Source organism: Amblyomma mixtum, chromosome 2 (genome assembly GCF_055824585.1).
Source record: "Amblyomma mixtum isolate Tamu chromosome 2, ASM5582458v1, whole genome shotgun sequence".
NCBI classification, from domain to species: domain Eukaryota; kingdom Metazoa; phylum Arthropoda; class Arachnida; order Ixodida; family Ixodidae; genus Amblyomma; species Amblyomma mixtum.
This window is the reverse complement of record NC_143013.1, coordinates 200,915,116-201,059,294: the sequence shown is the minus strand read 5'-3', so window position 1 is coordinate 201,059,294 and position 144,179 is coordinate 200,915,116. Positions and strand designations below refer to the sequence as shown.

The window sequence follows — 144,179 nt, the reverse complement described above, 5'->3', positions numbered from 1 at the left end:
CCGAAAATATGCCTTTCGGCAATCACACTTTCTACCTCCAAAATTATTCCGCTCAGAATACTGACGGTCCTCCGAACATCTGACATATCTTTTTAACATTTTTTAAGTGGTGCCCCAGGACATCCAAATCCAAACGCTTATTGTACTACATTTCCAGCACGAACTCTCGTCGTGAAGTTTTCGCTCGCGATACCAGCTTGTCAAAGCCGGTTGGGTGATGATGATGGTACCGGTTCTATCCACGTTGTTACCCTTAGAATCTGTCACACTTTGATCAGCGTCAATCTCCATGACATCCCCATCGCTCCAGCATGGCGGAGTGGAATGTCCGCTACAAAGGACGGGGATGAGCCCATAAGTCATCTGTGGAGCTTCGTGAGTTACTACGCCTTAGGAAGCCGCTAATGTCCTTTATAAGAAAAAAAGAAATTCCCAAATTCTTTGTTGCGTAAACAAACCGAAATATCAAACCTTTCCCGAAGAGACAAGCTCGGTTAGTGATTACCTTCGAAAGAACCCAAAAATTTATCTTCCACAAATTCGAAACAGCGTGTGAAGTGGAGAAATGGCTTTTGCAGTCAAATGGCTGTAAGCGTGCCCTTAAAGTGAAATGTTCTAAGTACAGAGAGAGTGAAATTCGCCGCTGTCGTAAAGGAGCCGCGCACACACAAGACGCGCTCATTCCGCCGGTGCGACCGCGATGTTTCTATAACGCCCCGCCAGAAAAATACTGAAACTAGATTGCCATCTATGCCAGCAAAGCGATGGGCCTTAGTCACGGTGGCCTGAGTATCAAACAGGATGTGAGGCACCCAATGCTGTACGCTACCGCCACCGGTCGAAAGTCCTCGTAAGCCGCCCTTCGAGGCCGGTTTTCTTTGCGACAAAATATCCGCTTGCGAGGGAACGCTGCACGCCCACTCCTCCCCACGTTCGAAATGGTGACGGGAACCGAGGGCAAGTTAAACCTGCCACATACCGTATTCTTGCGACAAGCAGGTTACTTTTACTGAGCAGCAAGGCCAGGAAATCTCCACAAACGCTTGTAGTTTGGACGGCTGTCATCGAGTGCACTAACAATCACCAAGCCAATTTCAGATTCTCTGTAGTTCCGGTTTATTTTTTAAGGCCGGCGGTAATACCTTTTGTGAGCACAGCATTTTATAGGTCAAATTGTGCAGCGAGGAGGACCAGTCGAGCATGATAATCTCCATGGTCGCGCAGAATCTCTATGTTTCAAAATTACAATTTTAAGATATCGGCGCCCCTCGAGTTACGTGGTTCTCGCTAGTGGCGGCCAAGAGATGACGCTAGTGTCCATGAAAGCTGGTCATGCGAAGGCTCTCTAATTTATTAAATCAAGAAATTAAATGCGAGTATCGGCCCCATCGGCCGTTTACACCAGGAAAGTGCAATGGCAGCAATATTTCCTTTGCACACACATACCCGAGCTTGGACTGCTTCAGCATCCACTTCCAGGCAGTAATGTGTATTAGTACGTATATATTACCCTTTACGTCGTCATCGATTTTACGAGTGTAGTCGAGCGCCCGGAGAAAATTATCCGATATCAACTACAAATTTCCAAACAATAAATTTAAGCTTTCCTTGCCGAATGAACGTCAACATAAACGCTAAAAGCCAAGCAATTGTAGCTTAATAATAAAAAAAATTGATAAAGTTGTGCGGCTGTCTTTTTAAACATTTTCTGCCCACGTGTATGCATCACATTCCAAGATGAGTTTTATAGAAGAAGGAAAAGCCTGTACAGTCCTCTTTGTGAAGTCCCCGGCACGTGGCGAAGCTAACGTGCAACGTACACCCACTGGACGCCATATTGCGAGATTGTGCCTGATGTTGAGAAGCAAGCGGAGATCACTCCTGAAATTAATTTTTTACCAGCGGCGAGCTACCATAAACTCGTCTCGGATCGAGCACGCTTGCTACGGAGTTTTTGCACAATAAAGTTAGCCATGAACGATGACTGCTCTCCTTCTGCGGACAGCGAACAGCTTCGTGGGAACGTACTGTCGGGAGCTGTACTGTTTTTTGCATGACGGGCATGAATAAGCGGCTCGCGGCTTTTGTGAAGCCTTTCGGTGCCTTCGCTAAGCAGGAGCGGCAAAGATCGGAACCAGCCTCGCTCTACTTGACATGCCTGTGATAAGAACAGTACAGAGTCGATCACATTTGTCTAGAGCGCTCGAACGGTGTACTAGGGAGCAACTGATGTTAAATGTTATCGCAGGTGCTTTGCTGGGGGTAAGGCGCTGGGGCCTGTGTGGTGCACATGTCGATTAGGCTTCTCCCCAGTGCAAGTATTATCAGTGAAAATCAATGCCTTATTTAGAATTTCGCTTTATTTCCACTGGACGGCACCACTGGAGCGCTCTAGACAAGTGTGGTCGACTCTGTACTCTCCTCGCCGGTCTCGACTGTAGTCGCTGGTAGAAAGCGGCGTGACAATGCCGCCTAACCGTAGCCCGCGTGGTGTGCGCCGCATTTTTCGTTTTTTTTTTTATTTTAATATATTGAACAATATCTAGAAACAGTGAGTGGTCACACAATCCGCTCTATATCGCGTGTGAGGTGTTTTATTTTCTTTTAATGAGAGAACTTTAGGAACGCCATAAAGGCGAAAAGTGTCGGGTGTTGGCGGCGGTGTCTGTGTGGAGCCTCCACGAGCCAAGCGTGGCAGGTGGCGTTTAAGGGGATTTCTCTCTCTCTCCACCTTCCATGGTTGTGGGCTGGCAGGTTAAGAGAGGAAAATCGCACTCTGCACAAATAAGATAGGGGAGGGAGGGGCTGTACTAAAATGATTCAGCAAAAATGATGATGACTAAAATTAATCAGCAAAATTTAAGATAACTAACAGTGACTCCGCAAAATTAAAGATGCCGAAAAATACTTCCGCCCCGCCGCGGTGGATCAGTGGTTACGGCACTCTGCTGCTGGCCCGAAAGGCGCAGGTTCGATCCCGGCCGCGGCGGCCGAATTTCGATGGAGGCGAAATTCTAGAGGCCCGTGTACTGTGCGATGTCAGTGCACGCTAAAGAACCCCAGGTGGTCGAAATTTTCGGAGCCCTCCACTACGGCGTCTCTCACAGCCTGAGTTGCTTTGGGACGTTAAACCCCAATAAACCAATAAAATGCTTCCTTAAGGGTCCAATCCACACAGCGGAATAGGCCTAGTGTTCAACAATGAACGAGACAGAAGAGATCAACTATATAAGCAGTTACTTCTTCTACGACAAGGCCATGATTGTAGGGTTGCAATCAAAACCGCTATGAAAAAAAAAAGTTCGATGGTTTCCGAAGTTCTGGCAGAGTGGAAATCCCCTGAAGTGCTACGATTGCAGGATGCACAGCTTAATAAAGTAGTTGTAAGGCATCTTTAACGTGCCTCGCATTGCAGCATAAGCGAAGTTGAAAAGGCGAATACTATCGAGTTCCCTCGGCATAAATCCAATTGATAAGTCCGAAATTTTTATTCTTCTTTTTTTAAATTCAAAGCTGCGACAATTGCAGCAACACCCGTCTTCAACCTGAAGGCGTGTGTTGGTTTACCCGGGCCAATGTTGGCGGACCTCCCACTGCCGCTACGAATAACCTCGATAGCAAAGCCTATACCACCTCACGTAATGCTCTTCGCGTCGTTTACCGGAAGCACCACATAATTTCTCACGTTAAAATTGCGAAATCCGCTGCTCAGCGGATTTTTGGCACTGCTATGCATCAATGCTAATGGTACTACATTATCATTGTGTGCAAATGGCCAACACCCATAAGGCTTCAGTGGTCACTGCCTTATTGCTGTTGAAGGTGCCCACTCCAGAGGGGCTAAAGAAGGGGCCCATGTGCTACTTCGCAACCTCGGGTTTCACCACAATAAGGGTTGGCAAAATGTCCGGAAAGACTGCCTTACTGATGGCGATTGCTAAAGCGTCGGGAGCGTTTTAGTGTCTTATGACGCTTGAACAGCGTTTCTTATTAACACCTCTGCGGCCAATTGGTATTGGGAGACAAAAGTGTGTACCTTGAGGTCCAAGCGAACGCAAAAAGTAAAAGCTTGATGCCAACGGGGGGTCACTACAGCTAAATTTTCCCGATAAACCTTCCAAATGCAGCCTGTGTTAGGTGGAACCTTCTGCGCGATAAAGTAGCTACCATTTACTTTGAACGATATGTTGCAATGGAAGCGCAATGGAAATTAAATTAGTTAATGGGGCATCAGTTCGATGCCAGGAAATCGCCTAGGCTGAAGAAGCTGCGATAGCTTCGGCGATGGTTTCCAGGTAGGTCTCCTGCGAAATTACGGATTCCCAGACTGCATGTTGTAACTATACAGGAGGAAGGATTGGTAAACACGCAAACAGAATACTCATAACTAAAGAGCATACATACTTAAAAAATCCACAATGGACTCTAGGACACAATGCGGATGATGGAAACAAGGCGCTCACGCCTCTGCCCGCGCGCTGTTACCTCGGGTCCCTCAACATTCGCGGGAACATAATTATTCTGAACCACTTTAAAGCTATAGAGATTTACTCCAACATTTCAGATTAACTAGGAAAGTACAAGCGGAACAGCATAAAATTCTAACCAAGGAGCAAGGGGTAATTTTAAGGAAATTGCAACCGAATACTTATATTAAATCCTGTCAAATTCAGCTAGATGTTCTCTAATTCTTACGATCCGCATTGCGCCTTCTGCGGTGAAGTGGCTGACTTATACCACATGGTATGGGCATGCCAGAAAAACCCAGATATACCAAGAATCAATAACTCAACAACTGAGGACTGGGAGGCGGCGCTGTCCAGCTCGTATTCGTGACCAGCATTCGCTGGTGAACCAGGCAAAAGCGGCGGCAGAAGCCAATAGACTCCTAAAATGAGGGCCAGCCAAACCATTTTATGCATTAAACGTTTCTCTCTCTCTCTCTCTCTCTCTCTTATAAAGCCACTGTGCTTCTTAAAGAGAAATTAAATTAAGGCATTCGTATGCGGCAAAAGCGCAAAAAGTTTATATTCTCGCTTGACAATATATCAGCTGCTGGCTATTATGTATCAAGATTCTACCCATTAAACAGGTCGTACACGAATTCACGGGTTCTCTAACGCATATACGCAACAAAATGTCGGAGACCGGTATTTTTCCTAAGACACTGAATATTGCGCGTGTACGAGTCATACACAAAGGTGAGCAGTATGATGACCGAAATATTTAGCGACCATTATCAGTGCCGCTACTCTTCTCGAAACGAACAGAACGCGCACTGTATGAACGGTTCATCAGCTTGTTTTTTTTTTCAGCCATGCACATAACTGCAGAACCACAATATGCATTTGAAAAAGAAGAAGACCCTGAGGCAGCCCTTTTGCAGGTGAAAGAAGTAATTCTCGAAAATATAGAAGGTATTTTTGGACTTCGTACATCCCTTGACTTCAAAAAGCATTTGATATCATAAAGCGCAGCATACTGCTGGAAAATGTATTATTATCCGGTATCAGGGGCCCAGCAAATAATCTCATTCGTTGTTATCTTGAATTTCGCTCTCAGTACACGCCTTTAAGTGGGTTTGGTTGGATGGTTTATGGGGTTTAACGTCCCAAAGCGACTAAGTCTATCAGAAACGCCGTAGTGGAGGGCACCGGAAATTTCGACCACCTGGGGTTCTTTAACGTGCACTGACATCGCACAGTACACGGGTCTCTAGAATTTCGCCTTCACCGAAATTCAGCCGCCGCGGCAGGGATCGAACCTGCGTCTTTCGGGTCAGCAGCCGAGCACCATAACCACTGAGCCACCGCGGCGGTTTTAAGTGGGTTTCATTCTAGCAAAAGTTGTTAAGTATGGTGCCCCACAGGGATCAATTTTAGGCCCGTTACTATTACTCGTTTAGTTAAATGACACTGAAAACATTCCCAAGATCGATAATATTACACATGGAAGATACCAACGTCTTCTCTTCTGGTAGCAGCCTGCAGGAACTAGAAGGTGCTGCTGACGCCTCCTTGCATGAACTAAATCAATGGGTCTCTTTGAACCACTTAGAATTTAATGTCATGTTTTTTCACACAAAGAATAATACAATAGATCACAGCAGAAGTCTCTTTTACGGTGGCTTTCTATTGTAAAAAGAGAGACAATCACTTTCTTCTTGGCGCTGTCTTTTAGCCTAGCTTGTGCTGGCCACTTCATATACAAAACACACGTGTAAAATCAGTTAAATCTATTAGTTTGTTGCATAGAGTACAACTTTTGTTTACCCTTGCGGTTAAGCAAACAAATTTAATTTTCAATGCTTCACGCTCACTTAAGCTATTGTGTATTAGTATGGGGAAACAAGTAACTGCATTGACACAGACTTTCTACGTTGCAACGAAGGGCAGTTCGAACGCTTTAATCTCTGAAGAAAGGCATGACTGCCACGGCGTTTATGCGTACATATTAATACTGCAATATTCAGCAGTCTACGTGCATAAACTGGCTGTGTACATGTGTCCATTATTACGGTCATTCAATGGACTAATTACGGTAAAGAAAACACTTACCATCAGAATATGCCACTATAGAGCGAATATCCAAGCATAAAAGCAGCGAAACTGCTTTCACAGCTCAAAACGTCAAATACAAAATGCGGACTTTTTCTTCACTGTACGGGAACAGTCAACGCGAACAGCTTCACATCGGTGTCGTTTTTTTTTTTATAATATTTTAACTCTCCTGCAGTTTGTGAAAATAAGTTCTTTTCAAACACTAGTTTTAAAGAGACAAAATTAGTCTTGTTCTTGCTGCATTCTTTCTTTCATTTCTCCACAAACAATAGGCTAGATGTAAACTTCATTTTGTACATTTCCTCGTTTGACTTCTTGGTTTCCCTTTTTGTAGTCTCTATGAAGTCTCCCATTGTGTCTTGTATTTTGATACATCGGTATTATTTTTTATGAGCCGGAACTGAAGCTCATTTTAACTTCTATGTGTGCCATACTTTCTTATTGAGCTCCGGATACAATTAATACGAACGTTTATAAATGATTATTCTAATTGTTAATTCTACTGAATGCATGTACTACATATTGTTTTTGTTGGTACATCAGTGTTGGTGTGCCCTGTGGGGTCAGAACCTAGTCAGGAGGCCTATGCCCTCCTTTGGTCCTGCCTCGTAGGCAATAGCAGTGTATTGCCTAAAAACAATATAAAAAAATCACTTACTCCCACTTTTTCAAAGCATGCCGCTTGATGTGGAGACAGCTCTCGTGTCCGCGTCTGTGAAAATAAAGGTTAGCAACGTTATTATTATTTTTAGTATTATTATTAATGAGACCCGCTGAGCGCTCCTTGTAGCAATAAATTCTTCGCTTTAAAACCGTTGCAGCAATAATCATTTTAGAACTTAATTGCATAGAAGTTTTGCTATATTGTCAACTGATACGTGCACAACTGTGACCTAAAACGTTAGAAGGTGAGCAATAGTTTGAAAAGGTTTAGGAAGGGAACTCAACGCACACGCACTTTCGCCTAACAACCGGACCACACGGCGTAACCCCGTCCGCTATCTCACTTTTATAGACAATACTGACGATACTGACATCAATTGACAGTTCTATGCGACAATTTTGCCATTATACACATTTAGAACGCTTATGCCTTCCTTGTCTTGTCTGGAACTTAAAAACTTCAGGTTTAAAATGCATTTAGAAAGAGAAAAAGAATCGAAACAAACACTTCGAAGTTGGCGCCTAAAAGAATGTTTTTTTAGCTTTATTTTCGATGACCTTGCTCTGACTTGGTAATTATTCAAGGAGGAAAATGCCACTCCTTTCTTTCTGGCGAACTCAAAAGAGGGTACAGGTTGGGTAGGGTAATGCTTCAGCGCGGTCTTTCAAGGTGTTCATAGTTTTAGCTTATGTATGTGGATTTTGTATTGGCGGCCATTCGGGAATGGGTTGTGCGTCCTAGTACTGGGTCTTTCATTAGTTTCCTGCTCCTTCATTCGTTCAAAGCGTACCTCCTCAGTTGTATAATGCAGGTGCACAAATTAGGAGCGGCAAGTGTGGAGTGGCACTGTGTATACCACTAGCATATAAGCATGCTTGAAAAATGAAGGCTACCTATAGTTGATGAATAGGCTGAAGGATTAGTGCGCTAGAACTAGGGGATTATACACAGGACAAAACCGCGTTTTATGTTCTGTGTGTAATTTCCTAGTCACAGCACGTTAAATCGTTTGATTTGAAAAGTTAATCTTTTTGTCTGACCCCTTAGCGAATGACACAAGATCTCTGAGTACCACGGTAAGAAATGAATATTTTCGAAAAGCAGTAGGGCGTTGTCTAGAGATAACGTGAGCGATTAACAGCTGATTTCTACCCTTTTCCTTAGCACTTGTTTACTGACGTCCCATATAAAGAAAGCATGCAAACCTGCACTGCTGTTCGCTAAGAGTTAACTGCGCATTTTATCTCACGACGAGCGCGAAAAGTAATGAATTACCGTTTACCGTACCGCGCACAAGCCTCGGAGCCGTAGAGCGGTACAAAAGGAGGGTGCCACGTCACCATTGGCAAGCCTGCAAGTTCTAGCTCTAAGAGCGCCCTGCCTACGAGCACTTATTCAAGAAACCTTTGCGCGGATTAACACAAGACGGAGAGAGAAACACGTACACGAGAAACACGTACACATACACGAGCGCACGTGTTTCTCCCTCCGTCTAGTATTCATCTCCGCAAAGGTTTCTTGAATACGGGGTCTGTTCTGAAAGTAGTAGGACTGGCTTTTTCCTGGGGAAACGGGCGGACGAGAGGCGGTCTGCGCGTGAAGGATCGTTGAAGGGGATATTGGGAATGCTGGGGAAAATCGGCAGTCGGCTCTCGGCCGTTGAAGAGAGCAGGTCGCTTGTACTGTGAAGCCCTGTCGAAACGTCTCGTCACGCAGAATCATGGAGTGTTTACTGGATCAGCGATACACGGTCAAATTTTGTGTAAATCTTGGTATAACGGGCAAACAGACTCGCGACATGATTAAGGAGGCCTACGGTGACGCTGCCATGGGTAGATGAGGTGTTTTTTGAGTGGCTCAAGGGGTTCTGAGAAGGTAAGGAAAGAGTGGAAGACGACGACCGCTCCGGACGCCCTTCGGCCAGCAAGACCAACGAAAATGTGTAGCGAGTGAAACATTTACTGAACAGGGATCGTAGGTTGAGTATCAGAATGATTGCTGATGACTTGAGCATTCCTCAAACCCAAGTTTTTGAGATTGTGACAGAAAACTTAGCCATGAGGAAAGTGTGCGCGAAGTTGGTGCCGGGAGTGTTGTCAGAGGAGGAAAAGGCCAACCGGTAGGATCTTCTTCATCACGTGAATGAGGACCCCGATTTTTTGCCCAGCACAAGGCAGCAACGCTGCCTGAGCCCCCGTACAGCCCCGACTTGGCCCTGCCAGACTTTTTTGTATTTCTGAGAATAAAATTGACGCTCAACGGAAACATCACGGATCGGTAGAGGCGGTTCAACAGGTCGTGACGAGGAAGCTAAACAGCATTCCGGTCCAGGCGTTCCTGGAGGCGTACGAAAACTGGAAAACTTATCGGCAGCAGCGTGTAGGTGCGCGAAGGGTGCTACTTTGAAAAGGTCTAATCGTTTGTACTATTCTAGTGACAAATGTTACTAAAAAAATGAGTCCTACTACTTTCAGAACAGACCCTGTATGTCGCCACACCAACTGGCCCAACGTTATGCTCTCCTAAGAGCACTGCTGAAAAAAAAAAGTGGGATATCTCGCAGGAAGCATCGGCAGTGCTTCGTCAGGCGTCTCAAGGAATATTTAAACGCCTTCCGCATTGTCGGCTGCGCCTGGAGAATTAGCTGAATTTATTTGCTCGAAAACCCTTTGCCACTCACAGAAACTTCACGAATTATCGGCTTCGCGCAAGGCCAAACAACCTGTAAAGAAAGCATACATAAAATAAGACATTAATTTGTTGTCAAGGGAAGCGAGACAACGTAACTGCGTAATGCTTTGTTGTGACGTTGTTTTAACTCAGCTGCGGACTATGCTTTTATGATTTATTCTTCCTGACGTCAAGGAAATATCTAGATGTCTTTTTCTCAGCGCGGCCGATCCTTATGTCCTCCGGATCGCGCCACTGTCAATATCTGACTATACATATACTATTTGTACTTGCAATAATCTTTTCTTATTAGTGCTGACATCGGAAGACGAATTGATCGGAGCTGTAGGCGCATATAAATCTACCAGAATCCCCGCAGCTCTCCAGAAAATGATGATATAATGCGAGCCCCGTCAAGCCGCTGCACCCTTTATCACAGGTCTTCCTGCGTGCATTTATAACCTCATTCCATAAACCTGTAACTTTCCTGAAAAAATGACTCGTACGTGTAATATTAGTATTCCAAAAAGTACGCAAGAGTACCTTTAGTAATTTAATTGCTTTCTCTTCACTGTTTTCTAAAATTCCAGAACTCGTTACTTATGAAAGGTAGCACCTTCTTGAAGGCCAAAATTTATTCTGTGAACAACCACATGGATTCCAAGCTCGCAAATGAACAGAATGCGCTGCTGCGCATCAGTAATCTATTCTGGATAACTTTGAACAAAATTTTGCTTTGTACGCTGGCCATCTTTCTTGATTTAATTAGATCCTTAGATTCTGTTCATTTCTACTTAGTAGAAATAATAAAGTAGTATATTACTACAGTATCACCATTTAGGCTTGTTCCAAGTTATTTAACGGAAAGAAAAAATACACGGAACTAAATCAAATTCAGTCAAACATAGAATAAGGTATGGTGTGTCACCAGGATCCATCCATGGTCTTTTGTTATTTTTGTGCATGAATAATAACTTTATAACCCCCTAGACAGTTACTGCTATCCTTTGTGAAGACGACACCAACGTTTACTATTCTAGGCCGCACATTGTCTCGCTTGAACAACACGCTCATTCATATCTCAGTAAGCTCGAGATCTGGTTCAATAATTATAAAATTTCTTTAAATATGACGGAAATAAAATCTATCTTCCGCACAAAAATAAACTTTTGAATTATGATCCCGAACTTCACATTTCAAATGACAATCTATTTCCAATAAAAGCATGACGCTTGTTAAGAAGCTGCTTTAAACCTGATTTAATTTAAAAAGATCAAGTGGATCAGGTCCGCTCCAAAGCATTTATGCCCACTGATTCGATACACAGGCTAAAATATCGTTTCAGTTTCGGGCAGAACTGTTCACAGGAATATAAACAGTGTTACTTTTAGAAAAAGACAATTCGTTTTGCTACCGATGTAAATTACCTGCACCCTATCAAGCATTTATTTGCACAACATGGTATAACTATTAATCAATAATTGTGCAACTATCGCCTCCTGTACCAGCTAAATTTTTCAAGTGAACAGTATCAGGATTTTCTCGTAATATTCCGGGAATTCGCAGTACCACCTAATCGTTGTGGAATAACAACCTATGAGAAATGGTTGATACCTGTTTTTGGAACAAATGTTGCGTTTGCGCTAAAAATATACAATGTTCGGGTGATTTAAAATAAGCTACAGAAGACTCCATTCTTAATTCGCCATTCTAGCACGTGCCAACCGTGTGATATGTTTCCAGCTGGCCTTTTCTACTAACTGTTACGTAGGGTTGCGCATTTTTCTTCAACACTCTGTGTCTCGCATGTATAAAGTAATGCCGTCGGTACCTTGTACTTGCATGTGTTGTCGGATGCTATGAAAGCCGATCCATAGCCTCTATTGAGCTGCCCTTACATCTTTTTGCCAAGAAGTCTGCCAACATTGTGTTATATAATATAAACAGTAATATAATGTTTTACCGCTGCGTGTAAACAAAATTCTTTATTTACGAGTAGTTCACTTTTATTTTTTGTATTACTAATAGTTTGGGGCATAGCAACCAAAAAAGAATAAGACAATCTTTCCTCGCTTTACATCAGGGCGTTGAAGACACTATCCCAGTCTGTATTCATTACTGTCCCTCTAAGGAGCACTTTACTGCCGTTTCATCAGGTCTGCAGTTTCTCTGTGGGCGTATTTATGTTCAACGAGCTTAACACAACACCACATACTTCGCGGATAAATATGTAAATTGAAGTTTATATTTAATTTGCTCATTTTACCTTTACATGGTCTAAGTTACGTACAAAGAGTGGCACTCACTATACAGAAAACCACATATAACCTTTTAGTTATGCATATTCTTCCATTACCAGATACAATCCCGCGTGGTTGACATTTCCGTAGCCTTCAGTGGGGCGTCCCTCATATCCCGAGTAGCTTTAGGACATTAGACATCTAGAAACCATCATTTTCAGCTGCATACGGGAAAAAAAACGTTAACTCAATTACAAAAAAAAATAACGCGTGCTTTTCTATTTTGGCTTGAGTGCCTGGAAATTGTGGGCCACATTTTCTCTTTTTCTTTCCATTTCTGACAAACTGCCCACGTTGAGTATGATTATTTGCCTGTATGTTCTGAAATTATAGTCATTTATTGCGGCCACATCATCCTGACTGTGAACAAAGTAGCATGCATTTAGCTAAATAGACACTCATGGCCTAACTTTCAAGATGTGCGTTATTCTGGTTTATGGCTTATGGAGTTCAGCTTCCCAAAGCGACTCAGACTATGAGGGACGCCATAGAGGAGGGTCCGAGATAAATTAGACCCCCTGAGGTTCATTAACATGCACTGACATGGCACAGTACACGGGCCTCTATCATTTCGCCTCCATAGAAATGCAACCACCGCGGCCGGGGTCGAACCCATGTCTTTCGGGTCAGCCGCTGAGCACGATCAGCACCGAGCCACTGCGGCGGCAGTGCGTTATTCTATGTGATGGCGTGTGTAATGTTTACACACTGCCAATTTGCTGTCATTGTGTGTAATCCCGAGGGGAAGGCATTACCAAGATACATTTTGGTGTACTTTCGCCTAACCTAGTGAACAAGCTGTGCAGTTTGTAGTCCTATAGGGCAGAATTAATAAATATTCGTTAATTCATAGATTATTCTTGCGAAATCTGACGCATCTTATGTGTTCTGATATGTCAAGCCCTGAATTGCCATTACGAAAAATTGTTCAGTAACCAAAGAAAAATGCCCGAAGCAATGTTAATAGGCACGAACTATTGGCTTTGTTCAACTTTACTGCCGTTATACATTTCTGCAAAAGGAGGTATTCACTTGATGTTACGGGCTCCAGTTTGGCGTCTATTGACCAGCTTCAGCGGTGCAGGCCGAAGGAGTAGGGGATAATCTAATTAGACACGCGCCGTAGCCTTTCGTAGTGCTGCACGGATACCAAAGTGGCGACCATTGTCTCTTGAGTGCATACAGTACAACACACACTCGCGTTCAGTCAAGCTGTAGACATTGAAAAGGCCTGTAATGAAAGTATTTTACAGGGCTAACACAAACTAATACTGTCCGCCTGTGCTGGCGACTAATGGGTTCCGACCTCATTTTTCAGCAATGAAAGGAGTCCGAGTCACCATAAAAGGATGTGACGCAGATCTTCTGAGGCAAGTGCTAGCGCTGTTTTGAAGACTGTGTGTCCGCACACTGCGTATCTCCCCACGTCACCTTTCCATTGCACAGAGGTTAAAAACCGGAAGCAGGTTTCGAGAATCAAACCACCCAGGAATTGCTGTGACCGAGCAGCAATCTTTCACATTGCGCGGTCCACGTAACCCCTGCACTGCATGACCAAGCAAGCGGCGTACTTTCACATGCCCAGCTTTCCTGGACCTTACCAACTAGCGCCATCTGTCGACCGCATGTAACGAGCACCGCGTAACTGGTCGCTGTTTTCATTTGTAATTGAGAGTGAGTGAACGATTTGCAGTGAGATAGTGCGCGGGAATATCGATGCTGATGGCCTGCATACGGCCATGATACTGCATGACCTGGATATATGATACTGCAAGGCCTGTATATAGCGCTGCACAATCTCTCTTATAAGCTGCTTCCTGGGCTCGAACCAACTGATTTGATTTTATGGTTTTGGCATTATAGGGTTGAACGTCGCAAAGCGACTCAGGCTATGAGGGGCGCCGTAGGCGAGTCCTCTGGATGCTTTCGACCACCTGGGGTTCATTGACGTGCACTGACATCGCACAGTACACAGGCCTATAGCATTTCGCCTCCACCGCCCACCTAAGGCGCAGTTTTCGGGATCAAACCCGCGTCCTCCGGGTCAGCAACCAAGCACTACATCCACTCAGCCACCATGACGGCCTCCACCAGCGAGTTCTGAGGGGCTTAAGAAATCAACGGAGTGCACCACATGCTTCAAAAATTGCCGCGGTAATTTTTGATGCTCACCGCGCTACAGCACCTGATGGCAGCCTCGCAAACGTTGACCATATTTTCTCGATTTGACAATCACCTGTGGCCACATGTCGTGTTCCTTCCTGCTCAGCTAAGGCGGCGCATGTTAAAGAGGCGCACTGTGCGGACCGCACAATTTGTGTCCTGAGGCAATGACGGTGATCTTTGCATCAGAGCGACACCCGATTCCAGTTCTGGCAGAATTTTCTGATGACTTCTTCCATGGATGCCTGAGAGGGGACTTGTTACGCTAGCTTGTGTCCCTGTCCATGAGACGCCCCTCGACATCATGCCCGGGGGTATTACATTGGTCTCTTCTAAATGTACCGAAATATTCCTAGAATATTCCTCAGAAATATTCCAAAAATAGTAAAAAAATTAAAAGTGCCTTCTCGCTTAGAACGCAGCCGCATTTGATTCATTATATGAAAATATATTGATATTTATGAACTCGAGTTTTACCTTCATAACTGTACGCAGGGGGTAAGACAGCTGCATAACCCCTGCTAACCCATTACGAAGTACATCTCTTGGGTTAGGAGAATCATGTTCATACAACGTCGCATGGCATCACTAAACAGACAAGGAAACATTACCTTCACAGCTTCGCTGTTGAGTTTCTCAGAACAGTTTCTGATAGCACCGCAGGAGATAGTAAGATACTGAAAAATAGCATGAAAAACACGCTGAGAATTCGACATTCGTTTGCACAATATACCATACAAGGCAAAGGGAAGGTGCGTCTTTGCCAAAAGAAACCAGACAACGGGGTTTTCTTCTCATCCCTCTAGGGGTGCCTTAAAGGCGGAAAGGCATCGAGAAGTGAGCACGAAAGTTCTCCTTACCGTACACACACTTTGAACTATTGATGCTTTAGTATTAGAAGTGTCTGTGAAAGCGAAAATAGAAAATGCTGTTAGTCGGTAGCCAGTGGCAGGTGACCCAACTGCGACGGTGCACAGGTGGCATCCTACTGACTGCGATTACGAAAGAACTAAGAACTAACTTTACTACCTCGGATATAACAAACCTTAATGTGCCACCTGGATACAACCACCTTGCATGTGTTAACCTAGAATATAACGAACGTTACTGTGGTACCTCAGTTATAATGGGGGTCAGTATGTTAAGCTCGGTTATGCAGTTGCTAAATATGCTACCTCGGATACAACAAATTTTCGTTTGTTACCCCGTTTATAACAAGCCTAAGTATGTCACCTCGGATGTAACGAACTCTGTGCTGACCTCGCATATGACGAACCTAAGCGTACCACCTTGAATACAACTAACTTCAGGGTGCCAACCCCCAATATAACAAACACTTGGCAGCAAACGCGTTCAAACGATCAAACGAGGATGGCCTATGAGTTTTGTTTCTTTAACAGGCGCGGTAAGGAAAGAGTTAGCGTACTGAAGCCGGGAGTGCGGGCGGCGAGATACGACGTAGCTGGAAGCTCCGGACTTATTTCGACACCCTGGCGTTCTTCAGAGTGCGCTAAAATCGCAGAGGACACGTGCGTTATCGCATTTCGCCCCCATCACAATGGGGCTAACGTTACCGGGATTATATCCCACAACATTGGGCTCAGGAGACGAACGCCATATTCACTGAGTCACCGCACGGGTTGTTCCACATCTGCAAACCTCGTCATCTATTCGTGACTGCAGCATTAAAAACAATACTAGAGCGTTTCAAACCGCTGCCGGTGCGTGTATAAAGATTATTTGTTTGTTGTTAATTTCCTCAGCAATCGACCGTCGTCTCCTTTTGTCAGCGCACCTGCTTTCGGTTGGTTAGCAGTGCCGCAGCTCTGGTTTTGAGTGTTCGGGAACAAGTACATCGTGAAGTGCTTCGCGTGTAGTCAGCTTGTGGATGTGTCGGCCAGTAAATAGTATTTACAGCGTGTTGGCTCGGTGGCTTTGGCGTTCCGCTGCGTATTCCAAAGTTGCGGGATCGAATCCTGGCCTCGGACGCCGCATTTAAATGGCGGCGCAACGTGATAACGCCCGTGTGTTATGTGATGTGAGCGCACGTTCAAGAACCGCCGGTTGACTAATTTAATATAGAGCCTTCCACTACGGCGTTCTTCATAGCCCATGTGTCGCTTCGGGACTTAAACCACAAAATACGAGCAGGAATGAATGGTGTATCTTATCCCGTGTGCCTATTTCTTTCCTCACGAATGTAGTTTATTTCAACGAACGAAAAATTGATGTTTGCGCCACTGAATTTCAAGACTTTGAATAGGCTCAAGAAATTATTTGCGCGCTTACTGCGTTTACTAGGTTCCAAATCTTAATGACTTCGCGTCTCCCGATTGCTGCGCGCGAATGACAGTATGATGCTTGGTGCGCTGCATTTCGAAATACTGCTGGTAGATTTAACTCTTTTTCATTTAAGCACCTTCTGGGCAGCGATCAATATCAAAGAGCCACTCACCACGGCAATGGTATCCATCTTTGGCAGCGGACTCAGGCAGCTCATCAATCCCAAGCACTCCCTCAGGAAGACGCCAATAGCGTTTCGAACTTCATCCGCAAACTTGGTCGCTAAAGCGAACGGAACAGAAACGCAGAACCTAGAGTATCGTTACGCACCTAACGATTCTGCCCTGACATCGTTTCCATCAACCCGCATAGACGACACATACCATATAAATTTGTTTCTCTGTTTAGGTAATAAAATATGATTTTCTGCAAAGAGCATAAAAAGTAAGAATATCAAATAGACTGCGACCCCGTGTACATGCAACGCCGTGTACATGAACAGTACTCGGTGTTTTAAGAGCTACATATGAAGTTTCGTTTCTTATATCATTTTGTTTAATACTCATAAAAATCCTCATTGATCTCTCAGCCTTGCTCCAGAGCTCCAAGATGCTTGTAAAACTCTAAACAGGACGAAGAACAGTACTGGTAGTGCTGCCAATTTCCCCTGAGATGAACTAAGAGCAGTTGCAGCTTGACATGAGACTACCCCCCCCCCCCCCCCCCAGGTGAAGGTTGTAACTTATAGATAGTATACTGAGACCGAAAACTAGAATCAGCTGAAGTCATGCGATGATGATGATTAAATAACTTTCTTTGTCCCCGTAAAGGAATCAGAGGGCGACGAAGACTTGAGCCTTGACCGCCGTCATCTTCCTCCCCTTTCAGCAGGCTGGGATCCCTTGGGATTCAGTGGTGTCCAGAGCCACACGGATGACTTCTTTTTGTTCTTCTTTCCGGCTGCCCATTAAAGCCTCCCAAGGCTCTATATTCCTGTCTGGTTCGTTGTGGCTAGGGCATGCCCACACCATGTGGATCATGTCTGCTATTTCATTACACTGTTTACACCTCGGGTCTTGGATCGCCGGATGCCATCTGCTTAGTGCTAGTGGGTTCTGTCTAACTGAATATATTAAGAAGCATGAAGAGCGGATCAAAAGGCTAGAAACGACACCTAAGCAACGCGAGGAAAACGAACCGCCACAGGAAAAGACAATGGCGCCTATGCAGCTGGAGCAGGTTAAAGAGGTAGAGACAGTGAAGGTTGAAATACCCCCGCGAACCTCTGCTCCTAACCCCTTAAGAGATGTGAATTCCATGCCGGTCGAAACAATATTAGACGCAGGCAGTCCGGGGATACTCAAAAATGGTGTGTTATTCGGGTCAGCTTCGGCAATAGAGAAAGATCCGGAAAATTTGTACCGAGGCGCTACCGACGTACCGACAGACCATGTATCTAGGACCTGAAAAGAAAAATCGATGTGTCTCTGAAGCCATCAAAACAATATTGATACGTGGCGGCTAGAAGCAGCAGTAGAAACAGCAGAGGTAACCTGCTACGCAAGGAACCGTCGGCTTGGCGTAGTCTCTCAGAACACAAGCGCGCACCTCAGCGTCGTCTTCGTTACAAACCACTTCGTCGTCCTCCATGCGTCCGTAGCATGACCCCCCCTCGCGGCAAAAGCACCGTCCCGGTGCGCACTACACAGGCCAGCTAGACGGCGAGTTTTAAGGTTTGAGGCGGGACACATGGACGATGTCGGTGCGGGGTGCAGCGGCCGGGGAAGGCGGATGTAGCGGGGTGATCTCGTACGTCACCGCGGTCACCGCACGTACGACCCGATAAGGGCCTGTGTATCGGGGGAGCAGTTTTTCACAAAGGCCCACAGGGCGGGAAGGGACCCAGAGTAACACAAGGGAGCCAGGAGAGTAGGTGACCTCATGACGGCGACAGTCATGACGTCGTTTCTGATTGACTTTGGAGGCCGAGAGCCGCTGGCGGGCGACGAGACGGGCGGCGTCGGCGCGAGTGATGGCGTCCCGAGCGTAAGGACTCGTGGAGGCGGTGGCGGGCAGTGCACTATCGAAGGGCAGCAAAGGATCGTGGTCAAAGAAAAGGTAAAAAGGGGAGAAACCGGCTGTATCGTGACGCGTAGAATTGTAGGCGAATGTAACAAATGGGAGGCTAATATCCCAGTCGCGGTGATGGTCGGAGATGTACATGGAAATCATGTTGGTGAGGGTACGGTTCAGACGTTCAGTGAGGCCGTTCGTCTGCGGATGGTAGGACGTGGCGAATTGATGACGGACGGAGCAGGAGCGGAGGAGTTCGGCGACCACTTTGGAAAGAAAGCAGCGGCCGCGATCGGTGAGCAGGTGACGGGGAGCACCGTGGTGGAGTATGACGTCGTGCAGTAGAAAGTCAGCGACATCAGTTGCGCAGCTGGTTGGGATCGCTAGAGTAATAGCGTAGCGCGTGGAGTAGTCCGTCGCGACTGCGATCCATTTGTTTCCCATAGCAGACACCGGAAAAGGGCCGAGCAGGTCGAGGCCGACACCGGAAAACGGGTCTACGGGGATGGGAATCGGCTGAAGGTGTCCAGGAGGGAGAACCGAGGGCGTCTTCCGTCGTTGGCACAGCTCGCAAGCGGCCACATAACGGCGGACAGAACGGTGTAGACCAGGCCAAAAGAAGCGGCGGCGCACGCTGTCGTAGGTGCGGGAGACTCCAAGATGACCGGCCGTGGGAACGTCATGAAGCTGCTCAAGGACGCTGCTGCGCAGGTGTTGAGTGACCACGAGCAAGAGGTCAGCGCCGTCAGGCCGCATATTGCGCCGATAGAGGACGTTCTCAAGGAGCACAAACGGGGCGAGGGACGCATCACAGCGGTTGGCAGTGAGGCGGTCGATGAGGGAACGGAGCGAAGAATCCAAGCGCTGTTCTTGCGCAATGTTGCGGAAGGCCGAGATGGATAAGACGCAGGCGTCAGCCTCGCATTCGTTGGAGGAAGGCGCATCGACAGGGTAACGGGACAAGCAATCCGCGTCCTGGTGCAAGCGGCCGGACTTGTGGACGACACAAAATGTGTACTCTTGAAGGCGATGAGCCCAGCGCCCCAGCCGGCCAGTAGGGTCTTTGAGCGAAGAAAGCCAGCATAAGGCGTGGTGATACGTGATGACAAAGAAAGGGTGCCCAAACAAGTAAGGGTGGAATTTTGCAATAGCCCAAACCAGGGCGAGGCATTCCCGCTCTGTGATAGAATAGTTGCGCTCTGACACAGAAAGGAGACGGCTGGCGTACGCAATAACGCGAAGCTTGTTGCGTTGCACGCTGATCAAGTAGGGCACCAATGCCATGGCCGCTCGCGTCGGCCCGAAGTTCCGTAGGGGCTGAAGGATCAACGTGCGCCAACACAGGTGGATCTGTGAGGGCACTGATAAGGGCTCTGAAGGCGTCAGCTTGGGGGGGTCCCCAAGAGAACGGGATGTCCTTCTGGAGGAGCGTGGTAAGAGGTCGGGCTATTTCCGCAAAGTTCTGGATGAACCGGCGGAAATAGGAACATAGGCCGAGAAAGCTGCGCACATCACCGGAGGAGCGCGGAGTAGGAAATAACGCACGGCGCGGACTTTGTCGGGGTCGGGTTGGATCCCAGCAGAATCGACGAAGTGGCCAAGGACCTTGAGCTGACGGCGGCCGTAGGTACATTTCTTCGAGTTCAGCTGAAGACCAGCGCGGCGGAAGACAGCAAGGATGGCTGAAAGGCGATGCAGGTGGCTTTGGAATGTGGACGAAAAAACAATCACGTCATCTAAATAGCAGAGGCATGTCGTCCACTTAAAACCGCGCAGTAGGGAGTCCATCATGCTCTCAAAGGTCGCAGGGGCATTGCACAGGCCGAAAGGCATGACTTTAAATTGGTACAGGCCGTCCGGGGTGACAAAGGCGGTTTTCTCCCGATCCCGTTCATCGACAGCGATCTGCCAGTACCCTGGGCGAAGATCGATGGAGGAAAAGTAACTGGCGCCGTGCAAGCAGTCGAGAGCGTCGTCAATTCGGGGCAAAAGGTAGACGTCTTTCTTTGTGACGGCTTTCAGATGGCGGTAATCGACGCAGAATCGCCATGTTTGATCTTTCTTTTTAACAAGCATGACAGGGGACGCCCAAGCTTAGAACGCATGTCCAAGCACACACTTAAGGCCATTTGTGGATACAACAAAACAGACGGAAGCATTAATGCCTGCTCTGCGTCTTTGCATTTTTGAATAAATATGGACAGATCTTACCGGCACCCTAACAAATTTCACTGATGCTCAAACTAGCAACCAAAAGTTCATTGCCGTTTCTGGACAATGAACCCCACAGACAACTTATTTTTCACATATTTTCCTTCTTCAAGAAGCACTCCACTAACAGTTCCTAATTGTCATGAAGGAAGCTTTCTGGTAGGAGAAATGGATCGATATATGCTCGACTTGCTGCACCAATGCCTGGCTCTCAAAGACGAGGTCTATGCAAGTATTTTGCGGGGTTCTCACAGCCATGGGATGCGTTGCGAGCGAGAGGAACGGGATGTTCTCCCGAATGAGTGGTAGGAAATTGCTGTTTGCATTAGCATGCGCATAAAAGTCCCTACCCACCCTGCCACCCTAGAAGGTGGCAGTTAATGGTTGATCGCCAGAGTTCGCTCACCATTTTCTGCGCTAACGCATACGGCTAGCCCGCATCTCTCTCTCGTCACCCCACGTAACTATAAGCGCGATTCAGGCGTACGCTGACCCAGGGAGCCAGTTATGTGACTTCAATTCCGTAAAATGATCTGAGTGTAAAACGTTGCCGACGCCAGCGCCAATGAACACACGCCTACGGCCTATGGCTTCCACTCCACGTTTCTGGCACAGCGTTGTCAATGCCTGCAGCCCACAACTCTCTCTCATCACCCCACGCACCTACAAGCGCGATTCAGGCATCCACTGACCCAGGGATCCAGTTATGCGCAATTCGTTTCCTTAAATCGGATTGTAAAACGTGGGCAGCGTCAATGCCAATGAACACAATGAACGCCGACGGCCTATGGCTTCCACAACGCGTTTCTGGCACAACGTTGCCTTTGCCTGCAGCCCACATCTCTCTCTCCTCACCCCACGTACCTATAAGCGCGATTCAGGCGTCCACTGACCCAGGGTGCCAGTTATGCGCACTTCCTTTGCTTAAAATGGCACACCGTTGTCAATGCCAACGCATGCAGCGCATATCTGTCGTGGTTTAAAGCACGACTGAGGTGTCCACTGTTCCAGGAGTGCAGTTATGCCCCTTTCCTTTGCTTTCCAAGCTCCCGCTTCATTGGTTTCGCCCCTTAAAGTACGGCTAAGCCGCCCACTGCTGGTTACAACGGACAACGGCGGCGGCGACGGCGACGGCACCGGTGACGGCGACGCCGCGAAACGCAGGAATGTGCTCCAATGAGCTGCGCTCTGGAACGACTTTTTGATCCGAAGTTGATCCGAAATTACATGTATATGTACGGTATCACAACGCACTCCTTTTCTTCTGGTTTGGCTTGGTCTCTTCCCCTAATTCGGTCTTCCTGGCACTGTCTTCACTACCAAAAAAAAAGCAAGAACTAGATAAAGACAGAAACCAGGATCTCCATTTCGGACTAGAACCACGGAGAGGAGAAAATGGGAGGACACCGGCAAAAGGATCATAAGAAACTTCTCGTGAAAGATCACTGCATCATGGTGAATTCGAACGGTGTTATCAACTGCCTGAGGAAAGAGCTTAGTTAATGCAATAAGCTTTTCTATTGATCTAACAGACCTTCCCTGCATTCCACAGAATAAATTGCTTGAGCACTTTTAAATGCTCCCTGGAGGGTATGTCGGTTTCAAGTTCATCCACGATGAGAGGGTCATCACCACGACAGCAAAAGACAGCAGCAGAAAGAATGATGATTAGTTTCATTGCCGCAAGGACAGGTTGGGCCGAAAGACGCCATGACATAAAGTATTTTTGTTACACAGGGTGAGGTCAAAGACCCACCACGACGAACTTCGCTTTTTTGAAGGCACACCTCATGTCCTTGGCCATCGAGTGCAATCGAGTGGCATTGTGTAAAAAAGGATAGGACCTTCAGTGGATCTATCATAACCCCCGGGCTCGCCGATATCAGCCTTGCCTGTGGGAACAAATGCTAGAGGAGACATTGTTACCATTCGGAGTCGCAAAGAGTTTGCAGTATGCAAATAGATTTTAAGTTCTGGTATAGAAGTCGCAGCTCCAAACAACCTGGTAGGAAAAACATTAAAACAATCTAAGATATCCCAATCTGGAGCGAAGACAGCTGAGGTGATCTCCACAAAGAAAACAACCCTGCAATAACCCTGCAAGCCACCCTGCAAGCCATCCGTGATCTAGCGTGAAGTTTAGAACCTCAGTTTGCTCGGAATACAGAACTTGAAAAAAAAAACAGTAGCAGCTGCCGTACCATTCTGCTAAGCAAAAGACCATTAAGTGTAAGATAGCTATCGCCTGCTCCGAGCAGGCAATAAAAAGTCTTCCACCACCACCCACTTGATGCACGACATTTTGAGCGTGCAAGCGGCGCGTTCTATGACGGAGATATGCATGATGGACATTTCATTCAATAAAGAGCTTTGCGTCCTCCGAACAGAGAGAGGCCCGTAGTCCAGGTCTCCCTACAGACATCTCTTTGCTGAGCACGGTGAACCGCCTGTCTTTGGTCCACTAGGCTTTAGCTGGACAGCGCGGCCTCCCACTGCTCAGGTTTTCGGTTTGTGGAATTTTAAGGCTGCATGCAGGCTGTGGCAAGTCACAGCTTGTGGCACAGTTGATGAAAGCAGGCTACCCACTACCGCTGCTTGTCTCTGTAGCAGAAAAACGGGCTAAAATTATTCATGAACGGAAAGACCCAAGGTAACGCGAAAGACAATAAGATACGTACTGGTTGAGATCCCGTACATGCACGCACCTTCGCACGAGCTGAAGAAAAGTTTTGAAAGTCAGGGTGTTCAACGCTATGTTTCCGCACAAAGAAAATCCACAGGAATCTGCGCGGAACTGAACGACGGCGACAAGCGTAAGCAGGGTGCATCTTTTGGCGTCACATGTGCAAAAAATTTCCGCATGCTCTTAGTCAGAGATAATTAAGATACCTGAAATTCGTTGCCTTGCATATATATAGGCTAGGTGGGTAAATGCAGAACGCATACAAGCACATCCCAGTCGAAAAATACGATAAAGCCGTTTCCAAAACACAGGAAAAAGTTTGTCGTTCTGTCGTTAAGACAGATTTTTTCTAGTGCTTCGAAGTTGTTTGTTGCGACGGAACTGACTCTGTCGTTAGAAGAGGAGACTACACAATACCACAGAATATCTGTTACTACAAGAATTTCTGTTCTCCGGTCCCAGAATAGTACAGGAAAATCTGCTGTGAGAACAGAAAGTTTCATGTTGTGTTTTAGGATAGGTATGAACTGCTGAATACTCATCAGTGTACCGGCAAATCCTGCAGCATATTACTACAGATATACTCGTAAAAGAATGCCCACGACCTTACTCAGTCATGAAATTTTCTCAAGCCCAAATATAAGCTGTTCGAGGGAATTGTGAAAAGTGTGCTGCATGGATTCAGGAAAAGGAGGACCATGCGTACGCGAACGATTGTTTGGGCATACCTCCGCAACTCCTGCCAGTGCGAAACGCCGACCAGAGCATCCGTTGCAGAAAAGAGGCGACACATCTGGACGAAGCTCCTGACATCGGCTGCCGTTAGCGACGACGTTGTTCATAAGGCGCAGAACGCCGTTTGCGAAGCCAGCGTTGTGGAGACTGCTAACCGCCAGCAGAAACTCGCTATGGAAACATTCAGCATGTGGCACCTGAGCACACCACCTCCGGTTCCAGCGTTCCAGATAACCGCGGACTTTGGAAGGACGACAACAATGAAGTTGGACGCAGGGTCTAACGTTTCAGTAATGTCCGCACAAATGTTTTAAGCTGCGTTCTCAAACGTAAGTCTCGCCTCGTCCAGATTTCGCTTTAGGAGCTTTTAGGGTCATTCATAACCAAGTAAAGGAAATGCAAACGTCGCAGTACAAAAGGAAGTCCTACCGCTTGTTACTACTTCAGGAGCTCCGCCGGCACTTTTAAGGCGCAACTGGTTTCATTCTCTGGTCATGAACATCAGATGGATTTAGCCACTAAAAAAGTGTCATGTAGAATAGAGACAATGCAGTGACTCTTCCTAATGGCGTCAATGTCAATGACGTACCTCATCCCTTGACAGTTTGCGGTCTACAGAGCCTGGTTTTAACTTCAGGCAGGCCTGCCTTGTGTCTCTGTTGCCACAAGGTTGGGCATATACGCCTTCGCTGCCGTACTCCCCGGTGTGATGATTGTCGCCGATTTGGCTATACCTCAGAGGAGTGTGTTGTGTCGTATGCCTATAACCTCCGCAGTGGCACCCGTGCCGTGGATGACACTCTGCCGCAGCACTGATGGATCGACAGAAGTTTTGCATGCTGGTGGTGGCATGTAAGCCGTTGCACTGGTTGGATCGCCAACTGATCGCATGGTGTCTGCTACTGATCCTGACCTCCAGCGTCAGCCTCCCACGCCTCCCACGGCGCGGCAACTGTCTCCAGATGTTGATCGTCAGAGCCTGGCTGAGCCCACACCGGATATACACAGTGTCAATGATGAATCTTTTGGTGCTGCTTCCTGCCCTGAGCTTGAGTCGGAGAAAGTAAAGGGTGGTGATGTGGCTGCGGCACCAAGCACCTGCGTTTATGGCATTCCTGATGCCTCTGTCGGGTGTGCCATAGAAGTGGCTGACTGCCAGCCTGTCAACTCACTCCCTTACGGCAAGCGTTTTGCGGATGCGCCCAGTTCAACTGTGTCGTCGAAGCGTCGCGTATCACCGAGTTCTGCCTCCTCTGAGGAGAACCTCGCCCCTGCATCCAAGCACAGGTCCCGCCGTTGAAAGACAAAGACCAAGAAATCTCGGCGCTTCAGATCGACGAGAAAGGGTGCCAGCTCTAGAGGGGTCTCACCATCCGGATTGGCGCATGACACCGCGGATGGTTGACTTATGTGCACATTGGTCACCATGGCGACCGTCCAGCAGTTGATCGTCGCCACGCTCAACATCGGTGGGCTCCGGTCTAGGCACAAACAGGTATAGTTGCGCCGATTGTTTACGAGCACTCGGATAGACGTTGTTGCTATCCACGAGACTAAGTCGGAAGTGAATTGGATACAGAGTGGCCCTGCGGCCTTTCTTAACAGATTACAATGTCTGTGTGTAGCACTCGGTAGGCCTTTCGGCAGGCTGCTTTTTGTTCTTCAAAAAGAGTCTCTCTATTTCTGGTTATGCACAAGGTTTACACAGTAAGGCGCGTCATGTGTTTTACCTTCGGCTCCATGGCGAATCGTGGAAGTTTATGAACGTGCATGCTTCCAACAGTCGGGTGCAACGAGTAGTTTTCTTTGAGGGTATAACAACTCTTCTCGACTGTGACCGGTATGCAGTACTCATGAGTGATTTTAACTGCGTGTGCGACCCACGTGACCGCACAGGTTGCAGTGAAAATGCCGATAAGAGCGCTGGAAATTTATCGGCTATCACACAAAACGCAGGATTGATTGATGCCGAATTGTCATCCGTCCTGACATTTACTATAGGAGCCTTGCATTCGCCCTGAATCGAATTTACGTTTCCGCATATCTTAAAAATTTAAGCCACAGTGGTCACAGTGGAAGCTTAATTCTTCGTTGCTAAATCAGGACTTCAAGCAGCGAATGCCGACAGCTTTGCAATCTTACTTGATTATGGTAGTACCATTATTTGCAGCTTGGGAGATGTTGAAGCAGGAAGTTCGTGGCGTAGCTATTGAGATCGACTCCATGATGTCTTGCTTTAAGCACGCTGAGGAGAAACGGCTGCTTCAGAGCCTCTATAATTGGCACGAACGTGAATTCCAGGCTCCAGGGTTGGAAACAGAAGGGGAATTGCAACTGTAAAGTGTAACCTTCAAAGGTTCGATGCCGAACGGTGTCCAGCGGCCCGTGTACGATCCAGCAGCAATCTTGCTTTGCACTGTGAGGATCCAACTAGACAGGCCTTCCTTGATGAGCGTCGGCACGTGACTGCCAAGCGCATCTCTGAGCTCTACTCTTGGGGCACCCTGGTCAGAAGTACAGATGAAATATTGACCGAGTTTTCAAAATACTACACCTCGCTTTTTCCTGGCGCTTCAAACACTGCTGATGATGTCCATGTAGCGCGCTGGGTGTCTACGGTTTCGCCGCTGTCTGAGGATGAGTAGGCGATAATAAGTGGTCCTATAACCCTGGGTGAGCTGAAAGAGGCAATTTATCGATTATCGCTTTCGAAAATCTCGGGGCCTGACGGCCTCTCAAGGAAATTTTATAGGACCTTTAAATCTGTGTAATCTCCTGTCTTACCCCAAATTTTTGAGCAGAGTATTGATGTTTGATTTTTGCTAGGCATTTACCAAAAATCATATTAACGTAATACCAAAAACTGACGATATGGAAAAACTACGATTTGTAGATGGCTACGGACCTATCACACTTTCTAATGTTGGTCATACGATCTGGGCTAAAGTCCTCCCAAATTGGCTACAGCTTGCAGTGGCTACTTTGAATGGACCTCATCAAAGATGCAGCTTGAGTGGTCAGTCAAAACAATCTAATCTACATATAGCACACAAAGTGTTGAAGTACTGCAGTGACGATCATGAACATTTAGCACTGCTTATAATTGACCTGGCAAAAGTGTTCGATCGGGTGTCCCATTCGTTTCTCTTTACTCTTTTAAATCACGTCAATCTTCGTTCAGTTTTTTCTACTGGGATACGCCTTTGTTACAAAAGCTGTTCAACGCGCTTGATTGTTAATGGCTGTCTCTCACAACCAGTTCGCATTCAGTCCTCTGTGAAACAGGGCTGCCCGCTGGCTCCGCTTCTGTTCACATTATACAGGGTCTGGAATATTTGGGGGCAGGGTTTTAAAAAATTCCTATGTAAAATCTACTACCCCATTCGAGCTGAAATAACGTTCACAAAGTAGCAAAATATGGTCTACGTTATCTGATAAGTGATTCAACATCGGTACTTGCCTAGATTTTTCGTAATGGGCGGAAAACTGCTCTCGGCGGCGTGCACAATTTTCGCAAAAGCGAGTCGAGAAGCTGCGTTGACATGGTGCGCCATCTGTCGAGTGGCGACGCAATCGCCATCTCCGGCAAGTCCGTTGGTGCGCTTGCATTATTTTCAACGAGCAGACCATCTGCACCTTCGAAGAAAGCGCGCCAACGGCCTTGCCGGAGATGGCGTTGGCTCGCCGCTCGACAGATGGCGCACCATGTCAACGCAGCTTCTCCACTCGCTTTTGCGAAAATTGTGCACGCCGCCGAGAGCAGTCTTCGCTCCATTCCGGAAAATCTAGGCAAGTACCGATGCTGAATCACTTATCAGATAACGTAGACCATATTTTGCTACTTTGTGAACGTTATTTCAGCTCGAGGAATTTTTTAAACCCCGGCCCCCAAATATTCAAGACCCGGTACTTGGAGCCATTTTGTCTAAGTGTTATAAAAGTGCAGCTGTCCATTGTTTCCGAATCATAGGTCATGAACTGAAGGTATTAGCCTATACGGACGACCTCGCGTTTTTCTCCTCTAACCCAAGCAGCACAGGCAACCAGCCCAGTATTGCAAACGGATTGTTTCACTCTGCTCCTTTGTAGGATCCACCTCTGCCAACACGTTTCCAATACTGGGCTGATCGGCTGTATTTCTTGAGAATAAGCGAAGCATCGATTAGGTTATTCGTTTAAGGGGAGACTTCGGTTCAGTGTCAGGAGCTCGAATAGCCTTTGCAAGAGTTGAGGTCTCTGGTTTGATATTTGGAGAACGACACCTGCCGAATATGCTTGTACACAACGGAAGCGTACGCGACCAGAGCGCCTTTGCTTTCCTTTGAGCGCCTATAAGCACAGCGCACATTATTGGAAAGACCACATACCAACTCTTTAGAGCTATTGTGTGCCATGATCTCTCGATTTTTGGCAAGGCCACAGCATGCAATCTTTTTCTCGGCACTAAAATTTGTTATGTAGTGCCAATTATTCATGGCTAATAACTTTATATCCAGCGTTCCCACAAAGTTTTCGCAACTTTTGCATGGGGCTCATCTTTTGAATCATCGACGCATGATAACCTTTTCCGGCTTGTAAGCGCTGGCAGCCTCGGTTTAGTCCACCTGTACGTTCGACAGGCGGTTCCGCGTTCCATGTATTTCCGTGGCGCTCCACACCCAGCAATGTGTGCATTATTTCTAGTAAACTTAGTTCATGCTTTACCAAGCATCATTTTACCTTCAAATGCTTCTGATCGTTCATAATTGTTGGGATTTATGCCGAAGGTGTATTTTTTCGTTTCCTACTTGTTCGTTTTTCCCGCGAGTTTCTTTTTTCGGTGCCGAGGAAACGCTTGTACAAGGACTTCACCTGTATGCTCTTTCCTCCGGCAATGTATTGCTCTGTGTATTTTGGTTTACCGGGACATGACATACTCAAGAGAGTACGTAAAATGTCCCTCTCGCCATGTGCAAAAACATTTTTCAAGCTACACATGGAGACATTACCATTTATAACATGGCTAGAGAAAAAGCGTATTTTCGTGTCTACGGTGAACTGACGCCTTTGTGATGCTCCTGAAACGATGGACCGATGAGCGATTGAGAAATACAATACTCTTCTGGGACATCATGTAACAGACATTGAAAAAAGAGTTAATCTGACGCCGCATTCTGTATAATTTCTCAGTGCGCTACTAGTTGTTGATCAACCCTTCGATATGTTATTTTTAATTGGATTACACAGCCTGTGGAAAACACGTATGATGGACCGCCATTGTGAATTTGTTGTTCTTGATAAAGTTCATTTTTGTAGAATGATTGTACACATAAAAGAACTGTATCCCTTGACCCAGTATGAACCGGAGTGGTACTCACTCTTAGTGCTTTGTTGTTCATTGCCTTTCCCTTAGTTCTTTGTTGCTTAGATGTTTCGTGTTATGATGTATTCTCTATAATCTCCGAATTGACTCTTTTTCTCGTGCTTCGTCACTTAAGTGTGTTGATGTGCCACGGTCTTCTTAACGCTTGTAGATAGCTCATGTGCGTAAAACATTGCATCACTGCAATAAATACTATGCTACAAAAAAGCGGCGATAGCATAGTACTTTCGTGCCGTGGCCAGCGAAACTGGTCTGTTTGCGCCGCCGCGGTTTGAAATCCCAGTCGCGGCAATATTTATTTTTTATTTATTTATGATTTTTCCCAGATCACTATTAGGGTCAAGCTTCACACAAGCTCGGTGAGCCAAACAGACCTCGTGAAGTAGTGCTTTCGGGCTACAAAAATCTGACCGGGTGTTTATCATACAAGAAATTGCCACTGTCTTGCAATAACCCCATTAAGCACGTAGGTACGTAATTATCTAAAATTTGTTTTCCAAGGACCATCACTGACCGAAACAACCTCACTGATGATATTATGTTTGAAGTGATTGTAATCCTTTGAAGATCACTTGCTCTGACTTTTATTGACTATCCTGCCGTGGTTTATTCTCTTTGGTGAGCCTGTATGGGCGCATCTTTTTTGTATTGCGCGCGCCTGTTATTTTTGTATCTGGCAGAGCTATGTTCGCACCTACTATGGCCTTGTATCAAAATCACTGTAGTCGCAAATAAATAAAAATGGTGGCCATGGAAAATTCAGCGGCTGCTGGGACTGTGCGAAAGGCTGATTCCAGTCGCATTATTATAACTCTAGGCACAGGTAAAGCATGTCTGTGGCGTTCCCATACACAAGTAACATCAATGTGTTCGGCCCAATCAATGATTGGCATTTGGGCCAGTCATCGTGGCACGCTGTCATGGTGTAAGCATCATGTACAGCCTTGGTCAAGAACCTTAAAGCCAAAGCATTTTCGTTTCAGCCGCATAACCGAGCCATTACGGCACTATTAAAAACCTAATTACCTTCAAATGCCAGCAGAAGGTTTCTTCGTTCGAGGGACACGCTTCTTGCTTCACTGGTGTCTAGAATGACCCGCGTAGGAACATTCATTTCGCTGCAGCTGAACGCTGTGGCCTTAAGACTTTTAGCCAAGGCTGTACCTTCATTCTGGCCAGTAAGTTTGAGCGTTGTCATGACCTGACGCATGAAGTCATTTCACTTTGGCCAATCTGCTTGACACATTGCACCTGGTGTGTTACTCAACGATACCGATGCCACAGAAACGGAAAATGTGCCGTACCAACTGTGGCTGCAAAGCCAAGTATAGCCCTGTTTGCAACGCTGTATATTCATTGCACATCCTGTACACTCGTTGTCAAAAATATGCAGGCAACTAGGTTTGCTGGTGACCCTTGTGTCCGTGTTCTTTTAGTGCCCCAGACACTCTTTTCCTCCATAGCGGTTAGGTACAGATGCCCATCGGCCAGATTCAAATGTAACGCTCCCGGTCCACATGAGCCAGAACTAAGCCGGCACACAGGTTATCGTGTGTATTTTTGCCAACGGAAGCGTGTGTTGTGTGTCGAGAGCACACAAAGGAAATCGTGCACATTCTCCGAAGGATCCATTCCGCCATTTGAGCATTCTTAGCGCCTAAACGCACCACGTACTCATTCTCTGATCACAGCTTGATCTAAGTGTTACGAGAATTTATTCTGCGCTTTCAATTTCAAAGCATCTGGCGAGACTTTCTGTCCGCACTTAACGAGCACGCAGTCGAATTTCGATGGCGTAAGCGTGGCTAGGTCGAGCATTTCCGGTAGCATTTCGGCGAAGCCGGAATAGGAAAAGCGTGCTTGTTGTGTGCGATCTCGGTAGACCTCAGAACCGTGCGTGACAGAATCCTCTACGGCTGCTCTTTCCACCCCCATTTTACCACCTTCCTTCTCTCTCCGCTAACGGCGCGGTTTAAGGTTTCACCCTGAGTGGCACAAATACGGCGCATTTCCTTGACTCGTAAACTACTATTGTTATTATCAACTGCGGATAGTATCCATGACACGACAGGTCGGAGTAGGCGCAAACTAAAGTCATTGGCCAGCCGGCAGGAAAGTATCTATACTAACGATTAATCCTTGTGTCAAGTAGATATCTTTACTTTGAGCGGTAGCTCCGTGACCATGTGAGGAAAGACAAGTCATCACGCGCTGTCGAAGCAGAGGTTTTGGGTGCAAAGGCACTACTGTCCTGGTGACTCTACTCTTGTATGGCGTCCTGCTCCCTCATTGCGCCCCCTAACACTTGTGTGCTGAAAAGCACAAATTGCAGATTTTGCCTACTTACGTGATGACTACTCTCTTAAGTGATTATTTTCAGGTACTGTTGAATGTGATGCAAGATACAGTATTTTGACAACTTTTCTGAGAGGGGTTTTTTCGCAAAGACGCAGTACAGCTATAGTATTTTTTGTTGTGGATGATTTCTTGGTGTTTTCGAGCGCTGCGAACCGTACAGGCTGATTTCCTGCATAATTCATATATTTTTTTTATACTTTGAGAGTTCATAGCACACCAAACTACAAAAGGCTGTATATTGGTTGGTCAATTCTACAAAACAAACACGCTTTTTATCTTGTCCTTTATCAGGTTTCTTAACAAGATTCCGAACTTCTGAGTCACTGAAAGAAGCGCTTATATTGATAGCGGCTCAGTTATAGCAAATTCCGGCCGTGCTAGGCTTGAACATCAGCCGTTGCCGTCCCCAGAATCTAATGCAGTGCATGCCATAGGTAGCGCCTGCTATTCTTAACCTCCTGCTGGTAGCACACTCGAGGCACAGAGCACATTAAGTGAATGCTGCTTAGGGTATTGTAACTTTTTTTTGCTTATCTTCCGTTGCTTTATTTCTGCTGTCAAGCTGGCTTTAGTTGCCGGCGGACGTATCACGCTCTGCCTAACCTGTTTTAGCTAACATCAAGGGCATGGACATTGAAGCATGGTGATGAAGATTGCGTGAGTGTGGGCATATTGAAAGCAAATATTTCAGTTTTTGCATTTTTAGTTTTTAAATGTCGCAAATCATAAGTGGTTCGCCTGCGCAGGATCCGCGCTTCCGCTAGACCGTTGCACAATCACAGGGATGATATTGGGACCTGCCTGAAACCTCCTTTAAGAATAGAAAACAGGGTGAAGGTAAACCTGCACGCACAAGTTTATCATCGTGCAAAGCAAAAACTTAGACCAATACACGTGTTTATAACCGGCCCGGTGTATGAACGGTGTGTCTGCATTTCTAGTTCCGAATAGTCGGACAGTAAGATGATTGCCATAATAAGCCCCATTTGCATGGAGCAACACTCAATTAAAGGTCAGATTTTACAGCAATCAACAGCACTTAGTTTGATCAGCTGCCTTCTAATTATTGCCTCCATCCGTTCACTAGGCAAATTATTGATAGTTCTGCTAGCATTGTAACGTCCCATTCCTGTAGTGTTTCTTGTTCCCACAATTTTTCATATATATTCAGCATCGACCCAGAGGCGCGAAATAATGGTACGAGCTTGGCATATGTAATTCTTTTGTCAGCAGATCAAACTGGTTTCCTGGGTCATCTACATTGCACTGAAATCCTATGCGCTATGGAGCTATTGCGTCGTATACTCAGCTCCAACTCCAGCATGTGCTTGCGAGAAATTAATGCCTGATAAAATTTAAAGTCAAAAATCATTTTAAATGTCTGGAACTTACCGTCACCAGGATCTGGTTTGCATTCCTTCACAATTGCCGAGCAGGCCGTCAGCAGTGCAAATGAAACAAGCGCTTGGAGTCCCATACTTTTTTTCACGCTGACTGCGCAAGAGGACAGTACCTACACGTGTTCGCAAAGATAGAGGCTCGGAAATCGGTTTTCACAGGCCCTTTTGCCTTTAGATTGATATAAAAAGAGGACTGCAAGAATGATTCTTTCGTAGTAAGTGCGCACTTCGCAAACTTTTCCCTTTTGAGCGTAGAGCACAACGTCCGATCAAAGACGGAAAGCCTGCCTGCCTATATTGACAAAGTCAATCGCACTGGCGGCATTTGAACAGCCAAGTCATGCAGTGAATCAGTACACGGCGGAATATCCATTATTGTCTCTCTGTCGAGCTTTTCATGTTTATTCAGATTGTAGTCTGTTTTTTCTTCTCCTTTTGGATACTTCCGTTTGACTTGATATGCTTACACTGCGCGGCCTGACATTCTGCCAGCCGACAAAGACCTTCGCCGTGTGTCGTTTACAAGGATCACAAGGACTATGAAATGGTGTTTCTTTTTAAGGGTAGCTGCGGCTGGATAGCTCGCCGATGCATACTGTTCGCAGACTGTAAAGCACTGTCGGCACAACGCGATTTGACCTAGTTCTTTCTATTGGCCCAGCACGCAATCAAACCTGTCCTAGAAAAAATCACATTTCCCTTTTCGCATCCCACCTCTCGGTCTTGATATTAGCCTCTACGCGCCATCAAATTCTGCTACTTTATCTCATCACAAAAGTAATCGCGGCTATCTAAAACTTACTTTCAAAAGTTCTCTGTCGTTAATACTTTCACAAAAAATCGTGCCATGGTTACATAAGTAGACTTAAGGAAGCAATTTCATCAGCTCATGTGTAACTTTCTAAAGTGGTTTACGTACAGGGATAGGCTAGACGGTTTCTCAACTGAGATTTGGTGCTACTTGACAGCGCACATTTGGATGCACCACCTTCCCGCCTTTTTTTATGTCAAAACATTTGCCGCACTCTTGCCCATTCACTGGCACCGCCATGCGACTGGACTAAATGCGTTGGCACCCGCCTGTCTCCCTCGTCTTCCCCATTTTGAGCATTGTTTGGCTGAGCCGCGCCCACACTGCTAGTGCTTGTGGGCCCTTACTGTAACGCTCTAACGGTTCCGGTGAGAATACCTTTCTGGGGGATGATCCAACTATTTTAATGCGCTCGTGCTCTTAATGCGGAGAATGCTTGCAGTTCTACCACGTGGTAGGTTTCCAGTCATGTGATTTAACCTGGCCACGTGATACAGTCCTAGTCAACTGCTACTACTACTGCTACTGCTACTTGACCACGCGTCCCTGCCGCCGAGCGAAATCACACCCGCCTGCGCTTTTCGCCATGTCCCAGCATACTCCTGAGTTTTCGCCGTACGCGATACCGTTATTGTGGTTCAAAATCCTCATTCAGCTTGAAAGAACTAGGCAGAGCTGCATGACTCCACGGCAGGATTTTAACGGGAGCAGTCTGCGAACCGTAGAAGTTGACAGGGTTTCTCTTGAGGGAAGATGGCGGTCATTGTGTCGGTACTTGTATCGCTCTTTGTGAATGACTTTAGTCGTTTTCTCGCAGCTGCACCGCCAATCCTTAGGTAGTAATTGTACGCCCAGCGCTTTTCTTTCCTTTTCGCGTGCTATGTCACGATCTCATAGAAGGCTGCGTCGGACTGTATTTGCTGGTCCGGCGAGTTGAGGGCCCTTCTCGATATACATCCGAAATTGCTGTCACGAATACTTCTGCAAGAAAGAATCACTTAAAGGACAACTGCAGTATCTTTATAACTGGACGAGCCTAAAGGGTTCGAACGTGTGAAACTTACATTAGTGAAAACAGCGCGAAAGAAGAAGCCCGAAGGCGAAACGAGGAAGTTACTGGAAAGAGCGCTGACTGACAACTGAATTTATTGAGCGAAACTCGCGCAATATATAGGAAGGCAGTGGCAAAGATAGTCAGATGCAGTCAACGTCACATGGTGCAAAGAGCCAAAAGCGAAACTTGCAAGTAAAGCATGCGAAGTCATTTGGGGCTAGCATTGGAAAGGGTTCCGCTTAAAATTGTGACCACATTCAAGCTTCTCCGGAGCACATGGCACCTAGCGAGGGGCGTATGTGACGTCATCATCAGTACCGGTACATTCCCAACGCGTAAACCCTTATTTGGAAGGAAGAAAACCAACGACACAAAAGTCAAAGCCTGCCGAAGCGTTCTTTGGAAGCATCTAACAACGCACAGCAAGGTGAGGTTGACGGCAGCGGAAATTTGAAACCCTACCGCCTATGACGTCACATCGCGCTTCTCCGCACTTCTCTAGTGCTGTCAGGAGGAGCACAAAACTTAATTGTCGAATACGTTCATATGTTAAATGCTACCGCGAAAAAAACCTTGGCATGCTTTACAAACAGCCTGCATAGGTCTGAATCCTTCAATCTCACAATATTCTATAAAACTGGTGCAATTGGCTTTTAATACTTAAACCTAGGACTTCAAGGTAGAACAAAGATTTAAAGGTACATTGAGTGATCGGGAAGCCTCCTCCTCTCTATTAAATGGGAACATAAGCCCACAGCCTTGGTGCGGCTGCGCAATGGCGTTATCAATGGATTAAGGGACAATGTGGACAAATAAAAGTTTTAATGTATCGACAGTGCACCACGTTCTAATCCCAAAGTAGCCACTCCCACCAAAAACTTAGCCTTTATGCGCTAAATGAGAACATAAAGCAAAATACAAGTGGCCTCATCACCGGCCGATATCGCAAGATAAATGCGTGCATCGACGACTTCTGCACGCGGATACCAGAGGCTACAAAGTAAACAAGAATCAAACCAAATGGGAGTTTAAATGCTTGGCTTCAGCCTTGACACTCCATATGCGGGAACGTTTACGCCATCAATACGGAGTAAAAATATGCTAAATGACCTATTTTACACTCTGCACTCCATAATGAGGGGAGTTTCTAGGTCTCAATGTATCCCAATTCCCAAATGAAGTAAAAAAACATTTTGCGCCATCTGCCCCGCCACCTAGCGTCTCGTATGCTTGTGGTCAGTCGTGTGATAATGGCGGTAAGTGAAGAGCCCTTGTTTACCATCGTCGCTGGATCTCTACTCACTTCTGTTCCTTCACGGGCGCCTGCCGCAGTACAAGATATTGCCTAGTGGCCGTTTTCTGCTACAGTACGCTCCATGTCCTAGCATATCAAAAGGGCTAGAAAAAACTATTTGTATGCGCGTCACTGCGTTCTGTGAAAAATATTCCATTATATCAACACAGCAGTTCGGATTCCGTAAAGGAATATCAACTGAGTTGACCCTGCTCACTCAAACGGAATTAATATTGAGTGGGTTCGAAGATATTGCCGCGTATCATTGTAGTGTCCGTTCGTTCCCGCAAGGCCGCAGGAAGAGGGTGTTATCATTTCTGTTCGTGACGCGAGAAGCGACCGGACTAATCTCGATTGATCACAGCCATGAAGAGCTGCATCTACGTGTTTCCAGATTACTCTAGATGATCTCGACCTGTTATCTCGAAGTTTCCTTGCCGGCTTTAAATTAAACGATGCCGCGAGCAGCGGACATTCGTAGTTCGACGACTGACGAGCACGTTTGTTGCTTACCCCGCCGCCGAGTGATTCAGTTCTTTTGCGGGCGCAAGTCAGCCCAAATAAAGAGCTTCGTTTGCAAGTTCTGTTGCTCTCTTCCTGACTGCTGGATTGCCGTCACTACAACGTGACAATATGATATTAACCCTAGGCTTATTTGTAGACTTTTCGAAGGCTTTCAATAGTATTGACGACTCCATATTGTTCACTAAATTGCAGCACTATGAATTTCGCGGCGTTCCACTGGCACTTTCAGAATCATACTTACAGCATCGGAAACAGACCGCTGCCACTGGTGAACAACTTTCATCACTGCAAGGCTTAACAGCGGGGGTCCCGCAAGGCAATATTTTAAGGCCGGTATTGTTTAACTGATATGTAAAGGATATAATTAAAGTCAATGACAGCACACATTTCCTAGTTTACGCAGATGATACAAGTATCTCTCTACAGTCAGATAACGTCATAGAACATCGGCGTTTAGCCAATACTACGCTCGCTTTGTTGTCTGATGGCAGTGCGACTAACTGGCTTAAAATTAATACATAAAAACAAAGGCCGTTTTATTTCCACCATCACAAAAGCCTGTAAACTTTGACATAAACTTATACCTTGTAAATCAGAGGACAAATGAGAGGAAATGTCAAAGAGATAAAAACTTTGGGAGTAATCTTGAATGAACACTTAACCTGGATACTCATGCAGACCGGATAAGTAAAAGCCTCGCGAAGACTTGCGGTATACTATCTCGACTTCGCTACACTATTCCTCCAAGGATTAAGGTTTTATTGTATAACGCCCTATTCTCTCCCCATCTAAATTATTGCAGCCTTGCATGGGGCACAACAACCCAAAAGAACTTTCATAAACTACTTCTTATACAAAAAAGAGCTATCCGTCACATCGCAAACATTTCGTACGATGCTCACACAAGCGAATTATTTCCACTTCTTCATATTCTTCCTGTGAAGCATATATACCCAGGTAGCACACGGCAGCGGGCCAATATTGGAAATCCACTGGCAAAGCGTGGCCCTAACTAGGCCCAGAGTTGCCAGTGAGCATCCGATATTGGTTGTGCCACTCCTTAACACATCCAACAATGGCCCTGGTTGTCCAACGCTTTACCAGTATTGGCTGAGCCATAATTAGATCCTGGCTATCATGGGCCAGGTTAGCCAGGATTGCCCCACTGTTTGCCATTGCTGGCTGTGCCATCATCGAATCCTGGCTATCATGGGCCATGTTAGCCAGTGTTGTTCCACTCTTTGCCAGAATTGGCTATGCCATTTCCGGGAGCTGGCTATATTGGCCTAGGATTGCCACCGCTTATCCAGTGTTCAAAGTATACTGGCAAACGTTGGTAAACATTGTGTCATCCATTAAAATGGGTTCAAAATTATTTTTATTGTCGAGTACCACATCGGCAGTTCATAATTTTCGAACGCGCTAAAACATGCGAGTTCAAAGATTTGGTTTTATTTATTATTATATTTTAAACGAACACTTTTGCAGTTTGTGAGCAAAGCTACCCATGATACCGTCGGAAAAGCTGCACTCTGGTTGCGCAGTGAGCAGCAATAATACGTTTAGAAGAATTGCGATCGAAGTCCTGTTGATCAGAATTAACGTTCTGATTACACCCGACACGCCTTCAACAAAAATTGTCAACAGGTGCCTTCAACAAAAATCAAATAAGTTTCATTTGATTAAATTTTTGGAATAAAAAAATCACTTTTTTTTTATTCGCTCTAGGAATTCACTGCCGCAGTGCGCAGCTGGTGTCTGCTTCATGGAGATCGCGATACAAACGTAATAGATTAGCGCAAGTGCATTCGCTAAACCGAAATTGTGCTCAGTTTTGGCAACGTCCAGAAACGAAGCAGTCGCCTCGTAATTTCAAATTATGCGTTGCGCTCGTGAAATATTAGGCGGGTGCTTCAGAAACGCACGCGGAAACGTCCTAAGCGATTCCTACGCTTCCCTACGTCGTGCCCTGTGATCGCGCCTTTCCCTTGTTTTCTGATTTGCTATTTCCTTCCTTTTCTGCAAATCGTTGTGTTGGAAATTGTTGTTTTTGACTATTTTATTCTTCTGTTGCGTAATTTGCATTGGGGGCTATATAGCTCTTGCTCACGTCTTTGCATATTTACTCGCAGGTTTTTTTTTTCTTTCGAACATCACCTTTATTGATGAAAACCATCGAAAGTAGTTGCGAACCACAATTCAACGTGCCTTTGTTTGTTTTTGTTTTTTTGCGCGAAACTTCCACCCCAACAAACAATTTGAGGATTCTTCGACGACCACTGAATAAATGGACTGACAACTGGCGTTAGACGCATGTTAACCTAGCTTGTTTGGCGCATGTACGGTACATGAAACTATGAAAGAGCGCGCATTCTGCTTGGATATTTTTTTTGCTTTATATTTTTGTTATGTGGTAACATTTTAAGCTATCTTGAACTAACAGAAGCCACATCATACGGCCCCACAAAATACGCGAGTGTCTCAAGTCGTTTTGGCGAAATGCATCTTGAAGCTCCAAGTTTTTCACTTCAAAATTTTCAGGCTTTTGCTGCAGCTTTGTAGCAATACTTTGACGCTTCCGTGTTTCCCATCCACTTCTCTCTTGTAGATATTGCTTTCTGTACTGCCTGTCGCCATGTGACTCATTCTCCAAAAATTCCAAACCCTTTTCACGTGTTTTGGCCTCTTTCCCTCTCTCTTTCAAGTCTTCAAGTCCAATATCTCCCCACCTGTTCTCCCGGCCGTGCCCTTTTCCAGGGAGCGGGCTAACCCCCCACCCCGCGAAGCGCTATTTTTTCTTTTTGGTTGTCACTTTCTCAAACCTGTTTTCCCTCGCACGCAGCTACGCGCTTCGCTGTTCCTCCACCTCCCTGTCTCCACCTTTCTGCTCGAGGACTTTTCTCGGAACCACAAAACCTGTCTAAAGGAAAATTACTCTCTCCCCTCCATAAACCCCCCCCCCCACACACACACACACACACCATCGTCTCCACTGCTCGTCTTGGAACCGCGCGACTCATCACAATAAGACATTCTTGACTGCACGGCGCAGCTCAACCACGTGCACAACCAACGCGACGAAAATGCATGCACACTCGAGCTAGCACCGTTCATAGTCTGTGCACGCGAAAAGCCACACTCATATATTAGGAGAGCTCCAACGCTGTTCGTACCGCCTGCAAGATCTTTTGTAAGTACTAAAACTCTTTTACCTTGATATACGTCTGGAAGTTAAAGTGGTTTTTGTAGTAAATGTTGCTTTGACTACATGCGCCTTTATTTTTTAGGCAGGAGAAGAGAGCGAGCCAAGAAGCACGAGGAAGACTTCTGTGTACCCACTCTCATTGCGAAATGGCTTGCTTGACGTCGTGCGCAGTGGAATTGTGGCCGAATGGTGAGAATTTAATTTTTCGTCTTTGGTGAGATGAACTCACTAAAGATTCACTACTTTGGCTAACAGCGGGTTTGAACTCATATGACTTGAGATAGGATGCATTCGGGTATATGTCCTTTACCGCTTATGCACGACGGAAATCAGAACCGCTTAATTAATTTTCCACTGCAGACTAGTTGGTAAGGATATGTGGAATACTTCCGTAGTGTTTCTTTTTGCCTTCTACTCTTGCAGACTCAATAGAAAATCCGCAATTACTGGTTAAAGCTTTTGCCCAAGTTCTCTCGCAATGAAAAAGGGAATTACTCTGGACTATAAGACTAGTATTTTTCTGCGGTTTTCAAGTTGCAGTTTCGAATCCAACTATAGCATGCATGCGAAGCAACTAAGGTAAAACAAAGGTGCCCTGAGTTCCTTGCGTTCAGCGTATTTCGTCAAAAATCGCAAGCCGCATTTTTAACCCCATTAAATAAAACTAATCAAAAATGTTGTTTTGACGTCCATGTGGAAGAGACGCTACAACCTGTGCATGTTTACTGGAATAAAAAATTACCTCGCAATTTAGAGATACGAGTTATATTAAAACAAAATAATACATTAATCTGTTTTTAATATCACATTAATTTGCTTATCTCGCATTGAATATATTTACTGGGAGTGCGACACGACGCATTAAACTAAATTAAACCATTTGGTATAAGGGAAGTTTAGTAAATTAAATTCCACTGTGCAACTAATGTGGTGCTGGTTCTTAAGAATAAATTAAAAATTATCCTGTAAAATATGTTGCTAGTGTCTTCACGATGACTGTGTTTCACAGAATTCGGTGTTATTTAATCATTTTTGTTTTTGTTCTGTGATGGCCATAATTCAACTTACCATGACATCATGCATCTCTTTGCAGGCTTGGCGCTTCGTGAGGCCATCGTGCAAGAACTGGACGAGGAATTTCTTTGAATGCAGTCCAGCAGTCCCCTTGCAAGTGGAGTGTAACGATTACTTTGGATATGACTGATCAGTTCACTGGAGGACAGCTCCGTTGAGCGCTTTATGGATGCCTTAGCCGTGCCGCAGCAGCTTGCCGAGATGCTTTGTCCAACCTGATCGGCACGCACCAAACTTGAAAATAAATTGTTTTACCACAGCCTCTGCCACCATGCTCTTGGGCCCCTTTTCTTTACTCCCCACGGTGGCTGGTGGTAGTGCAAACCATCCTGTGTGCGCTAGAAGCGTGATTCTTGTAACTCAAAGCAATAAACGGGTCTTTTTTCTCGAATTGTTTCGCAACCTCATTTATGAATATTTGCTAGGTAGAATGGTATGTATGTACATCCATCCACAGTGCCGGTCATTGGCGAGTGGGTTAATTGCATGTGCCAGCGTTCGAAAGCTGGATGCCATTATTCGAAAGCTGGAAACCATTATTCGAAAGCTGGAAACCATTATTCGAAAGCTGGATGCCAATATTCGAAAGCTGGAAACCATTATTCGAAAGCTGGCTACCAATGTTTGAAAGTTGGCTACCAATGTTTGAAAGTTGGATGCCAGTATGAGACCTTTGCTGGTCCATGCTGCAGAACGAACATCGGGACTGCGTTGGCCGCTTGATCGGCCGAGCGTTGGCCCAAAACTGGCATGAAAGTAAGGCCAATGTGTGAAGTGGTAGCGCTCGGCCCAAATGCCAGTGTAGGACCGATGTTCGTGCCAAGTTTTGCCAACACTTGCGCGACGTTCGGCCAATGTTGTTGTGCTGCCTGGGTACGTATTCAACCTTTTGCTAAAATACCAACACAGCTTGAAAAATTCTCTAAACTACTTTCTCGAACTGTGCGACCTGACAAAAACTTCGCAACTTTCCTACGACATCAGACACAGAAAGACACAGAAGAACTAACCAAAGGTGCAAGAGGATTGCAAATTGTCTTCCAAAACTGTTAAATAATTTAGAGGATGTAAATCTAGATGTAATGAATATTTCAAGAAAAGATTGGAAAAAATATCTCATTTCTACCACGGATCTTGCAACCTAGCCTAGAAATGTAAAGAAGAATGGATAACTGGGCGAGTTTGTACTGATACATCATGGGAGAGAACAGCGCGAACAAAACGACAGACGAAGCAAGAGGACAGCGCTCGTCTGTGTGTCCTCTTGCTTCGTCTGTCGTTTTGTTCGCGCTGTTCCCTCCCACGATGTTGAAATGTAATTAACTTCCGGTCCAAAATGACAGTTTGTTGCCATTGTATTGATAATTTCTGTGCCCTTCATCGAATGGAGGCTTTATAGGGTTTCCCTTACATTTCATTGCATCAAGTCTCACGTAACTTTTATTTTTTTCTCCTGTGAGATTCCAGCAAAATGAACATGGTGCGTTTTTTTAGTATGTGTATCATGTCTTACATGACATGACAAATGCTTCGGTAGCATTGCAGTGTGTAACATATTGTTACGGCATACGACCTACGCTGACCCAGAGCGCGCTGCGCTATACGAATAAAGCACAGGCGCGGGGCGAGCGCGAGGGGAGAGCGCGCGGTGCTAGCCCGAGACAGAGACCGAAAGGGAATCGCCGCGGCCGGTTGTGTCTGGGTCTCCGGCGTTCCTGTGTGCCTTCCTCTGCGCGGGCCCGCCGTCCCGTAACAATATGCACTAATGTATGTCCAATGCTCTTATTGCTTGTAATATTTATCCATGTACGCCTATAAATAGTAAGCTTGATTGTATTCAATGAGAATGTCTACAAGATATGTATAAGTGATCTTCTCTCCTTTTAATCCAGACACCTACAATGTTTCAATGAAAACCTGTATGTTAACGTCCTTCAACGGGCCGAATATAGGGGCAGCAACTTTCGTCAAGCTGCTAATCAGCAGCTTTTTGTTGCTTGCCCTCGGATTTTTGTCCTGTTGTAAAAAATGTGAAAAAATTGAATTGAATTGAACTGCTCCTATAAAGCCTCCAGTGAACTAACCATACCTGACCCTCCTTTGTTAGTGTCGCCACCCTGTTACAGCCCCCGCTTAGGCCTAATTCTCAGAAATTTTTTCAGTGTCGTTCTCGAGGTGTGTTGCCGCAGACTATAATACATTGTATGAACATGGAACTGTGATAGGGCATAGTTTCAAAGCTGAGCTCTAGATTGAGCTCCGGAGGCTACACTTTTCCACGGTCATATTGAAAAGCCAAACCTCAAAGATGTCAATATTGAAGCAAACAGTGTCATATCAAGTTACCTTCAGGAGTGTTTTCATGTTCAACTTATTCTCCTCTGGTTTTTAGTCAAATATAGAGTAGTGCATTACAGTGAAAACTACACCACGACTCCTCTTCAGTTTGAACTACTCATTCTAACGTTAGATCCGTTTATCTACGACCATAGCCAACCAAACGAGCTCGAGCAGAAAAAACCGACGACAAGCAGACCAATCCTGTCGCCTACGCCGCCGCTGGGCTTGCAGACGGTGAAAAGAGCGCGTGACGAGGGTTCACATTAGAGCAGTGCAGTTTTCACGATTGGGTTGCCGACGGTCCCCGCAACTACTCCCGTTCACGCCGCTGGCACTGCTGTTAGAATTAGCCTGAATGAGGAAAAAATAAACATGACGTGATTTTGGGCTTCATTTCTGTGGGTAGTAAAAAATTTACTCCCATGTACTCCTAAATGCCTCCCTTGTATAAATACTCAATTTATAGGGAGTAAATAAAACGTCCTTCTTGGTGTGCGCTAGAGGACAATCCATTTACTTTCATTTGGGCTGTTTCTTTTTTTGTTAACCGCGTATACTACACCGGAGTTCACTTCAAAACGATGGCAAGCCTTCAGTTTCGCCAAGAGGCTCACTAGTTTAAATCGACCGGCGGGAATCTTGCTAAATAAGGTTTTGCCGCCTATGATTGTGTATTTTGCTCCTGGACAAACGTCAGCATAGCCATCAGGAGGCAGAGAATCAACTTTTACTGAGAACAACATTTGGATAGAGTGGTCTGTCATTTGTAAGAGAACTTCCCTTCGATGTCATCGGCATAACTACTACATGCCAGCAATCGTTTCTGAAAAAAACAGCGCATAGCGATTATAGCTTCGAGGTATTGCAGATGCCGAGCGCTAGTACGTTTTTCGTAGCGCTTTCGTGATTAGTACTTTGAGATCATTTAACTGAATTTATTTAATCACAACAACTGGAAAGATTTCTGGGCCAAGAGCTGCTTTTGCAGTTTGACGAGGCTCGGATATGCACATGGAATCTATCATTTAGCTCTTGCATCTGGCGCAATTTTAAGAAAGCAGCACTACCGCAGGAAGATGGCGAACTTAACGCCCCTGGCAACTTACACGGTGGCTTCTACACGGCGAGCCCGTACTAGAAACTATTGCCGTCTTTCACAGGAGACTTGCAGCTCGTATGCCAACCTTGGGTTAGCCCTTGCCTTACATTTGGCCTCGGCATACTGCTTCTGCCAGGAAGGCTTATGTGGACGTCACGGCCTTGCTCCGCAAACGCCTCATCCCGCTTGGGTGCCCTGGCCGTTCCTTTAACTGCCGCGTCCTGCGCTTATTCTTCTGCATGGCCTTTGTTGTTCCATGCGGCTGATCCGTGCTTCAACCAAACATGATAACTCCTACACTGGGAACGAAATATCGGAAACTTGCAATGAGGTTTCCTACGCCGACTGCAACGCCCTGACACATAGCATGGCTACAGAAGATAGCAACCTTCCGGCTGCACAAGCTGCGCGGTGGCTGCGTGTGATCGCCTAAAGAGAGACGCTGAAGGCACAGAAGGGATCTGCTGCCATCTATTGAGCGTGCTGAAAGTGGTATCGTTTCCCATCTATTGGGAAACCTTCTAAGAGGCAGACGTCATCGTGAGCATGTTTTACGGAGGCAATCAGAAAGAGTAATGGATTCAGGTGGATTTCAACATGAGGAAAAAAAGTTGTAAGAACCTTTCACCACTCGTAGCATTGCCGTCCACAGAAAGAAACACGAAACTAAGTGATGGGGGCCAACACTTTCCGTACCTACAGGGCGACGAACGGGACATAGCAGAAAGGAACACCCACGGACATAAGACAGGGCTGTGTTGTGGGACCTCCAACATTTCTTCATGTTGAGACTGCAAACGAATGCACGCACGACCCAGCGTTGAAGAGGACATCGTGTGTTTTGCATTGTGCACCTGCGTGTTTCTCTTTTTCTATGTCCGATTCGTCACGATTTAGTCATGGAGTACCGTCAGCCACTTGCCCAACAACTTACCTTGTCGAATAAGTTTTACGAGGTGAAGAACTTCAGAATTTCCTATATATTGGACATTGCCAGCGCACCGTTAAAAGTTCTAAATGCAACAAAAGGTGTTTCAGTCATGTTTTGGCACCCAAATTTCCATAACTTAAACGCTTGAAAGAAAAAATATTTACAAAAATATTTGCAAACGGATAACAGCATCTACTCCAAGGATAATATAGATCAGGCCTTGCACACTTGCTATGAAATCGCACCCACGAAAAGCAACATGGACAAGAGAGCTGTGATCAACGCTGTACTCAGCGTCTTTTTTTTTAATTTCGTTAGTACTGTACTGTCTGCACCCTACTCCATCGCCTGCTTTATTTTTCGCAGTGCAACTCGCATGGACCGTTCGTCCTCGGGGGCTGCCAGGGCTCCGGTCCAGAGAGACTGGACATGAGAAGCATGCCGCCATCCACGGGCATCGTGACGCCCGTGACGAAGGAGGCGTCTTCCGACGCCAGGAAAGAGATGCAGCGGGCCACCTCCTCCGGGGTCCCAGCGCGGCCCATGGCGTGGCCTTGTCTGCCGGTGTGTTCCAGGTTCTGCACATTCGAGGACCACGCCACCGAAAGGCAACGAAGGTTATATGGTCACATAGAGAATATACTATTGTTACGTACTTTTTGACGAAGGGGGCTTTAATAACAAGTGCAAAGACGGACAAGGCCACGCAAGCTGGGGCAGCCAAGGCGACAGATTGCACACGGCGCGAGCCCTACTTCTTCGTCGTCAGCAGCTATGCGCCACCTGGCAATGCTAGGTGGCACTATCCGCTCAGCTCTTTGTTAACTCTCACTTTATGATTAACTGAATCTATTCTCTATTCAATAGTACGTTTCTATCAAAAGCCGCCACATCCGTACGCACAAGCTGCTCTTGGAGGATGCTAGGGATAAAGCATGGAACCAGTCTTGTATACGCTACAGAATACATGTAACCGATTACAATTACAATTGCTTGATCTGAAATGAAGCTGCTTTCAGTGGTCAATTAAAAGCAACTGAAAAAATACGCACAAGTGAATAGTAGAATTTGAATGCCGCGAAGCAACTAAGGCTATTGGATACGCCATAGTGAAGGTCTCCTATTTTAGGCCAACTGGGATGCTTTACCGTGCGCTGACATCGCAGAGCACAAGTGGGTTTTTGTATTTCGCCTCCATCAAAATACGGCTGCCGAGGACGTGGTAGGACCCACGACCTTGAGGTCAGCAAAACAATGCCAAAGCCCCTGAGATGCCATGCAGGGTGAAATACACAGAAGTAGGACGTTACCTTTACGTTACTTTTCATCTCTGCTTTATAGGCACAGATACAAACTGACATGGCACATTACACGCGTTACTGGGCACATTACTAGGCACATAACGTAGCTTTTGCACAGCACAAACATGAAATCAGATGTGTGCGCTAATACCCCAGTCAGACTAGCAGATTTAATGTCATTCGAACCGAATGGCATTCTAACTGTCTAATGTCATTGCGTCTCTTTCGGTGCTAAACAGTAAAAAAATAATGTCTTTCGAAAATGATGGCAGTGGTGATCAGTGAAAAAAAAATTGAATTGCAATCGAAAGACATCAGCGCGCATGAAGATGTTGATATTGTTGTGTAGTGTTTCAAGAGCTGGTGCGAGCATTTCTGTGCAGTATTATAAGCTTAAAATATCATTTCCGGCCATCCTGCAGTACTCTAGCCCTCATAAGTCAAGACAAGTACAAAATCAACCAGATATTCGATAAATGTAAACAAACAAAATGGCTGACACGGCGGCGCGCGCAGCAGCGCGCAGTGCGTGGAAATAACTTCGAAAAGGTGAAGTGCTCAGCTGCATCTTTAATTAAGTACTTCCGAGCTAATCGAACATGGAACGCCAACCGGCAAGAGACAAGCAACCCAAAATGATCGACGGTCGCGACAAAGGCCCTGCTTCACGCCGCTTGCGTTGGCTGCTGCTGAGACCGAGAGTAATAGCTATTCACAAGAACCTCTAGTGTAAACTGGTTCACACCAAAATTAACATTTTTTTAAAAGAACTAAATAAATACAATTTCCAAGTTTGGCAGTGCGCTCATTATTTTTTCACGTCAACTGATTCGGCTGTATATCTGGTGTACAGAGTAGGCATTCGGTTGGAGATCGAATGCGAATGAGTTCCCCAAACTCATTCCATGGCGAATGACATTCGAATCTAATGACATGAAAAGTTCCCCTGTAGCAGCCGATTAATGACTTTAGGAGCCAATGTCATTAAATGAGAATGGCATTAAATTTGCTAGTCTGGCAGGGGTATAAGAGACAAGGAGGGAAATGTCATTAGCAATATGGAAAAGATAGTTAAAGTAGCAGAAGAGTTCTACACAGATCTATACAGTAGCCAATGTAACCAGGATGTATATGATAGAGGCAGCAGTGCGCGGAATTTGTCCATAAGTGATGAAAGCCTTAGGAGCAATGCAAAGGGGGAAAGCAACTGGTGAAGATCAGGACACAGCATATCTGCTGAAGGACGAAGGGGAGATTGTGCTAGAAGAACTAGCCACTCTGTATACGCAATGCCTTATGACCTCGAGCGTACCAGAAACTTGGAAGAGCGGTAACGTTATCTTAATCCATAAGAAATGAGACGTCACTGAGAAAAAATTACGGACTGATCAGCTCTCCTTGTCCGTTGCCCAAACACATTTATAAGTTAATCGCTAATAGAATCAGGTCACCATTAGACTTCAATCAAAAAATAATCAGGCAGGCTTCCGTAAACGCTACTCGACAATAGACCATTTTCACACTATCAATCAAGCGACAAAAATGCGCAGAATATAACCAACTGCTATATAAATTGCATAGATTACGGAACGCATTTGACTTACTAGAGACCTCAGCAGTCATGCAGACATTACGGATTAGGGATGTGAACGAGCATTATGTGAAAATACTGAACGATATCTATAACGGCTGCACAGCCACCATGCTCATCTATAGAGACAACAATAACATTCCAATAAAGAAGGGTATCAGGCAGACAGACACGATCTCTCCAATGCTGTTCGCCACCGGTCCAGTGGAGGCATTCAGAGATCTGGACTGGGAATAGATGGCGATAAGAGTTTGACATTGCCATGACACTTAAGAGATCGAATGCAAACCGTGATCAATGACTTAGACATGCAAAGCTTAACAGTGAACCCAAAAATTAATATGCACAAAACTAAAGTATTGTTCAAGAGGCTCGGAAGGTAACAAGAGTTTTCAGTTTTCTGTCATTGATTAGTTGATTGTATGCAGAATTCCTGCTAGTTAGTGGTGTTTCTGAATTTATAATTTCATGTTATCTTATTGCACCTACTCTATGTGTGCATAGCATTTATTTAAACTAGTAACCATGTTTTGTTGCGTTTGAAGCATATATCAAATATTTGCTTTCGGTGAGGATTAATATTCTTTTAATGTGTGCTGCTGTGCCTTGTAAAGGCTGCCAGGGCCTCTTCAAGGTGTTTACTCACCGCTTTCAGCCCAAGCAGCCTACCAAAACTTGTAGGAAATGAACTAAATTGAATGGAATTAGTAGCTAGGTGCTGGAAGTAATAAGGGGAACATCTACTTAGGGCAGGTAGTGACCGCAAATCCGAATCATGAGAGCGAAATAACTATAAGAATAGGAATGCAGTGGGGCGCTTTTGGTAGCTTCTCTCAGATCGTGAATACATGCAGTTTACTAATATACCTCAAGAGAAAAGCATAAAGCAGCTGTAAATTAGCAGTTCACAGAAATGTGGGGGCTAACGAAACGAGTTCAACTTAAGGTGAGGACAACGCAGCGAGCTATGGAAAGAAAAATGATAGGTATAACATTAAGAGACCGGAAGAGGGCAGAGGCTTGTCCTAGAAAAAACGCGGGGAATGACGTCATAGTCAAAATGGAGAGGAAGATTTGAACTTAGGCAGGGCTAATGTGAAGGCAATATAACTGATGGTCGTTAAAGGTAACGGACTGAATTTCAAAAGAAAGCGAGTGTAGCAGGGGGGGGGGGGGGGGAGAGAACTTTAGGTGGACGGGTGATAAGAAGTTTGCGGAGATAGGCTGGTCGGTACTGGCACAGGGGAGGTTTATTTGGAGAGACTTGGGGGAGGTCTTTGTCCTGCAGTGGGCGTCGTCAGGCTGGTGGTGTTGATTAAAAGGTGACGACGAAGCTAGAATAACGAGCACTAGCTCTAAGAGAGAAAATACACGAGTTGTGGGTCCTAATTGGGATGATATACTCCGCTTTGACCTCGGAAGACGACCTAAAAGACAAGGAAAGACAATGTTACCGACATAATCACAGAGTGTAAAGTGAAATTGGGGATAAGGTAGCTACAGAGTACACTAGCAAGCTTTCACGTGAGAAAAAGGATCTCATTTAGAAACGTTAGAACATAAAAGTCTCTAGCCCATATTTATACAAGAACTAGGCCAAATGTCGACCCGAACGAACAAGCGTAAAAAAAGCAAGACGAGGAAGTATTATAAGGAAACGGTCGAGAAATGACTCAAGGGCTAACTCGATGGCCACATCTTAGTCGTACGGGCAGAGCGCCTACACGCAAGTGTGTATGCTGGATATTGTCTGCGCATGCGCGAGCAGGCGCGAGAGGGGCGCAGACTTCTGTGCATGTCATGATACCAGCGTCTGCGCACGGGCGCTCGCGCACGCGTCGGAAGCTGGGTCCGGTTGACATCAATCGGAGGGCCGCGGGGCTCTCAGGGATTTTTCGTCGTGGCTTTAAGCTCTATTATGTTCCCCGAAGTATTTTTCGAATCCCCGCATCTCCCCAAGCATCTCTTGTTCACGGCTTGACATTTTTTCAGTCGGCTCGCGAGTGGAAGCGAGCCAGCACCAGGAACATGGAGATGCATGCCCTTTTCGGCATGAAGCATGGGCAAGGACCAGACGGTTTTCGTTTTTTATGTTTAACGTCCCAAAGCGACTCACCTTGTGAGGGACTCGCAGTGGAGGGCCGCGCTTAATTTTGAACACCTGGGGTTCTTTAACGCGTATTGACTTCGTAGAGTACAGGAGCCTCTAGCATTTCGCTTCCATCGAATTGCCATCGCCGCGGCCAGAATCGAACCTGCGTCTTCCGGGTTAGCCGCCGAACACCATAACCACATAGTCATCGCAGTGGCTGGCAAGAATCAGATGCATGTACTGATAGGCGAAGAGGCTAATGTTGTCACCGATACGGTTTAGATAGATAGTAGCATATCTTTGTGTGTGGGTTTGCATAGCAGCCGAAATCATAACTAATGACGCGGGCAGTGGTGCTAAGGAATGGGACATAGCTTGCGTAATGAAAAAGAAAGAAATATACGGAACAAATTGAAAGGACAGTTACCACTGACTAACGCGAGATTAAGCGACAGCTGTTAAGCTACATAGTATACTTTAGGATATGTTGCGGTAGAGAACGTGAGAGCAACCTCACATCTGTATAGTTCTAGGTCGCTCTTTTTAGTTTTTCACACATAGTAGTTTCAAAGGGAATGGTTTACTAGCCTTGTCGAGCCAAGGTCGTCAAGCGGTACAGTTGACCTTCAAGTAGAGGAGCGGAGGTGTCGCAGCCGCGTGACGTACCACGTGGCTCGCCGCAGCTGCAGCCTCTAAGCCGACCGCCGCCTCGCCAGCTATGTCCACGTGACTAACCACGTGACTTGAAAGCGAGACGGCGCCACTCTCACTCGCATACACACTGCCGCCTCGCAGTTTATTCGCTGTGGATGAAGCCAGTCGGCCGGGACCGTCTACGCCGTCGGGAAAATCTCGTAAACGACGTGCTGGGTCTGATCATCCGGCTGACGTTGTAAATCATGCTTAGTATATAACTAGAGGCAAGGAAGTTAAACGTGCGAAGCTAGCGGAAGAGACCGACAAAGAACGGGAGTGTCGACTGGCCCGACGGAGCTTGAAGGATGCCGAAAGGCGACAGCAAAGCTTTGGAGGCAGCCGCGGCTGCTACTTCGTCCGCCATAATTTCAGCTTCGGCGACGTACGAAGAGGCTGAGTCTAACCTGGCTTAGCAAGGCAGCCTAACCGCGCATAACAAAGCTTTCACTTGCATAACCGGCATTAGCCGGCCCATGCCACAGCCATTTTTTCGTCTCGGTTTCCTTCAGACCGCCGCTTTACAAGCGCAGCGCTGCTGATGGTAGTCTCCGCGGGCAGCGCGTTGCGCAGTTGCGGACGCAGATGGACGGTGCTACATTCCTCCGCTCTCGCCACACATTTTCTCTTTTTTCTGGGGTAACCACGTTCCGTTTGGTTGCCCTGGTACGCCCTCCTACGCTCTCGCTATACCTTCCTCCTCTAGACGCACCGTCCTTCCACAGCAACCATCCTTTTCCTTCTGGGGTAACTACCCTTAGGTTGGTTCCCACGGCACGGCAAGCTCGCACTGGTTGCTCGTTCTTACCATCTCGCGATACCCTCCTCCTTCCATGGTAATCATCTTCCGGACGGTTACACCATCCCCTGGTTGCGCCCTCCTGCGCTCTTGACATAAAGTCTCCTTTCATAGCAATCCTCCCAGTGCTTCCAGGGTAACTACCCTCTGGGTGATTTACGTTGACAGCGCCGCCCGGTTGCGTCTTCTTACTCTCCTGCTTCCAGAGTAGCCAGCCTCCAGTCGGAGCTTCCTCCGCTCTCCCGATACCCTCCACGGTAACCACCCTCCGAATGGCTCCTGTTGTAACCACCCATCAGTAACGCATTTCTCCGCTAACAGCATACCTTCCTTCTTGCACGGTAACCACCCTCCGACGACAATGCATCCACTGGTATCGCCGACGACTACAACAGACTAGAACATACTACTACGACGCGAAACCCAGGCACAGGCACTTAACAGCTGTCGCTGTAAAAACATTTTATGCGCACAATATGCAACACATTAAATAGGCAGTCCATAGACTATTTATCTAATGCCCAATCGAATTTCGTAAGCGGCAGGAGCAAAGCGAGTATATCGTGGCCGCAACTGGTAGCCGTTTACATCGCCCTCTCACAGCCTACAGCACCCCTGATATGACCCCTTACTTCCGAGGCAATTACGCGGCCCCTGACATCACAGTGGTGGCTGCTTTGTAACGAATAACCAGGTGCATCAAAAGGCTCCTCTAATTAGCGGGGGAGAGTTATATTCGCGCTTCGAATTTTAGTGGTAAGAGCCCAATAGAACTTTCTCTAAATTAACTTGCTCACGGTGGCTCCTTCTACCCACCCAGTGCGCTTACCAACCGCACTTGAAGGTTGGTTTATGGCTCCTTCACGGCCATTTTGCGCCAACTAGAACGACTCCTGTGAGATCCGCATTTATGCTCACAAGGCAGCTTATACATCCGCACTTCGAGCCAGATACGTCACACGTATGGTGACGCATTAGTAGTCATTCTATAGCACGTACCTGCTTCTGCTTCTCAGCAGAAACCCCAGGAGGCCGGCCTATGTTCGTGGTAATGATGCCTGGGCTGCGAAAAGAAATTGTCTCAGTTACAATCAACAAAGGACACTTTTGTATTTCGCCGCCATGGAAGTATGGCCATGATCCGGAATGAACCTGTAAAATAACAGTCTGTACGGACAGTAGCCTGCCTTCTTTTCTCGAAAGATTAATCAGTAGACGCAACTGGATTAAATCTGCCCCCCCCCCCCGTCCACATCTTCAATCTTCCCTTGACTACACATCCACCAGCTGTGGCCCGCTCTCTACCATAGTCAGATGCCGCAGTATTCAGACGCTGGTGCTATCGGTGCTATGTGGACGGAGCGAGAAGCAAACACTGCTGAACTTACTTGACGGCGTTCACACGAACTCCGTGCTGAGCGTTCTCTGAAAGTGGAAAGAAGTGGTCTAAATTAGCACTCGCTCTCAAAGACTTTACTGAGACTCATAAGTCGCCTCAACCTTGTACCTCCGAAGCATCACCGGTGAAAACCGCCAACAGAAATCTTAATAACTGACTAGAAAGTGAAAGCGAATTTTCGTCGGAGTAATAATAAAGGAGGGAAAAGTAATATAAAGGAAGTTTAACAAGAAGATCGGAGCTGTGAGAACGACCGGACACCAAAGAGCCTTTGACATGTCTACTACTTACGTTGGCTTTCCTGTTTTATACTTCCTTATTGCTCTCATTCTGGGGAGATTCCGTTTTCATTTGGTGTGCTTTTAATTTCTTATATATGCGTTGTCCTCTGCAAAGTGAGCTGAATAATGTCACCGTCTTTTTTGTACGTGTTGGATGGTTGAGCTTGCGTATTATAGCTTATGTGCAAGTGCGATGCTAATCTAAGTCAACTTGTAGGTTCTAGGCTTGAAGTTATTAAGGTCGTAGTCTTTTTTTTTAGGTGAAATCACTAGTCTGATGGGTCAGTCCACAACAAGATCTTGGGAAGTTTGTACGCTTGCGACGTTTGTGAGGTTGTGCCAAGTGAAAATAATAAACAGCAATAAATTAAATGAATAATCACGACCGGGATTCGAACCCGCGAAGCGCGAACAGATCACTTTCGCAGGCATTTTTTCTTCAGTAAGGACTTTATTACCGGTTATTATATGCAGGAAAGAGCTATAGCGGGTGTTTTTTTTAGAAGGTCCAAAATTTTTTAAAAAGGTAAATAGCTTTAGATCTATTTTAGCACTGAGGCTATACTGGAGGCTACGGCGGGTGCCAGGAAAGAGGAAAACTGTTTTAATTAATTCGCTGATTAACTAAATATGCTAATAAACTTTTCTAATTTTTAATTTAGGGGGTATGTCGTATTCGGAGAATTGGAGATCGTCCTCCAAACAGTCCAACCGAGAAAAAACAATTTCAATTAAAAAATTTTCACGCACGTTACGAGGCGCGAAAAAGTCACCCTGGTAGGCATCTTCACACCGTATCTCAGCTGCGGGGAGCGCCTCTGACGTAGTTCGCACCGCCCAGCGCTTTGCGTCACACGGCTGATATCACCTGAAGCCCGGACGGGCGGCCTGCGCTATCGCTGCTTGTTTCGATTCGCTCCACGGCCTCACGGAAAGCCGCGTTGGACTCACTGACACAAAGCGCAGGGCGGAGCGAACTACGTCACAGGCGCTCACAGGCGCTATGTTACAGTGTGAAGCTGCCTACCAGGGTGACTTTTCTCGCTTCGTAATGCGCACAAAATTTTTTTCCTGAATTTTTTTTTCTTGGCTGGACTGTTTGGAAGACGATCTCCAATTCTGCTAAAACAACATATCCCCTAAAATAAAAATTATAAAAGTTAATTAACGTATTCAGTTAATCAGCGAGATAATTAAAGTAGTTTGCCTCTTACCTGGCGTCCGCCGAAGCCCTCAGTATTGCCCCAGGGTTAAAATAAATCTAAAGGAATTTACCTTTCTTTGAAAATTTTGGACCTTCTAAAAAAAAAACACCCGGCATACATTATTTACAAAGTAATCAACCACTAGCCGAGCAAGTTGGACGGAAACGCAACACCACACGACTAAAACACACTTCTTAACGCAACATAAGTAAAACGCTGGCAAGGAAAGACAAGACATCAATAACGGGAACCAGTCCGTTTGATAGTCACTGTCTTCGTGTCTCTCAGCTGGCGCAGCATCTGGCTGAAAAGTCTGGTGGAGGAGACGACAGGCTAAGCATGCCGGTCTAACATGCGTGTCTTCCACAGGCTGAGTAATCCGAGCAGGAAAATGATGTCAAAGGGTTCGTGGTCATGTCTGGTGGCCATTAGGTAACGCACACTGAGGATTGAAAACAGTGTTTCTTCAGTGCCCTTTATAGACATAGGTGCATTATGATATCGCCCCTTTGCAGCCAAGGGCACAGCGTTCGATTGTTTAAGGTGCATCACATAGGCGACAATTAACAGAAGCAATTTTTTTTTTTTTTTGTGAAGCCACATTTCAACAGGTAGAACTTTGGCGGGAAGTTTGAAAAAAGACGTTTTAGTACAGTGGGAAATCGGCATTTTAAGTACTCGTGTGAGCACTTCGTGACCAATACAAATAGAGTAGAGAGAACGATGCAATGGAGGTGGAAAAAGCATATATATTAATTCTTTGTGAAAATTTTTACGGCAAACACAGAATGTGTACTCATAAAAAAGTGAACTCACAGGAAGCGCACTGAGTCATTTTCCCTCATGAAACCAAATAATATGGGCAGCTCAACAAAATTAGAAGAGACCACTAAGTTGTGAAGAAGGTTCACAAAGTTAGTTTACAGGCATGCTCTGATAATTTAATGGCAGCTCTCGCGGAAAAACAAGAAACATTGGGATAGGATAGGATGGGATACGATAGGAAAACTTTCAATGTCCGACAGAAAGAGGATGGCTAGAGGACTACCCGCCTAGATGACGGCCGAAAGGTCCTGGCTCTCGGCGACGGCTTAGGCCAAACAAACGAGTCGTAGTTGAGTTTCCGGGTCGGAGCTCAGTACTAATGGCCTCCCATTGGCCTTTAGACTTTATGTGTCCTCCCTTCCGGTGCGCGTGAGGACACTCCCATAGTATGTGGTCCAAGGTGGCCCTAAGTTCGCAGTTTGCGCATTTTTCAGAAAACTGCCCTGGGTAGAGATGTGTAAAGCCTAGTCCGCCAGCATAAAAAGGCCTGAATAGCTTATCGTGCCGCGTCGGCTCAAAACTGGAGGACCATATCAACGTCGCAAATGCTACGTCAAAGTTTTGGATGTAATGTCTCGCGCAATGAAGTGCCTATAAAATGTAATGAATTTCTGTTGCCATAAACATGTTGCAGGCCTGCGCTCAAAAATCTTTTATAGCCGGTGCGAAACAAAAGTCTCAGCATATCTCTGAAGGGCCGGGACACGGTTCCTGCAGTTGTGCACACTAGACTTGAATGCATGAAAGGGAACTCAAAATATTTAGGGGGGGGGGGGGGGGGGGGGGCACGAGAACATTTGATTCCAGCATAAGGAGTCAGCACTGGACCCCATGAACCGAACCACAGACGAACATTTAGAGCTATTCATTTGAGCGCCAGAGACAACGCTAAACTGCTCAATAGTAGTTATAGTTTTGTCAATACTGCGTTTATCAATGCAGAAAAACGCCAGATCATCGGCGTACGCAAGCACTTTTACTTCATTGCCAAGGACAACAAAGCCACGGATATTGTTGTTTCGCAGCACACTCAAACAAAGTGGCTCTACCTAGAGGGCGAAGGGTAGCGGTGACATATGACAGCCTTGCTTCACGGATGACCGAACTGGTACAGGCTCGCAAAGGCTCGTTAACAATCAATCGAGTGGAAAAGTTCTCGTAAAAAGGTTGCACCCCTTTTAGTGCTGTTGAGCCAACATTGGCACGCTCGAGAAGAAAAAAGAGAAACGAATGCCGGACACAATCAAATGCCTTCGCATGGTCAATCTGCAGTAAAGCAAACTGCTCATAAGAGTCGAAGCAAGCTTTGAGAATTGTACGTGCAATATGTATGTTACTTGGTATGGAGCGACCTCTCAAACCGCATGTGTGATGAGGGCGAATGAGAGGTGACATCGCGTATTGCAGACGATTTGGCAGAACTTTTGCGAAAATTTAATAGTCCACACTTGCCAACGTGATAGACCTGCAATCATCCACAGAGAGCAACTTTTCTTTGTCGGTGCTCTTCGGAGTTAAGAGTGTGTGATTCGTAGGAAACGACGGAGGAAGGACCTCTACATCTGAACATAGAGCAAAAATCGGTAGGAGGACTGGGCTCAGCGTAGATTTAAACTTTTGTAAAACTCGCATGAGATGCCATCTTGACCTGAGGTTTTGGAGAGAGGTAACTGATCAATTGCTTCTTGTATTTCTTCCTACGTTACGGGGCCATTGACAATAGCACAGCCCTTATCTGATAAAGGTGTTATAAGAGGTGTGAAGTTAGCTAGTAGGTCCGAATTATGAGTACCAAGAGCGTCAGTGAACAGCGCCCTATAATAGTGTCCAAACACAGAGATCGCATCCCTCGTTCTGGTGATGCTATCGCCGCAGCTGAACACGCCTGGTATGAAACTCCAACACAGTCTCGCGCTGTGCATTGCACATCGCCTTCTTCAACTGATACTGCTATCAAAATAGCATTCGTGCTTTGAGCTATGTGGCGGTAGCGACAAAGAGATATGCGTTGCATGCGTTGGTGTGCACAACGTTGCGACAGAAACATGGCACTAGAACAATACACGTTGGCGTTGACACCATCGCTGCAGAAATGCGGCACTGGAGTATAGGCCGCTGGCGAATATCGAGTAAACTGGTGTTGACGATGAAAAGATGAAAAAGTTGAAGCGCATAACCGGCTCCCTGGATCAGTAGAAACCTCAGTCGCGCTTTCAGGTACATGGTGATAGTGTCTACACGAAAAAACTAAGATTTCGCGCAACATTTCGCAATGCTAAACACCAAACTATTTTTCGCCGGTATGCTTCTGTCAGTGTGACGAGCTTTGATTATTTCCGAGTTTTCCCTTCATGATTTGGTTATTGAACAGTTGCCTACGCCTTACTTGCAACTTGATCTCGAATTATGGGCTCTTGCCAGTGCATTAAGTCCTCAGCTGCAGCAGTCTAAACGAGAGGAAAGGAAGGAGCACCTATTGTGGAGACTCACCGAGGGCCGCACATCGAGTCATATGATCCAGGGCGGCTTTAGCCAGGCTGTATGGCACCAAGTTGTAGATCTGCGGACAAAAGAAAGCATAAAAGCTCGTCGGCGAAAAACGTGTCGCACTTAAACCACGAGCGCGTATTCCATGAGTTGGCATCGAGGTGCCAAAACTTATAAATGGCGAAAAACAAGGAAGTTACTGCTCGTGCTCAGGAACAGACGACAACAACAACTGTGCGGCGCACTGCGTGCTGCCCTATCTGACTGAGGTTTTGCAACGCATGGAATGCGCGATGTGGCGATCAGATACACTCTACTATTTCCCGGCACTTCTGATTCCTGTGCCTCAAGACAACGTCAGCACGCCCCAAATCAGGAGCACACGCGCTATGCGTTGCAAAACCTTCGGCGGCGTTACACCAGGTAGAACTGGAATATCTTGAGAGTACTTCTGCAGTGCAATGAGGCTAATGCGCACGTGTGGTTTGGTTTGGTTTGCTGTTTCTGTTGTTTTGTTGTTTCATGCTTTGTGTGCCTGCGCGTGCTGGGTTGAAGCCTTTATAAGCACGAGTTTTTCTTAATAAAATTTCAGTTGACAGTCAGCGCTTGTTTGTTTGCGTGTTTCTTCCCCTCTCTTCGTTTTTCGCGCTGTACATGAATGTCTGATTGCAATCAGGCGGCTATCTGTTATAGCCAAAAAGGTGAGAATTTACTTAAACACTTTAGTATTAACATGACTCGCCTGTTTTCTGACGTCCGTCAACACTGGTATTACTCGCCGCAAAAACTTCTCTTCACCTAAAAAAACCCAATTTCTAAATATTAGTAGCAGGCTTGCCTGAAACACCTGGCATATCAGCCGCTTATGGGGGACGTAATATTACCTCAGCTAGTATGTGAAAATGGGATCGATTAGTTAAAATTTGGGTAAACTGCTGTGAAGGTGAATGGTTAGTTTCGATATTGAGTTCCAGATAAAGGTATTGTGGGGTTGGGAGCGGAAAACTTTCCTCCCGAATCACTGGTCTGCGGGTCGAGATCGTCGCCCACTGCGCCTCACTCGAGCACTCTCGTTTGAGTGTTCTTTGTGACCGTCTTGACTCTGCTTTGCACTCGCGATCCGCATGGTCTCTCTTCTAATCCCTCCATGGAACTAAGCCTGCCCTTGCTCCCACTCAACCTAAAGCCCTCACTCAAGGGACTCCCTCCGATGTTTTTGATCAGCTGGCCTCTCTCTATCTCCCGCCCCCTACGCACCCTCCTACCCGGTGTACTCAGGTGGACCTAACCCCGATCTGGACCAACCCTTCGCTCTCCGGGAGCTCGAATCGGCTCTGGCTGCTAATGCTACACGCTCGGCTCCCGGTGAGGATGCCATTACATACACCACACTTCGCAACCTTCCTGACTGCGCCAAAGAATTCCTCCTTCAAACATACAATGAGGTATGGGACAGCGGCTGTCTGCCCAGCTCCTGGACCTCCTCCCTCATTTCTATTATTCCAAAGCCGGACAAGCCTCCCTCTCTCTCTAACCTCCGCCCAATCTCCCTGAAATCATGTGTTGGTAAGACCCTTGAGCGAATGGGCCTGACTCGCCTCTCTAACTTTCTTGAGGTGAGGGAGTTCTTCCCCCGTTCTTTAAACGGGTTCCGACGCCGCGTCTGTGCACAGGACATGTTTCTGATCCTCCAGCACACCTTTCTGTCACCTACCGCCACTAAAATTCACGCACTTGTGACCGTCGATGTTCGCAAGGCCTTCGACGGTGTCTGCCACGACCACATCCTTTCCCAACTCGTCTCCCTAGACTTTGGCTCCCGCATGTACTCTTATATCCGCTCATTCCTCTCTAAACGTGTCGCTCGCTCTCGAGTAGACACCTATCTGTCCGACCCTCACAACCTCACCCGAGGCACTCCTCAAGGCGCTGTTCTCTCTCCTACTCTTTTCAATCTTGCTATGGCCCCCCTCGCCTCCCAGCTAGCTGAAATTTCCGACCTGCATCATATATTTTACGCCGATGACATCACTCTCTGGTGTTCGTCTGGCTCTCCCGGTCACGTACAGGACACCCTGCAACGTGGCCTAGATCTCATCGACTCCTTTCTCACTACCGCTGGCCTCTCTTCTGCTCCCGAAAAACCCGAGCTCCTCATTCTCAACCATTCCTCATACCAGCGCTCACACAACCACTTCGTCTCTCTCAACCTTTCTGGCTCTCCCATTCCTGTCGTCACGCAGTGCAAAGTTCTTGGCTTTCCTTCGCATGCAGCCAAGAACGTGCAAGCCCTCCACCGCTCTGTCACCACCTGCCACTCCGTAACTCACCTCCTGCGGCGCGTGGTCACTCGGCGCTCAGGTCTCCACGAGGCTCATGCGTGCCGAGTTGCCCACGCGCTGGCCCTCAACAAGGTCTTGTACTTTGCACCCTACGTTTCCTTCAATCAGACTCAACTTAACGCTCTCGAGACTGCCCTTGTGGGCCTCTACAAGGCAGCTCTCAACCTCCCTATCACTACCTCTACTGCAAAGATCTTTGCCACAGGCCTCTTTCATCATCTCCGTTCTCTGCTCTCTCTCCATCATGACTCGCAGCTTGCCCGGCTTTCCCTTACCAGTCAGAGTCAGTCGTTACTGACTCAAGCGGGTATCTCGCCCATTCCCATCGCCCCGTTTACCTCTCCTATTCCCACCCCAGCTCCCAATCTTCGTATCCTCCCCCTCCTGTCCAACATGTCCCCCGTCCTGCACGCCGGCCGTCGTCATGCGGCCGCGCAGCACCATTCCCCTCTCATTGATACCCAGGGTGTAGCTTAAACGGGTGCCTCCTTCGTGGCTCCTCGAGGTTCCTGCGGCTACGCCCTGTACCACCCCCACCTCCCCGCTTCTGAAACTCATACCAGCGGGCTGTTTCTACGTCCTCCCGATGCATTGTCCCTCGAGGTCCTCGCCATTGCGCGTGCCCTCCAGTCATTTGCCCTCCTTCCCTCTCTTCAAGAGTACACAGTCTCTTCAGACTCACAAGCTGCTATACACCACATACAGAAACGCACCCTAACCCCTTCTCTCCAACAGGAGGTAGAACGAGCGGTCTCCGCATTGCAGCCTTCCATCGTTTTCCTCCGCTGGGTGCCTGGGCATTCAGGGATTTACGGCAATGAGGTGGCCCATCAGCTCGCCCGCGACACACTTTTCCGGGCACCGTTGGTCAACTGACCCAAGCCCTCGGAGGACGGTGGGAGACTCACCTTTCGCCGCACTATAAAAGAGGTCTACCTAGAGCTCCGCGTCGACAAACGCCTTTACCCTCCCCACATCCATCACTCACGGTGCCGGAGGCTCGCTTTCTTCGGCACATTCCAATGAATGCAGTCATCACCCCGTCTTGCCTCTTTCTCTATCGCTATCGATCCGGCCCTTCCTGTCCCAACTGCCCCTGTATCCGTGCGGACCTGGCCCATTGCCTCTTCTATTGCCCGGCTGCTCAGGAGTCGGGTTCCTACCCCCCACCTTCCTTATCCATCACCACCTGGCTCGACTGGGTTGGCGCTAAAGGGGAGGAAGAACAGCGACTTCTGGTCCCCCAGGCGGTCGACATGCTCGGCCTGTAAATTTTGGCCGAATAAAGGTCCTCTACTACTACTACCAGATGAACGCCCGCGTTGGAAACGACACTCTCAGGGCAAGAGGATATTGTTACTTGCAAGATATTTTGAGATATGTGAGGATGAAATATATTCCAAAAGATGACGAGCCATTGATGTTAAAAAACTTATGTCCAAAGTTAGAGGAGATTTTTATAATCTGAGGATACCTCGCACCGCGTGCGCAAGTTTGCAGTACTCAGGGATATCTGCAATCGCAAGAGACGGCTAAAAAACCGTGGCATGAATTTTTCAGATTTGAGCAGATCTGGCAAATCAAGACGGACAAATTGTCTTTGCCATTCTTCATTTTCCACTTACCTCCTTTTGAGAATGACAGGTGCTGAGTACATGCATTTTGCAACGTCCGCTCTGTGATGTGGTGTATAGGCGTCTTTTTGTGTTCAGAGATTTCTTTGTATTCTTCGCACACCGTTCTCAGCCTCAGTCGCCTCTTTTCAAAATCCATTTCCTTTTTGTCCCTCCTTTCCAACTTTTTAGCTCGTCACGGAAGTGTATCCGTTTGCCTAACGCCTATCAACCGTTTGCCTCAAAAAGAGTATAGAAAATGCACCCAGGCTTCTGTTCGAAGCCGCTATTTTAAAATTATAGATTCCTTCATTAGTTGAAAAACAGCGCAGAAAATGCACCCAGGCTTTTATTCGACACGGTAGTGTCTGCTACTTTGAAATTATAGGTTCCTTTTCTATAAGATGGCTGTCATGAGTGTGATATCTGATATCAGTTCAGGCGCATGACCAAGACGTAGGACGGTCTTGATAAGCGCTGTATAAGCAGAGGCGTCTGTGAATAAAGCCCACTTTCGTTCCTGCCCTGGCTGCCTACGTTCGTGTCCTTCCTCGGCCACGATAGAACAATACCAAATATACGATAGGTTATGCCCGCAACCTTGAGAGGCCTCGAATTTCTACCACACATTCCGAGAGTGTAACAAAGCAAACTCAGATATTGCGGAAACCGACAGGAGCCCCGAGCATGGGGTGGCGGTACTGGCCAGCTCGGACCCCTCGACCCAGCATCAGCTGATGAAGAGGGCCTGGCGGGCAGCAAGTGCCCTTGCACTTGCGGACTTTTAGGAGAGCCACCCTGTTAAACTGAACAGGTCAATCAAATGCTTTTAAAGCGAAAGCTTTACTACTTGCACTTTCAGCCTTTGCCGTGGCGCGGCGGTGCCACCATTGACCTTTAGTTGACCTCTGTGTGACATCATGTGTGACATCACGCCGAAGAGAAGGGCGACCGACTTGCGCCGTCGCAAGCCGCGGCGGTGCCACCACCGGCGCCTAATTCCTGCGCTCTCCGCTAGGAGCGCAACAGGTGCTTTGTGACGTCACGCCGAAAAGAATGGCCACGGACTCGCGCCGTCGCAAGCCGCGGCGGTGCCACCACTGGCGCCTAACTCCTGCGCTCTCCGCTAGTAGCGCGATTGTGGCGTTACGCTGAAAAGATTAGGCTCGACTCACGTCGCTAGAAAGCAGTAGCTGTGCCAACCACCAGCGGCTTAACATTGCTTCGCGATCTCGTGCCGTCCGTGTGCGACGGCGGTGCACATGAACGGCGGCCTGACTGGACTGGATTGAACTGGACTGGATTGTATTGGATTGGATTGGATTAGATTACATTAGATTAGATTACATTGGATTGGATTGGATTGTATAACGGATGCATCGCACAAGTCTAACCACAAGCACCACCACCAGCTACACTACCAGCTGAACCATGGCGTAGGTACGAATATTGCTTTCGCAATTACCGGGCTTAACCAAGCTAAGCCACAGCGAATTTTTTTCCTTTCTAAAAGTAATTTGAACTTCCATTAAGGCGTTAAATAGACCATTGACAAACCCTTGAGCTCAATCTGGTCGCCTGCAGCAAGCCTGCGAACTAAGGAAACGGATCTTCGTGACGTCCACTTACCACGGCCTGCGAAGCGACGCTCGAGACATTCACGATGTTACCTGCAAATAAAGAAGGCACTGAGCACACGAGATGATTTCCATGTTATGAACATAATGCAGAATTACCCAAAGCAAGGATATCTTTGGAAGGACTGCGACAGACTGCTCAATGGTCATAGCAAGTAGCACATCGGGACGAGGGCCGAGACACATCGCTCTGTCCCTTCTCTTCCTGTGGTCTCGTGCCGTTCCGCTGTTGCACTACAAATCATGTCCAGCCAATGCATGCCCATCATTACATGTTGTATCGCTTTAAGCGTTCCACGTTTCGGAGGCTACACTTTTTCGATTGAAATCTAAAGGCGGGGGTGCTATACCTCACCACATCCCACTGTATTCTTGGTTGTTATAATGCGTATCTTGGGCAGTTATTCGCCTTACATGTAGCGAGAACGATTGAAAGTTATCAACACCACTGTGAACCAGATACTTTCAGTCAATAACCAAGACTAGCTCTCTGCTTAGCGTCCGCCAAATCGTGTCACGTGTATCGCGCTCTTGCATCGGTCCCTTTTCATCCCACTGAAACGGAGCGATATATAAGGATCATTTCTTTCAAAGCGTAAAAACGATCAGACACAAAATTAGCGCGATTTCAAAAGCCGAAACAGTTTCTATCTGGAGAAGAGTAGTGTTCATAGCTTTACTAAATGTCGACTTTTCGCGACCTCAATGGGACAAAGAAGGGACCGTGATCACTCAGTGGTCTAAGTGCCTTTTCTGAGCTACACGTGTATACGCAGAAATCTGTAACCCATTTACTCCATTTCGTTTTCAGCACGTCATGTATTTGGTCAATGTTCATTTTTGTTTTCTTCTTTCGTAACTACGTGTTGTTACGCAGTGGTTTGTTCGCAAAAAAAAAAAACAGACATTTCTCACTGAACACCTCTAATTTAAAGGGTTACTGAAACAAAGTGTTTGGGCGCCGGCTTTTTTTTTTCTTGACAGAAGTCTACGGGCATACTAATCATGAAAGTATGCTCAAAACACCATTGCGTACAGGTAATATTTAAGTACAAACCATTTTATACCGGCACTTTCCGGTCTTGGTCAACAGCTGACCAGCTAACCTGGACTACCACATTCCTGTTGACGTCATCGTCACCGGCAAGCACTGGCTGCCGGTGGATTCGGTGACCTCAAAATAATTGTGGAAAGTGCACCTTGACATCAACGAATGCGGGTGAAAGTGTCAAGCGGCTTTTCGGACAAAAATAAAATCGTATTAAATTAGGCGGCACTCAACGCCTGTGACTTATACTTGCCAGAAGGCATGTCCTTCCGCTCGTGAAGCGCAATAAAATATTTGTTTGTGTTCGAAACTTTCTCTCTGTGCCCGTTTAAACGAGCAAACTTCACAGATCATCATAATCAGCCTGACTGCACCCACTGCAGGGCAAAGGCCTCTCCCCCATGTCTCTCCAATCAACCCTGTGTTTTGCCAGCTGCGAACAAAGTATCCCCGCCAACTTCTTAATCTCATCCGCCCACCTAACCGTCTGCAGCCCCCTGCTAGACTTTTCTTCTCTTGCAATACACTCCGTTACCCCTAAGTACCAGCTGTTATCATGCCTTCACATCACATGCCCTGCCCAAGCCCAGGCAAAGCAAGTTCCGAGAGGCCACTGTAAGGCTAATCGCGCCTGTATTTGAGCACCATCCTCAACAACCACATCTATCATGACAGGGGTCGGTTTTATAACACTCTGGCATGCATAGCTGTGCCTGTCTGGCACTAGCTGCGTGGCATTCGTTCGCAGTAGTGGCTATCATTTCGAAATTGGCTATCATTTCGAACACCGCCCCCCCTCCGGGGGGGCGGTGTTCTTGTTTTAATGAAATCGAATGTGCCATCTCTCTCCCTTTTATCAACCAGCAACCATGAAATTGTTGCTTTTAAGTTATCGCTAACTTCTAATACAATCATATTAATTGCATGCTACCGTCCTCCTGACTGCGACACTTCATTTCTTGACGAACTGTATTCAATACTACTGGACCTCAAGCACCGTTTTCCCCATGCAAGTCGCTTAATTCGTGGCGACTTCAACTTCCCTGATATTAACTGGCCGGACTTATCTGCACATAGCGCCCAATCCAAGCAGTTTTTGGGTATAGTGCTTACTTTCAACCTTTCTCAACAAGTGGACGTACCAACACGGCTCAACAATACTCTTGACCTTGTTCTTGCTTCTAACCCCGATTCTATCCAGTCATTATCATGCATTGCTGGCTTCAGTGATCATTGCACCTTATTGTTCAACTTATCTGTGCCGGTGTCTACTCGTCAACCATCAGTCAAGTATATTCGTGACTATAACAAGGCCAACATTGCAAGTATTATCTCAGAGTTAGGCAACTTCCTCAATCATTTCCGTATGTGCTCCGCAGCAAGAACAGTTAATGATAATTGGCTGCTATTCAAAACAAAGTTATTATCACTTATCGATATACACGTTCCCCTTATATGCATTCGAGGTGACGCAAGCAGACCGTGGTTTTCTAGTGCACTCAAAAAACTTTCAAGGAAAAAGAAACACCTCTTCCGTGTAGCAAAGCACTCGGGCTGCCCACAACAGTGGAAAAGGAATTTCTCGTGTCTTCGCGAATACACTAAACTTCTTCGACAATTAAAAAAGAAATTTCATCATCAAGATCTACTAAGCATCATTTAACTCCAACCCCAAAAACTTCTGGAAACTTCTAACTGCAGGTGACAGGTCATCGCGCAATATCTCATTAGTTGATAATGATGGATCTGAGGTTCGATCAGACCAGCGCAGTGCGGTTATGAACTCATACTTTTCTTCTCTTTTTACCAATGAACCTTCCTTAAATATCCCCCCCCCCCTTACAAAAGCTTCCATTTTCTCAGATGCCGCCTGTTACTATCACTGCCAACGGTATTGAAAATCTCATAGATAAGCTTAAGGTTTCAAGCGCCCCAGGACCTGATAATATACCTTCAAAGATACTGAAATGCACTAAGGATATCTCAAGCCAGTTTTTGCAAATAATATTCGAGCAATCGATTGCTACAGGTTCAATTCCAGATGACTGGAAGATGAGTCGAGTAGTTCCGGTTTTTAAAGAAGGTAAGCGGTCCGATCCTTCTAACTACCGTCCGATTTCTCTAACATGCATTGCCTGCAAGCTACTAGAGCACATTATATATTCGCACGTGGCCTCTCATCTAGATTACAACAGCTTCTTTTCCCCCCATCACCATGGTTTCAGATCCGGTTATTCATGCGAAACCCAACTTTTTCATTTCACTACCGATCTCAGCCTAAATTTAGATTCGTCATTTCAGACTGATGTCATATACCTGGACTTCTCGAAAGCTTTTGATCGTGTACCCCATCAGCGCCTTCTAGCCAAACTTTCATGCTTATGCCTCGATCCTCTGGTTTTAACATGGCTGCGTTGTTTTCTAACCGCTCGTTGTCAATACACCATTATCGATGATGATCAGTCGCCTGCAACTGAGGTTTTGTCCGGTGTCCCCCAGGGCTCGGTGCTCGGTCCACTTCTATTTTTAATTTTCATAAATCACCTTCCTGCAGGCATCTCATCGACCATTCGTCTTTTCGCAGACGACTGCGTCTTTTACCGTCGCATAACCACTAAAAAAGACCAGCTAATCCTTCAAAATGACTTAAGCAGAATTGAAGATTGGTGTTCCACATGGCTAATGCAGCTCAACGTTCCCAAGTGTAAGTACATGCAGGTAACACGCAAGCGCACCACTGTCAACTACGCATATTCATTGAACTCAACCATCCTTTCCAAAGTCGTTTCATACCGGTACCTAGGAATTCATATCACCAACAACCTCACGTGGTCCGAGCACATTACGAAACTCGCAGCTGATGCTTCGAAATCACTCGGGTTTATCAGACGGCACCTTTGTTCTTCCCCACCTTCTATCCGAATACTAGCCTACAATACTTTCGTCCGCACTAAACTAGAATATGCCTCTCCTATTTGGAACCCACACCGAGCTTACTTAATCGACACCCTAGAAGCTATTCAAAACCGTGCAGCCCGCTTTATTTCATCCGACTATCACACCCATTCTAGCATTACAAATATAAAATTGTCTCTCGACATAGAGCCTGTGATGCACAGGCGGAAAATTGCCCGTTTGTCACTGTTCCGCAAACTTTACCATTGTTTTCCATCACTTCGGGACTCCATTTTGCTTCCGCCCCTCAGAACCTCGCGCCGTCTCTTTAACTCCATGAGCATTCTACACGTACACGGCTCCACTAACGCATTTAACAAGTGTTTTCTACCCGTTGCCATCGAAGAATGGAATTCATTACCCGAGTGCATTGTCATCGAACGAGATCCGTGTAAGTTCCGCATATTGCTGCTGTCGCACTTAAAAACCTGATGTTGATTATTCTTTTTGTGTTTAACTACCGTTTCATAAAAGTTTGGCCACTCTCTGTGATCGGTTCATGTACATTTTTTTGTTTATATCCTGTCAGTACATGTATATAGCACTGATTGTGACCTGGTGTATTTTTGTTATGTAATGCCCCACCACCCAGGGGCCTTTAAGGGTCAATAAATGATGATGATGATGATGATGAAATAGGCTGCCCGATGCTACATGCATCATCATCATCATCATTTATTATCGCTTAAGGGTCCCTGTTGGGGTATTACAAAAGGGGGGGGGGGGGGGAGGGCGAACAGAGAAAAGATACTGAACCAAAGGTCAACCGAAATACAACGAGGTAACGCACAACATAGAATAGAGTAAAGAACGCGTCAGTCGTGAAACAGGGCTTATCACCACTGCCCTGATACAAAGACCATTACACTATTAGACAAATGGCCCTCTCGGCATTGTTCTCGTGGTCGCATCCGTGATAAACATGCGTGGTGGAGATGCTACAGCCCAACACATGTTTGAGGCTAACTCGAAATGCAGCCGTGGACTGAGACTTCAGCACGCATGAACGACCTTCAGTTCGTCATTATAAAGTCAGCGCCCTCCCCCCCCCCCCCCCCAAGGCGATTTTATCTCTCAGCCCTAGCGTACTGTTTATCGCAAAAATAGTGTTGTTGTTTTTTTACACTGACAGCAGTGGTCCTAAACATATGTAGATATTGATACGTGGCGGCTAGAAGCAGTAATAGAAACAGCAGACGTAATCTGCTACGCAAGGGACCGACGGCTTGGAGGAGTCTCACAGCACACTAGCTTGCACCTCAGCGTCGTCTTCTTAACAAAACCACTTCGTCGTCCTCCCAGCGTCCGTAGCATGACCCCCCTCGCGGCAAAAGCACCGTCCCGGTGCGCACTACACAGGCCAGCTAGACGGCGAGTTGTAAGGTTTGAGGCGGGACACATGGACGATGTCGGTGCGGGGAGCAGCGGCCGAGGATGGCGGATGTAGCGGGGTGATCTCGTACGTCACCGCGGTCACCGGACGTACGACCCGATAAGGGCCTGTATATCGGGGAAGCAGTTTTTCACAAAGGCCCACACGGCGGGAAGGGACCCAGAGTAAAACAAGAGAGCCAGGAGAGTAGGTGACTTCACGACGGCGACAGTCATGACGTCGTTTCTGATTGACTTGGGAGGCTGACAGCCGCTGGCGGGCGACAAGACGGGCAGCGTCGGCGCGAGCGATGGCGTACCGAGCGTAAGGACTCGTGGAGGCGGTGGCGGGCAGCACACTGTCGAAGGGCAGCAAAGGATCGCGGCCAAAGAGAAGATAAAAAGGGGAGAAACCGGCTGTATCGTGACGCGTAGAATTGTAGGCGAATGTAACAAATGGGAGGCTAATATCCCAGTCGCGGTGATGGTCGGAGACGTACATGGAAATCATGTTGGTGAGGGTACGGTTCAGACGTTCAGTGAGCCCGTTCGTCTGCGGATGGTAGGCCGTGGCGAATTGATGACGGACGGAGCAGAAGCGGAGCAGTTCGGCGACCACTTTGGAAAGAAAGCAGCGGCCGCGATCGGTGAGTAGGTGACGGGGAGCACCGTGGTGGAGTATGACGTCGTGCAGGAGAAAGTCAGCGACATCAGTTGCGCAGCTGGTTGGGATCGCTCGGGTAATAGCGTAGCGCGTGGAGTAGTCCGTCGCGACCGCGATCCATTTGTTTCCCATAGCAGACACCGGAAAAGGGCCGAGCAGGTCGAGACCGACACGGGAAAACGGGTCTTCGGGGATGGGAATCGGCTGAAGGTGTCCGGGAGGGAGAACCGAGGGCGTCTTCCGTCGTTGGCACAGCTCGCAAGCGGCCACATAACGGCGGACAGAACGGTATAGACCGGGCCAAAAGAAGCGGCGGCGCACGCTGTCGTAGGTGCGGGAGACTCCAAGATGACCGGCCGTGGGAACGTCATGAAGCTGCTCAAGGACGCTGCGGCGCAGGTGTTGCGGGACCACGAGCAAGAGGTCAGCGCCGTCAGGCCGCATATTGCGCCGGTAGAGGACGTTCTCATGGAGCACAAACGGGGCAAGGGACGCATCACAGCGGTTGGCAGTGAGGCGGTCGATGAGGGAACATAGAGAAGAATCCAAGCGCTGTTCTTGCGCAATGTTGCGGAAGGCTGAGATGGATAAGACGCAGGCGTCAGCCTCGCATTCGTTGGAGGTAGGCGCATCGACAGGGTAACGGGACAAGCAATCCGCGTCCTGGTGCAAGCGGCCGGACTTGTGGACGACACAAAATGTGTACTCTTGAAGGCGAAGAGCCCAGCGCCCCAGCCGGCCTGTAGGGTCTTTGAGCGAAGAAAGCCAGCATAAGGCGTGGTGATCCGTGATAACAGAGAAAGGGTGCCCAAACAAGTAAGGGCGGAATTTTGCAATAGCCCAAACCAGGGCGAGGCATTCCCGCTCGGTGATAGAATAGTTGCGCTCTGACACAGAAAGGAGACGGCTGGCGTACGCAATAACGCGAAGCTTGTTGCGTTGCCGCTGAGCAAGTAGGGCACCAATGCCATGGCCGCTCGCATCGGTCCGAAGTTCTGTAGGGGCTGAAGGATCAAAGTGAGCCAACACAGGCGGAGCAGTGAGGGCATTGATAAGGGCTCTGAAGGCGTCAGCTTGGGGGGGTCCCCAAGAGAACGGGATGTCCTTCTTGAGGAGCGTGGTAAGAGGTCGGGCTATTTCCGCAAAGTTCTGGATGAACCGGCGGAAATAGGAACATAGGCCGAGAAAGCTGCGCACATCACCGGAGGAGCGCGGAGTGGGAAATGAACGCACGGCGCGGACCTTGTCGGGGTCGGGTTGGATCCCAGCAGAATCGACCAAGTGGCCAAGGACCTTGAGCTGTCGGCGGCCGAAGGTACATTTCTTCGAGTTCAGCTGAAGACCAGCGCGGCGGAAGACGGCAAGGATGGCTGAAAGGCGATGCAGATGGCTTTGGAATGTGGACGAAAAAACAATCACGTCATCTAAGTAGCAGAGGCATGTCGTCCACTTAAAACCGCGCAGGAGGGAGTCCATCATGCGCTCGAAGGTGGCAGGGGCATTGCACAGGCCAAAAGGCATGACTTTAAACTGGTACAGGCCGTCCGGGGTGACAAAGGCGGTTTTCTCCCGATCCCGTTCATCGACAGCTATCTGCCAGTAACCTGAGCGAAGATCGATGGAGGAAAAGTAACTGGCGCCGTGCAAGCAGTCGAGAGCGTCGTCAATTCGGGGCAAAGGGTAGACGTCTTTCTTTGTGACGGCATTCAGATGGCGGTAATCGACGCAGAATCGCCAAGTTTGATCTTTCTTTTTAACAAGCACGACAGGGGACGCCCAAGGACTAGTCGAAGGCTCGATGATGTTGCGGGCCAGCATCTTGTCCACTTCTGCCTGAATAACACGGCGCTCTGCGAGGGAGACCCTATAGGGCCGTCTGTGAATGGGGCGGGCCTCGCCGGTGTCAATGTGGTGGGCGACAACAGAGGTTTGACCCAAGGGACGGTCCCCAAAATCAAAAATATCACTGTAGGAGGACAAGAGGCTGTGAAGAGCAGAAGAATCAGCAGAGGGTAGATCGGCCGCTATCATCCGGGAAATAGAATCCTCACTGGAGGGCTGCGATGTAGGGACATTGGATACGGCAGTCGTTGGGTCAGGAGCCAGGACAGAGACTGTGCAATCGGTCAATGGGGACAGATCAGCAAGTGAAATGCCGGTCGGAAGTACCTGAGGGGACGGGCTGAAGTTGAGGACAGGGAGGCAGGTGCAGTTGTTGGTGATGTGGACAATGGTGTGGGGAAAGAGGACGTTACGATTCAGAATCACAGCGGTGATAGGGCAGGCGACGTAGTCTCCATCAGGGACGGGAGGAGAAGGCGACATAGGGATGTAGACAGCAGCTTGTGGCGGGAGACGAGCAAACTCGGTGGATTGAAGGCGATGTGAGCTGGTGGAGTCGTCATTGCACAGGGGCAGATCCAATCGGAGAAGGCCTGAGGAACAGTCAATAAGAGCTGAATGGGCGGTTAAAAAGTCAAGGCCAAGGATTATGTCCTGAGGGCACCTGGTCAGGACGGTGAACTTAACGGGTATATGACGTCCGGCAATGCTGACTCTCGCAGTGCACATTCCAATCACGGCAGCGGGGCTGCCATCGGCGACGCGAACCGTGGACATGGCGGCAGGCGTTAAAACTTTCTTCAGACGGCGGCGCAAAGACGAGCTCAGGACAGACACTTGGGCGCCGGTATCAATGAGGGCAAGGACCGGGACACCATCCACGAGAACATTCAAGAGATTACGTTGGGCAGCGGGGGTCAAGAGAGGATTTTCAGGCCGGGTCAATGATGCAGCGTCACCTCCGGGGGCTGCATCGGCTAGTTTTCCGAGAAGTGGCGGGAGGTCGAAGGAGAAGGGCTGCGGCGTGTGGTAGGAGAACGGGAGCGGCGGCCTAATGGGGAAGGTGAGCGGCTGGACCCACGAGCTTGCGGAGCGGGCTCGTCACGGAGCGGATCGGGACGTGGGGTGAAGCGGCGCGGGCCGTAGTCGTTGCGGCGATCGACGAAGGAGTAGGGGCGAGGTGGCGGGGACCAACGGCTGCGGCAGTGACGGGAGATGTGTCCGACGCGAGAGCAGGTAAAACAGATCGGCCTGTCATCAGAGGTACGCCATTCGGCTGGATTGCGATATCGGTACCGAGGCGAGAAGCTGCGACTGTAAGTGGCAGCTGCGATCACTGGAGGGTCCGGGCTGGCATGAGCGTTGTCCACGACGCGAGAAGGGACGGCCATGTTCGCAACCTCCTGTCGAACGACGGCTTGGATGAGGGCCAAGGTGTTGTCCGGCAGTGGCAAGGAAGAAACAGCGGGCGTCATCGCCTCCAGTTCGCGGCGCACGATACGGGTTAAGTTAGCAGGGTCGGAAGGCTGCCGCAATGTTGGCAGATCTTCACACGAGGAGCTAGCAGCAGTGTTCGGCAGCCGGTCAAAACGGTGAGAAATGCGCCGGTGTTTGGCTTGCTCGAAACGCCGGCACACCTCAAGAACAGAGGCGACCGTGGAACAGTCTTTGCATAGAAGCAGGTTAAAGGCATCGTCGGCAATGCCTTTCAGTATGTGGCCAACTCGATCTGCCTCGGACATGTCTTTATCCACTTTACGGCACAAGGCGAGGACGTCTTGTATGTACGCTATGTATGGCTCGGAGGAAGTTTGGGCGCGTGACGCGAGGGCCTTCTTGGCGGCGAGTTGGCGGCCGATGGGTTTTCCGAAGAGGTCGCGGAGCTTCTGTTTACAGATGTCCCATGAGGTCAAGTCCTCTTCGTGGGTTTCGAACCACACTCTCGCGGTGCCGGTCAGATAAAATATGACATTAGCGAGCATCAGCGTTGGATCCCACCTGTTGTGCATGCTGACGCGTTCGTAAAGGGCCAGCCAGTCGTCCACATCAACGTCGTCGGTACCGCAGAACGTGCCCGGTTCGCGGTGGTGGGCGACGACGACCGCTGGCGGTGTTGACGGAGAGGGAGATGGCTCGGACTCGTTAGACATGGTGGCGAGACGGCGGCCACGGCGGAGAGCCAGCTTGAGGTCGGGGATCGAATTTAGCAACCTCCACCAAATGATACGTGGCGGCTAGAAGCAGTAATAGAAACAGCAGACGTAATCTGCTACGCAAGGGACCGACGGCTTGGAGTAGTCTCACAGCACACTAGCTTGCACCTCAGCGTCGTCTTCTTAACAAAACCACTTCGTCGTCCTCCCAGCGTCCGTAGCAATATCATACTGAGGTCTATTTCGCGAGACGTTAACCCCCATCGCTATTATAGCCCACACTTGTTTATCTTATCAGCAAGCCGCATCTACTTTGGATGGAAAAGGCGACAGCGTGCAATAGCACCGAGTAAAGCCACTGTTTAGAGACCTTGGGGTGCTGCCACTTGCAGTAACATTTACTAACTCTTTCATAGACTCCAGCGGTCTATCATAGATACCATGGGTTGCGTACATAAAGCTCTGCTACTGTGCTCTAGCGTCTCTGATTTTATAGTCCCTGCAGACGCTGCGTCAACATTCGTAGACGAGACGTGAGCACTATAAAGTTATCGTATACAAAGGCGCAATGACCTGAGATATGTACACAGAAAAGCTGTAATGCCTTACGAAACCAAGAACGACCTCAAACCAAGCGTGTAAAATCACCACAAAAAGTCTTTTTCACAAAAACAGCTCCCTCTTTTTCGCCAGCTCTCGTATGGATCCAGTGAGTGTGTGTTTTCATTTGCTTAGATACAAAGATGGACACTTGAAAAACCTAAAATGTGATGATTTGTTTCGTGGTGACATCTGATGATGTGGATGCGCCAAAAAAAGTATAGTTAAGAGCCTGAGATCAATGGTGAGTGACAATGTGGACCAGTATTGCTAGTACAGCATTAGCAACAGCTTTGAAGCGCGGCTCGATCGCCCTGAACTTATCGGGCACAGAAAGTTCCGCTCCCAATTTTAGCTCGGGAGGCTATCAAAGGAAAAGGATGTATGGCGGCCATGAAAGAGAGCATCCGGAGTAACGGGAACTCCAGAGCGTGACTATGGTGACGTGATCTCTTGTACTGATCGCCTATCCCACCAGAAGTCAGGAGAGTAGGTGGATCAAAAAGCGGTTCTTATTTTCTTCTTTTTGAACCCACGAACACTTCAAAGATGTGGGAGCAAGCCAGTCCATTAAAAAATTTTAAATTGTACTCAACTAAATCTCTGCATCCGTTCCACAGAATGTGTGCGCGGAGTCTATTAAATTACACAGCCCGTGCGATTTTCTGCATGAAAAATGGCATCGAGCATTCACTTGCGTGAGCACAGCAGTAACGTGCACGATTCAAGCAACGGACCAGTGCGATTTGTCTTATTTTTGGTAGGGATGGCCGGCCTCCAGCGAGCAGTAATTACAATCGGAATGAGCACTGCTTCTACGGTCAGTTCAGAATGCGTCACAAGGAGATCCTTCACGTTTCAGGTGTGCTTTTGTTCACAAAGTGTCTCAGGCCACAGCTGCAGCATTTATGCTGCAGATGGTTTTAAAAACGCCAAAGGAATACTGATGTTTCGGTGTTGATTAGAGGATCGTCGAAACAAAAACAGAGTCCATTCTTGCTCTACTGCGTGCCTTAACAGCGAGTAGTTGCTTGCACGCGCTAAACAACATTATTGTAATGGTAACAAAATATGCAGGAAATGTTCTTCATGCGTAATTTGCACTCTTACTTAATAAACTAGGAAACTGCGTTTCGGGTTCCATATTCAAAATCCTTGACAGCACACACTGGAACAAGGGCCGGGAGGAACCCAGTAGTTTGCTGGCCAACGTTTCGACAAGAATTGTATTCGCTCCAGACGAAGACGAATCCCAGACGTTGATCAGAAGTCCAAACATTCATCAGCGCACCCTGTAGCCTCTTGCACAATTATGCCGCTCATTCGCGTGCGTCTATATTTGCAGGAGCAAACTAAACGCCCTAATATCGTCTTGAACAAGGCGCGTTGTTCATTCATAAGGAGGACACTAGAAAGCGTTGTCGCAATTTGTAAAATCTTCCATACAACGGGCTGTAGCCAAGCATGCTGCATTAAAGCAAGACTGTTTTTAGGATAGATATCTACTCGAGCAAGGTCTATTGCTGGGCGAGTTGGTTGGGGTACATCTTGCGAAAAACAGCGCTTGCAGACAAAGGACCAGAACGAGGACACACAACAGCGCAGTTGTGTGTCCTTCTCGTTCTGGTCCTTTGTCTGCAAGCGCTGTTTTTCTCAAGATATCTACTCGTTTTAGGGTACATTGGATAGCGCTTATGTAATGCGCAGTTTCTTTTGATTGTTTTGAAAGCACGAATGTTTTAAAGGAATGCAGAGAATAATCCAACCAATATTGTACTTGGTGAATGAAAATTGATTTTGAGATTTTTTCTGGGAGTGGTCATTTTCGGGGGCGAAAGACACATTTATTACTGGGAAAAATGCACCTAAAAATTTTCCTGCAGCTTTATCTAAATTCTCGACCTCTACACCGTACATCTTTTATAAAAATGGTCTATATATTGTCTGTAGACTTCTTGTAGACTCGATTGCTATCCTACAGAAATTTCATTTTGTCTATTCAAAGTCTAATAGGCTGTCTATAGAAAAAACTTAATAAAATTGTATGGTCGTAATTCTGCAGATTGTCTATACACTATGTATAGGAACTGTATTGCCTATGGACTCGGCTGTCGGATTTGTTTATATAAAATTTTTAGTTTCTTTTAACTATATGAACTTTATTCGCCAAAAGTCTTTGAAAAGTCTATAGAATCTCTAAAGCAACTTTTGAAACTGAGCCCTTCGTTATCACAGTTACGAAATGCATGGCAGTTTAGCGCAACATCTGGGATAGGAGTAGAAACAAAACTGTGTCGATGCACCGCAGTCGCCTACCGAAATAAGCCTGTAGTGGCGACAACAGTAGTTCGTTTTATGCCCTTTTCTCGCTTTTTATACCTCTGTTTTCTCTGAAAATCGCCCGTTTTTAAGTAGAATGCGGCGATCTGTGTGTCCGACCGAATTCAAGCTTACCTCATTTTCCCTTTAAAACGCCTAAAATGCGCTGATTTATTTACACATACTTTAATCACGAGCTCGTTTACAAAAGTATAATTGAGACCCTGAAATCTGTGTTGATAAACGACGTGAAGATTATGAAGGTTTGCCAAAAATCCCGAACTAAAGCATTTGCTAGGATGAGAATGCTCCCTAAGCTATCCTCACATCCCTCTTAAAGAATCCTGAAAATTTTATTTTTATTCACTCGAATTAAATTTAGCGGCTGAAGGGATTGTGTGCAGTCACAACAGCACTTGCCCTCTATCGTGGGCTTTAGAAACTCTCCCCTAATTGTTTCGATGTTTCTCGCACACCAACCTTTGCTTTCACGGAGGTAAGGCAGCACTCTCCGTGTCATGTAGAGGGGGCCGCGAAGATTAGTCGCCCATACACGTTCGAATTCTTCCATGGACGCCCCGTCTGTGCTCCCTTTCATGCCGATTCCGGCGTTGTTCACCTGCGGGGGAACGCCCGTGGAATAAAGAGCAACTAAGTGCTGTGCGAAATGATCATGCACGCTTCTTTGTATGGGATTAGATTAGAGAGAGTTTAGCCTAAATTATTATCACTGATGCTGAAGGGACACATTGGATTACGGAACTCGCTGTCTGTATGTTTATTGAAAGTAGCCTAAAAGTAGCATTTAACGCTAAATCCCCTCTTATTGGGGCCACTCCTATGCAAAACATATTGTCGATGGTGTTACAATAAGGTGATATTTCTGCGCGCTGTACGCTCTCTCGCTCGTCATCATTTGAGCGTCCGTTTCACCGACCGATTAATTTTCTGGCTATAATTGCAGCTCTTTTTCTTTTTTTGCGAAAAAGCTCCTTTTGCTTTAAGGGCTTCCTGACAAGGTCGCATAACAGGATTGTGACTTCAGCTATATGCGTTGTGGGGCTTGCTGGTCCATTCGCACGCAAAGAGGACACAGTAAAGGACGATTGCTTTTCGTCTTATGGGAGTTTAACGTCCCAGTGCGACTCAGGCTATGAGGGACGCCGTAGTTAGGGGCTCCGGAAATTTCGACCACCTGGGGTTCTTCAAGGTGCACTGACATTGCACTGTACACGGGCCTCTAGAATTTCGCGTTCAACGAAGTTGTTTGTAGGCTAAGATCTTTGTAGACTGTTGCGTCCTTAGTACTGAAAAAAAGGCTGCACCATGCGGTGTCTTTTACGATCCATGGACAAAGTGAATTACCGAATAACTGAGGTCAAGCAAGCATGATGGCCTTGTTCAATAGTGTCTCCAAAGCACTCGTGCGTGAGAACAAAAGAACATCGCGTGAAAACAATTTTCATATTTCACATCAAAGGCCAAATTGCGCTGTACAGTCAAGGTTTCCTCGATAAAGTCTTTGCTGCTACTTCTTCGATCACGAGCAAACCCGTAGCCGAGAAACTGAAGTACTCGGTGTGGGCAACTGTTATTAGACGCAGAAAAATTATACGATTTATAACTAATCATTTGTAATAAGGGTACAATAAAGTTCCCTGCTAATTAAGCGATTGCAGTTGACTACAAAACTAGAAATATGAAAATACTCCTACAATGTCTATGCACCAAGTACACGTCATCGTAAAGCTCAGGGGATGATACTGACTCTAAAATTCAGAACCATCACAACGTTGTGCAAATATGGAGCAAACGTTGGGATGAATCACCAATGTGTATTTTTTCATGCACCCAGCTCTTCATAGATGATCAAACGTCAAAATAAAGATCATCGTCTTGACCACGGTGACAGAAAAAGCCATGATCTCCTAACAACCCTTGAATTGAAGAAAATAGCGCCAGAGCATGCAGACCACGAAAAGACAAGGACGAGACACAAAGCGCTAACTCACAACTAATTTTATTGAAACCAGGCAGCGCCTTTATATGGCGAAGTTCCACTGAAAAAGAGGGAGGAGGGCAGGAAAGGTAAAGATATCAAAGCGACCATCACAGCGAGCACACATGAGGAAGCGGTAACTAAAAATAAAAAAACAAAAAAGTTGTCAAAGATTATTTAAGGGCGGCATCTAAGAATTCGAACTCGGATGAAAAAAGTGAAACCGATGGGGTGCTGACACACCTATTGCCAAGTTTTCTTATGTGAAAAGCCTCCAGACATTCACGTGCCTTCTTATCTGCGCTTTTGCCTAGAATCTTAGTCTGACTGAATCGTGCCTCGCATCCGTCGCAACCCATAATATGCGCTACCAAATGTGCATATTTATCCTTTAAATCTGATAAATTTCGGGCATGTTCCCCCAAGCGCTCGTTGATGCAACGCCCAGTCTGGCCGACATAGGTCTTCCCACACGTTAAGGGGATAGCATAGACCACTCCTGCGGAACACATGATGAATGGAGAGTCGTGCCTTATCTGACAACCCCGCTTTCTTGAGCTGCAAATACGGGGGCACAGCTTTTTCAGCTTGTTGGGGGCGGAAAAAACGACACTCACCCCATGCCTGTTGGCCACTTTCTTCAAGTTGTGAGCAGTTTTGTGCAAGTAAGGCACCACCAACGGCTTCTGTGACCTGCAACGATCCTCTCCGGAGTTTCTTCGTGTTCCTTGTTTAAGTTTCTTTAGAAGGGTCTCGCAGACAGCAGTCAACACTGAGCAGGGGAACCCAGCCGCCGAAAGCCGGCTCACCTGATTGTGGAAGCTAGCTTGCAACCGATGCGGGCACGACTTTTTCAAAGAAGACTCCAAGCAATGCGACGCTATTGCTCTTTTCACCTTTGCAGCTCAAGAAAGCGGGGTTGTCAGATAAGGCACGACTCTCCATTCATCATGTGTTCCGCAGGAGTGGTCTATGCTATCCCCTTAACGTGTGGGAAGACCTATGTCGGCCAGACTGGGCGTTGCATCAACGAGCGCTTGGGGGAACATGCCCGAAATTTATCAGATTTAAAGGATAAATATGCACATTTGGTAGCGCATATTATGGGTTGCGACGGATGCGAGGCACGATTCAGTCAGACTAAGATTCTAGGCAAAAGCGCAGATAAGAAGGCACGTGAATGTCTGGAGGCTTTTCACATAAGAAAACTTGGCAATAGGTGTGTCAGCACCCCATCGGTTTCACTTTTTTCATCCGAGTTCGAATTCTTAGATGCCGCCCTTAAATAATCTTTGACAACTTTTTTGTTTTTTTATTTTTAGTTACCGCTTCCTCATGTGTGCTCGCTGTGATGGTCGCTTTGATATCTTTACCTTTCCTGCCCTCCTCCCTCTTTTTCAGTGGAACTTCGCCATATAAAGGCGCTGCCTGGTTTCAATAAAATTAGTTGTGAGTTAGCGCTTTGTGTCTCGTCCTTGTCTTTTCGTGGTCTGCATGCTCTGGCGCTATTTTCTTCAATTCAAGTATGCACCAACTCGCCCAAGAAGAAGTGTTAATCCTAACAACCCCAACCCCCTTCCTTTTAAGCGTCACTGTGTACTTGCTTAATGTTGCTCCTACAAAAAAAAGCAACAAAAAAGCAGTAATAATCGGATGGACTCAGTGCGTTTTGCTGTAAACCAGTTGGCCATACACAGCAGCTCTATGTTACCAATCATGCATAACCTGTAGAGGGCATTCCCACATGATAGACTTCCAATCAGAATCAGTTACAGTCCCTTCTGAAGTACCGTCTTTTACCATCACCTCTGACGCTGTCCACTGCCTTCAATCACTTTTGTTCAAACCCTCCACGGAGTGTCTCGTTGTCTTCGGAGCAAATAGAATAAAAGTTCAACCTAGCCAACCAAGCGCAAAGGTCCAATGAGTGTTTGATTTGTGATCTTCAGTAAAATGGTTCTCTCTCTCTGTACTCTGTGCAGGAGTGTTAGGGTGGACAATGCGTTAGCTGTGCATAAGGCCAATTCTTTAAGAGCGCCACCCAAGTGTCCAACACACGCCTGTAGCTTACAGCATCTCAACTCCACGGAACTCTAACATGCAGTCGTATCGGCCTTTGACAAGGTGGCAAATCTGGCAAGACCACGTACACGCTTGCAACGTTCGTGCTGTTTTCAGCCTGCTTAGCCGCTGTTGCGATACTGTTAAGGAATTTCCTTGATATACATGCTGCTTACGAGAGCCTGCAAAGGGGACTCTCACTTTGGCTCGTACGTTTTCATAGTCGAGAGATATCTTTTCGTCTGAGAAACGAACTGCTAATAAGACTGCTTTTAAGGAGAAAATATATGTTAAGCACTTCTTATTTTCTTACCTGTCTTCACTTTTCTGGTGGTAGGGGGCAAAATTATAGCAATAACGGCACCGAGCGGTCAACTGGTCAACTCACAAGGACGTCGATTTTTCCGAAGTGCGCCACAGTCTTGTCCACCACCGCTACGACGTCCTCTTCGACCGATACGTCACCGGGTACGACGAGTACCTGAACATGAAAAAAGATCGCCAAAACAAAGTATGGGCTTGCATCTCTAGGTATTAGTCTTCCCGTCTTGATGCCAAGAGGCTTCTCGAGGCAGGCTGCAATTTCGCGCACCATCCGGAAGTTTAAGCAGGTGCGTTCACTCACGCCATTTCATTATCCACACTGAATGGCTTTGCGATTGCGCAACTTGAACGTTAATTCTGACCTTCTCAGAACTACGGATGACCCGACATGCCGAGGCAAAGAGGGACAGGGAGGTATGCTTCAGCATCACCTTGATGTAGTTGACTTAATGAACTTAAACATACAGGTAGAAGCATTATAAAAGGGAACAGAGGAGCGCGTGCCTCCGCGCACCAGGCACATGCGCCGAAAGAGCAGCCTGCTATGCTTACTGGGCATGCCCCTTTGCCTCAGGAACTCGCCGGCTTGGGCGGCAGCGCTTCAGGAACTGCGGCGGCTATGCAGTCACATGTTCCGTTTCAAAATGCTTTTAACTGTAGCTGCCTCAATGTGGACCTGGTCTCGCTGTGACTTCTTGATAAGAAAACACGAAATTTTTCCTTCCTTTGGACGCTAAAATGGAAAACCAGGAATTCTGTCGAATACCTTGTCACGAGGCAGTCCCTGAGCGACGCAAGCCGCTGCTACTTTCTCCAGAGCCTCCTTGTTCCTGGCGGTCAGCGAAAGCCAGCAGCCCAGTGAGGCGAAATGCACCGCCGTGCCCCTGCCGATGCCCGACGAGGCACCTGACACCAAAGCAAAGAGCTTTCTTCAAACAGCTTTGCTGGGAGTACCGCAGTGTCTTCTTGTAATGTGTACTTGGTGGTGGAACCAGTACAACGATTTCTAAGGACAGCTTAGTACTCTCCGTCCGGTCGAACGTGGATTGTTCACTTGAAACTATTGCACAGCCACACGGCACCACAACGCTGCTTTTTAAATATTTTTACACTGCAGAGCTCTTAAGGTTATGGTCTTAGACCAACGCGTGTTTCTGGTCGCCGTAGTAATCAGGAAACAATCACGTGACCACCCTATCTGCATAGCCCGTGCCTGTCGCTCACTTCGCTGAAATTAGGTTGTACGCGTGATATTAAGACGGCGCCATGCGGCTTCAAACGCCTCTCAAGAAAGCATTCCGAAAGGGCCAATTCATTTCTCGCAACATAACGCGCTCGTTGTGCCCTCCCCAAAGAGAAGCGCAATAGTCGAACACTCGCGTGTCACAGCACCATACAAAACAGATGTAACAATGACAAAAGCAAACTGTGACCCACCTATCGCTGATAACCCACTTTATCAGGTGTGTAACAGCAATTTCATTTTGTTCTTTATATACACCAGGCATTGTACGACATGTGAAATGAAACCGTCAGTCTCAGTATGACAAACGCAAAAAGGATAAATTCCTCAGTTGCCTTCGGTGCTTCGATTCAAGAGGGACTGCGTGGTGCCAGTTCTGCAGATTTCTTACTTCGGGATAATTGCAGAGGACTGTTTAAAATACTCTCTAACTAACCCTGAGTGAACATCACCAGGCCCACAGCCTTCCTGCTTCTCCATCTTTGGACAAAAGGTGTTTTTCTTCAGCCCCGCGCTTCGAGAACATACTCTGAGCAATGCCCGACTTATGCACCTAAAGGACAGCCTTTTTATTGTTACCGAAATTAGGACAAAACGATATGCAGTACCAGTACGATTACAAGACCGCACGGCACGCCGTCATCGTCCTCAGTTGGCATGCTACCACCGCGGTTGCACGCTACATATATATATATATATATATATACAGCACGGGCCCGCTGAAGCCTTGCTTCAGCCACCATATCTTCGACCCAACGTTGCTTGGTGAGAGTCGAAGGTATGGTGGCTGACACCGGCTGACATAGCGGCTGACACTATTTGACACCGGCGCCTTCTTTCCGTCATCCGATCCGACCTGTGTTTGCATCTGAAAATATCAATACTCCAACTTCTGCCAACGTCTAAATCCTGCTAATGAGGCTCCGATGCAACCTTCCAGAAAGTGTACCGCTCGGATCCCTATCAACGGCACCCGCCATCACACTAAACTCGCTGTGCTCTCTTCCTGTGCCCATCAACTCATTCTCTTCTGGGATTTTCTTTCATCAGCGTCAGCTGTCATGACGTGTGGCCATCCATCCCTCGACGTTGCTGAAACCGACATCTGTGACCGGTCTCACCGTACACCTCACCGCTTGGTTACAGCCGCTTACCATGTCATGCATCCTCGCTGCGACGATATCATTCCAGTTTTCTCCGCCCAAATTGCAGATGGGTCGCTTTGGGTGTACCAAGCCCGCGCTTTCTGACCCGAGGAATTTTTATTGTTACGCCGCTTCTTTGTTTTTCACGCGGTTCATCTCTACTGCCCCCTCTAACAATACGCCTGAGCCTACGAGTATTCTTCTGCACCAAGGGTCTACTATCGCTTCAATCGCCAGAGCTCGCCCTTTGATGCTTCTCTCGCTTTACAAAGCCACGCTACGAGCTTAATCTCCTTCCTTTGATGAGCCATTTACCGCTACCATCAGCCCCTACCTCATCCCAGAACAGGCGCAAGCCTTGGTCGCCGCCATAAAGAAGCACGCCTCTTCATTTGAAACTCATTCAGAAATTTAGCCAAACATACCGAGCCGCCCATCGCTTTGAAAATGAAGCCTCTCAGATCGTTCGTCGCCGCCCGTACCGAGTCTAGTTGGATGCAAGATTATTCAAGCCAATGTCACTGACATGTGAAATCTTCACATCATCCGTCCTTCGTCTCGTCCGTGGTCCTAACCTGTCGTGTTAGTACAAAAGAAGGATGGTTCCCTTCGTTTTTGCGTCGATTGCCATGCTCTCAACAATATAACTTGCAAGTATGTGCACCCACTACCTTGCACTGACGACGCCCTTGAGTGCTTAAAGAAGCAGAATTTTTCAAAGCATACAAGACAGAACTACATCTACCAAGAAACACGCCCAACGAGAAACTAATGCAGTTGGGGCTCAGCAACACATTCGAGCAGCTGAGTGAATGCCAAGTTAAAGCGCAAGTCCGAAGACTCAGCGACACAAAAACCGGAAGAGCACTTCTGACGAGGTTGGGTCGGAAGACGGAGAACCATCAGAGTAACAGGGCAGACATACCAGATACATTAAGAAGTAACATAAGCATACAACCCATACCCCGCAACATGGACCCAAATCTCCATGCCAGCAGAAGGAAAGCTAGGGCAGAGCACTACGAGAAAACGATAGGACATCGAGACAGCACGGTATATACCGATGCCTCCCCGTACTACGGCGAACATAGAAACAGGATGGCGGCAGTAGTCGTCAACCACCAGGGAGAACACATAACGAGCCTCACAGCCAGGGCATCAAGCGTAACAGAAGCGGAGGATATAGCGATAGCCCTAGCAGTGAAGGAAGGGGATAGGAGGGGAAGATCTCTGAATATCCTAACAGACTCACAGGAAGCGTGCCGAAACTACACAAAGGGTAGGATAGTCAAAACGGCGCTCAGGATCCTCAACGAGGGGGTACCCTCGGGGAGGAGAGAAAAGCACAATATAATTTGGGTACCGGGCCACGCGGGGGTCTGGGGCAACGAAAGGGCGGACGAACTAGCTCGAGGTTTTACCATCCGAGCAGGGTAGTCACAAGCCCCGGAGGAACTCTGGACCGACCGGGGGGCTGGGTATTCTGAAACGCTAAGTCTATACACGGGTCTGAGATACAAATATCCCCCACCACAAAAAGTGCTAATCAAGGAAGAAGCCGCAAAATGGCGGAAATTACAAACAGGCTCCTTCCCAAATTTATATATACTAAGCAAGATGTTCCCAACGCAATACCGCGCCACATGCCCTTGGTACGAAGCGAGGCCAACACTATACCACATAACATGGGAATGCGATATAAACACATCGTTTCACAAACAAGACACACCAAGTGCGGAGCAATGGGAGAGCCGGCTCACCAGCTGCGAGCTAGAGGCCCAAAGGGCACTCATAGCATACGCAAGCGAGGTGGCCAGACTCAGTGGAGCCCTGGACTAGGGGCCCACCCAAGGCTAAGGAGGTGACCTCAAGACCTGAAGCCGACCTCCACCGCAAGCGAAACTTAAGAAATCAATAAAGTTTCTACTCACTCACTCCAGCCTAGATTTGCTATCCGGTTAGTGGAAAATACCTATGCATGAAGGTGACAAAGAAAAGACAGCGTTTACCGCCCCATATGGATTATACGAATTAAACGTTATGCCTTTTGGTTGTGCAACGGTCCCGCTATGCTCGAACGCATGATTGGTGCAGTCCTTCGAGGCCTCGTATGGAAAACTTGCCTGTGCTACCTCAATGATATCGGCATCTTTTCGTCAACATTTTCAGGCCGCCTTAGACGTGAGGATGAAGTTTTAACCGCGCTTGGAGGCGATGGCCTTCAGCTCAGTAAGTAGTAATGCTGCTTAGCCTCCAAATCCATTAAAGTGCTTGGCCACGTCGTCAGCAAAGATGGGATACGGCCTGATCCCGATAACATTGCGGCTGCTTTCTGTTTCCTACTTCCTTCCCATGCAAAAGAGTTTCGCAGTTTCCAGGGACTAGCATCCTAGTTTCGTCGGTCCATGCGCAACATCGCATCCATAGCATCGCCTCTGCACAAGCCGGAAAAAATTTCGTCTGGACTGTTGATTTTGAGGCATCATTAAACACTTAAACAAGACACTTAAACAAGCTCTGACATCCGATCCAGTCCTGTGCCATTTGATGAATCTGTTTCAACAATTCTGCACACCGACACTAGCGGACACGGTCTTGGTGCCATGCCTTTGCAGCGACAAGTTTCATCCACCGAAAAGGTTATTGCCTACGCGAGTCGCACGCTGACTCCAGCCGAACAGAACTGTACTATCACTATCATCATGCTATCGGCAGAACTATACTACTACCACGTGGTGTGTGCCGCTCAGAAGCTCCACCCCTATCTCCACGGCCGGCACTACATAATCATAACTCGCAACCATGCTCTGTACTAGTTGTCCTCCTTATCAACTTCTCTGGGTGGCTCGGCCGCTGGATTCTCTTTCTCCAAGAATTCGATTTTTGCGACCCCACCGCTCCCCCGCTTTTTCTTGACTTTTTCGGTGGTTCGGTGGTCATAGATAATCATGCGCTCACTGAGGTCTTTCTTATAAATTCAATGAACCTAGGTGTAATAAATATAGCGGCCGCCCAGTTGTCTTTTTATGTATTCGTCTAAGTGTGTAGCGCTGTTTAATTCAAGCAAATAAATACCATCGCCGACTAGTTCTGCATATGTTTTATTAAGACGTCTACTCGTTTCTTTCGCACGTTTCGACCTCGTCACGGTGCACCTCGTGGTCTACTTGGTGACCGCGGCCGCGTATTCTTGTCCGATGTTCTGAAAGGCCTGCTCACCCAATGCAGCATTATTCATCGAACCTCCTCCGCCTATAATCTGCAGACCAACGACCGCACCGAGAGATTTAACCGTACTCTCGGGGACATGCTCTCAGTGTACGCCGCTTCTGGCCTCTCCAATTGTGTTCTCGTCTTCGTTATGTGACTTACGCATACAATACCGCTACGCAGTCCACTACTGCCTTCTCTCCTTTGTTTATTTTTTTACGGCCGTCATCCGTCTCTTACAATAGATACCATTCTCCTTTACCAACCTGACGTCCCGAATATGCCCGTTTCTGAAGACGCGCAAACTGCCGAGGACTGTCGCCAAACCACCCGCTCACACATGACTGACATATTAAAGCGGAAATTTGGGCTAGTTGGAAATCATTCACGATCGTATTTGCTATCGTTTGTTCCGACACGAGGACAGATTAACACATACGCACAGGACAGACGCTAGTCTACAACTGCAGTTTATTGAACAAAGACATGACTTATAAATCTTGTCAGGGCATACTAGTCTACAACTGCAGTTTATTGAACAAAGACATGACTTATAGATCTTGTCAGGGCATAAAAAATCACACACGCGCAGAAGTAGCGCCACACTTCAGGAACGATATCTCTTTTTTTGTTGAGATAGAGACAAGGAGTGCTGACACAATTTGTGCCTTCGATATCAATACATAGGGGTTCAGAAATTTTCCGCTCTGATTGCGAATTTATCTCGAATAGCACGCTCGCTTTCTGGAAGAGAGGAGTGCAAGGCATAGGGTCAGGGTCATCAGGATATCGTTCGATAGCACACCGTTTACAGCGATCAGTGCGATTCCCCCCCCCCCCCCCCCCCGATGTGGGATCCTTATCAGCAGGGTATATCGAAGGAACAAATTGTGACCGCACTCCTCCTGTCTATCTCAATAAAAAAAGAAATATCCTTCCTCAAATGTGCCACTTCTACTGCGCGTGTGACTTTTTACGCCCTGAGCATATTTATAAGCCATGTCTTTCTTAAATAAACGGCGGTTGTAGACTAGCGTCTGTCCTTTGCTTATGTGTTAATCTGTCCTCGTGTCGAAACAATCGCTAGCAAATATGATTGTCAAGACTGACACCCCGTATCGCCAGAAATCCCGCCACGACCACTCTCACCACGCCCTACACTTCCCTACTGGCACCCTTGCGTGGCTCTGGATACACAGAAGTATCCCTGGACTCTCCTCAACATTCCTTCACAAATATCGCGGCCTTTACGGCGTCTTGGAGCAGAAATGTGTTAACTACGTAGTGGAACCCCTCACGCCGTCTCCCGATCTCAGCCTCAGCGGACGCGAAAGTTCATGTTCAGCGCCTGAAGCCCAACTACACGATCCCGCCATTTTACCGTCACCGCCAGTCGCCAGAATGGCTCCTCTTCTCCCCGGGTACGATTGTGAAGAAGAAGACGCATATTTGCGCTAAAGACGAAGATGAACCTGCACTTCAGCGGCATTGTCATCGCCGCATGTGTCTGTGCTTGATCTCCATGGCGAACCTCGGACTGTTTTCGCCGCTGCTTACGTCGTCCCAGCTCCTTTAAATATTTGTTTAAATATTTTTCCTTTAACTCCTTTAAATATTTGTTTCATTATCCTCAGGGCCCGAGGGCATTAGAGAGGGGAGTGGGTTACGTACGAAAGTAAAATACAAAACTACACAGCATATATGATGAAGTACATCCGACAAAATCTTTAACTGGCTCAGGTGTTGCATCGCTAAATGCAGCTTGTAAAAAAGGTTCTTTTCGGCTACACCGCTGGCATATTCATGCTGTAATGTGACGCGTGAGATGGCATTTCGTGGTTCCTTTTTGTTCATATAATGTTTGAGTGGAGTACTTGCGTGTTTAGATCAAAGTTATCAGAAATATTCATCGTCTGCCACTACGAACAGCCGCAACAAGCGGAATACGCAGCAATGGTTCTGGTGGCGCATTTGCACTTATTCTGGGTAAAGGACTTGTCCGCCATGGAAGGTGTGGTAGTTTACCCAGAGGAGGAGGCCATATATCTATTGCTGCGGATGCCACTTGTTCTGGCTCCGTAGATGCGGACGATTCGGATTTCTGATAAATTTATCCAAGCAGGCAAGTACTCCACTCGAATATCACGTGAAAAAAAGAAGACCTCTAAATGCAACCTCACGCGTCAAATTACAGGATGAATATGCTAGCGGTTTAGCCAAAAGCAACCTTTTACAAGGTGCATTTATGAATGCAACACCCCAGCCAGTTAAAGATTTGGCCGGGTGTACACTAGTCACTGACCATGGTCAAAAATAAATGACGCTTCTGGAGCGCTACGACTCCCTTGTTCACAATTGTTTATAAAAAAGGGTTGTACCTCCCAAACAAATGCACGCAATAAAGCTTTTTAAAGCGGTTAATTAAAATAGTGTATTATTTACTTACTTTATTACCCTAAGGTCGCTGGTCACTGACCATGATCAAAAAGAAATGACGTTTCGGAATTGTGGAAAAAAGCCGTAGCGCTCCCCAAACATCATTTGTTTTCGACAATGGTCATTGACCAGTTAACTTCATCAGCCATGATTCCTGGCCAGACGGTATGCCGTCGAACCATCGACTACAGCAGTATATATACATATAAATAGAAATATAAATGAGATTCACGGGAAAAAAGGATGGCATCAAAACAATAAAACCAATAAAAGCAAATAGGACCGAGTACAAAAACCAGGTAAGCACACAAGGCATAATGACAACTTTTGCAAACATGCAGATAAAAACGACAAGAAATACCATGCTCAAAATACATTTACATGCACGCATAGAGAACAAGGAGTACAAAAGTTTTAGGAAGATTGGCTGGGTCGGGAAATTAACTAGAAAAAAATGACAATGCTGTAGTTTCTTGGGTTTATGACAGCATCATGTTAGACAATGCAGACTTAAACGAATAATTAAAATGACTTATTGACGTACTTGGAATGAATGCATTCAAAAAACGCTTGGTGTGGCATCAACAAATATTAACCTTATGACTGTGGTCGATCCCATGTGAAACAGAACAAGGTGTTATTATCATTTAATGTTCGAAAATAGGTTGTCATGATAAATCTTATTGAATAGGCAAAGACCAAATATTTTTCTGCGTTGTGGCGGCAGGGGTGGTGATAAGCGTGGAAAGCTGAGCTAGTTGGTTGCTAGTACGATTGTGAAACACTCCAGCGGCTAAAAAAGACAGGTACGAAGGTAGAGGAGACAGGACAACCGGCGTTCGTCCTGTCTCCTCTGCCTTCGTCCGTGCCTTTTTTTAGCCGCTGGAGTGGTGATAAGCCCGCTTTCATACTAATGACGCCGGAGTTGCGGTGATAACCTGAAAGATTGAAACCAGCCGCGCAGTTCTGGACAGAACCCAATTTATAGATTAGCGTTTATTGACTGCGGTTCCAGACTGATGCAGCATATTCCAGTTTAGTACGAACTAACGATCCGGTTATAATGAAATGGTCATAAATTACAAATATACAACCAAAAAGGTCGGAAGCCAAGTCACCGAAATGAAACAGCGTAGGTGATGTCTTTTTTAATTTTGTAGTTTTTATCAATGGGAGATTGCAGAATAAAATACGACCACATGCCGCACGAGGGATCCGAAACCACGACCTCCAGATTTCGTGTCCGGTGCTCTACCAACTGGGCTACGGCGAGGCTGTCCAATCATCAGCTTTCAGGGGTATTTATGTGTAGTGTAAGCGAACCTTCAGTGTGTTCACCAGCGCCACCCCAGTCCTTAGCGGCGGATGTAGTAAGTCCTGTATTACCGTGAGTGCCACGTAGAAACCTGGTCGAATGGTGAGGGCGGAAGCTGTGCGAGAACCCTCTTACGCTGTCTACGGCCTCAAGACTGCTAGACTCGATCGAGGCTCGTGATGAATATTCAGAAGACAAGGGAATGAAATTAGATGCTCTTTATTACATACATGACAGAAGCCAACAGTTCGCTTACAGTACACAGCCGTCACCGTAGCTCAGTTGGTAGCTCGTTATCGGACGCGAAATACGGAGGTGGTGGGTTCGGATCCCACCGGCGACATGTGGTTGTCTTTCTTCTGCTTTTATTAATATGCCACTAATAATAACTGTCAGATAAAGAAAAGACATCCACTATGCTCTTTGGTTTCGGTGACTATGATTTCCGTCATTTCCGTCAGAACATGCACCTGTTTCCATTCCTTTCTCTTCTAAATATGTCACTATTATTTTTCTCTTATTTTTGTTTCTCTGCACACTTAATTTTGGCGGTTCAGTTCAGTAGCCTTACTAATGTCGCTGGCGCTTGGTTCTAACCGCATTCGAGCTCCGCCTTCGCATCCTATGTAAATCGACCTTGGGCGCATTTCGTCATCTGGAGACTTCGTTGCTTCCAACTTCTAGCCTATAACCGGCCTGATTTCAAGCTCTTGGTTACTATTTGTTTTCGCGCTGCGTACTCGTCGGATGAATGCACGCGCTTGTTTTCTGCCATACAAGCCACAATTCCAGTTGTGCGGTTTTGAAGCTGCCGCCGTTCGGGAGGACGGTGTGGTTTGAGACAGAAGGGCGCACAACACTCGGAGAACTGAGGCTCCGTAGGATGAAAACTGCTCCGCTGGCATCATATTACGGCGGCAGATTGTAACCGTCGCTGTGGCATGCCGCTGCCACTTAGTCCCTATACTAGACAAAAAGGTGTTTACAACGTGTGCGTGAGAGGTGTCAGATGTGTTTTGCATGACCGCTTGGTAGCTCGAACGAAATCGCATGATCCGTTGGGGATTCTGTTAACTTCCTGGCACTTGCAGTGGGGCTGAATTATTGTGTTTTGTGTTAACTGCACTGAGTGGAATACTGCATTAGAATTACTTGCGTTCGTAGTGAAGAAACGCTGTGATCAACTTCCACTTGGCAGCGATATAGAATACATATGATTTAGATCCCTCTAAATATTAGGCAACGCTTGGAAATGGAGAAATCTATTGCACTATCATTTGCAAACACGAAGTGAATTCTGTCTTGAAAGTTTACGTTGCACCGACGTTACTGAGCACTGAAAATTGCAGCTGAAAGGGATTTTGTACATATTTTGTTTCGTAGATGTTATGTTGAAGAGATAGTGCTGTTTTGTCTTACTTTAGTATCATATATCAGAAAAGAGAGTGTTGTATGTCGTATCCCATGGCCCTTTACAGAATCACAGATGTTTAGGTGGTGTTTTTATTGGTGTGTTAGGCATAGAGCAGTCTGTAATGAGATCATTTTTTTTTGCTGAAATCTTCCTTGGTAGTCCTGCGGCTGCTTGAATGTTTCCTGCGACTGCAAGGTGACTATTTTTATTTGCTTATTTTCCCGTACGTCTTCTTTCTTTCTCATTGCGTGAGTGCTTGATTGTACACTTCAACCGATCTGCGTAGCTTTTGTCTATATTGATGAAAATGTGTGTCCTCCATATGTTACAAACGGCAGCCGTAATTTTGCCAGGAAAGTGCAGCGCTATTTACAACAATCTTAAGCCGTTTACGCACAGCAACAAGCTTAGTTTCTGCACATGCAACTTGTCTGGTGCGTTAGCTGCATCCCTTATTATTAAGTCTCTATTCAGAATCTCAGTTTGTGCTGTAATTTTCAACAAATAAATGGACTTCTATCAAACATTTCGGCTGTTGTCTCTTTATGTTAGATTAACTCCGGCAACAAACTTCTTTCTGATAAGCACGTTGCAGGGCTAGTTGGAGATACATTTTCTTTCCTTGAAATTTAAACAGCGCCACATATTTACAGGAGTACACAGAAAGTCACGACAGGACGGGCGCTGTCCTGGCGCCAATCCTGTCACGTCTTTCTGTGTATTCGTCTAAATATGTAGCGCTGTTTAAGTTTCATGAAAAGAAAAAATTCTGTCACAACACATTGCTCGCAAACATCGGTGCACAAAAACAGTTCCCAAACGAGGAGCGGTAAATAAGCCTAAAAATGTACCTCTCCAACATTAAGACAAATAGCTGGCGCTTTTGGTTCATAACACCTCCCAATTCAGCGTGACGCTTGAGGCGAGGACGAAGGAAAAAGGCACAATGAGAAATGACTACCGAAAAAGTGGGTTTGTAGTCGGCACTCCTCGTGTTTCTCGCTTCGCCCTTGTCTCGTGCGTCGCAGCGAACCTCGCGTGTTCGAAGATTTATTTTTAGAGCCAAACAAACACGACGTTATGGCGACAGAGTTTTTTTCTGTTTTTTAGTAACAACCTCACACATCGAAGACGCCGCTGACTCCGCACCATAAGCCACCACGTTCTGAACGTACGGGCTTCAATGAAAGCAGCGGTAATACTGTACGTCTCAGTTGATACATCCGAAAGTCTGCCACATTTTAGCAGACGTTACTGCCGGCACATACCAGCAGCAACTGCAGTCAGCTTCCCACACGCTGTCTGGTATCTCCAACTCCCACACTGCCGAGAGCGAAGGCTCGATGCTGGTGTCAAGCACCCTGAGACTGACGGAGTCTGTTCTTTTTGGGATGGCCGCGATTGTAAAATATTTGGTCCCGATGCAAGTGGAAGCGTGTGGAGGTAACTTAACCCCTCCTTTAGGGAGTGGATGCGCACTACCCCCAACCAAGCTATCCGCCTTCTCCACTTTGTCGCAGCCGAAGTAAATGTAAACAGCGCTTACCTGTGATCAAGGCGACCTTTCCCTTTAGGTCTGGCATGCCAGAAGCCCGCCCCAGTCGTCGTACGCCTGGTCCCCCTAAGACAGCGAAATCCGCGACTAGCACAGCCGACCGACGCCAGCGGATCCTCATAAAGCCTACCCCTCTCCCCCTACTCAGCCGCTGCTAATCTTCTCTCGCTTTGCTGATAATCCCTCCAAGAGCGGCCACATTTGTACCGCCGCACTGATACCGTGCGCTTCGCTCGCTATCGTGGAAAGACGAGCTGGGGCAATGTACAGCGCTTCCGCCTGCGCTTTGCATAGGTGTGTGCATAGCTGCTCCACGCTCCGGTGCGCTGCGCGTATGCTTGTTCCTTACGCAATGCCAATATTTCCTTTTTCCTACAGCCGGCGAGCCGCAAGCCTGTGGTGCAGCAGTGCTAGTTTCGTGGAGCCAGCTGCTTTTAACGAATTAAATGGCTCAGAAAAACGCATATTATGTACCAAACACCCGCTCTTACTTGTCTAAAGAACGAAATGCCTCAATATGCTTGTCGTGCGCAAACTCAGCAGTCTAAAACTGCTGTGAAAGAAAAGATGAACCGCAAGAAAAGATGAACCGCGTCGTTTTGTCTTCTCTAACGAGAGCTACATTGTGGATATTTTTCTCCGCAAGAGGAGGAAGCGAGCCATAACATTTGCGCTTTTAACGAGACTATGATTCATGGTCGCTTTTTTATCTTGTTGTAACGCTTTGCTATAAAATATGCAAGTTTTACAGCGTTGATGGGTTACTGAGCATTGGCCCCAGCATAAAACAAACACTAGACCCAATTTGTTTTTAATTATTTTGTCTTAACTCTCAGGTAGTGGCGGCGAGATGCATCACTTGCCAATATGCAGCAGCAGGCTTTAGATTTCTAGAAGCCTCCAAATCACACTTCCGTTGTGCCGTTGTGCCGTTGGCCGTTGTGCTGACGAAACCCAATAGTTCTGGCTGTATTTCGCGCAACGGCGGAAGCGCCATAAGAGTCTAATCATTATTATCAGAGTCTGTCCTGGAACCGAGAATGCGTAGTTCTCTGACCACACGTAATAAACGTTGACAGCCCTTGTCAGCAGGAACCCCCGCATCAGCGTCTTCAGTTCTGATTTAGTGTCGAAGAGCTTCACGATGGGGACTTGATGGGACAGTCCTCATTATAGACTTCAACGGCGACGCCTTCGCATTGTGCAGAGGAAACAATACAGTCCAGGAGCACTCCCAAGAATTCAGTCTTTGTTGGGGTCACAATGTGGCTGTAGACGTCCCACGATTGACATCGACGGAGACGTCAGCAAAATTGTAGATATAATTTGCGTGCCTCCAACCTCGGTTTCAGCACGAAGGTAAAGATCACCGACTAGACCGAAATACTGCGAACACCCGCGTTATCCGTCTATCTCGAGAGAGCTGTAGGAACTCTGTACTCAACAAAAGGAACATGCCTTTGTTTTTGTGTTTCGTCTGAGAAAGATAGCTCTGGCATCACCGTAGCTATTTTTGAAGCTCAAAGTGACGAGATGTGAAAGTGCAAACAGCTTTCACAAACCACTTAACGAGTAAAGCCGAGAACCAGACCCGGGGTTTGCATGTACCTGTTAGAGAAAACAAGGTTGGTCACCGGCGGCAGCGCAAGTGTTTCAGCGGAAGCCGAAGAATGTGCTGTTCCATCAGTGCCACGAATTCTCCTTTCATCTTAAACATAGCATTTATTACAGTGCAATAATGCAATGTGTTCATTAACTATACGAAGTCCTAGGGCTGCGGTATCATAGCCATCTCTAAAGTAAGCACGCCCAGGCGTCGAAGCACTAAAGGGCAGGCAAGGCTGAGCCTGCTACCAAGAGTGAGCGTCAGTCCAGGGAGAAGACTGTCTGGTCATACACTTCCCTAAGACGAACGATTGCTTTGTTTCAAGACTATTTTTATGAAAATAAAAATTTAGCATGCAGGTCCATCATGCGAGTTCTTCATAGGCTATGCGCTTCAATAGAAACATGAATAGGAGTTTATCAGCATACTGCAGAGCAGCAAGGTAGTGGACAGCATGACAAGTAAAATTAATTGCCTTATTCAGTATCCACTTTAGGACATACCAAAACAGTGTTGCGTCTATGATAAAGCAGTGGTCAACTCTTTTTTGACCATCACAGATACGTCAATTTATCGACGACACTAAATGAAATACGAAGCCTTGTGTTCACCGAAACGTGTCGCTGTGTAGCTCATAGAAAAAAAAAGCTTTGTCAACGTGAGAGGCATTTTACGTACTCTGGAAAATGAGCCATGCCCGAGCAGACCAAAATGTACTGAGAGGAACTTAGATGGAGAGATGAGCATAGAAATCACATCTTTCTACCGCCGCTTCTGCGACAGCGTAAACAAAAACTCAGCTGAAAACAAAACGAGTAAGAAACGAGCAACTCATGAGACCTAATGCGTGAAACTCCGCAAACACAGACGATTCGAATAAAGAGAAGCCCAATTAGGGTTTTTAAAACAACAACTGAATTCATTTTCCAATCCCTGTTTTCTTTCATGTTTACGATGCACTAACTTGTCCAACATCAAGCTCTTACCAGGACCTGTCTAGTTCATTCCTCTGAGTATAAGACACGATTGGTGCGAGACCAACCACGGGTATCCCGAAAGCAGCAGCATCAGCATCATCATCATCAGCCTGATTACGCCCACTGTAGGGCAAAGGCCTCTCCCATGTTTGTCCAATTAACCCTGGTTTGGTTTGGTTTGGTTTGGTTTATGGGGTTTAACGTCCCAAACCGAGTAAGGCTATGAGAGACGCCGTAGAATTTCGACCACCTGGGGTTCTTTAACGTGCACTGACATCGCACAGTACACGGGCCTCCAAGAATTTCTCCTCCAAAGAAATTCTAGCCGCCGCGGCCGGGATCGAACCCGCGTCTTTCGGGTCAGCAGCTGAGCACCATAACCACTGAGCCACGCGGCGGAAAAAAAGGCTGTGCTGCCCTCAATTATACCAAACCCAGCATAGCCGTTTTCATCTCCCTGCGAAAGGGCTAAACAAACGCGAGGAGCATTGGTTCCTTCGCTTATACACCAACACGGTACTGCGCCCGGTAGTGCTGCAATATTTTAATCCGGCTTTTCACGGGGAGTGCCCGCATTGTGAGTGCGCGTTCTCGGACGTGTACCACATGGTGTGGGCATGCTGCTTTAGCCCCGCTTACCCTCCTTTCACCTCACCTATCCGAGAGAGCTGGGAGGCTGACCAGCTCGGCAGCTCTATGTTAGAGAGCCAAAGAGACCTCGTCGCTAGGGCCCGAGCTGCCGCGGAAACCACACGGGTCCTGGACTCGGGACCCCTCTTAGAATTTGTAAAGGGATAGCCCTTAAAGGGCAACTGCATAAGCTTGAAAAATCTACGAGCTTGAAAAATCGACGAGCTTAAAAGGATCGAATGCGTGAAACTTGTAAGTAAAGCAAGCGGAGTCCTTTTGGGCTAACATTTGAAACGATAACATCACAGACGATTAAAATCGCGAAGGCCTTCAAGCTTCTCCGCACCGCACAACGCCAAGTGGGGGGCGCATAATGACGTAATCGAAGGTAACGGTACATTTCCAACGCATAAACGCGTGCTCTGAAGGAAAAAAATCAACGCCACCGACGGCGAAGTCCTCCGAGCGTTTTTTGGCAGCTCCAACGAGGCACGGCAGGATGTGGCTGACGGCAGCGGTAGTTCGAAATCACATCTTCCGTGATGTCACATTGAACTCCGCCGCGCTCCTCGGGTGCTTTGAGTCGAAGCACAAAATTCAACCATTGATTGCGTTACTATTTAAATGCTAGTGCAAAAGCATTTGGCATGCTTTAACTACACTCTATATAGATTTGAATCCATGAATATCGCAAAATTCTGAAAGAGTGGTGCAATCGCCCTTTAAGGTAAGCCCCACTCCCTCCTGTAGAGAGCCTTGAATAAATATTTTCCACCACCACCACCTCTCTGTGTCCTGCTCGCTCTCTCTAGAAGTCTCCTGAACCACGAGAAACTCTAGTTAACTGTAGCAAAGCAGACATTTGGGCTAGTTGGTGTGAATTCATTGTGGAAAAATAGCGCAAACTAAGGCAGAAAACACAGAACAAGAGGGGAGACACTACAAGCGCTGACTCGCAACTAAGGTTTATTAGAAAAAACAGAACAGAATATATACAGTAACCACCCACGACTGCGTACGTCATAACCTCGGAGAAACAGATTACGTGCATGGCGTGAAAGATGATCTAAACTGGAGCAGCACGCGTGTGCGCCCGGTTATTTAAATAGCTAAATTCCAAATCTGACAAGGCCACTGAAGGTTAACTGACGCACCGTTTGCCGTTTTTTCGAATAAAGAACGCTTCCATCAGCTCCCAGGTCACCTTATCATGGTGGCGAAAAAGCACATTAGTTTTCGGGAAAAGGGGTGTGCATTTGCAAACCCGGCAGTATGCGGGAAGGTTGTCTCGCGAGTCACTGCCGAGTAAGTTGCGGTGCTCAAAGAGCCTTTCGAGATTCAGTCGACTTTTAGCTTCATCACAATTTTATATTTTTTTATCGCTGTTATCGCTCCTTACGCCATGTGACGTCGACTGCATCTGATTACCTTTGCCACTGCCTTCCTATACATTGTGCGAGTTTCGCTTGCCAATTCAGCGCTCTTTCCTGTAGCTTCTTCGTTTCGCCTTCGAGCTTCTTTCGAGCCGCTTCATTAATGTGAAATTATGCGCTCCTTATGAAAGCCTCCGAAATGTCCGCAATCACCGCTTCGAGGAGTGCGGTAGTCAAGCTGTATGTGCCCTCACCCCCCCCCCCCCTTCCTTTGCCAACGGAGACACACTTTTCCCGGAACCAATATTCTGAACTGAATAAATTAAAATATGGGGCACATCGCTGACAGTGCCAACGGAGACACACTTTTCCAGGAACCAATATTCTGAACTGAATAAATTAAAATATGGGGCACATCGCTGACAGTGACGCCACCAACAAGCGTCAACACAATGCCGCGATTGAAAGTCTGCATATCAATCATTTCTGCGACTCGAGTTCTTAGCCGTGATCGAAGTCACATCGACGCAAGCGTGAAGGTAACCTAGTATACAAAAATCTTCTAAATGGTGTAGAAGCCAGAGGCACTTCAGCTTAATTATGTTCGGCTTGGGGCCAATAACGAGGTAAAGGCAGTTTTTTACTTCGATATTCTCTGCAGTTTACGAGGTTGTGCTTGGCTAAAGCTTCCTTGCACGTCACCATCCAGAGACGTGGGACAGTCAGAATTGCACGATGGAATCAATGTCGCGGTCACTGACACCACGCACGGCATCTCGTAAGTCCTAAGCACGATAAGGACGGCTAGCAAGGTCCGCTTGCAAACAAAAGGTGTTGTAAACCAGCCTATCGCTAGGCATGCGGGAAAGGGCGATACGGTAAGAATTATGCTGGGAAGTGCTGTAGCAACACCTAGACCCTTGGCCAATATAACAATTTCTGTGGAGGCCACGGCCATTGCTCCCGTAGCAGGCACTGTCACTTGAAAGGCTCCGCCATACCGTTCAAAGCTAATGCCGGAATTGATGCCGAAATCGAAGTCCAAAATCAAAAACCTCATAAAACACAAAAAAAAATTTGTTCGGAATATACTATACACTGGCAGAAAATGCTTTCCAGAGGACTGCCACCTGGATTCAAGACAACACCCGCTTGGAACAAGCAACTCGCCTGACGACTTTAGCCCCCAGGCCGTTGCCATAACTGCAAGCGCCGGGTTTGTAACTGGTATGTGCACTGTAATCAGCGCCACTAGAAACGGACTACGCGGGCGCATTGATAACGGACGGCAGTGCATACACCACGCAAATAGACAGATTACTCGGGTGCATTGATAACAGCGCTACTTTTAGATCGCGGAGGGTACTGGATTTGGCCCCTGCATACTGAAAAAGCTGGGGCGTTCCCCCCTTTCCTGCCATGTTGTTCCTCGAATCTTCATGCCCATTGGTGCTTGCAAGCGCCCTTAATAAGCTACCAACGTTAGTATTCGGCCTAGTTGATTTTAGCTCAAGGTAGACAACGCCGCGGTTTAAACACAGACAAAAATACTTATTGCACCACACAGAGCAGACGAACCTTTAACTAGTAACTGACGTTTATTCGAGGTTCCGGAGCGGTTAAATATGAAAGCCAAAAAACATGGGCAGCAGTACGCGAGCAGTGCACGAGCAAAAAACAAAACATGAGCACAAAAAAGTACATGAAATAAACGTCGCAATCCAATTTCCTCTTTCAGGAAATACACCTGTTTTCTGCTGACAGATATCGACGACGTGCTCACGCACTTGCCCCTTGAGCTATCTTGAAAGCTTTAAAGATATCTATTTGTTGTCATTCATGTGCGTCATCACTTGTGTCGCTAAGCACAGGCGCACACGGTGAGGTCAGGTGTTTTGAACACTGAGCAGCAATGTTTCAAGGTGACTTTCGTGATATCGAATATATCTGCGCTCTTGTAATCGAACGTTCAAACATTTCCCGGTTTGGCCTATGTAGCAGCTGCTACGACTGAAAGGGACAGTGTACACTTTATCTGATGCACATTCGACGAATTCTCCCGCGTATGTTCTTTTGCATCTTTTTTGTGCGCTGAGGCTTCCAAATGGTTCGTTGGTTGGTTTATGGGCTTTAAGGTCCCAAAGCGACTAAGGCTATGAGAGACGCCGTAGTGGAGGGCTCCGGAAATTTCGACCACCTGGGGTTCTTTAACGTGCACTGACATCGCACAGTACACGGGCCTTTTGAATTTCTCCTTCAAAGAAATTCAACCGCTGCGGCCGGGATCGAACCCGCGTCTTTCGGGTCAGCATCCGAGCACCATAACCACTGAGCCACCGCGGCGGCTGAGGCTTCCAAATGTTCACTATTCTGCATAAAGTTTTAACTTCTAGGGCGCTGGCAACGCTACCTAGGATCCATACGTCCACAATGTCTTGCACAGGCAAAAGAAATTTACAAAGAATTTCGGTGTCGTGGTAGTTTTGTCAGCTTCCCAGAAGTTAAGAGGCTTAAGCACGAAAGCGGTCACTGCTAAGCCTCGGAACAACAAAGGATGCGGCACAAAACAGGTGGGGAAGTTCGTCGAATGCCCGTCAGATGTAGTATACGCGATTCTTTCGAGCTGTGACAGCTGCTACGTAGGTCAGACTGGGCGATATTTGAGCGTTCAATTACGAGAGCACAGATATGCTCGCCAGCACGCGCAACCCTGCAATCCTTGCTACTCATTCTTCAGAATGTCCGACCTCACGGTGTGCCCCTCTGCTTAGCGGAACGCAAGTGATAACGCACATGAAGGACAAAAGACAAAGGGATATATCTCAAGGGCAAGCTTTCAAGATAGCTCAAGAGGTCAAGAGCGTCAGCGCACCGTCGATATCTCAGCAGAAAAGTCCCTGAATTCTTGAGAGCGAAGATTTGATTAGCATGATTCCTTCTCATCTGTTCTGTTTTGTTTTTTGTTTTTTTGCGCTCAGGCATCTCATGCCAGCATGTGACCTTGTAACCTTTGGTTTGCTTTTTCTTTCCATGCGCACCCTCCGCCTCCTCCTGTCGTCGTTTTATAGTTTCGATTTAGCGCTACGTCTCGTCTCTGTCGTGTGCCGTGATTTTTTGTTACGTTCAAAAAGCGCGGCTGTTCATTATGCCCCAGTAAGTGTCAACACTTGTCTTTGGATTAAGAAAATGGTAAGGTTCGCCGTCTATTGTACCGTGATTGCGATTAGTTTTCAGCGCCAAACTGTTCTCTTTAGGGTTACTCGTTTTTAGAACCGCTCGCCCAGTTGGCTGCAACGCGGCCGTGTCTTGCGCATGCGCTGAAGATCTTGCCCCTTTCTAAAACAATATGAAACCACGGCAAGCCATGCGATGCATGTCAAATGCAGATAAGGGTGAAAATAGAGAGTAAGCGTGAAAGTGAAGAGGTCGGCGCGCGGAAAAATGAAAAAAAAAAAAGCGGCGCTACATCCTGGTGATGAAGCTTGCCATGTGGACTGCGGCGCCATAACACCCTTACAAAAATGATTTTTGAGCATCAGTTGACGCCTTTTTCAACTCTTGTTGAATCATCTGGAAACCAACATGAACTCAATGTATGTTGAGCCTACTCAACACCTGCTAAACAAAATTTTTGTTGACTGCAGTCAACACATTAATTGTTGATCAATTTCTGTTGAATTTAAGTTGAATCGTCTCAAGACAGCCGTTTCTAAGCCTAACTAAATTAAACCAGTTCGACAAGCATCGTGTAAAATGAACCTTATCGCATTATACAAATTAAGAACGCATGCAGTACCCGTTAAAACTATCGTAAACCGCTCAAAGTCATTTTATTCCATAGAAAACAGTGCTAATAGTGCAATATGCTCTTTAAGGCATACCTACTTCGGAGGATTCGTACGTGCACTCATAAAAAAAGGTGCTTAATTGGTCCTTTATTTTTGTTATTTATCAATGAATCAAGGTCTTCAACAGAACGTTGCATGTGAACTTGATTACTTCTACTACACATAAGGTAAATATATAATAATAGTAATAATTGACATAACCTTGCTGATCGGTAGGCCACTGCCTGCGCAGGTCCGGACACCCCTGAGCAGGACTGTACAAGGGTGAAGCCGAGATTGCGCTTAAGATGAACTCTTAGTCAATTCGTGTGCAATACTGTTCCATGCTCTTTATCTAATGGATGGGAAAGGCGATATTGTACTTATGTATGTGTATATATGTACGTACAGTCTTTGTCAAAAGTTTAGAGCCCAGGGGGTTTGCTTCTATGCCTTGTAGTGGGACTCCTGAAGCATTCGTGGCAGTCCTACCCATTGGAGGAGGCAGGACCAGAAATATTCTTACCTTCAGAAAATTTGGAGCACTGCAGATGCATTACGAACCACACAGTGTGACTCAGAAGCAAACCCCCTGGGCTCCAAACTTTTGACAAAGGCTGTACATATACTCACGCGTGTGTATGTGCGTATATGTGGAGCACCGGGGATGTCAGCGTCACGTTAACGAGAAATTGCAGAAATAAATATGAATATGACGCCGAAAATTGCATTGGTAGTCGGTCCATCTGGCGCAATACGAATGTATTCCAAGAATTTTTTGTTTTTTTTACCGTAGCCAAGATTGAGAACGGTGCGTTGATTCACCCCAGTATTTTAAACATGAGTTCAACATGGAAGCAATGCAGAACTTTTAATGAGAATGCTCAACTCTAGCACGGTGGCCACTTTTCCAATGAATTTCAATTCGGCCTCAATTATTCATCAACACTAGGCCATCCTGGTCGCCACAAAAATTCAACATGGCACGTTGAGTGTGCTCATGGGAACTTCAACACTGTCCCGGGAAGCATTTTTGTAAGGGCATACAGCCTAACGAGAGTAGCGAGCACTCTTTAGGTGTAATAAGAGCAGTTTTTTTCGCGCCATTTGTCTGCGCTTATAGGCACAAGCTTCCGCGCTCTGTCGAAGCCACACATGGAGCACCTCAGCGAGCTGAGCTACGTCGAGAGCTCACTTAAGTAAGAAACGCTATCAGGCAAACGCTCACTTCTAACCGGCCAGAATGCGGTCTCAAGCTGTACGGGACCCAAGCGGCATATCTTGAGCGCGCAGTGAAGCACGCCTGGGCGCAGCAGGTTGGCTATTGCACGACAGCACGGGAACGGAGGCCTGCAGCACTACCACAAATAAGGATCGCACAGAAATTCTCACCGGCGACCCATCGCATCTGCTACGTTCAATCTGCATGTCCACGAGCTCGGAAGCAAATGTTCTGCATCCGATTAATGAAACTGGACTCCAGCGAGCGCCTTCAAGATCAACAACCATAAGCAGGTTTGACGACGGAGCTCGCACATGCTCTACGGTATCGGCAACGCCAACATTTTGCGGCCAAAGACTAAGATGACATGACAGCCGATGGGACCAAACGTGTCGCGAAGACCGAAAAAGAAATGTGGGTGAACGCCTCCACAAATATGTAAAACTAGCAGCGAAATAAGCAGGGGCACGCGACAGCCGGCACAAATCAGAAACTATATCGCCGCGCGGCCTGACGCAAGATTTCTTGTGCCGAGACATCGCAGTGCGCGTGCGCTGCTGGTCATTCTCGTAGCCATGGCTTCTTTCGTGCTTGCACGCCACTATAGTCGGATAGAACTGAAGGACGAAGAGGCTTTTCCGCGTCAAACGACCCCCTTCCAGCCAATGGCACAGGCCGATTCTTATAATCCTGCTAGGGGGACAATGCAGGGAGTGGCAGATTAAAGGGGACAGTCTTCTCCCTGCATTGTCACGCTAGCAGGATCATAAGAATCGGCTTGTGCCATTCGCTGGAAGGGGATTTTTGACGGGAAAAAGCCACTTCGTTCTTGAATTTTATCCACTCATAGCTTATTCAATGCAGTCGTTAGCAGTAGGGGTCACGGTAGTAGTTCGGCGGGGGCACAGCGTGGGTGAAGCGTGCGCCACGCTTTGCCCTGATTAAACCGATGACATATCTTACCTGTCTCGCTGAGAAACCGACGTCGCATGCAGGAGTTCTTCCTTCTCTGTTTTTCTTTCTTTTTCGGTTATGCATACCGTATGACGTTGAAATACGATCGTGATCTGTGATCGAGACAGCCAGGGCGTGACCTTTATTGTCAGCAGATATGTCGCTTGGCTCGTTTCAATGTTTCGTGTTTTAGCTCACCAAAACGACGCAGTTTTTTGTTGCTCCGGCTCCCGCCGCGCGAAGTATACCACTTTTTACCCATAGTACATCAGTCCCGCTACGCCGATCCTGAAGCGGTGCCGGGGGTCCGTAGCGCGGACGCTTCCCCGGGGCTCTTACTTTGCAAATACTCTCAAGCGTCGTTACGTGCATCGCGGTTGTGTGCTTAGTGGCGTTGTTTGGCACCGCCGCCGCGCTTGGCGCCCGCTTCTGCCTGCTTCATAGAGTCAGCTCACCTGCCGCGCTGCGCTGACTCCCATTAGCGGGCGCTCCCCAAGAAGACGTGCTTCGCTTCTGTTCTTTCAGTCTTTTCTCTCGCGTTGCATGGTTGGCCTTGCAGCGAGTATTAGTACTGCATCACGCAAAGGGTAAGTAAGGTATGTCAAATTTAACGTCCGGCATCTGCAGGGAGCTAACAGAGAGAGGGTTTAGCGGAGGGCTTTGGATCAATTTCGGCCACCTGAGGTTTTTGAACTCTTTCGCTACCGTGGAAAAATGGAAGATTTGAAGTGTAGTGAAAGAAATTTTTTTTTCGCAAGTAACAAACCCGGCGCTTATTATAATGCATGAAACTGCAGCTTATTAGCTACACTTCTGAACAGCAAAGTCGTGTGTGCCAAAGTACTTGAACATTGAAAGTATAGAGCAAAACAAATTACCTACTGCACACAGTCAGAACTTCATTAGAGGAAAAATGGAATATAAAAACTGTTGCGTATGTTTATAGCTGTCATTATTCCCAGTTTCAGCTATCACGAAAAGTTATTGCACTTTCCATGGCCGGCCAAGTAAGAGGTCATCACTGTGGTGCCATTGTGAAAGCAACGAGGTGAAGATGTGTAGCAGAGGTAGACTTGACAGGTGCTTCATGCAACGCTTGATCTTTGTTCCTATTTTATTGTCTGATAGCAGAGCTTGCAACTTCTTTTTTTTTCATTTTTATCGCTTGATGACAAATGGATTCTATAGGAGGATTGGGGACGTGGACTTCGTTTGCCTTATCATATACCCCAACATTTGTTGAATGAGCTGCTCCCTGAAAGCCAGCTATCAAACTTATAATTTTGGGCAAGCTCTAGAACATCAGGATGGATGTTTCATTGATGTGTTTCAAAAACCATGGGGCACTTCCCAAGTTTTGCCAATAGGTGCTGCCACTGAATCCTCCTGGTCCGCTACGTGCAAAAAACAAAACGAAAAACCAATTTCGGGAAAAGACTTATGATGGCAGAAGGCCAGAATAGATTATGCCTGTATTTCAATAGAGATATAGTCGCGGCAGGTAAACAATTTCAATGTATATGATGATTCCAATGAACTTCAGCATCTCAAACGGATTCACTTCTTCACATGAGCCGTCACGCCGAGCGTATGTTTGCCTGTCCAAAATCTTCATCCATGAATACTTATTAGTGTTTTTGTACACGGTCTTTATTACTTCCGCCGCGAAGAACATCAAGAAAAAGTCGAGCAAATCTCCGAGCGCCGCTCCGCAGCGATGCGCCGATGTGGATACCTGGCTGTCGTCTTGGTTGAAAAACGCGACGCAACCTTGAGCATTTGGCAAACTGTCTTCGCCATACGTTCTGAAGACCCTTAAGCACAAAAATAAACAACTGTCATAAATTACAAACCACATGCGCCGCAGAAAACACAGAGTGAACGCAAACAGAACTTACAAGCAAGTAAGCGCTGACGTTCCAGGCCTCTGAGACGCAGACTCGCTGTGGAAACTGAAATCCTACGTTTTTACGTCGTTGTCTGTCTTTCGTCGAAAAAAAACAAAACCAAACCGTCCGAAGTGTTCAGTGTCGGCTTTTGCGTTAAAGAAGCGGGCGGCAATGCAGACGCAATTTTCGCCGGCTGACGCTGCTGGGGCCGTTCAAAGTTTTATTTTTCACGGCGCCCCTCAAGTGGAAACACTAAAACCAAAAGTTCAATCAAAAGAACAGTTGTTGAGCAAACAAACTAGACGGCGCAGCATGTCTACGGCACTCCGGAGTAAGCTTTTTGCGCGGCGCTTTGAATCGGTCAAATGTGAACGATGGCCTAAAACGCAGTAGTGAAAGGGTATGCTCTCATATCGCACCATTCACACATACTGTGCATATTTAGGAAACTTCTGCAACTCGATTTGGAACATGCGGCATCGGTGGCAGAACGGCGCTGCGCTGGTGAGCAAACAACTTTCCTTTGTTATATCTTGGTTTGTAGTCAACAACGAAACAGTTCATCACCTGGCATCCGTTTTCGCATGGCCAAAATTATAACAATACCCAGTAGGCGCTTCAATGTGTGCCGTGCCGTCTACGTACCGACCACCTGGTTGGTTCGCTTTTCGTCTGCGTGTCCCTGACATCTTCGCGGGTACACGCAGACAACGACCCAGCATCAAGCGAGATTAGCGGGCTGCTTCCTTCGTTGAACGTGTGTTTTGCAGAGCTGGTTGCAACCGAAACGCGAACGCAAAATTAAAAGCGAGGTTTATTAACACGTCTAAGCGACAGTGATCGCGCCTATAGATTTAAATTAGTCTGCGCTTACACTGAGATGCTCACCAAAAAGATCGTACCAGTTTTGCTGTTTGGGATTAAACTGCCTTTCTGGGTCTCATTAGTCGCTGAAGCTGCATCAGCCGACTCATCAACGAAAAGGTGTTATCTCAAACGAGGTTATCGTACGCTCAACAATAAACATGATTCCATTTGTGCGCTTACGCGCAAAGGCGGCATCCCGTCAACTTTGCGAGCGTTGGGCACCACAGTATTTCGTTTCGTCGCACTCTCGACAGGAGGATAGGGTGAGAAGAAGTCATGCACTAAGCCGCATCGGCGAGCAAAGGGCAGCGGAAGGAGAGAGTAGAGCTCAACGCTGAGCGGTGGAGGCACGCTGAGTGTTCGAGTAGCAGAATCGCGCCTGCCGAATGTATTGCGGCGCGTCAGAGTCGGCTCTCCTGTCTATCTACCTGCGTGCCTTGCACATAGAATAAAATAAGCAAGCAGAGGAGGGGAAAATAACGCGAGCAGATATCGGCGTGGTCGTATGTTGGACATGAAAGAACAGATATGTAAGGAGAGCTCAGGGCCAGCCAAAAAAAAATAAATTAGCATCGGCGAAATGCGTCTTCTTGTCCGCCGTTCACTGTAAAGATTTAATAGCGAGTGATTCGACCACCTCGAGAATTCCCTTCGACATCTTCCTTGTCCTGGAGTCGTAAAGCGAGACATTTTTGCGGTTTGCAAAAAGGACTTCCCGCTCTTCATGAATGGCGCTCTACAGCGCATGCCGTGTTGCCCTCGACAAGTTTCGTCTAGACAGGCATGACTTCAGGCGCGCACACTTTCGATGGGATTGGTTTGGTTTATGGTTTACGGGGGTTTAACGTCCGAAAGCGACTCACGGTATGAGGGACGCCGTAGTGAAGGGCTCCGAAAATTTCGATCACCTGTGGTTCTTTAACCTACACTGACATCGCACAGTACATAGAATTTCGCCTCTATCGGAATTCGACCGTTGCGGCCGGGATCGAACCGACGTCTTTCGGGTCAGTAGCCGAGCGCCATAACCACTGAGCAGCCGCGGCAGCGATGAGATTTGCGACCGCAAAATTTGGGGGCCAGGTGCGCATGCCAAGATCTTCAATGAGAGTGGTCATCTGATGTGCCACATGCACGAGGCTTTTATCCTGCTTGAAAATGAAACAGCCGTCGGGGAAGGGTCCATCCAGCACATGTGGGAGCGTGGTGTCTTGTAGGAGAGAACTGCAACAGGACGCCGTGAACTTCCCATCAATGCGGAATAGAGGCCCAGGCCCACCCTTTCTCATCGCTGCCTTTATGGAGACTGAACATGTGCCATTTGAAAGAACGCTTTTAGTATAGCGAGGGTGGTACCTCCAATTTTTAAAGAAACAAAATGGACAGATAAAAGGTTTGGAAAACTGATTTATCAGACGTGAAATAACAGCTTACAATATGCGTTGTATGCCTTTAAACCATGACATCGTGCAAACAGCTTCAAAGCATGTGTGTTGGATCTGATGCTAATGAGAAGTTACTTATGCACACTTTCCTTACTTGCAGTGCATTCAGTTCTGATCTGGGATTACCTAGTAATTACACTTGCGGGCCAAGTTTCGATAATTCCTCTGAAATATACCAAACCTTTCGGCATACGCAGAGCAGCAAAATGTGTAAACGTCACTAAGAAGTGAAGGACCGCCACACCCGTCGTTGGTGATCGCAATAGGTGCAAAAAGTTGACTCCGCAAAAAAAAATTACCTTGTGCCATTCTTCTATGTTTCAATGATGATGGTCCTGTGCGAAGTCCACCCATTATTGGCGCTGTCGCTCAGTGAGGAAAGGCTTTTGTGCAGTTGCACAATTTGAAATCCCTGCTGCTTTCAAACACCGGCGTACTGTCGAAGTAGAAATATCTTGTGACAACTCGTGGCGGATGTCTTTAGCAATCAGAAAAGGGTTCGCGACAGCTGCGGTGACATTCAGAATGTCATCCTCAAGTTTCATGACCTTTGGCCGACTGGACCTTTTCGCATATGCAAAGGGTCCCTCATCTCGAAAGGCACGGATAATTCCGCTCATCGATATCTTCGACTTACCAGTTCTTCAGGATGTCCGCATATCTCTGCGATACACCCTCCACGAAAAGTCTGAGGATGAATCTTGGATGGAATAACTGGTGCCATTTCACTAGACACCGCACCTTTGTCCGGTAAATCACACTTTTATACTGTTAAAAAGTATCATTGGCCAATGAGACGTCCAACACATACCCAGCGGGTGAAGGTAAGGAATGGCGTGTCAGATGAATTCTAGTCGGAGCAGTGAAAATCAGCTTATTCACCGTGTAGATAAATCTTCACATTGGCGCGGTTGGTGCTGTCGCTAGCCTCTTTAGGTGCTGTATTTTTTAATCATCGCTTTAGTAGGCGCCTTCCGTGTTGTCCCCCCAAAAAAAACCGTCTTGAGAACATAAGCGCCGAAAACGCTTCACATCTAGCTAGGCGAGCATATGATTCTTTTCTTGGAAGCATCGGTGAATAGATTCTTTTATTAAGAAATCCTTTATTGCAATGACGTAATTATGCGACTGTTCTTCTTTTGAAGCAGTTCAGTTCGGGCCAACGCTTTCGCTTACAACTCCATATTATGGAGTGCCCTTCATCCTAGTGGTGTGCTAACGACGCTTACATGACGAAACTACGGTGCGCATTCTCAGCAGTAGTTCTGGTAGTGGAATGTTGCGCTGTATTTATGAAACAAGTACAGTGTTTATTCACTGTACAGCACACCCGTTTAGTCATGTGCCTGCAAACTATCTTTCATCAAGCTCTATGGCACACGAGAACTTTCATAGAGATCAACCCGATGAACAGATCTGGAGTCTCTTAGTTCCTAAAACTTCGCAAACCACACGCCCAATTGAAAAAAGTACATATAGCCACAACTTTTTATCATTATTTTGCAAGGAGGCTGCAAAAGTCAAAAGTCAGGTGGGCGGATGAGATTACAAAGTTTGCGGGAATACGGTGGCCGCAGCTGGCACAGGAGAGTAGGTCGACGGTCAATGGGAGAAATCTTCGTCCTCCAGTGGATGTATTGGGGCTGCAGCTGCGGCTGCTGATTATGACTATTATGAATAGAATGGGGATGAACCATTAAAAATATTGGGCTCAAACTGGCAGTGAATATTACCTGCACCACCAGTTGTCCCGTTCGAATACATACGAAATGTTGAGGCGGGACGGTGGCATTCGTCGCAAGGAAAAAAATGAGCTCAAAACTCTTTCCGCCGCTACTGTTATATTTTCTCACAGGTGAGCTAGGTGTTATGACAATATCAGCCACTAACACTGCTCGGTTACTTGATCACATTTGGACGATGCAGATAATTTATCCCCCCTCCCCCCAAATCAAAAATTTCCCTGAACCCAAAAGTTCGGGCAATTTAAAAAGTGCGCGCTAACTGGTAGTATAATGTCCTTAGGCTATAAGTGTGCCGGTATCAGTGTATCAGTGCCGAAAACCGATGTATCAGAGGGCCGATAACCGTGCAACAGCAAGGACGCGCTGTTACATTTTGTATTGTTCTGTTCGATTTCGGTGAATCCGCTCATTTCTTTTCTCTGAAATGACAGATTCTAAGGTGCCAAGAATATGCATCAAATTCTGTTTCAAATTTAACAAAACTGCCAGAGAAACTAATCGTAAGCTACAGAAAGCTTTCTCAACTAATTTCACGATCCAAAACACGACATTTTTATGATACAGACGCTTCAAAATGGCCGAACGTCTGTCGGTGGCCATATGTGTTCCTTACGACCGACAACAAGGATGACACCGAAAGCAGTAGCAGAATTTGGCGAGGTTATCCATGAAGATCGCAGGTGGACTAACCACGATGTCTGTGATGTTGTGGGATAGCCATACGGAACAGCTTCAGAACAGTCTTCCTGGAAAACTCTCCTGAAAAGTGGAAGAAAAACAACTGGCTTCCCCACAATGACAACGCGCCCGCTCAGACATGACTCGTTCGACAGTTCTTGAATTTCAAAGACATCACAATGCTCCTGCACCTGGCCTATTCGCCTAACCACGCCCCTGTGACTTTTTCTTGGTACTGAAAATGAAATTGGGACTGAAAGTGCGATGATTTAGCACCACTGAAGAGATCCGTTTGGAAGAGCAGGAGTCCCTAACACACTGAGAGATATTTTTTTTTATTTTGCACAATTGCCATAACGGCATAATTTGGGTTCGCTGCATAGTAATTAAAGGAAATCATATAATAACGTAATCTCTTTTCATGCAGGAACCGGAGAAGGCGCCTCCTCTTGTTGTAGGTCAGTTACTCGGAGAAATCCTCCTCCCTTGTTGCCGTTAGTCCCTCTTCCTGTAAAATCCTTGTCCTTGAAGGCCTTTTCCCTACACAAGTCCGCAACAGGTAGCGAACATCCACCCCTGCAGCCGGTGTAGAACACCTCGGGCAAGTGGTGGGTCCTGCGTCTTCTTCAGTACCCCATCGGCACGTGATCGACGGGGTAAGGGCCGCCCCAGCCTGATCCTTCTAAGGGATACCTCCTCCAATCTCGTTAGGTTATGAGGGAGGGGGAAAGTTCATGGTGGAATGAGGTTACGTGTACTTTTCCTTAAAGAGGATGCTAAGACTGGGAGTGCGGAGCGTGCGCCAAAAGGGAGCCTGGTGGAGGATGCATTAGTGTTCGGAACTTAGTAAGATTGTCTACTTTTCTCTGCTCAGTGTTCTCAGCACCACATGCGCACAGTGTATCTGGATGTGTATTTGTTTTCTTATTGAGTGTGCGCATCGCCTGCGTTACTCGTAGTGTCTTTGTCACTCTTTGCAGTTGTTTTATGCCGGCAAAGGACTCTGTATAAATATGGGCGTCTGTTATAGGCTATTATATTAATGGCCTCTATAGCAGCAGTTGTTTTATGCCGGCCAAGGACTCTGTATAAATATGGACGTCTGTTATAGCCTATTATATTAATGGCCTCTATAGCATCCATCACATAAAGTTGCATAGCATCCATTGCATAAAGTTCCATCACAAGCGGATTCAGATATTCTGATAAGTATTTATAATGCACGTTCAGCTCTCTGTGTATCGGGCTAGTGGCTGCTATTCTAACGCCAGTTTCTATAATCGACGCGTCCGTTTACCCAATACATGTTGCTGGGCATACATCAAACATAGTTCGAGTTCTCGGCATCTTCTTACGACGAAGTTTAGTCGTCATGTTTTTCATACTAGTCGTGAATTCCCACAGAGGGGGGCCAGCCATTATAGTTGTTTGCACTGTCTCCACGTATGCTATGGGCATAACGTACCTTAAGTTCAAATTTCTTGTTGCCTCTCGCTGATCAATTATTCCTATCAGTGTATTCAGCTGAGCAAATTCCTGCAGAATAAGGATGGGGGTAAGTTTCGGTAAGTCTGTGATGGTGCGCATTGCGTTCCTATTTACTGTATTCAGCTTCGACCATTGTCGCCTCGTCGGTCGTTGGAACTGTGCCTTGTAGAGTATCCTAGGCTGTAGCACCGATTGTACAAAACGTCTTGCCATCTCCATTCGGGCTCCTTCTCCCATAGATGAAATTCGTTAGATCATTTTCAAGCAAGTCGCTGCGGCTTTTTTCATCCTATGGAGCCATTGCTTTCCTTTGCCAGATTTTTCTATGCCTAAGCCAAGCACTCTCAACTCATGTACAGTCTTTGTCAAACGTTTAGAGCCCAGGGGGTTTACTTCTTAGCCTTGTAGTGGGACTCCTGAAGCATTCGTGGCAGCCCTACTCATTGGAGGAAGCAGGACCAGAAATCATCTTACCTTCAGGAAATTTGGAGCGCTGGAGATTCATTACGAACCACACAGTGTGGCTCAGAAGCAAACCCCCTGAGCTCCAAACGTTTGACAAAGGCTGTACCTCTTGTAATGACTGATTTCGAATTTTTCGCGTGACTCTTAGTTGGCAAATGCTTCCTCCCGTTCGTGTTTGCAACATGAACGAAGCTGGACTTTTGCGTTGAAAGTCCCAGGCCTTCATCATGGACATACTCATCTAGTGTATTTAAGGCCTCTTGCAGATAAAAAAACTGTGTCTCAAGCTACGAGTATGCCAAATCGTGGCATCGTCTGCGTAATGAACTACACCTCTGGTATTTAAGCTAATTTCCACGCCAATGGTATGAGTGCGATAATAAAAAGCAAAGGTGCTAAACCTAAACCTTGTGGCAAGCTTCCATTTCAGGCGTAATTACCGATTTGTTTTCCGTTTACCCGTACAGGAAACGTCCTGTCCTGAAACACATTATGTACTGCTTTTATGACCTGTAGAGGAGTGCCCATACGTTCCATGTTGTCAAGGATCTCGGCATGTAAAGCGTTAATGTATGCCTCCGCCACGTCGGCAGCCACCACAGTGCGTTCAGGGTGGCTGTGAGGCGGGACATGTATGACCTCTTCAGCTAGTAAAGCGAACCCAGTTTCTGTTCCATTGTGGTTGACAGCGCTTAGACACATGGAGAGAGGACAGAAACAGGAAAGACGACGGCACAGGCGCTGCCATCTAGCGCGACAGCTTGTTCTATTTGAGTTTCTGTGTCAAATCTTGTACGGAACTCAACTTGTCGAGCATGGCAGTTTCGTTCATTTCCCAACCACCATGTTAGGCGCGTGGCAATCCTTTTCATAGATCTTGCAAACTGTGCGCGTTAGCGAGATAGGCCGCAAAGAATGTTGGCTTGTGAGAGGATTCCGAGCCTTTGATATTGGGACCACCACCGAGTGTTTCGAGCCGGGTGGAATTTCTCCTCCTTGCAAATACCTAATTTATTACGCCCAGCGGGCTGTCGATTGCGTCTCCTTCCAAGTTTTTGAACACCTCGGCATGTGCAGGCGCAGTTCTGTCACTCACTTCTTCGATAGCAGCCAATAACTTGAGTTTGGTAAACGGTGATGTTATCACCGTTTTATCAACTGCGTCCTTTGTCGGTGGACGAGCTGGATACTGTGCATGATTCGAGAAGAAAAGGGCTGAAACCTCATCAGCAAACTGCTCTGGCGTTAGCTGTAAGGCGAGCCTAATACTTTCTGCGCGGTCTTCAATCTGCTGCCCCTTTTCTATGACGCGGAGAGTCCTCCAGAGGGCCCTGTTGCTCGTTCCTGAGCCACAACGAGTGCACTAGTCTTTCCACCTTTTATAAGCCGCCTGCTTCTCATATCGGCGTGCGTGCGCATTCACTCAGTTCATCTCAGTCGTTCTCTGAACGTCGTCAGGATGTGGAGCAGCCTGTACCTCCGCCTGTTTCCGGCGTGCCCAAAGTTGTAGGAGCTGGTGGTCGGGAATTGACGGATCTTCGTTCACTGTCGTTGTAATGGTGAGAACAGTGTAAAGGTTGGACGCAAGAGTAATCGGGCTAACTGCATGAGTTCTTGCACCTTGCCGTACGCCATCCCAGTGTGTTACAGACACTTCGAAATTTTTTCATTTCTCCTAAATTGAAACTTGTGCTAATGGGGGCATGGCAACAAACCCACGTATCTAATTCTTCCTACCACTGTACTGCACCGGAACCCTTCCACCACGTCAGATCTGGTGAGTGTGTTTATGCAGCAGGCAGTTTTGCGACCCCTGGGTGATTTAACTCTGCAAACTCCATTTCTGTGAAGGCAATGTGAACTTTAACACCACCTTTGGAATCATAATCATATCCTCAAGCAGTCTGCGGAGCGTTAAAATCTCCTGCTATTGGTATCGGGGTTCCAGGGTATGAATGACGGATATGTCATCCCATCCGCGAGTAATTACTGCGTTTCTGGGACGAGAGTACACTGGCCCCTGTACCAAGGGCGCCTTGCTTGAGCTCGCGAGTACCGCAACTACTTCCTGCTGAGTGTTGCACCACATTATCCAGTCAAGTGCGTTTGGGGAAGGTTTACTGAAGACATAAAACTACGCAGGTGACAGGACACAAAAAAGATGCAGACAGGACGAGCTGTGTCCTGTCTCCTGCGTAGTTTTATGTCTTCAGTATGTCTTACCAACTAGCCTCTCATCATACACTTCTGGGGAAGGTTGGCTCTAATATAGACGGAAGCTTTCTGGCATTTTCGTCTCTGCACTTGCTGTTTTATCAGGAATGGAAGGGCACTGGTATCCTATATATCTTGCAATTGGACACAATCGATTATGTTCTTGTAACAAGAAAGCCCACGAATGCAGCTTAATTGCCGTACAGTAATTTTGTCAAATTTCCGAACCTTATTAGAAAGCTCTCTGCAGTTTCACTGTGTAATCTCTTGCCAATTTTTCCGGCTATTTTTATTCAATTTGCATACTGCTCTGAATGATTTGTGTCAGCTGCATAAGAGTGTCTAGCACCGCCTCCTATATTGGTTTGCAAGCGGCAGGTTTACATTACTGCCTGCAGGCGTTTCTTTCTGTTTTTCTGAACTTTCCTTGCGCCGTTCGGCTATATGCGCTTTCTTCTGGTGCACCTGTGCCATTTATGCCGCCAGAATTAAAATTTCCTCTCTATTGCAACCTGGTCGCGAGTACAATCCAAGTTCCGGAAAATTATCGGCGGTAAATGCCGGCATCCTGCATTTTGCGCGTCGCCCGGTCTTCAGCGCTGAAGCAAAGGGTGTCCTGTTCTGCGGATCGTCCGAGACAGGCTTTTCTCCTTCAGTCGCATCAGCAAACAACTCTTGCGGCAAAGCAGCAACTGTGTTATGAACCACTAATGGTCCACATTGTTTGTATCGCCCTGCCCTTGCTAATGCGAGTTCCGCTTTTCCGCCGGACACTGAGAGGAAGTGATTCACGATCATTAGATTTGCATAGGCCACATTTGAAATTCGTCTCACCCGATCCTGTCATACAATCTGGATTAGCTCCGTATGGGCAAAATGTTTGCAAATACCTTTCACTCTAGCATCTGTTGCAGTGCACCAGTCTAGGTTTGTACATTTTGGGTGGGACTATGCAGCCGTTGTAGCAGAGTTTATCTGGAAGTCTCTCTGGTCCCTGTAATGTGACCAGAAAAGTGCCCCTGTTCCCCTACGACATGCGGCCAACACGGTGTGTGTTCCCGATAATAGGTCTCTTGCTACCGTCTCCGGGGAATCATCCAGTTCTAGGCCATAAACGACACATCGCTCAGTGATTGGACCTGAAGCAAAGTAAGTATGTACTCGAAGATATTCCTCGGACGTGACTGAAATCTGTTATTGTGCATATTTTTGATGCATTCTTAAGTGTGGCTAAATGCTCTGTGACACTGTTAGGCGTCCTGTGGCTTACAAATCCCTGGTAACCTGTGGTATCAAGTGCTGCGTCTACCACTCTATGTGCAGTTTTTGTGGGCATCTTGTAATGTCCAACTGTACAGTTGGTCTGATGCGCACTCTGAAGGAATGCTGCAAGGCTTGTATTGGATAAGCAGAGACTGGCTTATGAGGAGAGACCGTTACCTTCTTTGTCGGTGGTGCATTAATTGGCAGCTCTGGTAGTTTGACAGGCTGAGATGTGCGTCGCGGGGTGCCAGGGGTGAGTTCTTGTTGCACCTCCATAGCCTGCAGTGCATCTCTCTGCTCCGGTAGCTGTCCGAGCACTGTCCTCGTTTCCACGATGTTCTGCTGCCAGGTGCTCGCTCCATGTTGTTGGCTCGTTACCGCAACCAGCGGTGGTCATGTTTGTTTGTTCATTGAGGTATTGAGGTAATACAAAGTTCTTGCCCTTGAGGCAGGGCAAAATGACGGAACATGTCCTCTTGACTAGGCCTTGGATTCAGAGGGCGCTGACCCAGTGGCGCGTGAGCAGTCGTTCTCCGCAATAACATTTACAGAAGAACAGTAACATTACCCAGAATATTGTACTGTAATTAAATGTACATAAGAAAACATAATGTAACAGCGCTGTGCGGAAAGCAAAGGAAAGAGAAAAAATATTTGGTCAATAAATTTAAAGGCAAGCACTGAAGAGAAGTAACATCAGCATGCTCTGTTCAAGATGGGAGTAAGAAAAAGAGAAAAAAAATAAGATCGCAAGACCACGCATTACAAAATCATGCGGACAGTGTTATGAAATTCCAGCATTGATGCTTAAATTTGCGAGCCGTTTTACTTTTCTTTTCAATATCAATTAATTTAGTGTGAGCATTACAGATGAGCATGATTTGATATTCCACAGCCCCGGTCGGTACGGCCCGGTCTGGTACTTGCCGTTGTACTTTCAGAGGTCGCAGTGACGACCCAGTAGGCCTCGCAGCCAAGCCGCGTCGGCACTTGGCAACTCCTACCCGGGAGGGTTGCGTCCATGGCTGTCTTTTTGCCACACACGGGTTCCTTGGCCGTTATATTTTTCTTCAGGGGTTTGATGGTCACTATGTGGGCGCGGACTACAGAAGAACCTCGAAATATTTCTGGACACGATGTAGCCACGGTTGCTGCTGTTGTCACCTCGAAAGCGATGGCACATTCCTACGGTGGGGTATCGGCCAGGGTTTGTGCAGATTCAAAAAGAAGAAAAATTGCACAGCGACATTTCTCATGATACTTGCCAACTTCCACGGACACGTGGAACCATGGCAGAAATGCTCGGATCGGTGCATACACATTCAAGGTGACTACTTCGATGAAAACAATGGAAACTAGGAATTAAGGTGGCCACTTTTTTTTTACGATCAAATTTCCCGGTGTTTTTGGTAGCCCCTAGTTGTTATCTTTAGTGACGAGTGTTGCCACCGGTGGGGCTTGTGAGACCAAGGTTGTTCTCACACTACCAACCTTTCATGAGCGTATTTTTTGACCAGAACCTTGTTCAACCTTTTTGACGTATTTATTCAGAGCCACATTAAATTATTGTATTTGTACGTGGCTGTTGGCTTCTTTAACACATATTCAACACATTTAACCTCACTTCAGCATTTACAAAATCAGTACAAACGAATACTCTAAGTTTGTTTCACTCTGGTGTTTCACCATTGCTGCGTTGTCATCGAATATTATCAATTATGAAATTTTTCAGATCCCACCTATCGTTGATGTTATTTAAATCCTTAGAAAATATTATAGCAGCACTCCTGTTTCGCAATACCCTCCTCGTTAACAGTAACTCAACCAGGTTTGTCTCTGACCGCTCTTTCGTGTTACTAATACAAGCTAATTGTGGCAAGTTCGCTGCTAATTTCAAAGCCACATTCAAACTTCGTCTTCTTAAGGCACTTTCAGAAAAGAACTGTTTACTTTCCTGCTTGTACCGTAAGTTTTTCTTTTCTCCATTTGGTTATGTGATGCTCCTTATGCATGCTTCTCTGTGTTCACTAACAGGATATCCACCTTCAGCTTTGTGCTCTGGGACCTACTTCTGCATTGAATTTTTGTGTATTAAAGCTCAACTGTTGAAAAAATCATGGATCAGATTTTGATTATGATCAATCATTAATTTATCTGCCACCTGCCACGGTAGGCATTTGCCCACAACCCAGTGGGCTGGAGTTTATTTATTTATTTATTTATTTATTTATTTATTTATTTATTTATTTATTTATTTATTTATTTATTTATGTACATACTGCAGACCATGGTTAGGTTCAAGCAGGAAGGGCAGGTTCACAAAAAGCAAAATTATAGCAACAAAAATACAACAATACAGCAACGATAATGTAGTAAAACAACAATACAGCAGTGCAAGACAAACCAGAAAAAATACATAATACGCAATATCAAACATGGCTGAGGAACGCATCTGATTTTCAGGGTTGATTAGGTTCGATTAATGAGTTCCAGTCGGATATGGTGCGGGGGAAAAAGGAAAACTTTTACCAGTTAGTCCGAGCAAACTGTGATTTTAAAAGAGCTTTGTGATAGTGTGTGTATTCCGTGTTGGCATTTGGAAAATAATATTAATTGATGATCTCACAAGGTCACGCAACCCCAAGATTGCTCCTCGGAGATTTTTTGCTCACTGCCAACGAAGACGATGCCGCCGGCTTTTCTGCCACACGGAGCCCTTAATGCTGCCGCTTTAATATGCTTTCTACGCTCGCACCAATGACTTCCGGCAGCCGTAGAAAATTGCTGGGATGCTCCGAACATACGAAATTCCTACACTGATTTCGAGTGTTCAGCGCCAAGCGGCACATTGTGGCAGCCGCGTGAACCGAGAAGCGTTTGTCCAGATTTTCTGGGCTTGGATGCCGCATGAGTTGAATCCATTGTGAACAGCATATGTCTCTTTCTCCCTATTTGTTTTCGCTCGATTCCGGTTAAGGAGGACGACGTTTGTGAGCTCACTCCTGCCGAGAGCAGCTGGCTTGTGTGCCCTGTTCTTTCCCTTGGCAATTAACAGACAATGAGTTTCAGGAGCAACGCACAAGTTTGATCATATGCGCAAACATTATATGCCGTTTGGAGTGCACGCAGTTGGGCGATGGGGATATTGGACAAATAGTGGCGTCTTCAAATGTGACCGTTGTTACTAAAAGTGATTCCCAAGAAGGGCTAATCAGCACAGTTTTCGCACATGGTGACCGTTCTGTATCTCCCCTTAAAGGCGGAGCTAGGTGACGAGAACCTCTAAGACTCCTCAGGCTCTAGGACGCGCCCCCCGCTAGGCTAATGAAACACACGTCTAAAACGGGCAGGGGTGGACGTTACGAGTTTAGAAGAGACGCTGTGTCTCGCCTTGGGTGGCCGCCAGAGTCCGTATTATCGAATGGAGGCTTCTTGTCATCCGTTGCCATTACTCTCATGCCAATGGCAGGCTTCGTTGGGTATCGCCATTTATACGAAGCAACAGCGATATAAATAATGAGGTAACAGCTCCTGTCACTAAAACCGAAAGCCACACGGTCCAGAACATGGCCCTAGAATCGCGCTGTGAATAATGGCAAGAACGGAGGGAAGGAAGGACGAGAGAAGGGTATTTGCTAATGGGCCGAATTGGTCTTCAGTGAGTGTGAGAAAGCAAAACGTAGCAGGGGACGGCAGAAAGTTAGGTGGGCGGATGAGATTAAGAAGTTTGCGGGGATACAGTGGCGGCAACTGACGAAGGACAGGGTTAATTGGAGAGACATGAGAGAGGCTTTTGCCCTGCAGTGGGTGTAGTCAGGCTGATGATGAGTGTAAGCGGCAACTGATGCGCATATGGGTGCTACCGGCCAGTGGGTCGACGCCACGCCCGCAAACCTGGAAGTCGAACTCATATGCTTAGTTGTGGGGTTGTAAAACCAGGCGGTGGTCGGCAGAAACGCCCATGCGCCTTTACGTCATTGTTCCCGCGTCCTAGAAACTGCTGTCACCGACAGCTATAGCATGCGTGAGCATGACCATACGGCGAAGCGTACCAGCGAAATGCATCAGACTCCAAAGCTGTTTGATCGGCTGGCGAGCAGACGCCATCCCCGCACGTCGCACGTAGTTTCCATTGCTCACAGATTGGCCATTTCAAGCAGGCCATTTCAAGAATATTGGCAGGACTCTGACCAAGGCACTTTGCCAAGAGGCCTCCTGAAGCAGAGGCACATTTTATGTGCGACCGATGCTTCCCAGAGAGCGACGTCTCTGGTCATGAAGTACTAAGTGATAACGCTTTAATTGTACACTGAGGACAACACCATCCAAATATTGTTCTTAGTGAAAATCAATTGTATAGCTCTTTTTTGGTATACTGGTGTTCGTCCTGCCGTAAAAGACGCCTTTATTGGTGAGAAAATGTAATTTAACAATTTCCCAGCCTTTCGAGTCAAACTCGCCATATCGACAGCGCAAAGGACTCCGTGATCACCCTTTTGAAGAAATGGCGGTGTAGCTTAGCCAGTGGGATCCACGCAGAAAGTTCTTTGTGGACGCGCTGCAGTTTACAAGCGAAATTGGGAAATGATGCTGACACCTGCATTATGTTCTGGTTTTTTTCTAGCTTATAAAAGTTCCATTTTCGGTGGCAGTGGCGGCTTCGTGATTAAAACGCGGTGATCTTTCGATACAGGCCTACATTAATTTTTCCACGGAGATCCTTTTCTTTCGGTCATTCCCACTTCCTCAAGGTCAGATCTGTGAAGGAGGCTCTTGCATCGGCGCCTCAAGATCCCGCTACTTGGGGACATCGTACACAATATGACAAGAGCCACAACTAAAGCACATAACAGTCTCCTTGATCCCAAGGCACGTCGTCACAATTACTGACCTTAAAAGAAAAGACATGTGCGCTTCTCGAGCCCCAACAAGGAAATGAAGAAAGTAAAGATGCCCTATAAAGATTGCGTAAAGTTCATGCACTGTACGTAGGGGAGAACAACAGTCTACATAATATAACTAAGTGAATAACAGGCTATCTGGTAAAGCATTTTTTAGAAGAATAGAAGTGATGCACACACCGGGAACAATTCGTGGAGGCGATTGCATGACGCCTTTGCATAGGAGACACATCTTGCACACAACTTTACACGGTGAAAGTGACGAACCCCCGAAATGAAGAAAGAGGAGGCCAGCTCAGAGTTAACCACATTTCGCTCTCGTGCACAAAACTCGAAACACTAAAGGAAAAACATTTCACTGTATTTTGCAGTGAACACATTTCTTTTCACCCAATGTTGCCGTTAGGGGAAAATTCCATGGCTGATTTGCGGTGTGCATTTTTAGGTTTATAAAACTAGCAAATGTTTTAAACAAATTGCAGATTTGAAAACGTGTGGCAAATTTAAAAACAGACATATCAGCCCTGTGTTTACGGCCTAACAGCTTAACTGCTACTGTTGCACAAACTCAAAACAACATGTTACAAACGCTTCGAAATCCACACTTGCAGGAGAACTCAGGCGGGTACCATTGATAGCATGGTTCGATGATACGGATACAGAAGCGCTGCAGACACTGAGCAGCTCTCCGCTTTGGCTGACCCCACTGACGTTGGGCACTCTGGCGAGGCCGTATTAATCCCTTACCGTATGGCGTATCATATACGATAAAGCGTTTTTTTTCTTGTCCTAAGGAATCACGAATGGCAAGGAAGAAAGTCAAGTCTTGCTTGTTTAGTATCACGGTCTGAACTGTCTGGACGCCGTGCCCACAATTACTCTACCTGCTAGAGTGTTCTCTAAGGGTTATCTTTTCAAATGTACGTCGAGATAGTGTTGTGTTTCTTTCAAAATTTGATGAGCAAAGAAAGGATTTACTTAATCATAAACAGAGGTAGCGTAACAAAAAAATATTAGGCCATAAAAAAGCTCTCTGTGCTTCTACTACAGAATCTGTGGCGTAATAATCCAACAGACAGCGTTATGAGAGAAGTATTTGCATCCGTATCGAATGCGATACAGCATGCAGTTATGAATAATTTTATCACTCTATGCCGTGTCATAGTTTCAGTGGCAGGAAATAAATTCCCTGCAGTCGAATGATTTTACACTTTTTCGAGTTCAAAAGAGCACGTTACCTTTACTAATTAGCTACTCCTAATAAACCGGTGATAGGGCTGGGTTCAGCAAATTTTATAGGGGAACGGATAGCAACGCTATACACACATTAAACAGGTGCTATTAGGAGCGGCGACGGTAGAGTGATGAGTAATGACAATAAAAATAGAGATATCCTGTTGGCAGGAGGAACAATAAAGCGTGGGATAGAAGAGAGACGACAATAAATATGATGCATGAAGGACGGGCGAAAACAATAATGAAGCTGCGTCAATAATCAAGCTGCGTAATAAAGGCCAAAAATAGCCGGTAATATGAGAGAAAAAAAAAATAAGTGTTGAAAGGGATCTAAATGGAAATTTATTTTTCCAAAACAGCGACGGAAGGTGCATGGTCGTTGCATGACAATGGCTAAGACTATCCAAGAAAAAGAGCATGACAAGTATACGCGCAGGAAAAGCACTGTGCGGCAGTGGAACAAGCCATCTGTGTCAGCCTATTTCGAGATCGTGCTGAGAAAGTGTACCAGGTGAAAGAAAGTGACCTGCGCCATTAAAAGTCTGAAATAATACCCCTATAGTAAAGGCAACCAAAAGCATAACCACGTGGGCGGTGCTCCCGGCTTTTGGAGGTCGATTAGACAGACCAATTTTACACAGTGAAACAAATGCGCTGCGTGGCGTCTTTCAGGATTCCCGATTATTACCTTTTCTACATGAACAAGTAATGGTAATCTGCTTCAAGACACTGCACCATCTTTAAGAGTAAGGTGTTGCCAGGAGAGGGCATTGCAACAAATACCAGAGGCTTACAGGCAACGCAAGTGCTATATTCATGCATCTTATGAGGCTGCTATACCTGAAACTTAAGAATTATATATATTTTTCACTCAAAAATTTACATTCTGTTATTTAGTATTATAATGATAGTTCGGTCATAGCCATTTGAATGCAGTTCTATGTATTCACAAACACTAACCCTAACTGCATGGTGTAAGTAACGCATATGGTACGAGACAATATTGTGTTAAAATGTCGCAACCGCGTAATTTTATTGAAAACTAAGGCAAGTATGCGCTTTCTCGTCCCAGGTAAGTTCACTGTTTTTTTTTTTTGACTGAATATAAAAAATATTAGCCCCACCGCGGTGGCTCAGTGGTTACAGCGCTCGACTGCTGACTGGAAAGACGCGGGTTCGATCCCGGCCGCGGCGGCTGAATTTCGATGAAGGCGAAATTCTAGAGGCCCGTGTGCTCTGCGATGTCAGTGGACGTTAAAGAACCCCAGGTGGTCGAAATTTCCGGAGCCCTTCACTACGGCGTCCCTCATAGCCTGAGTTGCTTTAGGACGTTAAGCCCCTATAAACCAAACCATAAAAAAAGTTATGCGGTAAGGGGTTACTTCCTGCCATCCACCTCCGTTTCAGCTGAGGTTCATGTGATTCGGAATCATAATGTATTCTTCAGAGTAGTTTATTCAGATAACCCGGCCCCATTGTAATGTAATGCGATCTGATAATCTAAGATACGAGGATTAATCGAAGTGACTCGCTTCCATAAAATGTTTTTGGCAGTCCCATAATCGCGTAATTGGAGCCGCCGCAGTCAACCGATTTCGTCACTCTCCTCTGAGTCGTGCCCTCTACACGCCAGCTTCAATTGAACTTTGGGCGATTGGCCTCCCCAAGCGTCATATTTTTTCCACTATCCTGGTGGAGGGACAAAGGAATGTCGGTAGTGCACGTCATTAGGGACACGCTCTCAGATATAAAACCTGTCGGTCACAGAGCGGAACGCGAGTCACACTATGCTCGACTGTTGCGGCAGCAGGGCCCTAGAGACTCCATGTACAGCGCACTCGGTCTGGCTCTACGGCGCCATGAAAGAACAGCACACGACAAAACAGCATGCGTCAAAGCAGCGCACAAAAAACAGCACAGCGACAAAACAGCACAGGAAAAAAACGGCACAGTGACTAAAGAGCATGGCAACGAAAGAGCGCAGGAAAAAAAGAGCACCTGTCAAAACAGCCCGCTGGAGTACGGTGCAGCGCTGGTGGAGGGGAGAACTATAATAGTCATAACCACAAGCGGTAAATCACAGCACATACTCCAGAGACCCTTGCTCATGCTCGTTTCACAGACTCAATAAGGGGCAGGTTAGGGCACAATATTTGCGATGCTGTATTCTTGAAAACTCTGGGTGTCGGCAATTCAATCTTCAGCATTTTTGTCTGGAGTCAGCTACAGGGCCTTCATATACTGAAAATATCCAGTAGCGATGCTTACTTTTAACGATGGCATGACTGCGCGAGCCGACTCTTGCAGTTTGTTTGGTGTTTAGCCAGGACTCTCCACAGAAGTTGTCTGATGCTGACCGACGGGTACTTTACTTTGAGAAATATAATACAAATCTGACCTGAAAATTCATGCATCAGCGTGCATTTGTTTAGTGTAATTTTATATTAAAGCTCTTTTTCTCACATCGAAGAAAATTACCTCCAAACAAACATTTTCGCAACATTGGGCCAAACCTACTTTTGTCACTTAGAAGCAAACTTTATTAAAAAGTCAATTTTCGGCAAATTTCACCCTGTAGCTCAGGAACCACAAGAAACACCTAACAAACACGCACCTCACATAACAAACACTACTGAAGCAGAGTTGAAGAATAAATTGCGGGAATTTCGTTTCACGGGATGTTTATTGCCTCTTAATCCTGGTTTGATTAAAAAGTACATTTGAGATAGTAATTTCAGTGCTTCAGCAAACACGTGTGCGTTGCTTCTAAAAGTAGACTACTCAAGGAATATAAGACCAGCGTCCTGAAACAACGCAGCAACGGCAGCTGCACTCCCTAAGTCCAGTAAAATACGTACTGCATTCATCAGTGCGATTTAGCTGCGCTGTCATAGGGGGCCCGTGGTTGTGAAGCAAATAACGCAGCGCTCATATGCACTGATCACGTGGGCTAGAAAAACAGTGCGCAAATTAGGTATATTCCATTCTAACTAGCTCGAACTTAAGTTAGTTTTTCTATTTTCAGATTATTTCGTACGTTTGGCTGCCGTAATCTTCAGTAATCAAGCACATCTTAGGCTATCGGCAACCGCTCTGTGTTTCGTGACCAATATAGCGAATAGATTCATTACGTGTAGCGGCGATCGTTTCAATCAAAGGAAGCCCGGGTCGATATCTGCATTCTAGGGCATGAAACTAAAAATAGATATCTATTCTATTGCCCTTTACACACTTTCGTACTTCTTATTTTCTTCGTTGCGGCTCTTAGGTGGCATTTTGATGCTTCCAAATTTCAGAACTCTTGCGATAGAGCTGTACGAAGCAGAAAAAATTGTAATACAGCAGTCTGAATTCGAACCAGAGACGCACTAGGCTTCTCGATGCCTTGCAGCACTCGGCCATCGCTGTAGCTTCTCTGTCTCCCTGTTCTAACTGGTAGCTTCTCGCGCTGTGCTTTGGAAGTCGCCATCGCCGCGAATGTTAGCTACGGCCGCTGAAGAGCGGGCGAGGCCTATGACGCATCAAAGAACAAAATCAAGCGAGAGACGCCATGCATGCTGCCTAGCAGTAGAAAAAGGAAGCAGCTGCGTGCGGTGGCACGTTATGCATCAAAAGCTGCCAAGAAAACCGACCGTAGCTAGCAAATAAGACAAGGTAAACTACCCGGAACACTTGACTGCAAAGCCCAAGACCGGGCCGTTTTATCTCTCAGTTGCCCACATTCTTACTAAAACAGAAAGAAACTAGATCACTGAGGCCAAGCAAGCAGGGACTACATAACGACTAGTTGTGCCATATGCACCGTTCAAGCAACGCTGTTCCTCAAGGAATGAGCAGGCCCTGTTTCCTAATGAACCAGCTAAACGAGCACTCGCTAACTACTAAGGTCGCTGCCGCATGTGTTATGATTTACTGTTTGCGGTTGCGGCTACTGTAGTTCAACCGTACAGCAGCACTGCACGTACTACGCTGTGCTGTTCTGTCGTCGTGCTATTTTCCCGTGCGCCCTTCGACATGCTGCTTCTTCGCTGTGCTGTTCTGTCGCTGTGCGGTTTTGTCCGGCGTGCTGTTTTTTCCTGTGCGGTTTCGCTGCCATGATGTTACTTCCTGTGCTGTTTTGTCGCTGTGCTGCTTTTTGTGCGCTGTTTTGACGTGTGCTGTCCTTTCGTGTCCCCTGGCTCTACGCTTGAGCCCACTGTAAAGATGGTGTGCCAGCGAGCACGGCACAATTGTAGTAGGACGCAAAAGACCACATCAACTACTCGGAATAACGAAACATGCATGTATGTCACAGAAGCGCAGAAAGACAGGAAAACTAAGCTGAAAGGCATCCTTAATATTATAAAAAAAGAGCAACACAGAGCGTAGCGAAATACAGGGGGCACTGTGCGCAGGTGACCAGAAACCAGAGCAGCACTTCACCCATCTGCCAGCGAGGTGGCTGCCTGTTTATTCTAAAGGACTCACACGCAATGCGCGGCTATGTTTCGTCACACGTGTTGGCGAAAAGGTTGGCTATGTCGATAGAAAGCACGGGAGAGACTTGGATTTAATTTTCGACGTCTTTCGCAGCACGGATGGCTCCAACATTTTTCAGATACGACAGCGGCTGCTCGATTTACAATACATAGTGTTGCGCCGCTGAGAAAAAAAGAAGTCGAAGAAAATTGTTGCGGCCAAACCACCGCTTGGTTTGGACTCAAATTTCGCACAGATGTGGAAGGTTTTGTGTTCTGTACTACGCTTGGGTTGGGTACTTGCTTGAATCGGTGAGAATTATTGACAGACCGCATTGCATGCAGCGAAGGCGGACCAAAATAAAACGGTTTCGAAACAGCTGGACTGCGTCTCCAGCTGTTGTTGGCGGAGACGAAAGGAGACGAACGCAGGAGATGGGACACGAAGAGCGCACCTTTACGTTTCAGGGGCGAGAGATGGCGCTGCCAGTGCAGCTGTTCTGTGAAACCCAAGAAAGAGCTCCCTGCTCTTTGTAGCTAGATCAGCGTGCCTTATAACTCGTAGCTACAAAATGAAATTTAGCCAAGCAGATGACACATGCGCAGAGCATGGTAAATCTGTAGGAACGATTGAACATCTTGTGCTGCATTGTGGCGGTATCCATCCGGATGTCGATGCAGCCGCAGTCACTCTCCCCGAAGCCCTAGGGCTTAGAGATAACAATGGTCATGTAAAAAAATCGGCCCCGCAAGTTAGCAAAAACTATTGGAAGATTGGTGGCTCGAAAGCAGGGAGGTTGCGCGAGGCTTCAAGTGCAGGATTAAAAATTGCATTTAAATAAAATGGCGAACTTATAAAACAATTTATAGAACTGCGAATATTTTTAAAACGTAAACAAAAAAAACGCCGAGCACCGTAGCAACCACCACCACCTCGTTTCAAAAGGGACGCTCCTTCCTTCCTTCCTTCCTTCCTTCCTTCCTTCCTTCCTTCCTTCCTTCCTTCCTTCCTTCCTTCCTTCCATCCATCCATCCATCCATCCATCCACCCATCCATCCATCCATCCATCCATCCATCCATCCATCCATCCATCCATCCATCCACCCATCCGTCCGTCCGTCCGTCCGTCCGTCCGTCCGTCCGTCCGTCCGTCCATCCATCCATCCGTCCGTCCGTCCGTCCGTCCGTCCGTCCGTCCGTCCGTCCGTCCGTCCGTCCGTCCATCCATCCATCCATCCATCCATCCATCCATCCATCCATCCATCCGTCCGTCCGTCCGTCCGTCCATGCTGCGCAGCCATTTTTGGTCCCGCATCGCAGCATACGATGTGGACTTTTGATTAATTTCAACTGATTGAGGAAAGTACTGGACGAAAACGTAGCGTAAAATAAAACTTACCGCCAATTGGAACCTCTGTGCAAAATTTGAGCCCTGTTAAGCCAAGATCATTTTTTCATTTTTTCTCCTCAGAGACGCAAGGATTCTTATTTCCCGCTTCTGATTTTCAGAGAGTCATCTTTCCATTTCTTGTCCGCGATTAGTGCATTTGCACCATTTTCTCTTTGCTATCGCCTTCCTAAAAGAGCACTCAGAAAGCACGCAACAAAAAAAAACTAGATAATAAGGAGGGCACGCACCTTGCTGTCCAGTGCATTGTAGACCCCATTACAACAGAGTGAGAATCTAGACAAAAGTCAGCAAAAAACGACACTCGTGAAACCTTGAAGGCGTTTTTGTCACAAAAGCGGGACAAGACTGTGCAAGTGGCACAGCAGTGCTACTGTGCAATGCTGAGATGAAGTTTCTATCTCACCTGCTAAATTCCTGCTTGCCAGTTTACACGATTTCCTGCAAGGTAGTGCCTGCGCAGGCCTGCAGCTATATATATATATATATATATATATATATATATGTACAGTCTTTGTCAAAAGTAACCAGGCTGCATGGTTTGCTTCTCATTTGTATAGTAGAGCCTTTACGGTTTTCCCTGAGGTCGGAAAGTTCTTTGAAGGTGAGGACAGGGGTCCTCCTTACCACACAGAGATTTAGAGCTGTAGGGCTGGCATAATAGTTTAAATATATGACGTAGAAGCAAAACCATGCTGCATGGTTACATTTGACAAAGACTGTATGTACGTACGTATGTATGTATGTATGTATGTATGTATGTATGTATGTATGTATGTATGTATGTATGTATGTATGTATGTATGTATGTATGTATGTATGTATGTATGTATGTATGTATGTATGTATGTATGTATGTATGTATGTATGTATGTATGTATGTATGTATGTTAGTTTAGTTAGTTTAGTTTATGGGGTTAAACGTCCCAAAGCGACTCAGGCTATGAGAGACGCCGTAGTGGAGGTCTGAAATTTCGACCACCTGGGGTTCTTTGTATGTATGTATGTATGTATGTATGTATGTATGTATGTATGTATGTATGTATGTATGTATGTATGTATGTATGTATGTATGTATGTATGTATGTATGTATGTATGTATGTATGTATGTATGTATGTATGTATGTATGTATGTATGTATGTTGGTTTATGGGGTTTAACGTCCCAAAGCGACTGAGGCTATGAGAGACGCCGTAGTGGAGGGCTCCGGAAATTTGGACCACCTGGGGTTCTTTAACGTGCACTGACATCGCACAGTACACGGGCCTCGAATTTCTCCTCCAAAGAAATTCAGCCGCCGCGGCCGGGATCGAACCCGCGTCTTTCGGGCCAGCAGCCGAGCACCATAGCCACTGAGCCACCGCGGCGGCGTATGTATGTATGTATGTATGTATGTATGTATGTATGTATGTATGTATGTATGTATGTATGTATGTATGTATGTATGTATGTATGTATGTATATATGTATGTATGTATGTATGTATGTACGTACGTACGTACGTACGTACGTACGTACGTATGTATGTATGTATGTATGTATGTATGTATGTACGAGGGGGTACCCAAAAGAAACCGGACTAATTTTTTGAATCGGCACAGCTTCTGTGGTGCCGCGTTTTGTCGCTAGGAGCGCATAGAAGAACATTTCTGAGTCAGTAAGCCGAGTGCCGTCGCTGAAGGAGGTCAGACTAGTTTAGGCAGAGTTTTAGAGTGACGACTGTTTTGTGTGAGTGTCGTTTTTGCAATGGCTGATGTTCGTGAACAGCATGCGCCGGTGAAGTTTTGATTTTTTCTCGGAAACAGTGGAACGGAAACTCTTGAAATATTCAGAAAGACGTTCAAGGACGGTGTTATGGGGACAACTCAAGTGTTCCTGAATTAAATCCTGAATCAAAGCAACAGTCATGCCAATGGAAAACTTCAAATTCATCTCGCCTCAAGAAAGCTCGTCAGGTGAAACCAAACCTCGAAACAATGCTGATTTGTTTTTTCGAAGTGAGAGGAGTCGTCCATTCAGAATTTGTTCCGCAGGGTCAGACAGTTAACCAGGCTTTCTGCTTGGATGTTTTGAAAAGATTGGGCAACAGTGTTCGGTGGAAGCGGCCTGATTTGTGGCAGACGGGTGACTGGTTCTTCCACCATGGCAATGCCCCTGCTCACACAGCCCTGTCTCTACGACAAATTCGGACCAAAAATGGCATGTCCTCTGTTCCTCAACCCTCATACTCACCCGACCTTGCCACGTGCTACTTTCTTTGTTTCGTAAAATGAAAAGACAGGTAAATGGAAAGCGTTTCGCTGATGTTGCTGAGGTGAAGAAAAAACGACGGAGGGACTGTCAAGCATCACAAAAGATGAATTTAAAAAATGTTTTGAAAAATGGAATGAAAGATTCGACAAACGTATTATTGTAAGTGGAAAGTACTTTGAAGGATAATAAAGGTCTGTGCTGAAAATGTGAACAAATAAGTTCAAACGAAAATAAGTCCGGTTTCTTTTGGGTACCCCCTCGTATGTATGTATGTATGTATGTATGTATGTATGTATGTATGTATGTATGTATGTATGTATGTATGTATGTATGTATGTATGTATGTATGTATGTATGTATGTATGTATGTATGTATGTATGTATGTATGTATGTGTATATATGTATGTATGTATGTATGTATGTATGTATGTATGTATGTATGTATGTATGTATGTATGTATGTATGTATGCGTGTGTGTGTGTGTGTGCACGCGCGCGCGCATTGTTCAACCTTCAAAACATCAGTTGTCACTAGCGCCCGTGTTCCTCGAAGTGCTTCTAATATACGCCTCGATGCCTCCCACTACGGCTGCGAGCGGGGACTGCCACCAACGACTGAAGGACGCCGCGCAGGAACCACCTGATCCCGAACAGGTACAGAGTAAGCGGCAGGCAGGGCTTAATGCGTCCGACAAAGGGAAACGCACAATCAGCTGACACAGCAAGGGACCCAAACGCTCCAGGACATAAGCGCGCTGGTCCCGCAGGCGGCCCACAAAGTAGACGTCCTTGCCTAGACAGTGGAACAGACAACGCAGCGGGTAGAAATTTTAACTCAACAAGCAAACGCACCGACTGTATCGGCCCAGCAAACGGCCCAAAGAATTGAGCTCATCGAAGAGCGCTTTGCAGTTCTCAAGCAGACTATAGCGGCCCTACCCGACCGGCTTATGCAACGCAGGCAGGTCCTTAACTCGCGACACGAACACCCCACCCGCACATCCCAGCCACAACATGGCTAGTAACACACAAGCACACAGCTGACAACTTAATTCCAGCGACGCAGAGGGCGACCGCGGAAACAACCGACGTGCGCCATGACGATCTAGCAGTGCAGTTGCAGGAGTTACAGGAAAAGACAGCTTCCTCGCGACATACCTCCAGCACACTCCATCCCTGCCAGACATCATCGCACCACAGGAGACAGGCACCCCGTATCCGACCCTGATGGGCTATCAACTCGCGACTATAACCACGCAGTACACTCGTCGCACACTCACCGCGCACCCATCGGAGGATGTGAACTAGGGGAACTAAGCCTGCTCTGCAGCCAGTGCGATCACTGAGCACCTGCCTTCGAAAAAACAACTGTTCTGCGCAAGTGCCGAGACACCACCGCAAGGGTGATAATGGAACCTCATGTCATGTCAAAATTATATGATAAATGTCTCAGTAAGCCATCCGTAAGTGTTAGTAAAAAAGCGCTGCTGTTCCCGCGTGTCCATGACAAAGCGAATGACTGCAGGAAAGGGCGGGGAGGAGAGCAATAATTGTGGTGCGAATGCTTGAGTTCACTTCTATCCTTGTGTTCACGAGCCTGATGCCTATATAAACCAGTTTGAAGCAATAAATGCAGTTGTTAGTAAGCGCCGGTGTTTGCAACCTTTTTCTACTCTCTTCCGGGTTGCTACTGCGCAGGAGTCCCCTGTATGCGCAACCAGCTAGCCATTCATCCAGTATTAATGAATGCAATTGCTCAACCACTTTATCACTGCGATATAGTTTTGCCTGCTACTGAAACTTTTTGACGTAAATTTACCAGCGGTTGCATGTACGCGGGTGGCAATTCGAGCATCATCGAGTTTTTACACCAAACGTACGTGCCTTCAGACTCACACCGGCGTGGTGAGAAGTGTAGCTGTAGCTTGAAGGCTGCGCGCACGTACGCGAAGCGGGATCTTTGACCCCCGTTTTTTCTCGGCCTTCATCTGAAAGGCTGGCCGGTCAGGGGCAGCGTTAGCACGCACTCGTGGCGCCTGCGTGCTAGGAATTTATCGAGAATGGTAGGCGACAGTCTGATCATGCAAAAACGTTTCCCGTGTAATTCAGTGAAAATGCATTGTGAATCAAACGCACTATTCATGCGCAGTGCCAAATCTCTCCTAAACTGCGTTTATTGTTTTTTTTTTGTATGCACGCATTCCCATCCTGGCTTATGTTGTTGCCCCATTTCCCCACAATTATCTCCATATTCTCTTCAGAGAACTAAACAAGCCGTCGATGAGAAAATCTGTTCTGCTGCTAACTCCTACTAAAAAGTTGGCGGCAACCAACGCGGCACACCCGGAAGTTGCGCAGTGTGACGACCGCAGGCACGTCCGGAGGGCGTAGAGCCTTTGCTTTCAATGGGATAGCAAAATCGGCAAGGTTCTCAACCGTGGTAATGGTTCAGCACGGTTCTAACGTGCTTCTATTCCTCTGAGACGATGGCGCCCCAGCAGCGTTTCGCTTCCTTTGATACAAACGTCGCAAAAAATGTATCTCGCTGAGACTGGAAGCTACAGCGGATCTGGCATATCGAAAATGCCACAACTTCAGTTTAACTGCCTGAGGTGATTCTAGGGCATGCCAGAATTAATTGCTGATGATTACAAACATGGCAGCCTGCACGCAATGCGCGAGAACAATATATTCCCAAGCGAGGAGTTACGCAAGGAGCTCCATAAAAGCGCCTTCTTGACCAATGTGGCCACATTGTACAGCGTTCCCAGACCTTGAGTTTGTTTTCGAATAGAATTAGAACTCTGCTCTCTTGCCGTGTAGCCGGGAACAGCATTGTGACCGCCCGAAGGGTTAAGCAGCTCTGTGAGCCGCACGTGCGCGCTCACAGTTCTGCATATGCGCCAACCACGCACACAAAAGCTTCTTGTTGTTTTGTTTTTTTATGTGCTAATATTATTACCATCACTTGCGTGAAATCCACTTGTCTGGTGCTCTGTGATGCGGCCGCCATCCTTCATGGGACCTTCACCCAACGCCTGCCCACCTGTCACCCAGACTTCGCGCACTTTTACGTGGGAAGCTCCCAGACACCCTTAGAGCGTGTGGGGGTAGCGGTCTCGGACTCGAAGGAGATGCCCTCGACTCAGCGTGGCAAACTCAGCGGAGACCAGCCACCAAGTGACAAGAGGTTTTTGGGCGTTCGGTGCCCAGCTTTCGCTGGTCGCAAGCCAGAGAATGGGTCGGAGCCAAAGGTTCACAAAACAAAACAAAGTTTATACAGCAATTGAGACGATACAGAGGGTTTCACAAACACTAGTACAAAGACAAAGTGATTAGCAACACAATGCAACTCGTGCAAAGTTAAACTCGAGAGAGAATACAATACACAGGCAATATTGCACCTAAAGTGCACTAACACAAGAGAGAGAGGTAAACCAGAGGTAAACCAGCAAAACACAATTTGTTCACCGGGCACTGCGGCAGTCCGACGACCAGAGTTCCACGACGATGCCGTCCCGCAGACTGGCGACCGTTGCCTCGTTGGTCCGATGCTGGCCGAGTGGTGTTTTCCCGGGAGTCGAACGGGCGCGCTACGATGAAGCTTAAACGGCGGTCCGGACTGGCTTGACGGCGGTCAACGCCCTTCTTTTATAGGTTCGCTCTCCCGTCTGTTCGTTGTACGCGCCAAAGTAGGCGCGCACATACACGCAGCATTTGCAGTGCTGTCTCCCTTCTCTCTTCTCACTGGCCGCGCGTCCCCATTGGTCAGAGTCAGGAGTCGTTTCGCGAAGGTTCCAGCGTGTTCTAGCGTGGCGCCGTCGTGGCGGCGTCGCCGACGCCCGAGTGCAGAGGAGGGGGACATGTCTTAGCGCACGCAAGGCTTCCCCCTCTTGCCCCCGTCAGCTGTAGAACCGACTCGCATGTTCGAGAATCTTCGGCGTGGATGACTCATTCCTTCGGAGCACGCCGTGGCGATGGAGAGAGAGGCACGCGCTCGGCGGGGGCTTTCCCTCTCTCCCGTTGGGCTCGCGCCGGCGAGACGCCGTGCGCGCGGCGGTTTTTCTTTGTTTGTTTTTAAAATGCGCCGAATTTTGTGACACCACCTTCGCCCTGCACCCACAACCGAACAATCCGAAATCACCCTTCAGAAGCTTCACCCACCCCCAAACACCAACCTTTAGTTTACAGGAGGCCTCCACCCATTACTCACCCACCGTCACCAGAAGACACCATGTACCAACAGTTAACCCACCTACAAACCTGGAGAAGCTTCCCCCGCCATCAACAATTTTCGCCACAAGATGCGCCCTGTTTGTATATGGACACACCTCGGATTCACAACTTATGTCTCTTTAACGGGTCCAACCTGGGCTTGGTTGTGGCGTGGTTGTGGGGCGTGGGTGTGGTGAAGATATCACCCACCGGATTCGAGCTCGGGCCGATTGGATTGCGTGGCGACCCAAGTTTGCCTCACGGCAAGGACTAGACCCGGCCTTGATACGCGGTTCCAGATTGGAAAGGCTTGTGCAATGTCTGTGCAGTGGCGGCTGGCAGGAGTTTTCTCCGTGCATTTCCACCGAACAGCCCTCTAGCTCAGGTCCGACCAAGCAAGGAATCAGCGGCTTGGCTCGCCTGTCATGGATGCATCCATGAACTTCACCATGGGCGTGTCTTTGTGTGGAAAAGGAGTCCCCAACCATCAACCACCCACCTTCAAGTTCCAAAAGGTCTCCACCCATTACCCACCCACTGCCACCGTCCAGAAGCCACCATGTGCCAACAGTGAACCCACATAACCCTACAGAAGCGTCACTCACCCCCAAAAACCCACATTTTCTTCCAAAAGGCCTCCACCCGTTAACCAACCACAGCCACTGTCCAGAAGCCGCCATGTACCCACAGTTGACCCACTTTCTACCCTGCAGAAGCCTCATGCCCCATCAACCACCCACCTTTATCTTCCGGTTTGGTTGGTTGGTTTATGGGGTTTAACGTCCCAAAGCGACTAAGGCTATGAGGGACGCCGTAGTGAAGGGCTCCGGAAATTTCGACCACCTGGGGTTTTCAAAAGGCCTCCACCCATTTCACTCACCATCACCGTCCAGAACCCAACCATCTCCGGCACACCTCCGACATGCATCGCAAGAGCTTAGGAAATATATTTTATTTAAATCACCTGTTCGACACCGCTTTCGTAACTCGCGTTACACATCTCGAAACCCTATAGCTCTATGTCTTCAAAAACACGGCAAATCGTGACTTCTCACCAGGAAAGTGTAAAATTGAAATTCTGGCCTCTGCTGGTATCGTCGCCATTTTTTATTCTGATAAAAAGCGCATGATAAGAAATGCAGGCTTGGGTGGGTTGGTAGCACTTTCTGCCTGTACGGACATATTTATCAACATCTTCATTGCAACGTTGGGCTGTGACACTGTTGTAAGTGCGTGCTGCGTTGTACGAAGAAAAACGTAAATTACCTGCATAAACTTTTTTTACATTTCTGGGACGGTATCAAAGGAAGCTTACGCTTCAACGAAATTTTTTGATATGTTGATAGAGTGTGGTGAGCCTGTCGTGCACTTTTGGTACGAAAGCACTACACAACGGTGTCAAACCCATCCAAGAATTTTTTTGAAGCCTCGGAGTGACCCGGGTAATTTCGGAGGAACGTCGCACTAACTGTAGCCAATGGGAGGAGGGCTCCCGCCGAATGTAGAGAGGGTGTAGCGACGAAGAGCGAGAAAAGAGATTAGGCGATTTAGCCCATGTAGTGTCTACCTTGTTTTGTCCGTGTTTCCGAGCGCTGCAGTCTTCATAATGAACAACCAACTTGCGCAATCAGCTACCCTCATCGAGAAACGGGGTTGCGTGCACTTGCAGATGCTGGAAAGATGAGTCGCAGAATTATCACGTTGTTTCGCATTTCCACTCGGTTTAACTACGTTAAAACCCTACCACGTTTTTGTCCATCAACCAGATTCAAAGTTTTTATTTTTCAAAACCACAAACGACCCCTTCCTGGCCGATGAAGTGCTCGTCTGTCTTTTATGGACATGACCGTGAGGGAATTTTGTGCTGATACGCCCGGTTTACTCTCTCTGCTTTTCCTTGGAACACCTGCACGGCCTCTCCGAATCCAGATGACACAGGTTCTGATCGATCATTACTTCCTCTTCCCATAAACGTGCAGCCTTACCTAGCCTTTCTTGACGACGGTGTATAAGAGCGAGTTGAGCGGATGCAGATTCAATGTGCCGCAAAAACCTTTTATGGACTTACGCGTATAGACCGTGTCATCGCGCCAAGGGACGTTTGTGCCACGGTCAGTGAATTGCAACCTGTGCTATCATTGAGAAGATATTTATGTTCGTTTGGGAGAGACTTCAGCAGACTCTTAAAAAGGGCAATGAGATCACGCCTTGCACTCTAAGATTTCTGCTTGTGATGAGAGACGCTGAAATTTCGTGTGAACTTTTCGTGTTAATAGGACCCTTTAGCATGTGGAAAAGCCGCATGATGGATGAACACGTAGAACCACCGCGTTCAACGAGGTCACTGTTTAGAGTACAGTGCATTTTAGCACAGGAGGTATATGCTACGCAAGTTAAAACCTGCAGACTGGTCGCCGCTTCTCCGTGCGCGCCCACCGAAATTTTGATGCGCGGACGAAATAAGGGAGTAATGGTGGCGTGAGGGCGCATGCCGAGGTCGCTCAATTCGACCCGCTAAAGTAAGACACGAGAGGATCTGGGAGGTCCCTTATATACCGAGACAAAGAAAAGCTTCTGAGATGGCCTAATAGATTAAGCCTAAGGACATTATAATCATCACCGCCTAAGGCGTCATAAAATCGAAGCTTCCCTGTTGCGCCGCGTCTGGATCGAGTGTGTGTGAGTGTGTGCGTGCGTGCGTGTGCTTGCGTGTGTGTGTGTGTGTGTGTGTGTGTGTGTGTGTGTGTGTGTGTGTGTGTGTGTGTGTGTGTGTGTGTGTGTGTGTGTGTGTGTGTGTGTGTGTGTGTGTGTGTGTGTGTGTGTGTGTGTGTGTGTGTGTGTGTGTGTGTGTGTGTGTGTGTGTGTGTGTGTGTGTGTGTGTGTGTGTGTGTGTGTGTGTGTGTGTGTGTGTGTGTGTGTGTGTGTGTGTGTGTGTGTGTGTGTGTGTGTGTGTGTGTGTGTGTGTGTGTGTGTGTGTGTGTGTGTGTGTGTGTGTGTGTGTGTGTGTGTGTGTGTGTGTGTGTGTGTGTGTGTGTGTGTGTGTGTGTGTGTGTGTGTGTGTGTGTGTGTGTGTGTGTGTGTGTGTGTGTGTGTGTGTGTGTGTGTGTGTGTGTGTGTGTGTGTGTGTGTGTGTGTGTGTGTGTGTGTGTGTGTGTGTGTGTGTGTGTGTGTGTGTGTGTGTGTGTGTGTGTGTGTGTGTGTGTGTGTGTGTGTTGGATTTCAGGAAACCTCACCCTTGTAGGGTGAGTGGGCTAATCCCGGCGACAGTGCTATACCGGGCCAACCCGTGGCGGAGGTGAGGCGAGCCTCGAGCACTCCGCCAAATCACAAAAATACGTTCAATATCATAGGGTCCGAATAGGACCGTATCAGATATTAAGCTGATAAGAACAGATACTACAAAATTGATCTTAGCCGATAAAAGGCCGAGAAGCGATAAACCCTAAATTGCCACCATGGGTCGAAGCCCCCTAGGTTGACCTGCAAACTAGCGCATGCTACTCCGTAAGCCGCCAGCGATAAAGCTCTCGAATTTCGGCACCTATTTTGATGCGCTCACTACGTCGGCGCACTGTGACTACTGGGGCGCTTGTCTTTTAGTGAAATGAAGTCATTACATTTCTAATCTGCTCCAAATTCTCATTTAGACTGTTCAGAACCAAGGTATAGTGCTCAGAATATGCACGGCTTTTGTGTCCACCCTGGCGGTGTCGTCACGAAGCCCGACGGCGTGTGTCCAACAAATTCAGCGCAGCCAAGCCAAGTCGCCAGCGAATAAAAGTCACCGGCAAAATGAACAAAAAAATGGTCGGGGGCTTAGGTTTGGTTAGGCCTGGTAGGTTGCGAAAGCAAAATACACCTTGGCTACGCCTTAGCACGCCTTGTGATGTACCTTGGTGGTGCCCTTGGTTAAACATGGCTTCTCCATGGCTTTCCCTTTGGGTGAAGCTCAAGGTGTACCCATGTATTGTTTGGCTATGTGATTAAACTGAGGCCAGACATGGATTCTACTGTGGTTGCAGTTTATGCTTATAAATACGCTTCAGTGATCCGTGAAGAAATGGCTTTTGGTTTCAACTTGGGTGATGGTGAATCCGTCGGCGATGGATTGTCTGTACATGACTAGGTCCAACCTGTTTCCCCAGTGGGTGGTTGTGCCTGGTTGTAATGTAGCCACGTGCAGGAGATGCTCTGATTCGACTGCTTCGATGAAGCCAGGGTCTCTGCGATGGTCATTGTTAAAGTCTCCGGTACAGACAACCAACCTCTTGTCGAATCGGCTTGGGAGTCCGGTTGAGATGACGTCAAAAGCTTCGTTAACTCCTGCTTGGGGAGATATATAAACACCAGTTATAACCAGCTCCAAGGCAGTAAGTTGGAAGCACAGTGGCTCGCCATGCTCACTTGGTACAGGCGGTGTTACTAAGGTGACTTGGAAAGGATGCCTGACATATATCGCTACCGCAGCGTTTCTGCTTTGGCCGACCCGTCTGGTCGCAGCTACGAGGTTATAGCCAGGTATTGGAAGGGCGTTTGACCGGAAAACCCCCGTTTCTGTAAACACCAAGACATGGGCAGGCATTAGCAATGTATCCCTGGTTATATCTTGATGATGGGCTATTAGTGATCTGACATTCAGTGTCTCCACTGTAATCTCAATGCTAGCCAGAAGTTCTTCACAGCGGTTGTACTCAGTGTGTAGCCTATGTCTTTCCAGACGTTTGATCTCCGAACGAAGCGCCGTCTGGATTGGGCCCCCTATGGAGAAACTTAGGGCACCCCTCCTATTTGGTCAAGTAGAGGCTATCCAGACTTGTGGCTCTACTGAGGGCGGCGTAGACAAGTTTCTGCGGGTGGTTTTCAGCGTAGTCATACACCGCGTCATCGAAGGTGCCCCCTTGGGACTTATTAATTGTCATATTACTGGCCGGTATAAGTAGGAACTGGGTCCGCTTGACTGCCATGTGCTTTACCGTCTTTTCTCTCAACTGAAATTGCATGGATACTAGATCGATGGGTATCCATGTGGCACGGTGGCGTCTGCACCCCCGCTGAGCGAGCTTAGCCTTGGCTATAGGGCCAACCCCTGGAGGGCAGCTAAGCAATACTCTTATGGGTTCATCTTGGGTGTTGTACTCGATTTCTTGAAGTGTGTCAACCATGCCGGTGACGAGTCCATCTGCTATGTCCAAATTACGTATCAGCATATACGGTTTGTCTAGGCACAACACAACCAAGGCAGGTAAGTTACCACATTCGATTAGACTGTAGTTGGTCAGCATGTTAAGAGCCAGCAGTCGTCCTTCTTGTGATGTATGGCCGATAAAGACGTCCTTGGATGGGTAGACTGTTTTGTTTCGGCTTCTTTCGGCTACTTGTTCGTTGTAGTCATCCACGTCCTTGTTGGCGTAGTACAAGCGCACAGCGTCATTACATTGCGCGCTTGCCTGTTCCTGGGTCACAAAACGTGACTCTAGAAGTTCGATCTCAAAATCTTGTAACATCTCTCCATCGCCAATCTTGGTCAGTAATGTGTAGAAGACGGCGTCGCTCTGGCGGACGACTTGTGTTAACGGAAAGTATTCAAGGTTGTGCCATGCTAACACATCTGTATTGTGGACGGCCCTGGCCGATTTAGGCCTCTTGTAGACCTCCGAGGCTCGAACGGGAGGTAGTTGCCTCATGTCTCCACAGAGTATCACGTCAAATTCCCCAAACGGTTCTCTCATCCTGTGCGGGCTAATTTCTCGAAGACGCCTATCGACTTGGCGAAGCATGTGAGACGATAGTATGCTAACCTCGTCTATGATTATGCATCTCACACCTCTCATAGCCTCAGTCGCTTTGGGACGTTAAACCCCAATAAACCAAACCAAACCAAACCTCTGAACAGGATGCGGAATGTGCTTAGATCGGAAGCCGAGAGCCCCTTCTCGTCCCGTGATGAGATCATGACGATCTTGAAGGCAAAGTGTACTGTCGTACCGTTGAGTGCAACAGCCGCCTTTCCCGTAGTAGCACACGCTATATAAGCGTTTACTCTCGAGACCTCCCCGTCTCCGTAGCCGAATTTTCGGTTCTTGAAGTAGCGGATGTAGACGTCCATGATTAAGCGTAGCGTAAACGTCTTACCGCAGCCGGCTGGGCCAGTGAAGAATATTTGTAACGGCTTAGCGTCCGCATCCGTAACGCGGTGTATAACTTCTTCGATGAGCATCGTTTGGCTATCGTTACCCAATCTCATCCGAGAATAGTAGTCCTCCAACGATGTGCAGTCTTCTCTTTTCCTCACAGCCGGACACGATGCAGTCACCACGACGATTGTGATTGTGCTTTGTGGTCCTATATTAGTGTTGTCGTTCGCATCCACCAAGGTAGGAAACCCGGCTGATTTGAACTGTCTTTCCACGGCTACATCTGGACAATGATTGGGTGTTTCCGAAGAAGATTCAGCACTGTTAATGTCACAGATATACTCCAAGAGTTCAGCAGTTGTGACAGCACTGTTGCACTTGCTCTTTGCCTCCATGATCTTGTCCCTGTTTTCGTCAAATATTTTGTCAAAGGCGTTGCCATCTAGGATATCAATTTCTCTTCTAAAGGGCAAGTACAGCATGACGTGTTCTCGCTTGTAGTTTACAACATCGTCTATTCCATAGTCCCGGCATCCGAGGATCGGGGTTTTCTGTCGCTTTGCCGTCTTGGTTCGGCTGTAGTAGGTCATAAACTCGGCAAATGTCACATCTTCCATGTCACGCTCACGTTGTTGTACTTCTCAACAGGACTGATATGCCAGACGTTGGTGCTGTTCATATCCACTTTCTCTTCATCCATCTGTTTAGCTGTCTTCCTACTCCTTGTCCTTTCTTCGGGCATTACAGTGTTGACGAAGATGACGTCTATGCTGGTGGCACGCATCTCAAAGTTAAGCAGCATCCACGCTGCCTCTTATGCTGACATTTCGATGGCGTTAATCTTTTGCACTTCCAGTCTTCTCAGAGCCTGTTCGTAGGAGAGTTCGGCTTCGGGATGTTCTTCGATGACTCTTTTGATGGCACGGCTGAGAGATGACACACCACGATTGGCTTTGTCCACGTACTCTACCACATAGGTAGCACACGCGTAGACGTCTAGGATTATCTGCAAGTCCATGTTAGAGTTCAACACAGACGCTATCGAGGGGTTGAAGGCGTTGATGTTGCACTGGTCCAAATCCCGGTTTAGCATCAATGTTGGGCGTGTAACACCGGTACGGATCATCTGTTCGTATTCCACGTAGTCTGAGATGTCGTGATGCTCCCACATAGACTCATAGGTTTCGTGCACTGTTATATTTAAGGCTTCGTGCATGGCGTCCCGTTTGGCTTTGAGCTTCTGGTGTCGCGTCAAGGCTGCAGGGTCTGTTTCACCATCAGGAGCAACGATTGGTGTCAGGATTTTGGTCGAAGGCATTGGCCAAAGAGGAAAATGGAAGCGGCAAGTCTTACGGTTTCCTTTGTAGCACGTGTGGGTGTGCTGATGTAGTTGACTCCTGGGTATTTCCAACGTCACGTGGTTGAGGCTAAGGAGACGTTCGGCCAGTGCCGCCGTCTCTGGCATACCGTCGTTTTGCACTGCTTCGTTAAGAGCTCGGTTAAGCCATAGTAGGAGGTGAGCGTGAGCACTTCCTCTTTGTTGGAATTCAATTCGCTTAATATACTCCACAACGTGGTTAGGCTTAAACGGGCTTATGCGCTTGTTGGACAGGATACACAGTGGGATTCGCCGCGTGTGTTGAAAGTATATAGCACAGACTGCCGGATCTTCGTTAACCAACGCTGCCGCATAGTGGCTGTCCATCTCTTCTTCGTTTATGCCAAGCTCGGAAGGTCTCACTTTTAGCCGCTTGAGTAGTTGTAGGAGTTGAGGCCAGTGTACTTCGGATGCCGAGAGCGTGAGGAATGTGGTAGGTTTGCCCAATTTCCTAATCATAGCGAACAGCTCGGCTTTACGGGTGTGCCAATATTGCGTGGTATTGGGCACACCATTCATAAACCCTATGTCCCTCAGAAGAGCGTGTTGTCGGGCTAGTTGGTTCTGCATAGTATACGAGGAGGTACCCAAAAGAAACCGGACTTATTTTTGTTTGAACTTATTTGTTCACATTTTAAGCACAGACCTTCAATCTCCTTCAAAGTATTCCCCACTTGCAATGATACGCTTGTCGAATCTTTCATTCCATTTTTCAAAACATTGTTTAAATTCATCTTTTGTGACGCTTGACAGTGCCTCCGTCGTTTTTTTCTTCACCTCACTAACATCAGCGAAACGCTTTCCATTCACCTATTTTTTCATTCTAGGAAACAAAGAAAGTAGCACGGGGCAAGGTCGGGAGAGTATGAGGGTTGAGGAATAGGGGTCATGCCATTTTTGGTCCAAAATTGTCGTAGAGACAGAACTGTGTGAGCAGGGGCATTGCCATGATGGAAAAACCAGTCACCCGACCGCCACAAATCTGGCCGCTTCCACCGCACACTGTTGCCCAATCTTTTCAAAACATCCAAGTAGAAAGCCTGGCTAACTGTCTGACCCTGCGGAACAAATTCTCAATGGACGACTCCTCTTACGTCGTCGAAAAAACAAATCAGCATTGTTTTGAGGTTTGGTTTCACCTGACGAGCTTTCTTGAGGCGAGGTCAATTTGAAGTTTTCCATTGGCATGATTGTTGCTTTCATGCAGGATTCGATTCAGGAACACTTGAGTTGTCCCCATAGCATCGTCCTTGTACGTCTTCCTTAATATTTCAAGAGTTTCCATTCAACTTTTTCCGGGCAAAAATCAAAATTTCACCGGCGCACGCTGTTCACGAAAATCAGCCATTGCAAAAACGACGTTCACACAAAACAGTCGTCACTCTAAAACTGCCTAAATTAGTCTGACCTCCTTCAACGATGGCACTTGGCTTACTGACTCTGGAATGTTCGTTCTATGCGCTCCTAGTGGCAAAACGCGGTACCACAGAAGATTTGCCGGCCAAAAAATTTAGTCCGGTTTCTTTTGGGTACCCCCTCGTATAAGTGAAATGTGCAACAACTTAGACAGGACACAGAATGAAACACATACAACAGTTCACGAGCGCTCGTGAACTGTTGTATGTGTTTCTTTCTGTGTCCTGTCTAAGTTGTTGCGCATTTCACTGATATCCTATGTCCCTCTCTACAAATTCTATGATCTTCTGGGGGTACTCAACGTCTGCTCTTGTTAATGTTCCGATGAGGGCCTCATTCCTGAACATAACGTTAAGTCTGTCGCATACGCGATGTCGTATAACCTTCATGGCCATATACAGGACATGCATCGGCAGATCCC

General features: G+C 46.9%; 1 protein-coding gene, 1 non-coding gene and 1 pseudogene across 2 annotated transcripts; 1 reads left to right on the top strand and 2 right to left on the bottom strand.

The window, feature by feature from the left end:
• Nucleotides 1–46,125: 46,125 nt before the first annotated feature.
• On the bottom strand, nt 46,126–141,581 carry LOC149362223 (uncharacterized). Its single transcript, XM_089568242.1, has 9 exons — nt 141,307–141,581; nt 82,163–82,325; nt 81,461–81,553; nt 77,493–77,631; nt 64,053–64,093; nt 58,472–58,541; nt 53,660–53,696; nt 53,271–53,334; nt 46,126–46,373 (listed from the first exon to the last, which is right to left on the bottom strand). The coding sequence occupies exons 1-9, from the start codon at nt 141,579–141,581 to the stop codon at nt 46,149–46,151; spliced, it is 1,107 nt and encodes a 368-aa protein (XP_089424368.1). The 3' UTR covers nt 46,126–46,148.
• On the top strand, nt 58,858–62,081 carry LOC149362225 (uncharacterized; annotated as a pseudogene).
• LOC149362224 (U2 spliceosomal RNA) lies at nt 138,072–138,267 on the bottom strand. Its single transcript, XR_016289302.1, has one exon. It is a non-coding gene; the product is annotated as a U2 spliceosomal RNA (small nuclear RNA).
• Nucleotides 141,582–144,179: the final 2,598 nt, after the last annotated feature.

Bases quoted from the DNA above. Each gene is read 5' to 3' on its own strand.
- LOC149362223 (XM_089568242.1), bottom strand. From the start codon at position 141,581: ATGGAAGATGTGACATTTGCCGAGTTTATGACCTACTACAGCCGAACC. The intron at 53,697-58,471 runs GTGAGTCTCCAC...TTCCACTTTCAG, and splicing joins GACTCGATGTGCGGCCCTCG to AGAACGCTCAGCACGGAGTT. The intron at 46,374-53,270 runs GTACGTGCTATA...TCGAATGTGCAG, and splicing joins CTGCTGAGAAGCAGAAGCAG to AACCTGGAACACACCGGCAG.